Genomic DNA, 121,896 nt, shown 5'->3' on the forward strand with positions numbered 1-121,896 from the left:
CCATTCAACCGATTGTTCCATTATTACCCTCACAGTATTAATGTCATCTATGCAGGAAGATTCTGATCTAAAACCTGCTTGATTTGCTCGAAATTCAACCTTGTTTGTTAATATTTTATGTATGATGGTCGTAAAAATTTTATTTATGACGGTAAGCAAGGTTATTCCTCTCCAATTTTTGCACAGTGTGAGGTTGCCCTTTTTTGGAAGCTTAATAAAGTTACCTTTTTTCCTGGAATGCGGTTTGTTTCCCACACCTCTCGGATTATGGGGAGCAAAAGTTCAGCGGTTAGATGCGGGTCAGTTTTAAGTAGTTCGGCAGCAATGTTATCGACTCCCGGGGACCTGTTATTTCTCAGAGATTTGATAGCTGTTATTATCTCCGTTTTGGAAGGGGACTCGCAAGATATATGCAAGTCTATATTTTGCGGGTGTTCAACAATTTCATCTGCGTTATCCCTGGGCGTGCCTAGCATCTCCTGGAAATGCTCTTTCCATCTCTCTACTTGGTCATCCGTTGTAGTAAGTAATTCACCTGACTTGGATCTTACAAGGTTCGAACAGTTGGGTCCATTTTTTGTTAATCGTCCAGTAATTTGGTACAGCTCTCTAGTCCTGTTGTGTTGTGCAGCTGTTTCTGCTTGTTTTGCCAGTTCTTCAGCCCACCTTTTTTGTCTCTTCTTGCATTCCTTTTAACTGCTTTATTTAGTGTTTCATATCTTGTTGTCAGTTCGTTCTTCCTTCTACAGTTCTTGCTTGCAAGATATCTTTTTTTCGTTGTGCAAGATATCTTTTTTGCTGATTTAGCCATACGGCTCACATTCCCTCTAAGGAGTTAAATTCACAATTCACTAATCCCAGATACTTATGGTATCAAAATGATTGAGCACTAGAGGGACTCTTTTCGTCTTATCCGAGACCTAAGTGACATGATTCTGTGACGCCTCACAACCCGGCCTAGTTATTCTTGAATCTTCTCGGCGTTACGAGTAAAGGCCAGACCTTCCACGGCGATTCGAGACGACCGCTGTCAGAGTATTTAAGAATAGGAATTCGAGCACAGGCCAGTCAGTCAATGAACGAGCCGCGACGCGTGATATAATTGTATTAGAATCGGATTTAGTGAAATGTATTTATTAGTTATCGTAATTATTATGTTTAGTTAATTAAATCATAAATTTGAGTTTGTAAATAAATTAGATGTGTTAGTTGGTGTTATTTGTAATTATTAAAATAAATAAGTGATGTAAATAAAATAATATAAGTAAGTCTTCCTTTATTTAAATTAAACTTAGTGCCTAAAGATATAAATAAATAAAATAGTAGAGTCAATCGCGTAACAAATGGTGCAGAAGTGAGGATACTTTAAAAATAAATAAAATATAAATCGTAATAAATAAAGTGTGTGATCATGTCTACCTTGTGTAAGCTAAAAATTGCAGACCTGAGACTTGAATTGGAAGAACGGGATCTGAGTTCTACTGGGAAAAAGGCTGATCTGGTCGAACGTCTAAAGAACGCTCTTCAGGAAGAGGGTCAAGATCCACAAACCTATTTGTTTGAAGACAAGCATGCTGCTGTGATCTCGTCGATTTCGAAAGTTTCCTCCGATGTTTCCCAAGTTTCGACAGACATTACATTGTTAGAGAACAAAGTTTCTAGTGAAATCTCCCAAGTTTTCTCCGATGTTTCTAAAGTTTCGACAGACATTACATCGCTGGAGAACAAAGTTTCAACAGAGATCACATCGTTAGAGAAAAAGGTTTCTAGTGAAATTTCCCAAGTTTCCTCGGATGTTTTGAAAGTTTCGACAGACATTGCATCGTTAGAGAAGAAAGTTTCGGGTGATATTTCATCCCTTGACAGCAAAATGACTAACGAGATCTCTAGGGTCACTTCGGATTTTGACGACAAGATATCGTCCATAAAATCTACTTTTGAAGAAAAGATCAAGGAAATAGAAAAGAAAATGCAGGAAACGGAAAAAGTAGACAAAGGTATGGAACCCATCTTAACAGACATTAAAAATGATGAAACCAAATACAAATTGGAGCCACAGTCGATAGTTGAAGGGAGTGTGAGTCTTGCTCGTGTTAAGGTGCCAAATTTTGACGGAAAGTCATCATGGAACAACTACATGAAACAGTTCGAATCGGCGGCCAGAGCGAACGGATGGTCCGAAAAAGAAAAAGCTGTAAACCTCACTATTGCTCTTCGAGGCGACGCTTTGGATATCCTCCAGACCATAGCCGTAGAGGAGACAGATGACTTCGAGCAGCTTAAAAAGAAACTGAATATGCGATACGGACACGAACATTTAGAGCATGTCTATCAGTCGCAGTTTAAAAATCGAAGACAAAAGAAAGATGAAGCTCTTCAAGAATACGAGGTCGATATTGTCAGGTTGGTACGATATGCATATCCAACAGCTCCCGAAGACACGATAGAAAAGTTGGCTGTTCAAACATTCATTGATGGCCTTCGTGATCATGAAATGCAAAGAACACTGCGATTAGCTCGTCACAAGACGCTGGTTGATGTCTTGTCTGCCGCCCTCGAATACGAATCAGCTACCCAGGCCTCTGGCGGGTACAGTAAAGTTAGGACTGTGAAAGAGGAAGAGGATGAAGACAAACTGGACCAGATTGTCAATATGATAAAGGGCATTTCATACAAGAAAACAAAGACCATAAGGTGCTGGAATTGTGGGGAAATGGAACACGTACGGAGTTCATGTAAGTACCCTAGGTACAATAACAGTCAAGAGACTCACCAGCAGGAAAACTAGAACGGGTCGGCCTTAGGGGGGCAGCTTCGACCCGCAACTTTTCCAAAGACCCTCTCATACTAATAGCTTCTTTGAAATGTCGTGAAGATAGTGTATATGTGGATGGAGAAATAAATGGTAAAAAGTATACATTGTTGGTGGATACCGGAGCGACCAGGACCATTATACGACCGTCAGTTATAAACAGTCATAAGAAGTTCTTACCAACGAGGCTGCGACTGCGGACTGCCACAGGTGAAAATGCCAACATCCACGGAGAAATCCAGATACAATTGGGGATCGGAGCAGAAAAGTTCGTCCATACTGTCATAGTTGCAGGCATCGAAGAAGATGTTATATTATGAATGGACGTAATGAATTTGCATGGATTTCAATTGGATTTTAAGAATAGGGTAATCAAAGTTGGCAACGAGGAGGTATTTCTTCATCCACATGATGACAGCACTGTGCTAGCAGCCATTAAAGAAGATACAGTTGTGCCTGCGAGGAGTGAAACGATCATAGTAGCGCGGCTACAGGGAACTGTAGAAGAAGGAACGCCTGTTATGATGGAGCCATGGAACCACGACGAGGAGGTTGGCCGAGGAATCATAATTGGAAAGGAATTGGTTACTTCTGCTAAAGAAATTCCCGTGAGATTGATTAATGTCAATGACTACCCAGTGACCATCAAGAAGGAGACAAAAGTAGGAACTTGTGTACCCGTGACGTTCATAATCCGTCAGACGACAACATCAGATAATTCCAACGACAAGTTCGACCAAATGGTTGCAGTTGCAGGCCAGTCTCTAAATCAAATGGAAAAAAGAAAATTAAGGGAATTTCTTAGGCAATATCGTGATATATTCGTACCGAAAGGAGGAAAGACAGGAAGAACGACAGTTGTCAAACATAAAATTGACACTGGTACCGCTAGGCCAATTCGTCAAACAGCTCGACGATTACCACAGGCAAAGAGAGAGGAAGTTGAAAGGATTGTTCAAGAAATGAAGAAAGACGGGGTGATAGAGTCTTCTACGAGCCCATGGGTCTCTCCGGTGGTCCTGGTCAAGAAGAAAGATGGAACTACGAGATTCTGTGTGGACTACCGTTTGTTGAACAATGTTACCAAGAAAGATAGTTATCCTCTGCCTCGGATCGACGACACGTTGGACACACTGGCTGGAAGTAAATTGTTAGATACGTTGGACTTGAAGTCTGGATATTGGCAGGTAGAAATGGATCCAGTGGACAAGGAGAAGACGGCCTTTACGACAGGATCTGCATTATGGGAATTCAACGTTATGCCGTTCGGACTCTGTAATGCTCCTGCGACATTTGAGAGGCTTATGGAAAATGTGTTGAGAGGGTTATCTTGGAAGACGTGCCTGGTGTATTTAGACGACATAATCGTTTTGGGGGAGACGTTTGAAGACCACCTGAAGAATTTAGAAGACGTTTTTAATCGACTTAAAGCTGCCCAGTTAATGTTAAACCCCAAGAAATGCCAGCTATTTCAAAGTAAAGTCAATTATCTAGGCCATATAGTCAGCAAAGAAGGAGTGGCCGTGGACAAAGGAAAAATCGATTCCATTAAGGAATGGGCGGAACCAACTGATAAACATCAAGTGAGAAGTTTTCTGGGACTATGTACTTACTACCGGAGATTCATTAAGAAGTTTGCAGATATCGCTAAGCCATTAACGCGACTTACAGAGGAAGCAAGGGATTATTGCTGGGATGGAGACTGCCAAACGGCCTTTGAAACTTTGAAGAGGCATTTAATTACAGCGCCAATATTAGGGTATCCACTGCCAGAAGGAGAGTTCATCCTAGATACGGATGCAAGCAATGTGGGAATTGGAGGAGTGCTGTCGCAGATCCAAGGAGGACAGGAACGAGTCCTTGGATATTTTAGTAAAGTGCTTTCAAAACCTGAACAAAATTATTGCGTCACGAGAAGAGAACTTCTAGCAGTAGTAAAATCAGTGGAACATTTCTATCAATACCTCTACGGAAGGAAGTTTCTAATCCGAACCGACCATGCCGCCCTTAAATGGTTAATGCAGTTTAAGAATCCAGAGGGTCAGATAGCCAGATGGATTGAACGACTTCAAGAATATGATTTCAAGATCGAGCATCGGGCCGGAGTTAGCCACAGGAACGCTGATTCTCTATCTAGAAGACCGTGTCCAGCAGAATGTTCCCATTGCAACAAAACAGAGTCAAAGGAAGCAGCAGTACTAAGAACAACAGTGGTCAACGACGAGTGGACGCCTACCAAGATCAAGGAAGAACAAGAAAAAGATCCAGTTTTACAGAAGATTCGAAAATGGAAAGAAGAAAATCGTCGACCATCTTGGCAAGAAATATCAAGCCTAGGCTCAGTAGTTAAGACGTATTGGGCCCAGTGGGACTCATTTATCTTGGAAGACAGCTTGCTTAAACGAGTAATAGAAAATGATGATGGTTCAGTGAGGAGAACACAGTTAGTGATTCCAAAGAGCAGAGTAGCCGAAGTACTTCGTCAGTTACACGACAGTCCATCAGGAGGGCATTTTGGTGTAAAGAAGACCCTTCAGATAATTCGGGAACGATTTTATTGGATGAATAGTTCCGACGATGTGAAGGACTGGTGTAAGAAATGTACTACCTGTGCTACAAGTAACGGGCCCTACCGGAAAAGAAAGGCTCCTATGAGACAGTACAATGTTGGAAGTCCGTTTGAAAGAATAGCTTTGGATATTGCCGGGCCATTTCCAGAAAGTGACAATGGATGCAAATACATGTTGGTGGTAATGGATTACTTCACGAAGTGGGTGGAGATCTACGCAATTCCAGACCAGAAGGCCGCCACTATTGCAGATGTGTTAATCAAAGACTGCATCAGCCGATTTGGAGTACCTCTGGAGATCCATAGTGACCAAGGAAGGAATCTGTGATAAACTAGGCATGAAGAAGACAAGGACCACGGCCTATCACCCGCAATCGGATGGAATGGTGGAACGTATGATTAGGACAGTCGGCAAGTATTTGACAAAGATGGTGTCCAATCATCAACGAGACTGGGACCAGTACCTTCCGTTCTTCGCAATGGCCTATAGATCTGCTGTTAATGAATTAACTGGGCAAACACCAACAAAAGTCCTATTTGGACGTGAGATGCGTCTACCCTGTGATCTAGAGTTTGGATGTCGACCTGGAGAAGATGTTTCTGGTGAGGATTACGTGAATGAATTACGAAGAAGAATGGACGATATACATGAGTTGGTCCGTTCTAATCTTCAGATCGCTAGCGACCGAATGAAGAAACGATACGATACCCAAGCCGAGAAGGGATGTTTCAAGGAGCACGACAAAGTCTGGCTTTATAATCCAAAGAAGCGAACAGGTTGTTCTCCCAAGTTGCAGCAGTTCTGGGAAGGTCCGTACCTCATTGTCAAGAAAATCAATGACGTTATCTACCGAATAAGCAAGATTCCTAGGGGAAAGCCGATGATAGTCCACCATAACCGGTTGGCGTCGTACGAGGGAGACCACGACGTAGATGAAGAAGTGGAAATCAACCAAATTCGAGGAATACCTGACCTTACCTTTGAAGAGTTCATGGGTGCCTACGGAGGTACCGGTAAAGCAAGACATGGTGTTACCACTGAAGAAAAGCGAGATCTTCTCGCACTTCCCGATGACTATTCGCTGGCCCATACCATCCCGGCCAGTATCAAAGGCGCACGAGGGTTGGCATCCGCCTTCCGAAGGAAGTTTGGTCGAGTTGCAGAACTTCAATGCCAACTGCCAGCTCCTGGCAAAGCATTGAAACTCCAAGATGCATCACGTTACCTATTCTATCTGGTGACAAAAGACACTGTCCGTGACCAACCTACCTACCAAGATGTATGGGATGCATTAATTCAATTGAGAGAGCACGTGTTGGAGTCCGACGTGCAAAAGTTAGCCATGCCAAAGTTAGAATGCAGCCAATTAGACTGGAGAGTTATCCGAAATATGGTAGAAGAAATTTTCCAAGACACCGAGGTCCAGGTGTTAGTCTGTTGCAATCCGCATAGTTACTGGTGTGGAGAGAAGACCGTCCCCTGTCACTTTTATACAACTGGGAGTTGTAAAAGAGGGTCCAGTTGCAGATACCAGCATCCAGTTCCAGTCCCGACAAGGTTCCAGGAGGAACCATCTTTTAAGGAGGGGGCAATGTGACGCCTAACAACCCGGCCTAGTTATTCTTGAATCTTCTCGGCGTTACGAGTAAAGGCCAGACCTTCCACGGCGATTCGAGACGACCGCTGTCAGAGTATTTAAGAATAGGAATTCGAGCACAGGCCAGTCAGTCAATGAACGAGCCGCGACGCGTGATATAATTGTATTCGAATCGGATTTAGTGAAATGTATTTATTAGTTATCGTAATTATTATGTTTAGTTAATTAAATCACAAATTTGAGTTTGTAAATAAATTAGATGTGTTAGTTGGTGTTATTTGTAATTATTAAAATAAATAAGTGATGTAAATAAAATAATATAAGTAAGTCTTCCTTTATTTAAATTAAACTTAGTGCCTAAAGATATAAATAAATAAAATAGTAGAGTCAATCGCGTAACAATTCTTTAAGTGACGGATTATCTCCCAAAAATTTTCGTACGCATCTGGGCGTCGGTCGAGAGTAGCACAGCTTTCTACATAGTCTTATACAAACTTGTATACTTGCAAATATGTTCAATTATTAGGTATACCCAGCTTTTTGATATTTTATACGAGGTTCTTTGGAATGACTCCAGTAGTAGAAAGAACAGTAGGTATTGTCTGAGTACTTTTCATTCTCTATTTATTAGTATAATCGTTAATTGATAAATAAACTTGTATTTATCTATCAATAATTATTATTCTTAATAAATCTTCCTGATTATTGTTTTGCTCTATATTCCGATAATATGCAAAAGTAACAACTCCATTTCTTCATATTCTTTAAATGACAAAATAATTAAATTTACTGTTTTAGTCTTTCAATGACCTTATTTTAATTTTTAATCTAGTATTTTATCATAGGTATCAAAAGGATCTTATGTTAATAATACCTCTATTCCGGACATGTAGTATATTGTACCTTATTAAGAGGCAACAGTAGCGATCAACAGGTAGCAACAAACGCGGTCCAAGATTGCGGCTGTAATTTTGAATATTTTGTCGAGATATTTGGCATACATATCCGTAATATAATCAAGAATGGCGGTACAGAGCCCAATTTGAGAAATATGTTAGTATGTGGAAATTACTCTATAACTAAATAAAATATTGCAAAAGGAGCATTTACCGCCATTAAGAAGACCAAAAAATAAACTTTCTTCAAATAAACTTTTTTATCTAATGCCTAGATTTTGTGTCATATTGGACCTAGTAAAATTTTTTATGTCTAACAAGAAATCGAACAAATTATAACTAAATAACTGATTAGTCAACATAGAGAAAGTGTCACTGTCATTTTGACAAACCTGCGTCAGATTTTTGTTCTGTTATCTGCATAGGAATTACGAACACTCTACGGCGCTACGGTCAAACATGGCGGATACGATTCGTATCGATTGTTCGTAATTCCTATGCAGATGACAGAACAGAAATCTGGCGCAGGTTTGTAAAAATGACAGTGACACTTTCTCTATGTTGACTAATCAGTTATTTGGTTATAATATGTTCGATTTCTTGTTAGAGATAAAAAATTTTATTAGGTCCAATATGACACAAAATCTAGGCATGGGATAAAAAAGTTTATTTGAAGAAAGTTTATTTTTTTGTTCTTCTTGATGGCGGTACGGGCTCCTTTTTGCAATATTTTATTTAGTTATAGAGTAATTTCCACATACTAACATATTTCTCAAATTGGGCTCTGTACCGCAATTCTTTATTATATTATGAATATGTGTGCCAAATATCTCGACAAAATATTCAAAATTACAGCCGCAATCTTGGACGGCGTTTGTTATTGCTACCTGTTGATCGCTACTGTTGCCTCCTTTTATCTTACCCTTTCAATAACTCTCGATTATTTCTTTTACAAAAATCTTCATTATTATGTTTACATAACAAAAATTATCTCAACTGAACGTCAATTTGGTTGTTCCAACACTTATTTGAATTGAAAGATATACATTAAATCTACAGGAGCTATAAGATTACATGTTAAAAGTCGTTAATATTTTTTTATGCAGCAATATCCCAATTACACTGTAAAAGTATACTGTAAGTAACAAAGAAATCCGAACACCCTTCACAAATTATTATGTTTTAAATATATTTTGTATAATAATTATACAGGGTAGCGAAGTAAACAAACGATAAAATTTTCAATATGATTGAAACAACTTACAGGGATAAACCAATTTATTAATTAACTCCTACTGAAGTTTGAACGGGATGCTCTAAGTTAAGTTGTCTCCGACCTATCACGTCCCACACTTATATATTATGTATATATCGGGTGTTCTACAGCATTCGCCGTTTCCCACATCCGATTCGCCATGCTTTTCGGTCACGAATATCTTCCTCGTTGAGTTGTCTACTGTTCATTGCTTTCTCTACATCTTGTATCCATGTTCTCTTCGGTCTGTCCCTTTTTCTTCTCTCGGGTGGTGCATACTCGATCATTTTCTTGGGCCATCTTGTTGGTTCCATTCTCTGGACGTGCCCGTACCATATTAATCTTTTTTGTTCTATTCTGTCTATAATATCCTTTTCTACTTCCATTCTTTCTTTTATTTTTTCGTTTGGGATATGCTGCAGTTTAGATATTTTGCAGCTTCTTCTAAGCGCGTCCATTTCTAATGCTTGTAGACTTTTATTTTGTCGGTCTTTTACTTCCCATACTTCCGAGTTGTACAGGACAATTCCTTTCACGATAGTTTGGTAGATTTTTTTCTTTGTCTGATTTTGCAGTCCTGTACTCCACCAAATGCCATTCAGCTGGTGATCGCATGTGGAGTTTTTGTCAAAAATAGAACCTAGATATTTAAATTCATCACATCCTTTTATGTATTCCCCTTCTAATTCTAAGTCTTCAGTATCACCTCTGACTACAAGGTATTCAGTTTTCTCCATGCTCATTTCCAAACGCCATTTTCGGTACTCCTCTTTCAATTTTCTAATCATGTAACTGGCGTCATCTTTATCAGCAGCAATCACAACTTGGTCGTCAGCAAATAGCAACGTATACAAATAAGAATCTCCTACTGGTATCCCCATTGTTTGGCATTTCCTAGTCCAATATTTTAACACATGTATAAGGTAAATTTTAAATAAAGTGGGCGACAGACAGCATCCCTGCAAAAGGCCTTTCTAAGTTTCAAAGGTATTTGAAAGTTTTGTTCCAAATTTAATTGCTGTTGTTGCATTAGCATAGAGATCTTTTATTGTTTGGATGTATTTTCTAGTTAAAGTGGTTTGTTGTAATACCTCATTTTAATACCTCATCAATAACATTTTTTCTCTGGGAACGGTATCGTATGCTTTTTTTAAGTCTACAAATACCATGTGAGTTTCTAGATTTCTAGCAGAACGTTTTACTAGTAGTTGCCTTATGCAGAAAATGTTATCTGTGCATGATCTACCTGCCCTAAATCCACTTTGTTCTTCGGAATCTTGCCACTCCTTTTCTATCCGTTTCTTTATTATTCGTTCGTACAGTCTTCCAACTGAGCTGGTCACACTAATGCCTCTGTAATTACATATTAAATTTTTTTCTACCACCCTTTTTGTATATAGGGGTAGTTCCTCTCCGAAACCCGAGCAAGAATTGTTTTAACTCTTATAAAGCATTAACGCAGGCTGCATAATCTATTCTTTTTGATTGTAAAATTTTGCTAACGAAGTTAACTTTTATCAGAACTTAATACCCAGGGGCGTAACAGAGGCCCCCGCAGCGTGAAGCTTGCGGGGGGCCCCAATCGATCAGGGGCCCCATCTTGTCGTCTGATATTATGTAACAATCTGTTATAGGTATGCATATGATTTTACTTTGTGTGTTTAAATTTAAAAAGGTAAATTTCTAAAGAGGCGTATTCGACAAGTGAATCATCTCATATCTAGAAACTTAATCCTTTCCGGTCTGACAAGCTTTTATGGTGACGACAATAAACTATAATGCTTTTTACGTGACTATTGAAAGATTTGAGAATTGCAGTCTGCCGAATTTTAGAACAATATGTCTAAATCTAGAATTGGGTTTTCTCTTTAATCTTTACCTACGTTTGGTATTTCGATACAATTATTCAGAGGCGTAACAGAGGCCCCCACAACATGAAGCTTACGGGCCCCAATATGTCAAGGGTCCCATTTTGTCGTCTAATATAATGTAAAAATGTGTTGTTATATTATTTGCATACATAAGTTTTTAAGCAGTGCAGTATTGAAAATGAAGTTCATCCGAATTAATAAAATTGTAGATATATTCGCTGATAGTAGTGCACGAAGAAAATTGGTAATCTCATAGAATAATGCTATGTACTAATGTAATCATTTAGTAATTTTTGTTCTATTTTATTCTATACCAATAAAGATGAAAAATGCAAGTCTTCATAAACAATGCATGAATACACCAATAGCTCAGTAAATGACAGTTTTGGAGTGAAATTATCAGCGTCACGAGGGACGTACTTGCTTGAAAATTTGGATTTAGGTTCCAGTTACCCTCCACATTAAAGATGGACTTATGCCGTTGGTTGATTTTACTTCTGGGGGTGACACCCCTCGTTGGGGTGAAAAACATACGTTTAAAATAAGTCCGAAAATGCATAAATTGACTAATTATAAGCAACTTTTGTTCTATAGAGTTTCTTTATCTATGGTAATACTTTCCAAGTCATTTGCTAATGAAAATGTTTATTTTTTAACAGAAAAACAACGTTTTCGGACGGGTTTTTCACAAATAACTCAAAAATAAGTAATTCTCGAATTAAATATTAGATGTCGAAAAAATATTTGTAGCAAAAATGTAGCTTATAAGATACAAAAAATGATGTACTTATTCATGAAGTCTATCGACACAGTAAATATATGATCTGTAACTTTTACCGGTTCGAATTTCTTATTTTTGAAAAAATTTGGTTTCATAGTAAAAAACTTTTTTATTCTAGAAAAATGCCTTTTTTTAAATGACTTAAAAAGTAAGTATGTATTAGTGATACGAAAAATCTCAAAGAGTAAAGAAATGAAGGTCTTGTTTTATAAATATTTTGGCATTATTGTGTTTTTGTGTAAGACAAAAATTGGTTAAGATATGGCTGTTTAAAATTTGCATATACTCGTGATTAGTGACTCGTTCAAGCTCTTTCAACTGGAACCCTTTTAATAATAAGCACTTTGAACGGGTGAAACTTACAGGTCATATAAAAAAGTTAAGTAATTTGTAATGCGATAATAATTATTTTCATTTGGGGTGCTAAGTAGGGGGAGATTTTCACAATTTTTTTTACCAAAAATGGGATTAACTGTATTTCGAGGGTAACTGGCTTAGTTTTGATGCTAGAAAGTTGTGTAAAAAATAAAGCTTCTTTTAAACACTTTAAAAAAGTTCTAATGAGTTTCCCCGAAAAGTATTTAATTTTTTGACGAATTCGATTCGATTTGGAATTTGACGAATAAGAAAAACTTTTCATGAGGTGACGAATAAGAAAAACTTTTCTTTTACTGGGTCGATAGACCTCATTTTTGTTTCATTTTTTTATAAGCTAGATACATTTTTGCTAACAATATTCTGTTCGATCAAATACTTACTCTTTGAACTATTTGCGAAAAATCGTCTAAAAACGTGTTTTTTTTGTTGAACAATAAATATTTTTACTCATAAACAACTCGAAAAGTCTTGAGTTGACTACTTCGGTGGTGACACTGGAAATTACACGGTATCGTCATATTTTACGTTCATTTACTGGGATGTAACACATATAGGTATTTGTTACACATGTCGCATTTAGTCATTTTTTAAAAGGGGCCCTATTTCCAATTCTGCGGGGGGTCCCCGACGGAGTTTGTTACGCCACTGTTAATACCATATCATATGTGGATTGAGCATATGAATATAAATGTTGATATTTTATCTCCTAAACATCTAGCTTGATATTTTGAATCAAGATGAAATTTATTCGAATGTGTTATTTGATAAAGCATCATAAATTACTGCCAAATTTTTGGAGAATGGCTTTAAAGCATAAATTCTGCTGGACCGGTGGCTTGGTGGCTGCGTGTCTGTAGGTACAGGATTTTTTTGTTTATGCAGATCGTATAAATCAAGACGTAATGTGCCTACATTTGAAGTTAAGTTAACCAAGGTGGCAAGGTCGGTAAATGGGTAAGTGTTGTTTTGACCGGCGTAAAATTATGTAACAACTCTAGTGGCGCCCCTTAATTGCTGGCGCCTGTGTGCGCCGCACATATTGCACCCGTGGATGGTGCGGCCCTGAACATATGATAATTAAAATAAACTGTTGCCAATCCGATATAAACACAACATTTTTAAAATAAGACAATTGCCACAAGACCATAAGACATGGCACAAGAAAAATTTCCGAACTTTACTAATGTTTAATGTTTAGAAGTTTATGGTTTACTATTTTAAATATTGTAAAACAGGTTTACAAAAGTACTGCTATTTTCAGCTTACCTATAAACATTTAAAATAATTCAGACGTGCCAGTATGTAGGAATTTCATTTTTTATTCAAAACGTTGACATTGTTATACAAATTAAAAAAAAAACAATGTCGTTCGGCTCTTAAAACCCAAGTTGGCCTTTTCTTAAAAAATTCACCAGGGCTTTGTTTACCTATAAACATTATATTAGGAAATGTAAAAAAACACTAAATAGACATTTAGGAATTGCCCTATATTTTTTGAGGAAATTTGGACCGCCTTAATTTTCATGTCATGGACGTTTATCGTAAATTCATTATTCTCAATTTATTTTCAGTTCATGCTTTATAGATTTTGCCGCTATTATAACAAGAATAAAAAACCGCTAAACGCCGTAAAAATGAGTGGCGCATACAATATTCCAGCTACAAAAGATCTGATATGAATATTACGTAGCGCGAAAATATATCTTGATACAGTTTGAATTTTGAAACTCTTTTGTGGCGCGTTTACTTCAAATTTAGCAAATATTATGGAAAAATCTTTTAAAATAAAACTAGAATTTTGTTTTGCATCAAAAGGAAAATACATTTTCGCGCCACGTAATATTCATATCAGATCTTTTGTAGCTGGAATATTGTACGGCGTTTACCGGTTTTTTATTCTTGTATCAGAAGTTTTTCAAAGTTATTTATAAATTAAATGTATGAAGTTAAATGCAATGTTCCTCTATTAAACGTTAAGCTTTATAAATACTCTTATTTTACAGATCGATGGCAATATACACAAATTAGAGGTTTTAAATCAACCCCTTTTCCTCAGTTATCCGGAGTACCTCAAGGTTCAATTGTAGGGCCGCTATTGTTTGTGATATTCGTTAATGATATTGTTGATGACCTAGATGTTCATTCACTAATTTATGCGGACGATTTAAAATTATTTTTTGAAATTAAGTCACCCTCCGATTGCATTAGACTTCAAGAAAATTTAAATAAAATCAGTATATATGGTGTGACACTAATTGTTTGCAGCTAAATGCGTCTAAATGTAATGTTATGTCTTTTTCTAGAAGCCCTTCTCCAACACACTATGATTATCATATACATAATACTTCCATTTGTCGCCCCTGCTCTGTTAAGGACCTGGGGGGCATATTTGACTGCAGACTATCATTTGTTCCACACATCACTAATATCGTTGTGGGTGCGTTTAGTACTCTAGGTTTCATTTTACGAAATGCGAAAGAACTTACCGATATTGACACTTGCAAATTTTTATATTCATCTCTTGTTCTCCCCAAACTCGATTATGCATCGATAGTTTGGTCTCCAATTTATCAAAATCACACAACTGTTTTGGAATCAGTACAGAGGCGGTTTTTAAAAAGTATGCACTTTAAATCCACTGGCATTTATCCTGCTAGGGGATTTTCTGAAGAGCTACTTCTCGATAAATTTAAGATGCAAAGTCTCCAGCGTCGTAGAATAACTCAATCTTTATGTTTTTTATTTAAAATTATTAACAATCAAGTAAATACTCCTGAGTTATTGCAACTTCTTAATCTCCACGTACCACGTGTTGCTTCTCGTACTTCACAAACGTTTTATGTTAACAGAGCCAGATCAAATATTTTGGTGCAGTCACCTCTAGTACAAATGCAAGCTCACTACAATGCGAACTCTGATCTCTTTGACATCTTCAATTCTAATTTACGCATCATTAAGAATACTGCTACTTTTAAACATCTTGCTGTTATATTATATATTTATTCTGTATTTTTGTATTTAATTGTTTTACATACTATGTATTTTCTGTTTTTCTTTAATTACTTTATAAGTTTTTGTTCGTCGTTGTTCGTATGTGAGTGTGTTTTTCTCATTTTGAGTTTTTTCACACACTTACATATAAACGGCGTTTATGTAGTCTATGTATTTTATACTGTTTTGTTGTTATGTTTATGATCTCTAAACGGTAAATTTACTAATACGCTTAATACACTAACCCAGATTGTAATTGGTCCAGTACTGTTATTTGGGTACTAAATAAATAAATAAATAAATAAAAATAAAAAATAAATAAATGGTCACCTTTGTTACATTATCTCCCAAATGATCTAGTGTCCATCGAATGTACACTAGATTTTTTTCTATTCGAAATAGATTGAAAAAAATATTGAGATGACCGTTAAATAAAGTCGAATTGCCCGTTGCCAGATCAAATTTAGCGTTGTAATCACTACAACTACATAAACCATTTCGGGAATAATCGTTAATTGGATTATACTTTTGTAGCTTAATAACTTCTAAACGTCTTAACCGATTTTGATCAGTAAACATGAGTTTGAAACGTATTGACCAGTAGTATCTGATAGATCTAAGGTCAAATATGATAACTGAATCTATTACAGGAATTATTGAGCTTGAGGAACCGTTTTTCCTATAGGAAATAGATTTGATCATATTTATAAAGCCTATATCTTAAAAATTCGAATTTTCCCGGATATGACATATACACCGTTAGATTCGTTCAGAGTCCTTCTATAAACGATCAGTTATTGGCGCAATTCGTAGGTTGAAATTTTGAGTAATTGTCGAAAAACCAAAATTTTCAAAGTTTAGTTTTTCAGTTTTTCGGCTATACTGAGCCGTGTGTATGTCTGATGTTGACGGTTTAAACGACATTTGAAAGCTTAACTCAACACTATTGATTTAATGTATTTGTGGTTCTCCTGTCTCTTCTTCATCCGAAGATATATACCCCCAAAAAATATGCCGTTTTGTACCTACCAAGTCCTATAGACTATAGCTGGCTTATGGGTGGTCAAAAGTCACAAACCACACCGGTTTGGAATCGGCCCTGACCTCTTCTTCAAACACAGAAAAAAAAATTCAAATCGGTTTAACTTTTCCACACACATACATACATATCCACAAACATTTTCCCTTTTTTAAATAAAAATTGAGTCATAATTCTGAACTCGGTAACTTCTGAATGGTATAACCGATTTTCAAAATTAAGCATGCGTTGGAAATCTAATGATCAGTACTATCAGAAGCTGTAAAGGCCGGACTTAAATTATTGAAGTTTTTGGGAGTTTTGGGGACGAGAACGAAAAACAGACCCTAAATAAGAAGGGCCGTAAAATCCACACCCTTGGACCAAAATGGATGGTTGACATATGTGAGTCTTTTCCTGAACTTTAAGAAAGGAGTTCGCTCAATTTTCAATTCAGTCAGATTTAGAAAATCGAAAATTTCGTGTATATAGTGTCGCATGTAGGGGGGTTTGGGTGTGCGCCACTGGCGAGGACTGCCGTTCTCTGGTAATTTGTAGGTCAGTGTAAGGATTGATTAGGTAGAAATTACGTAAGAAACACACTAGTTTGACTGGCGAAAGCGTTTTCTTTGTAACGGACCAAGAAATCACTTCATATGATGATGTACTGGTCCGAACACCATGATAACCCAAGGACTTTGTTGCTCAGAGTCGGGAGCGTAAACAAGGGGTACGAATTTAGATCTTGGATAGGGCAGCTGGGGGATTGAGATTAGACTAAAACAAGACAAACGAAACGGAATACATAACACTAGAAGTTGGGCGCCATTTAAATTTTTACCACTAAATTTATAAAGGAAATACCTGTAAAAAAAGACACAAAAAATATATACATAAAAATAAGGAATTTATACTGGACTTCATAAAAAATAGTAAATCTTAAAAAACTTTATTTATGATACTAAAATGCCTGGTTGCACCAACAGATCTTAAGCTCCAGTTTAGCTAAGCTCTACTTATAGATAGGGTCTCCTTGAATATCATTTACGTTGCACCATAATTTTTGATTCTTACCGTATTATCAATTATATCTATTATTATATTTTCGTATTCTTATTGTAATATATTATAATTATATTGTATTAATTCTTATGATATTCTCGACTTAAGCCTAAGATCTGTTGGTGCAACCGGGCATAAATAACTTTAATATGTATAATATACATATACATGTACCTACTCTTAACGGTATTTACAGAAATAGCATGCATTACGTGTAATATCCTATTAATGGGACCGTGGTCTCTGATTGCACTAATTAAGAATGTCAAACGCAAGGTTTAAAGAAAATTTAATAAAAAAATGAAAGATAACGTCTAAGGGCCGGTTGTTCGAACGCTAATCAACAATGATCATTATTAAATATTTAATTACTGTCACCAAAACTGTCAATGTCAACTTTGTTTGGGTTGCTGAAAACATAATTAATTACAATTATGAGATTTATTATTAATTATGTTAATAATTATTGTTATATTAATTGATTATAGTCTCAGAATTGTAATTAATTATGTTTTAACAATTGACATTGACAATAATTAATTATTTGATAATGATCATTGTTGATTAGCGTTCGAACAACCGGCCCTTTAATAAGTGAAATTTGATGAGTGAAGTTAATTAGACCATTGTCCGCAGTGAAACCAATAAAAAGCTTTTCATGTTTCTTTGGTAACTAAAATAACCTATTATTTATATATTTACAAATAATACATCAAAAAAATCTTTCTGAATTAAAAATTGTCCTTTAATTCTATGATGAACTTTGTATTTGCAAAATAAACCGAAAAGAAAGTTCTTTATTCACTCAAAAACAGATCGTTGACATTTTTTGGCAAGTCAAAAACAGGTCGTGATGGCACGTGCTAAGATGGTTTACTGACCTGATATCGCAATGGGTCGGCTTTTAAGAAAGGAAGAGCTGGTTGTCAAATCAGACAAGTGAGAGTGACTAAAGTTGATATCTCTAAACAGCCTCGCCCCGGTCTGGGAACTCTTTAAGAGAGGAAATATCTCTGTTTTATCTTTGAAATGAATCAAGAAATCTAAATAACTTACCAATGAATGAGTAAGCGGCACTACACTAAAACTGTAATATACTTTACTAAAACAAACGCCACTGGCGAAGCGTCCATGTAACCACTGTTACCATTGGTAACAGTTAAAAATCTTGCAAATAAATATGTATTTTATGACGATGAATAATTCCATTTATTATTTTATTTTATTTTTACCAATAGAAATATATTATTATATTATGTGTTAATAGTACCTAATTCAGTAAATAGCTAGGACACACGAAAATATTGGCGAGTTTATGTGACTCAGTTGCACTTTACTATATTCTGTTACCAGTCTCATTTGTGGTGACAATGAATGGTTATCTCGCTGTCGCTCGGGCGGCTCGGGACCGGCTAGTGTGAAAATTTTGAAGGAGCGATGGGCGTAAGCGCGCTGTGTATATCAGTAGGGCTGTTACCAGATTTAAATTTGCTAACAGTACCTATAATAAAAAGTGTGCGTGCAGTTCACCATGGATGAGTGTCGCTGCGTAATCGATCAACTACTTGAAAAGTAATTCTGATTGAAAAATAAAATGAGATTATTGAAAATGAAAGACCTAATTTAAAAAAGGAATTTAAAAAATTAGCTCGATATTTTAAATTTAGTTGGTACAGTGAAAATCCTTGGTTATGAGGTTGCAAGAAAAATAGACTGTATTGTTGGCCATGTCTTCTGGTTTTTACAGAAAAATGGGTGGACCAGGTTCACGATTTAAATAGTTTTAGAGTTTTAAAAAAGATACATGAAATTTCTCCGTTACCTACATGTAAGATGTATACCCAATTTGATTCAGTTTGGCAAAACAAAAATCAAAAGTTCTCTTAACCAAGCATTTAAAGCAAATATTGCTAAACATAATGAGTTTGTTAAAAAAATAGATGGTACTCGTATATCCTTAGCTCACTTAGAATAGATATGTACCGTATGTTTTTTGGCCGAACAAGAATTAGCGTTTCGTGGTCATTTTGAGGGCGACGGCTCTGACATTCGAGGCAATTACAGGGAATTGTTAACATTAATTGCCAAAAAAGATCAAAAATTTTGCCAACATCTAGAAACATCAACTGTTTTTTCGAGAGTTTCAAGTGATATACAAAATGATATTATTGAAGCTATATGTATTAGTGATGTAACGAATGTCATTTTTTGAACATTCGCGAATACGAATGCGAATGCGAATATCTACTACCGACATTCGCGAATGCGGATGCGAATGCGAATATTCAGTTTTTTTTAATTTGTTTCTATTTTTGTAATGTTTCCTAAATTTATAATGAAAAGTTAATTGATAATTAGTGTAACTAAATCTGAATGTTAAGGTTTATTACATAATACCAAAGAATAAAAAAAGTGAAGGCTGATAATGTGATTATACAAGGTTAAATTCTATCTATCTATTGCCCTTCATTTGTCCAAAGTTGAACGTAGGCCTTCCCCTTTTCCACTCTTCTCGTTTCAGTGCTAATCCTGTCGATCTGGTCCCTGCTTATCTTTTTAGGTCATTTGACCATCTCATCTGTGGTCTGCCCCTTCCTCTTTTGGATTCCCAAGGTCTCCAGTGAGTTATCGCTTCATTCCACCTTCCATCTCTTCGTCTGCTGTTGTATCCTGCATATTTCCATTTGAGAGTAGCTGCATGTTTGAGGTTAAGTTACCTTTTCTTAATAAAAAAAAGATGAGAAGTGAATAGATTTTGATTTTATTAACCTAATATTATCTTAAAATTATTTTTTTTCTGGTTTTCATATTCGCAAAACATTCGCACAAATTTCGCGAATGCGAATGCGAATGCGAATATGCAAAAACATGCGAATATTCGCGAATGCGAATGCGAATACGAATATTCGTTACATCACTAATATGTATATACATTTAGCCATATCTTCATTTTTTTAGATAAGATTTTTTGCATCTGGTTTTGGTAACACTTTAGAAAAAGTCACGCGTCGCCACTGACAAACGCCCTACTTCGGACGCCATGAAACACTTCGCAATTAGACTGAACTGATCGAAAACTAAAGGCACTATGTGAATTCATATCTGAATCTGCCTTTTTATAGAGTCGGGGTAGGTAATTAAATTAGTGGGAAGATTGAGGGTGGATTCGAACGGGATTTGGCGTAGTACTTGACTTATCAGCTTGTGAAAGGTAAAAAAACAACGTACCTTTTTAAGTTTTATGTGTCTGGTTTAGGATAAGGATTTTACTGTAAATTAAAACCGTGAGAATTTAATCCATGGGAACTTATAATAACATTATATCACATACTATCTTACATGCAAAACGTAAACGTTTAGGGAAAAAGATAGGCCATTATTATGGAGGAGCATTTTTTTTTCGTTTAAAGATAATCTCGTTATGTTAAATCATTCTGTATATCAATTATGATTTTTTGTTATCATAATAAATAATAAAAATCTTAACTGATTATTAAATATTATCGATTTAAAATTTAATTTGTTTTGGCAGCGCAGCGTGTGTGGAACGCAACCGTTCAAAAATTAAGTGAAGTTCAGAAAACCACAACTGTAAAGAATGAAGCCAGGCTCAATAGGTAACAATAAGCATTTATAAAATTACTTACAATATTTTACTTTTTACATAGGTATCTGTTAAAATGGATTCAAAAGCATTACCATTACCAACTCTTTGCATTAACTTTTCAAAATCTCATTATTGTATTATTTACCTATATTTATTTACATCTTGACATATATGGTATTGCATTACATATATATTTATTTCTCCCTTATTTGTATTATTTTTGTTGTCTTCTTCTTCTTCTTCTTCTTCTTCTTCTTCTTCTTGTAATATGTTCTCCTATGGGAGGTTGGCTATCATCACAGCTATCCGTACCGTATTGGCTGCTGCTCTGAAAAGATCTACTGAGCTGCAACTGTACCACCCTCTTAGGTTTCTCAGATAGACAATTCTTCGCCTTCTTATGAATATTTTAGCCTTCATTTTCTCTTGAATTATGAGCCTTAATATCTCATATTTCGCGTCTCTAGCAATAAGGTCTAAATATTCCAGCTTTCTTGTTTTGATACTTTTTAGGACCTCACAATCCTTTTGTAGCCTTCGTAACACTTCTGCATTTGTAACTCGTTGGATCCGTATTTTCTAAATCATTCTATAGCATCACATCTCAAATACTTACAACTTCTTTACATTATCCACTTTTAGGGTCCAGCTTTCCATTCCATACAACAAAGTCGAGAAGACCTAGCATTTTAGGGCTCTTATCCACAGCTCCAGAGAAACGTTACGATTAACAAACATTTTTTCCATTTTTTATAAATGCTTGTCTTGCAATCTAAATGCGTGTCTTGATTTCTCTACCTTTGTCATTGTTTTCATTTATCCAGGTTCCCAGATATTTGCAGTTTTTCACTATTTCTACTTGTTTTCCCTCAATATCTAGCCTTCCTACTGTATGTTGCTTAGAAATAATCATGAACTTGGTTTTGTTAACGTTCCTTTGTAGTCCATTTTTTATAGTGACTTGATGTAATATATTTACTAAGCGTTTTAGTGCTTCTACTAGACTCCCTGCAGAAATAGTGGTGTCAACTGCGAATCTTATGTTATTCAAAATTTATACGTTTATTGATATATCATGTTCCTCCTCTAATATTGCTTCCTTAAAATTAGTTTCGCTGTACAGATTGAATAACAATAGGGATAACACGCAAACCTGTCTAGCACCTCCTTTGATTTCTATAGTTTCTGTTTCGACACTTTCGATTCTAACTTTTACTTTTTGATTCGAATACAAATTGACAATAACCCGTATATCTCAACTGTTCACATTCTTTTCTTTTAACAGTTCTACGAGTTTCTGATGTCGTACTCTATCAAAATCCTTTATTAATTTATACTTAAAGCAGACATAGATATCCTGGTTAATATCTAGTTGTCTTTGCACGAGAACGTTAAAAGCGAACATAGCCTCTGCTGTTCCTCGTTCCCTTTTCTTCCTTTATATTATAGCTTTGATCGCGCAGGACATCCTGGGTATACCCAGACGGAGAACGCCTGCCCATTACAAAATTGAGCGTTCGCGGACGTCAAATCTTTCCCTCTGAACACCCTCCGGATTTTCAATTCGGTGTTCGCGCAGTACAGATAAAAGATCCTGAACGTGTCCGGGATACGCTCTCGACGTTCGAGGATTTTGTTTCGGATTTTAAGTTTGCACAGGCGCACAAAATATTTCTTGACATTCTGTCCTTAACCTAAAATATTGTTTTGTTAAATAACTTGTAGATGTAGATTCTGGTTTTTAAAATTATGTTAAGTGTTGTATCATTCAAATATTCTTCAAACAAATTTTAATATTTTTTATATTAAAGCTTTTTTAGTTGTGTTTGTCATTGTTTTCCATTAGTATGTTTATAAATAAGTAGGTACCTTTTCTAGTATTATTTTCATTCGATATTCGATAATTATCTTTTACGGTAGTATGTATTACAATAAATTGTACTCTGTTTTTACTTAATTTCTTCTATCTAGATGAGCTTATAAGTACCTACATATTATTGTGGTTTATTTTTCAGTTTAATTTATGAGTTAAATTAGTCTCTTATTGAATATAATATATATTTCTAAAAAAAAACTAATTAAAATTAAATTAAAACTTATTCTGAAACTATTTCTTGTGTCTTGTTATATTTCATTATTTTTGTGGTGTAATAAACCACAACACAATGCCACAACCTATCAAATTCAATACATATATGTCAAAATTGGAAATGGTCGCTTTACTAAATTATTCCCTCCTTCAGATAATGTTCAACCCCCAGGAAGTTAAAGGTAATTTTTATATCTAATTATCAAGCTGCCATTTCCAAGTAATACATAACAATCTTTTACTCTCTACAAAAATGTAAGCCGGATTTCAGCGTGGAAATACCAAATTATCTAAATAATGTGGAAATAATAAAGAAAGACGCTAATCAAATTTCTAACTTCTAAGAAAGGCATTGATGAATAGAAAGTTAATCCGTTATGGCTTGCAAATTGTAGAAGCCTCGGAGGTGTTACCAGAGAAGGTTCCCATTGTTTTCAGTCTGGTAGGATGTAGAATGACATTTTTTGATGTTGTTTTATGTGCTATTAGATTGAAAACTTAGTTTTTTGATAGCAGTTGCCGCTATGGCATCCCTGCCATTTCTTTCGTTGCAATCCGTGACTGCACGCCGGGGTTTGTCCTAGTTGGGTCAGAGAGAGCAGCATATGTGCCTCCTGATGAGAGACTAATAAGTTTCGAAACCGGTAGAGGTGCTTGCTGCACTCTCTGATTGAACTGGAATAATGATGCGGCTGTAGTTTCGTGTTGCAACGAAATTGAAAATGGTTATTCATTTTTTTTTAGAAAGTTAATCCTTTGCCTGTTGCTTTTATTCTCTTTCTCTTTGTTGACATACATTGATTTCGAAATAAGAAAGGGACAACCAAAGGCTTCTTTCTCTAACCTTAATGTATGCAACCCGTCATTACATTACGAATCCGAAAATTGTTCGCGGAGCGAAAAATTCTGAGCATATCCAGGATAAGTTTACGTTGACGCCTGCGCATTGGAAACTAATCCCTAACTTACTCTGAATACGTTCGATTTGTACAGCGCGAACACTGCTTATACTATAATCATTTTTGCTTGTTGATTGGCTGGTAGTTGCCTCTATGGAAGACTGTAACTCCATTTCTTGAGCGGTCGGATTGTACTTATTCTACCACGTGGTGATTTGTCCCTTGATATTTTAACGACACTTGAGACTTTTTTGTCCAATATTTATCCGCCATTCTTCAGATGAGATTGTTCATTTTTTTCTATTAATGTTCATTTGTTTATACCATGTAAAATATATTTATTTTGTTCTAATGTTGCCACTCCTTATTCGGTCTCAAAATGTGTTCTCTGTAATTCTTCTTTGTATTGTCATTTCTGTTTTTTTCAGCATTCTCTTGTAACACCAGCGTGGATAACAAAGGCAAAGAAATAATAATATGTAACTCGACAAATTAAACCAACTAAAAATATCTATACTTGCTGCTACGTAATTTTACGGGGTACCTCGGTAGCTCCAAGTCTTTAGAGATCTAGGGGTGTGGATTCTTAATAGATTTTAAATATAATACAAACTCAAATGCTCGGGGGGCGCTATAATTAAAAGGAAAATGAAAGACGAAACATACAGAAAACTTAAAAAAAATAACTAAAATAAAAAGTTGATTAAGATATATAGTTAAGATACAAACACATTTACATAAATATAAATATATCATGACCTACCTTACTGTTCTCATGTTGATTTCTCACTTATGAACAAGAGAAAGGGATCAGATAATAATATTATCAATCAAAAAATTATTATAAAATGAATCAGCTTTTTATTAAAATTAAAAAATTTAAAAATGAAATGATGGATCTCTTGTAGACAATATAAGAGACTCTGTTTACAAAAACAATAAAAAGGTTTACAAACAATACCTTGTCATATAGTCCTGTCCTCATTATTTACGTTGTGAATGTCCAAAGCACGCACTTTTCACCGAACTTAGATAAAGAGTAGTACAACAATGTTTATTTCCATGAAAAGCTTCAGCAAAAAAAAATAAATAAATTTCCAAATCTGCTCATATTGACTTTTTATTATATTTAAATAACTTCTAATTAACTTCTTGAAATATTTATTATTAATATTGACACCTAATGCGGCAACGCCATGATTTCTTCATAAAACTTCGAGACCGGCTACATTCTCATTTAAGTTCTCAATCAAACTTCCACTTAAAAAAAACTAAAACTAAAAATTCAACTCAACTCTTCAGAAACCGCTATAAGCGGTCTCTGCCCGAGGCTACAACTAAACCTCTGACTTCAACTTCCAAAACTTAAATTCTCTAATCTCACAACTTGAATGAATCTCCTCAAACCAAAACGCTTCCTTCCCAAATCCCACTCAATTTCTTCATTCTACCCTACTCATCCAATCAGCCAATAAGAAAAAAGTTCAATCCTTCCTTCTCTCATCATTGATAATAAAAAAATAACTAAGCTTCCTACACTTTTTATCGACCAATAGGGAAAAACAAAACGTATTTTAAGCCCAACCTACTTAGTAGGAAACCATCAAAAATCAGTTTGCAAAGTCAGCAAAATTCACTTCGTTCTACAATTCTCAGGAAAAATATTGCTGAGTGCACAATCCTACTCCTGCGCTTCTCTAATACCAAAGTAGCACGTATTGTGTATCTAAACTTTAAAAAACGCGGCGCCAAAGGCCATTATAATATATAATGTAACTCTTTTTTGCTTCACAAACTGAACGTTAAAAGTTCAATTCTCGAACGATAATATAAACACAGAAAACCGAAATTAGACATGACTGCAAAATAATATAACGTATTTCTCTAAAGTTTCTCTAACAAATACATAATCGTATTTCTCGATACATTTACAATTTTTGGTTTTTGGATGAGGTAAATTAATTGAGTTCTTTTGAAATGTTTCACTCTGTTTTTTGGCGGTGTCGAGTCTTGTTTCTGATGCATACGTCATTATTGGTCTTATCCTGGCCCTGGCCTTATAGATCCTTGATTTCATCTCACAGTTAATGTGTCGGTTACACCGATACATTATTATGTTATTAAGGCACCCCGCTAATCTATTTACTCTTTGTACTTGATCTCTTAATTCTTTTTCAACGTCTTCTTAGCTGGATAGTGTAATCCTTAGGAATTTTATTTCCAATAGTTGTTCAATGCAAACCCTATCGACTTTAAGTGTGCATCTCATTGGTTCTTTATGTTTACTATTGTTCTAGTTACTGAGTTGAAATCGTTATGTTAAATGAATTATTTTGCTCTTATATTAAATGTGTGAACCAATCTTTGAAAAACTACTTTCATTTTGGGCTATCAAAATTGAATCGTATGCGTAACTGAAAATTTTAGTTTTATTAGGTACTCCCATTCTGTACCCTCTTTATTTAGTATATATATATCAATCGGTTTTAAAACGTCTTGCGACGTTGTCCGATGCCTAATTTCCATGACACTCTATCATCCCATTGGCCCTCTCTAAGATCTCTTGCGCTCATCGCCTTCGTTACTCCCTCTCTCCAAGATTTCTTGGGTCTTCCTCTCGTTCTGCGGTTTGGTGGTACCCATTGCATAATTATTTTAGGGAGTCTTGAGTTATCTATCCTCTGGACGTGTCCTTACCATATCAGCTGTTTTCTTTCTATGTCTGTTGTTAGAGAGCCGTCAACCCCCATTCGCTGTCTTATCTCATCATTACGTATTCTCTCTCTGCGTGACACTCCTACTGATCTTCTAAAAGCGTCCATTTCTACTGCCTCCAGTTTTCTTCTGTTGTTTTCGGTTATCCGCCAAGTTTCTGCTCCGTAAATAGACTGCTTTTAATAAGAGATTCGTAGATATTGTGTTTTCTTCTTTTTCCTATTTCATGATTCCACAGCACGCTGTTTAGACAACCTATTGTTTTTCTGGATTGTGTTATTCTTCTCTTTATTTCTTCATCATCTTTCCCCGTTGTGTCAAAAACGATTCCTAGATATGTGTAATGGTCGCAGGGCATGATGATTTCATTATTTTCTAATGTGATGTTCGATAGTTCGGTACCTATTGGCAGGTAGTTTGTTTTTTCTGTATTAATTTCTAGTCCCCACTTTCTATATTCTTCTTGTAATTTCCTTGCCATGTACTCTAAATCATCTTTATCGTTTGCTATAACAACCTGGTCATCAGCAAACTACAATGTATATAAGCAAATCTCTCCAAGGTCTACGCCCATGCCTCTGCATTTTCGTTTCCACTCTTTCAATTCTTTTGCAACATATATTTTAAATAAGGTCAGTGATACACAACACCCCTGACGTAGACCTTTATTAACCAGGAAGCTTTGCGATAATCTGTTTCCAGTTTTTATTTGTGATGTTGACCCTTCATACAAATTTCTTAAGGCTTTTATTAAGGTGACACTAATATTCGTCTGTCGTAACACGTTCCAGAGTTTGTTTACAGGAACTGTATCGTACGCCTTCTGCAAGTCAATAAACATGAGGTGGGTTTCTTGATTTGTGCTTAATTTTTTTTTTATTAGTTGTTTGAGGCAGAAGATATTATCAGTACAGCTTCTTCCTGTGCGAAAACCGGATTGTTCTTCTTCCTCTTGGTCTTTGTACTCCTTCTCAATGCGGTCTCTAATTATTCGTCCATACAAACGGCTGAATGTACTAGTCACTGATATCCCTCTATAGTTTTCACATTTAAGCTTATCTCCTTTCTTATGGATCGACGAAATATAAGCAATTTTCCACTCGTCGGGTACGGGAGAACCATTTATAAATTGATTTATGCACCAAGTGACGGTTTCAAACAATTTTTGTGATCCACATTTTATTAGTTCGGCTGGGATATCCCCTGGTCCTGGAGACCTACAGTTTTTCAGTTCTTTTATAGCTTTTCTAATTTCTGTCACTTGTATTGTTATATCTTCTCCTTCAATGTTAACCTCTGTTGGTGATTGAGTTAAGTATTCGTCCCTATTTTCTGTCAGTAGTTCCCATAGTACTTTTCCCATTTTTGTGTGGATATTAATTGAATGTTTGTGCTCTTACTTTCGTTAGTTCTTATGTTATTGAGGAACTTCCATGTTTCTGTACATTTTCTGCCTCCCAGGTAGGTATTAATTTCCTGGCACTTCTTATCCCACATTTCTCTTTTTGCTTTTACTGTTGTTCTTCTTGTTATTCTTTTGAGTTCCAGGTATTCATCTCTATCTTTTTGTTGTTTACTGCTCAGCCATCTGATATACGCTTGTTTTTTCTCTTCTACGAGTGCTTCTATTTCTTGGTTCCACCATAGTTTTTCACTTTGTCTTTGAGTGTTAAAGCCGAGTGCTTCTTCTGCAGCTTTTTTAACGCTAACGACTACGTTTCTATATACCTCCTCTACTGTTGATGTTTCAGTTATATTCATTAGTTTGCCATCCAGTCTTTGTTGATATACTATTCTTGTACTCTCTTGGGTCAAACTATCCAAATTATAACTTCTTTTTTCCAAAGTTTCTTCTTGTTGCGGTTGACAATTTGTTTGATTATGTGTTATTTTATATCTAAATGGACAGGTTACTTTTGATTTTACGACATAATGATCTGAACCACATGTTATTCCTCTGTATGCTCTTGTGTCTTGTACTTGCATATTAGTATTTTGTTTTATGATGACATAGTCTATAATTGATTTTAAATTTCTTGTAGTTTGGGTCCAGGTGTACTTGTGTACATCTCTATGTTTAAAAAATCCATTGGTTATTTTTAATTGATGGTTTTCACATATTTCAATTAGCCTCTCACCATTATCATTCTGGTTTATTTCTCCGTAGGGACCTTATTATCTACTTTACGACCTACTCTACTGTTCAGGTCTCCCATAACTATCAATTTTCTTCTATTTCCAATTTTCGTAATTTCGTCGTTAATTTTAGCAAAGAACTCATCTTTGTTTGTGTAAGGTTCATCATCATTGATTGCATAAATCCCAAGTATCGTAATAGGTGTTTCTTTTATCGTTATGTTTACTCTTATTATATTTTCGTCTGTTGCTTCAAAGTCAGTGATTTTATGTTTATGTTTTTTGTGTATTAGAACGGATACTCCTCTTTTCGCTCTCTCGTGTTTTGAAACTCGGCTGAATATATGTACATAATTGTTTACTTTTTCTATACCTATTCCTTTCTTCTTTGTTTCGGTTAAGACAACTATATCCATATCTAGTTTTTTAATTTCTTCAGTTATTTCTTCCATCTTTCCGCTGATACTCTGCACATTCCAGGTGCCAATGTTCATAATCCTTTTCCGTCGCCGAAGTCGTTTATTATTTAATCCGTCCGAGATTCCGAGGCAATCTTTAGGCTTTTTGGTATTTTTCTAATTTTTACAAGTGACAGGGAACCGGCCTGACGTCTTAACCCCCTACCTGGAGGACCGGGTAATTTGTAATCAAGGTTTTCTTCCTTTAGATTGGTTGTCTTACAGGACTAAAGAGCCCAATCTGCTCCTTTTCTTTCGCCGTCGAATGTTTCTTTGCCAACCAGAATCCACAACCGCCCATTTTAGATCCGATTCTGCAGTGGTATGCCGAAAAAACAGGCCTGCCACTTCCGCCATTGACGCCGAACCGAAGATCCTCTTCTACGCCGTCTCCGCCGTTGTGGTCTTCACCCGTATCCCTGGGCAGGGGTCCGCGTTATACCCCACAGAACTGGGTCCCTACCTGAACTTCGCCACCTGTTCACTCCGGCCTACTGAAGTGAGAGGTGCCCACCCCCGCGACATGGACGCGCCAGGTAGGAATTACCCATGTGAGTGTTAGAGAAGATGGCTCTAACTCTCCATGGGCCGAGTTAATGAACATGTGTGATCCCATGCTCAAAGGCTCTCTCTTTATTTAGTAACGTTCTTTATAAATTCATCCATGATTAGATTGAATTGAATGAATAGCATAGGAATAGTGAATAGTCTTATTCCATTGCTTGTATCTATAGTTTCCGTAAGTTATCCGTGTATTCTGACTTCCATCTTATTGTTTTGATACACGTTTTTAATTGCTTTTATAATCTCCAGCTGGATTTCTTTATTACAAGAGATACATTACATCCTTAACCCTTAACTACTATAAGTCAAAAGTAATTACATAAGTATTATAAGTGGTTCTAGAATCTAGAAGACCCATTTTTTTATACAGAGAAAACAAACAAGTTTTTTTTTGATAATTTTTTATTTATAAACTAAGATTACGAAATGAAGTAACATAAGTGATTTAAACTCAAACTGAAGTTATTCTCTGCCATTTTTTCCATACTTGAACACAATATTGTAAACATACAGGCAATTACACTCTGCGCAAACATAGTTCGATTTTCTGTCTTTCTTGGTCGGACAGAGATAACATCTCTTTCTTGTTCGATTTTCATTGGCTCAAGGAGGCTCAGGAATACTTAAACATTTAGTGCCAAGAATATCTGCCGCAATAGCTCGAATCTGTCGGGGCACATTGGAGTTATACAGCGTGTCTACTTAAGTTGGAAACATATGGGAAACTTTTTTATTATTAATTTTAGGAAAAAAAGTTATTCTTATCATGAAAAGTTGTTTGGAATTAAAAACCCAGATCAAACATGTAATTATATGCTTCTAATTGAAAAAAAAATATTTTACAAATTTTTCTCTTTATGAATACCCAATGTCATTTTTATTTATTAAAAAATTAATATGATAACTCTTTTATTATTCATTTTACGAAAAAAAGTTATTCTTCATAAAAAGCTCTGCATGGTCTAAAATCTAAAATGCAACTATGATATATCGCTTTTTATTAATTTTATACGAGGTGTGTCAAAAAATATGAATTTCGCTCATGAGTATAGTACCTTTATATTTCACAACATTTCAATTAGAAGGATGTAATTTCATATTGAAACATAGTTTTTAATTCAAAAACAATTTTTTTAATAACAATTTTCAATATTGTGAAAAATAAAGGTACTTTACTCCTGAGTGAAATTCATATTTTTTGACATATGTACCTCGTATAAAATTAACAAAATATGATATCTGATGGTTGCATCTTAGGTTTTAGACCATGCAGAACTTTTTATGAAGAATAACTTTTTTCGTAAAATTAATAATAAAAAAGTTTCCCATATGTTTCCAACTTAAGTAGACACGCTGTATATTATTTTCTCTTCATGTGTGTAATGTAAAAGCTTTGTGCTAATTGTGTTAGAAATTTTTCCCGAGGATCTGGCGTTAACACCTGCAATATATAGAATAGCCAAAAAACTGCCATTGGCCATCTTTGTGATCTTCGAGCTACAGAATAATTGGCTACAAGCTTGGAGAACTACAGAATACTAATGAAGAAAATCCATAATATTATATTACTTAAAAAAAAACGACGAAAAACAATTTCAAATAAAATAAATTAGGATATACTAAATTAACTTAATATAAAATAATATTTACATTAAACACAATAATTATGTAAAAATCACGTAATTGCTATAAGTGGGTCTAATACACCCAGCTACGTCTATAAAAGTCGCTAGTTCCAAACAAAAGTTTGCACTCTTCACTATCGTATTTCAGACTAAATAAGCGGAGAATTATATAGACGGAGAGACAGCCAAAAATTACTTAACCGACCGATGACCAACCTTTTTTTGTTACAAGGATGACAAACGGGGGTAAGAAATGACCCCAAGTAAAAATGACACTTGACAAAAAATTAAGTTGTTTTAAGGAATAAAATACTGTATTTGTAATTTTGATGTTACTATTGTATCAATAAATGATAAATAAATATTAGTAAAACGTATTTTTAATTACAACTGAACAAAAACAGGAATTAACATTATTCAAGTCTATGCACCGACAGCGGAGAAAGAGGATGAGGAAATAGAAGAATTCTACAAGCAACTCGAAGACATTCTGGAATCGACCAAAAAAGAAGAGGTCACCATAATCATGGGCGAATTTCAACGCTAAAGTTGGTAAGGTGAAAACTGATGGATGCACTGGTGAATTTGGACTTGGACAACGAAACGACCGAGGTGAACGTCTGGTACAATTTTGCCAAGAAAAAGAATTTGTAGTAATGAACACAATGTTCAGATTACCAAACCGTAGATTGTACACGTGGACATCACCAAGAGATAATGCAGACAACATCGTCAGGAATCAAATCGATTATATACTAATCAGAAGCCGGTTTAAAAACTCCATCACGTCTACAAAAACCTATCCAGGCACTGATATAGAATCGGATCACAATCCGGTGGTGGCTGTAGTAAATATAAGGTTCAAGAAACTACAGAAAAATGCAGCCAAACAAAAGATAGACGTTAAGCAACTGAAAGACGCAACGATACTAGAAAGGACAAGAGAACAGGTAAACAACAATCTTAGAAACCTCGCTGCAAAAAATAGGAACACAGACAATGTAGAGGACAAATGGATGGAAATAGAAAAGGCCCTTATGACAGCTGGTGAAGGCTCCTTAGCTCCAAGCAAAATTAAGAAAAAGAAATGGATGACAAACGAAATTTTGGACCTCATGGAGGAAAGGCGAAGAAATAAAAACAACAAGACAAAATACAAAGAAGTGAACAGTGAGTTTAAAAGAAAAATTAGAGAAGCCAACGAGAAGTGGGTTCTGGAAAACTGCAAAAACTGCAAGGAAATAGAAGAATATGAAAGAAAGTACGATAGCTTTAACATGCATAAAAATATCAAGGAAATAACAGGTAAAAAAGTGAAACAAGCATCCATCGTAAAAGACAAAAAAGGTAAAATAATTACAGATTTAAATGAAAAACTGGCAAGATGGACAGAATACATTGAAGAACTTTTTGCAGACGAAAGACCAGGAATAGCAGTGGCAGAACCTGTAGACGACACAACAGGGCCTGAAATCCTAAAAAGCGAGATAGAATATGCTATAAGGAACACTAAAGGGGGTAAAGCTGCAGGACCAGATGAAATTCCTGTAGAATTGTTGAAACTTATAGACGACGACACACTTGAAATAATGGTGAACCTCTTTAACACAATTTATAGAACAGGCATCATACCAAAGAAATGGCTCTCCTCTACTTTTGTCACAATCCCGAAGACGAATAACGCCAGAGAGTGTTCAGACCACAGAACTATAGCATTGATGAGCCACACACTGAAAGTATTTTTAAAAATAATTCACAAAAGAATATTTAATAAACTAGAAGAGGACATAAGCGCCACACAGTTTGGATTCAGAAGTGGACTGGGAACACGGGAAGCTTTGTTTAGTCTGAGTGTGTTAATGCAAAGATGTTTGGATGTAAACCAAGACCTCTACGTAGGTTTTATAGATTTTGAGAAGGCCTTCGATAAAGTCAGACACCAAAAGCTGTATGAAATCCTAAGAAGCAAAAACATCGACAGTCGCGACATTAATATTATATCCAGGTTGTATTGGGGACAAACAGCAAAAGTCAAGGTTGATAATGAATTAACCGAAGAAACTGAGATTCGTCGAGGTGTGCGTCAGGGTTGTGTGCTTTCTCCACTACTATTCAATATATATAGCGAAACAATATGTCAGGAAGCACTCCTAGAGCAAAATATTGGTATGAACATTAACGGAGAGTTAATTAACAATATACGATACGCTGATGACACGCTAATAGTAGCAGATAACCTAGCAGATTTACAGTATTTGATGGAAAACATAAACACTCATACCAATAAATATGGTCTAAAACTGAACATCAAAAAGACTAAATTCATGATTGTAACGAAGAAACTATACACCAATGTGAATTTAACAATAAATAATCAGCCAGTTGAAAGAGTTACGTCCTACAAATATTTAGGGGTTGGCTTCACTGATACTAATGACCAGACAAGAGAAATCAAGAGGCGAATAGAGATAGCGAGACAATCGTTTGTCAAAATGAAAAAGTTCCTATGCAGCCGGGACATAAATATAAACTTAAGAACAAGAACGTTGAGGTGCTATGTTTTCTCCGTTCTGCTGTACGGCATGGAAGCTTGGACGCTGAAAAAGACAAACATCAAAAACATTGAGTCATTAGAGATGTGGTGTTACAAGAGAATGTGGAAAATACCATGGACAGAGAGAGTAACAAATCAAGATGTTCTGCTGAAGATGAGGAAGGAATGCGAAGTCATAGAAACCATACAAACGAAAAAACTGGAATATCTAGGCCACATAATGAAAGGAGAAAAGTACTCTCTGCTAAGACTCATCATCCAAGGAAAAATCTCGGGAAAGAGAAATGTGGGACGTAGGAGGATTTCCTGGTTGCGAAATTTAGGAGAGTGGTATGGGTGCAGTTCAATACAGTTGTTCAGAGCTGCAGCCAACAAAGTTAAGATTGCTGTGATGGTAGCCAACCTCTGATAGGAGACGGTACTGCAAGAAGAAGAAAAACAGGAATCATCATTCTGAACTTGTAACTAAAGACATTTTAAAATGTACACTAATTTACGTCGCCATAGGTTTAACAAATAATTTTGTTTCAATATTGGACTGTTTCTTAAATGCAATTGCACATAATAGACGGTATTTACTTCATATAAAATTGGAAGATGGAAGGCCAAGTTAGTTCGTCTTTGACCCTAAATTCAGAAAATTGTTTTATTACAAAATATTAGGGTATCTAGAATGATATTAAAGTCAAATAAAAAAGAATGATGAAAATAAAAATGTATACCATTTTTATTCAGTTGCAATGCGAAGGCAAAACAATCTTATTTTTCACTTAGAATAGGGAGCGCAGTCCAGCACTCTGAATCGACGATTTTAGACTCTTATTGGAGTCATCATCGGAGAGGCCTAGGCCTGTTGCTCTCTACTTGAAGTGATCAACCATGAAAGCTTGAGTTTAAAAAATGAGTTTAAAATTGAAAATATGTCTGAATTTATTAAATAAAAACATGCATGTCAAAATTTACCCCCCCTTCATCCGAAGGTTAAGGTGGGGATAATGCGTGTTTGCCGGAAGCTTTCTGGGTCTGACAGACCCAGATTGTAGTAGCTGAGGGTTTAGTTTGTCAAACCACTTCAAACATAGGAGTGCGGATCTATATTGTATTACTTTCTCTGTAATCTGCTTTAATACAAATATTGCGTCTATACTTCCTTCTCGTACACTCGTACCGAAACCTTGTTGCTCATTTGCTAATTTTCTGAGCTGATTTATTCGTTCTTGCAAAATTTTAGTTAGAAGATTCAGTCCTCCATTATTCTGGTATTTTATTTTCTCTTATAATCTTGATAATTAATGTTGTCAGTTGGTCCGTCATTGCATCTCCCCCATATTTCAACAATTCATTTGTTATCCCAACTTTACCATCAGCTTGTCTGTTGTTTAATTTTTCAAATGTCTTTTGTACTTCATGTTTGACTATGTTAACTTCGTTTAAGGTATCTCCTGGTGTTTTTGGTTCCAACGTTATTTGTTATTCTTCTGCATATAACTTCTTTAGATAGTTCTACAAATGCAGAGTGCTTGAGCCACTCTGCATCTGAAAATACTTAAATAAGGGATAACTTTAATGTAATAAAAGCGTTTTGGGAAAATTGTGGACTGTGGGTTAGGCCACCGTTGCTCTGAGCGCCTTAATTACCAGTACATAAAATTCACACTAATTCGATTGGTGGAAGAGGTTCTCTTAGGGAAAAAGATAGGCCGTGATTGTGGAGGAGCATTTTGTTTGGTTTAAAGATAATCTGTTTATAGTAAATCATTATTTATATCAATTATCATTTTATTGGTATCAGACTAAATAAAAATCCTAACTGATTAATTTAATATTATCGATTTAAAATACAAGTGGTTTCGGTAGCGCTGCTTATGTGGAAAGAAACCACTTAAAAATAAAAATTAAGTGAAGTTCAGAAAACAACTATTAAAATGAGGTCAGGCACAATAAGCAACAATAAGTACTTATGCATAGGTATACAATTTTTTGTGATCTTGAAGTTATATCTTAAATCATACAGGGTGAGTCATGACTGTCATGAGAAACTGTACATACTCCTACCTCGTATGCAGGCCTCTGTGGGGAATAACAAATGACCATTAAAAAGGGTCTACCCCCATTGTTTAATAATATACAGGGCGAGTTGTTCATTTTTACAGAAATTTGTAATCGTCATAATTTTTGAACAGTAATATCGATGTGTGTCTTATTTTGGGCACTCGTTACAATATTACCGCCCAATCAACAGATTTGTTCAAACTAGAAAAAAATTAGGTCCAGATTTAAAAAATTAGTTCGTTTTGGTCTTAGAAAAAATTCACCCTGTATATGGTTTTTGCAAACTCTAATAAGAATTTTACAAATTACACAAATAGGCAATTAAAATGGCATATTTAGTTTTCCCCACATAATTACTTAATGTTTTATAAAAAAAATCAAATTTGACTATGAATTAAAAGTTTGGTGAAAAAAACCATATATTTAAAAAAATTAACTTTTTTTTACAAAAATGAATCTTTTTTAACAAATATTTAATTTATAAGTTACTGTCCAATCAACTGATTTATTCAAACTAGAAAAAAATCAGGTCCAGCTTAAAAAAATTAGTTCGTTTTGGTCTTAGAAAAACATTTCACCCCGTACACGGTTTTTGAAAACTCTGTTAAGAATTTTACAAATTAGACAAATAGGTAATTAAAATGGTATATTTATTTTTTCCCCACATGATTAGATACTTAATTTTTTAGAAAAAAAAATCAAATTTGACTATGAATTAAGAGTTTGGTGAAGTGAACCATAGATTTAAAAAAATTAACTTTTATTACAAACATTTATTTTTTTGAACAAATATTTAATTTATAAGTAATAATACTACCACTGCCCGTGCTATACGTTTTAAATAATATAGCCTTTTTAGCCAATTTGCAGAATTTTAAAAGGAACAAGCTGTTTTGAATAATACTAAAACATCATCCTGTATAATATTTATTTGTCAAAAAGGAGATAAACAAATAAACCTAAATTAAACAAAAAGAACTATTTTTCCCGTCGTTTTTTGCATCACTACCTTCTCACCATGTATTAATACTATGTAGGTATGTGTATAAAAATGATTATTTCATTCATAGGAGATTCTGACCAATAGAAAGCTACAAAAATCTAAATTAAATTGATAATTTTTGATAATTGCCCGTCGTCAAGTATATTACGTCAGATGCCCTTCGTTGCTATGAAAAAATACATTCAGTGACATTAATGACAATTAATGTTTTAAAAATTATAAAAGTGATGACTTTCAAGCGTCAAATATTTATAACAACTGTGTGTTTAATTGTACTAATTTGTACTTACATAAATAAATTACAATTACATTTTGGTTTTGAACAGTTTTATTCATGAAAGAATCGCAACAAATTACACTCGATCTCTAAAATTAATATAGAATTTTAGAGCTCTTGTGCAAATACTACTGATAATTTTACATTTTCGTTGTTTGAGTACATAATTGGACTTTTTGTTCGCCATCGTTATTATTTATTTGTGTTTCTTACACTGTTTGTACTTTTTTCCATCATCATATTTTTACAAAATAGTTCTTAAATATGTAGTTCTAAAAATAGGTGAATCTACTTGCCAATGTAGCCGCCCGAGGTATGTAATTTATGCACGATGGGGCATCACCACATTTCTCAGTTGTTGTTCGTCAACATCTTCATGTAACTTATGGAAATAGGTGGATAGAACACGGAGGGCCTCATGCATGACCACCTAGATCCCCTGATTTTAATCCTGTCGACTATTCCCTATGGGGTCGATTAAAAGAAATGGTTTATCGAGAAAATATCAATACGCGATAATGACTAAGTAATTGATAAAATTATTGATTCTTATAACATTATTTGAAATGATCCCTTAACTCCAAGGAGGTCTATTAGACAGTTGATGGTCCGACGAAGATGGATTTCATTTCGAAAATCTGCTATAAATCTCAAAAAATATATTTTATTGTTTTATTTGTTTCTTAAGTTCTTTTATGTATCTATGTACACAATTGTTGTACACACATACATATTATTTTTACTTAAACATTCAAATAAATCCGTTTATGTTCAATGTTCTACATAATATATATTTTATTTTCGTTAATTTAAAAAATAAATTTACTGTATTTTGTCTTTTGAAATAAAACTCTGAGAATTCAATAAAACGACACTACCTATGAATCACTAAACAAATACTATACAGTGTGATGTTTCAGTATTATTCAAAACAACCGCTTCCTTTTGAAATTCCGGAAATTAGCTAAAAGGCTTTTATTATTTACAACGTATAGCATAGGCTGTGGAAGTATTAATGTATAAATTAAATATTAAAAAAAATATATTTTGCAAAAAAAATTATTTTTTAAATCTATGGTTCACATTACCAAACTTTTAACTCATAGTCAAATTTGATTTTTTTTATAAAAAATTAAGTAATCGTGTGAGTAAAAAAATAAATATGCCATTTTAATTGCCTATTTGTGTAATTTGTAAAATTATTATTAGAGTTTTCAAAAACCGTATACAGGGTAAAATTTTTTCTAAGACCAAAACGAACTAATATTTTAAATCCGGGCCTGATTTTTTCTAGTTTGAATAAATCAGTTGATTGGGTGGTAACTTATAAACTAAATATTTGTTCAAAAAACTCATTTTTGTAATAAAACATATTTTTTTTAAATCTATGGTTCACTTTACCAAACTTTTAATTTATAGGCAAATTTGATTTTTTTATAAAAAATTAAGTAATCGTGTGGGGGAAAAATAAATATATTATAATTGCCTATTTATCTTATTTGCAAAATTATTATTAGAGTTTTCAAAAACCTTATACAGGGTGAAATTTTTCTAAGACCAAAACGAACTAATTTTTTAAAGCCGGACCTGATTTTTTTTCTGGTTTCAATAAATCAGTTGATTGGGTGGTAATAGTGTAACAAATAACCAAAGTAAGACACACATCGATCTTACCGTTCAAAAATTATGACGAATACAAATTTCTGTAAAAATTAACAACTCGCCCTGTATATTAGTAAACAATGGGGGCAGACACTTTTTAATGGTCATTTCTTATTCCCCTTAGGGGCCTCCGTACGAGGTAGGAGTATGTACAGTTCCTCATGACTCACCCTGTATTATACATATGTTTCTTTTTACGTTATGTATACAATACATATTATTATGGTATTAAAATGGATTCAAAATCATTACCAATATTTTTTATTAGACTTTTCAAAATCTCATCTCATCTATAGTTCAGTTTATTTCAAGATGCAGTAGAAATAAACAAACCAAAACACGTTGAATGTTACAAGGAGCACTCCCAAATCATGATTTATAATGTATATATTATGTATATTGTATAAATCCCAAGTCATGACGTCCAAAGGTTATACATTGTAAATCATGATACGGGAGTGCTCCTGGTAACATTAAAGTGTTGTGGCTTGTTTATTTCTATGTAGTTCATCTTGATTGTGATTTTAGTATAAACCCCAATTTATACATAGAGCACGTAAAGGTTGTAATAAATTCATTTTCTCGAGAATGGACAATTTGGAAAAAAATCCCGAAACAGGTAAATTTTTATTTTTAAATTACGACTTTTTGGCATACATGTCATACTAATGACGTCATCCATCTGGGCGTGATGACGTCATCGATGATTTTTTGAAATAGGTATAAGGGTCGTGTGATAGCTCATTTGAATTGTAATTTAATTCTCTATTCAGTAATATAACCATTTACTTAATTATTTATACAGGGTGTACAAGAAAACATTTTTTTAATTTAATTTATTGACATAAAAAGAAGAATGCATGTAATTTATTTAATCCAAAATACATTTTACTGCTCTGGGAAAAACAGAAAAAATGTTTATTTGAAAAATGTTCATTGGTTTTCGCTTAAACTAAATTTTCAAACTGTCCAGAGGAAGGTGGGTGGCGGCTTTGACATTGAATTTAAGCAAAAAACAATATTTATTTGTCAAATAAACATTATTTCCTGTTTTCTGATAGCAGTAAAATGTATTGTGAGTTAAATAAATTACACACATTTTTCTTTTTGTCAATAAATTTGATTCAAAAAAATTTTTTTTGGGCACTCTGTATAAATAAATATGTTAATGTTTGTATTACTGAATAGAGAATTAAATTACCTTTCAAATGAGCTATCATACGACCCCTATTCTCATTTAAACATTTTTAAGATGACGTCATCACGCCCAGATGGGTGACGTCACTAGTATGATACATATGCCAAAAAGTCGCAATTTAAAAATAAAAATTGACCTGTTTTGGAATTTTTTTGCAAAACCGTCCATTCTCGAGAAAATGAATTTATTCCAACCTTTACGTGCTCACTGTATATATTTATTTATACTAGGTATGTACCTACATATTTCACTTGTTATTTATTTCCATTTTTAATGCTCTTATTCTACATTTACATTTTGTTTATTTCTTTGTATCAATATATTGTCAGCAGTGGCGGCTGGTCAGAGGAGGCAAGGGAGGCTTAGCCTCGTCATAATGTTTTTACACATGCTACACTTTTTTGTTTACTTTTTTGCTTCGCGTTAAAGATATCGGAAAAAGTTATTTGAACAAGTTGTTCCAAATAATGTTCTAATCACACATACCAAATTTCAACACAAAATTCGCACTTTTAGTTTTTTCATTATTTGTAGTCAGGATCCTAAAACTGGAGCGGATGTTGCTGGCCGGAAAATCTCACTTGCTAATGCTCCGCGCAGCCCAGTAGCGTTTAAGGAGACCCGCAGAGGGATTACGAACACTCGATACGAATAGTATCCGCCATGTTTTACCATAAGGCGCTATGGTAAAACATGGCGGATACGATTCATATCGAGTTTTCGTAATCCCACTGCAGTTCTCCTTAGCGCTGCATTAGTTTAACGCACACGCTGCCCGGAGATTGTGCAAGGGTGGCTGATCGGCCAGCAACCTCCTCTGCAATTTTAGGATCCTGACTACAAATAGTGAAAAAAACTAAAAGTGCGAATTTTGTGATAAAATTTGGTATATGGGGTTGGAATAAATAATATTTGAAACAACTTGTTCAAAAAACTTTTTCCTATATCTGTAATGCAAAGCAAAATATCGGTAATTTACCGTGTTTTTGGACTCGCAGTAGGCCGCTTTTAGAATTAAAAAGATTCAGTTGAGTATCTTAAAAAATGTGAACCTTCAACCTGTATGGACTGCAAAAGTTCAAATCTGTATTTACCTATTTTGATATGCATATCTACTTATAGAGATATAATTGTTAACAAATAAACGACACAAACTTTGGTAATACACTTTTACAATTTGACTAACTATTTTTAAAATGATATGATATTATGAAATTATGAATTATGATGATATTATAAAATGTAAATAAAAAATGGTGAAAAAAACGGGGCCATAAATTAGATTTTTTTGCTAGTGCAAATTTGTCTAGATGTTTTACAGTTAGGTATAGCCTCCCCTATGGTAAAAATCACGAGCCGCCACTGATTTTCAGCACTTTTTGGGACTAGTTTTTTTGTTATTACATAACAAAATGTTGTAATAACAAAAAAACTAGCCCCAAACTAGCCCCACTTTTTGGGGCTAGTTTTTTTGTTATTACATAACAAAATGTTGTAATAACAAAAAAACTAGCCCCAAAAAGTGCTGACAATCAGTGGCGGCTCGTGATTTTTACCATAGGGGAGGCTATACCTAACTGTAAAACATCTATTTGATTAGTTCAAATTAATTGAAATATTATTACATATTTTTTGATCTTCGTTATAGTTTACTCACTTCTATAAGCAATTTTGTGTTTAGTCCATGGTCCAATAAAAAATCTCTCTGGCCTTCTAGTTTACCTTTGAGAAGTAATATCCAAAGCTTTGGTCCAGCTCTTCTTACAAAATGATTAGGGTATAATCTCTTTTTTGTTAGAAATCAACTCGCTGTTTTTACTTAGTCCTTAAATTCTTCAAACTTTGGAAAATCTTCTCAATGCGTATCTGTTTTCAATGTGCCTCCAGTATATTGGCGTTCCATCGTTTTCATGGCCTTTCCATTGATCATTTTCCTATTTGGAAACCGTCTTTCCCATTTTTACTACTCTATTTTTTTTTATTGTCATTTGGTTTATATGATTGTTCTATTCTACTCTTCTATTCCTTACCTAGCCCTTGATGTTCTTCAGCTTGCATCTCCGTCGTATATCTGTAAAAAAAACAGTAAAATCCTTTAAAAAAGGTATATTTGAAATCACTAAAAAGGGCTACATCACAATCACATAATTAGTTTTTGACTGGTTTACCAGTCATCATCAGCGCTTGCCTAAAATGAATATAACCTGGTAAAATAATGCAAAGATATTGAAATTTTGACTACGGTTAAGAAAAGTTGTAGGTTATACTTACGTGAAATGTACATGCTAACCACCAAGATATAATTTAACAAAAATATGTGAGTCCAAGCCCTGTAAAAGTAGTCCGTCAAGGAAACATCGGTTTAAAATGCTACATTAAGCATGGATGTTTAAAGTATTTTACTAATATGCCCCAGGTAACATCTAAGCTGTGGATTTGACTTGTTCACATGGTGAAAGTATGACAGCAAGTGACAATGAAATGGATAAAGACCTCCGAACGATGACAAGACAGAAATGACAGTTTCACAGGAAGTTGAAAAATTAACCTGTTATATTTAAAGACTATGGTGTACAGCTTGTTAAAATTAGAAATGATGTAACAACACATTTCATTGTGAAAATTATCATTTAAAATTTAGTAAACTAGATGTTGTAGTTAAAAATGTATTCACGTATACTGTAAGTGGAGGTGGTTAGGCAAACCACATTACACAAATGTTTGTATTCGAGAACTAAAGTCAGTAATCAAATCTTGTTATCAAGAGATCTAAGATTTAAAAAAGCAATATTGTGTTGATTATGTTTATTAAACATTTTGGTAAATTTTTATTTTATGCATCTTTATTAGCAGTTTTAGAATGCTTATGTTTTATTTATGGTTCTAAATCGCAATATTATTGTTTTCAGTATCAAATTTGGGTATCCGCCATCTTGAAGCTGGACTTCTTTTTTTACTTACAACCATCATCATCGGAATGCGGGCACAGCTTTCCATGGCGATGGTCGCCATGACAGACTTAAACAAAACTACCACTGCGAATCCTGATGTTCCAGTAAGTAAAGACAAATAATATAAAACAAAATTTATAATACATTCTCTTTATAAAAGGTATATTTATTTAAAACCCCTAAAAGGGCTACAAATACAATAGTACGTTTTCGATCTTTATGCTAAAAAGATCATCATCAGTAATTTTACCTAAAATAATAATGATATAATTATTTTAGTATAACCTTAATTAGTGAAGACAAAGTTAAAATTTAAATGTTGACCAAGTTAAAACAACAAGCTTAGGTCATACTTACAGACTTACAGGCTTAACATGATGAGCTACCAAAAATACATCGGTTAAAACCTTTTTAATATCGACTAAATGTCTCACATTGGAATATTAAATATGAAACCCAAGGAAATATAAAATCGTTAAACATCTACCCTAAGGCATTATATGACTTCCACGGAGCAAGTGGGTTGTTAGGTAAAAATTATGTGTCTTCACATTTAGAACGGTGAGGCCGTCCGCACATGGGTCGATCGAAGACACGTCTCGAAGTTCGCGCGTCTTGCTCGTCTTGTACGAACCCTGCGACACAAGCGACTATTCTCCGCACACTAGTCGATTCAGTTTGCTCACATCTTCCAACCAGGAAGAACGCATTTTGTATATATCAACCAAAACGACTATTTCGATCTATGAAAAGTACGGTATTGTTACATTTTTAGTATAATTTGAATGTAATGAGCATTATACTGAGGACATTTTTCTACTTCCCCAACGAATTTTATATTACAAACAATATAATATTTCCACAAAGTTAGTAGGTAATACTACACAATCAACGAACATAACAGGCACCGATCTTTAAATAAAAGTAAAATTTCATTCAGCGCAAAAGCAACAAAAAACGAAGGAAACAAATAAAATAAACTACCATTTTGCACGATTGATCATTTTTGACTGTTTACCGTGACATATTTTACGTCAGTAGGTGACATTTACTAGCAACTCGACGGTAAGTAATCCAACTCGACGGTAAGTACTCCAACTCGACGGTAAGTAATTCACTTACCGTCGAGTTAAAATTCTCTTAATTTTAATTTATTTTTTGAAAGAATAAAGAAAACTAACGAATTATTTATTAATATTGAAACTTATGGTACAATTTGTTAAATTATTTAATGAAATCCCACTTGTTTGGGCTGTGGTTTCACTTCTAACAGAAACTCCTGCAGAATCGCATACATTAGTAGTATTACTAGTATTGCACAATATTTTTTCGGCAAAATCTATTTTATTTTGAAGAGAATCTTCTACATAGCTTTCTGCCACTGTCGATGAACGCCCACCTCCATGACGCTTTAATCCGAGGACATCAACACCTTTATTAGCCAAAAGCGTTGCTGATGTCCTCCTGAACGAATGGCCAGTATAGTTCTCGGGATTAGGCAGATTTAAAAATTTGGCAATTTGAGAAGGCCAGCCCCCGATTGTCCCTTTCCCTATTACTTGAGCACAACATTTTCCTTTGGCGTATCTTAAGAACAAATGATTTGATTTTACTTGTAATGGACGAAGTTTTATATACTTTTGCAGAATTTCTAAATATGGAATTATTTTATCGTCTGATTTATTAACGACTGTAAAAGTACGCTGGATGTTCGTTTTTGTATTGGGTACTTTTACAATCATTAAACCATCGGTTTGTTGGATGTCATTCATAGTAATATTATATAATTCTTCTCTTCTACAGGCACCAGATATTCCCAATATCATTGCGACCTACAAATTATGAAAAAATCTTCATTAGAGTATTTCTTTTACCTAAACTAGCTTATTTACCTTGTGAACTAAAAATTCTTCATCCGGAGCTTCCATCAGAAATTTTTCAAATTGCTCCCGTGTAAAAATGCTCGCTTTCTTAGGCCTATAGCCAACATTTTTTCTCTTCAAATACGCGATCAAAGTTGAAAACTTGGAAATATCAATGCCATCATAAAGAAAAACGGTGGATTTAATCATTGAATATTCTGCCCAGAGGCTTCCAGGAGCTTTCAACTGCATATGTCTTTGAACGAAATATGCCAATAGAGTCTTTTCTTCGATTCTTAAATTCTTGCCTTCGCACCATTTTTTAAAACTTTGGTAGGTATTTTGATAACGGATTTTGGATTTTTCGGGAATAATTGCGGAACACCCTTCTTCCCAAGCCCGTTCAATTTCTTCAAATTCACTTTCGCTCATATTTTAATTTATAATAATCAAAATTGTACTTAAAACTATTGACAACTAAATAAAAACTCAATTCTCCATTGTTGTTATTATGATAGTCCAGGATTACTAGGGCTATCTTCTCCCGGTAAGGGTGGTGAACCCTTATCCGAGGGGTGGAATGATTAATAGTCGTTTCACTGTTGAAGTTGTTTTATTATACTCGCATGAGTACAAGCTGGTAGCAACCTACGTAACGTCGTCTCGCGGAGTGTAGATGACACTATCTTTTAATGTGAATAATCTTACATCTAATAAAATAGAATGACGAATGTGGAATGTGTAATGAGGATTCCCTTATTATGTTTTGGTTGTATAAATATATTTAAAAGTGCAAAGTCAGCGTCGACCCTGAAAAGTGTTTATAGTGACTGTATGTATAATTACACCTCACGATCTAGGTCAACAATGTTTATGTAACGAAAGAAGGTTGGAATTGTTTATGATGACATTTAAATAACCGAAAGAAATTAGCGTAGATAATTAAAGGGTGTTTTTAAAATATATCTAATGAGTACAGATGAATTCTTGTACACCTTTCCCTCCTAAGAATTTTCTGACTACGGGCAGAAAATTTTGCAAGTAGTGCTACCAACCCATACTGTGTTGTAATCAATACAAAAAATTTATTTTATATACAAACTTCCTAAAACTACGTAAATACATAAATAAAAATAAAAATGTTCGTTTAACAATATTGTTTCATCACACTTGTCACTCACTGTGTTTTCGGATTGTAAGCATATAATCTATTCTTATGTATTTCCTTGATTTTATTGTTTTCTATTCTGATTTTACAATTAACGTTATTTACTTCTGTTATTGTGAAAGGACCTACATAAAGACTATCAAACTTACCATTCTCTTCCCTTTTTACCAGGACTAGGTCTCCTATTTTAAAGTTTTGAGGTGTTGCTTTGAGCTTATTCTTTTCTTGCCGCTCTTTTTTGTGTTTTAATAAGAAGGTTCTGGCTCTCTCGTGTGCGCTTTGTAGTTTGTATCGTAACTCATTGTAGTAGGCATCTATATTGTAACATGGTTGAATCTCCTGTGTAAGGTCTTCCGGTAGGTTAACCTTCCTGCCATATAGCAGCTCGAACGGTGTGTATCCATGATACGCGTTAGGGGTTGTATTGTAGCAGTATGTGAACATTCTGCAACACACATCCCAATTTTCTCTGTCTTCGTCTATGAATGCTCTTACGTACTCGTTCAACGTTCTGTGTAGTTTTTCGCAACTTCCAATGGACTGTGGGTGGTATGCCGTTGAAAAGTTGTGCTCTATTTTTAATAGCTTTGTTAATTCCTGCATTACTTCGTTCTTATACTCTGTGCCTTGGTCTGTTCTTATTTGCTTCATGAGTCCGTATGTTGGTATGAAATGATCAAAGATTCCTCTTGCTATTGTCTCTGCTTCTTTATTGCACACTGGTATGCTGACCGCGTATTTTGTCAGTTCACACAACATTGTGATACAGTATTTATTACCTTCATTACTTCTAGTGAATGGACCTATTGTATCTACGTATACTATGTCCCATGGTTTGGAAGATGTGTCCGATATCACGAACTCTTCGACATGTGTTCTTTTCGGTTTGTTAATTTGACATTTGTGGCATTGTTTAACGTATTTTCTTACGTCTTTTTCCAAATTTTTCCATCGGAATCTTGCCTTTAGCTTCTTTATTAGTCTATTATTCCCTACGTGTCCTCCGAACATCGGGTGATTATGGTATTCTTCTATTAATCTGTGTTTTTCTTTGTCATCTTTTATTGTTTCTGGTACTTCACATATGTATATTTCTATATTCTTCAATTTTTTATTTCCTTCTTTAATAAATTCATCAATTGTGCACAATTTAAAAATAATATCATTTACGTATATCTTTACTTTACGTACTGCATTCTCTACCGCCAGCTTATCAAGCTGTGCCAACGCTTGGTTTAAATCGAAATGATCCAATCCTGTGGCTATGCTTTTGCTGCATTTTATTTTGTTTTTGGCCCTAATGCTCAGTCTTGGTGAGATTAGTTCTGCTCCAAAGGACAAAATTGGTAGTCTATGCGCCTTTAAATTATTTAGTACCTTCCTTACTGTCTGTTTGGTGGCTTCTGTCTGTAGTGCGAGTTCACTTTCAGCCTTTGTTTGTCTTGCTTCCTTCTCCTTTTCTCTTGCTTGAGCTCTTGTTATAGCTAGTATATGGGTGTTGTCTATGTATAGGTTCTTTAGTTGATGCAATGTTATTCTTGAAAGGCTGTCTGCGTAGTTACTTTTCCCTGTTATATACTCTATTTCGAAGTCATATTCTTCTAGGTCTAATCTGATCCTCGTGAGTTTTGAGGTTGGTTCTTTCATTGCAAATAGGTGTGTCAAAGGTTTATGGTCTGTTTTTACTTTGAATGTTGGTGCTCCAGATAGATAACATTTAAAATAATTAATTCCCCAATGAATTGCTAGTAATTCCTTAACGGTTATAGGTTTATTACATTCTCCTTTACTAAAACTTCTTGATGCATATGCTATAGGTAGGTCTATTCCGTTGTAATCTTGATTTAGGATTGCTGAACAACTCTCATTGGATGCGTCTGTTGTTAGGATAAACTGTTTGTTGAAATCAGGATATTTTAAAATTGGTGGTTTCGTCAGAGATGCTTTAAGCTTTTTGAATGCTTTTTCACACTCCTCAGACCAAAAAAATTCTACTCCTTTCCTCGATAATCTGTTGAGTGGCAGGCCCGTGCGCAGAATTCGTTTATGGGGGGGGGGGGGGGGGTTTGACATATGTGTATCATGTTAGATTATGAAGTTTATAAAAAATAATAAGAAACTTTTCTTATAAATGAAGACATTTTATTGTGTCTTGGTCTTGACTTGATATTCAGTTATTATATAATAAATTAACTCTGCGAGGTGTAGAAAAAAACTTCTCCAAAACTCTTTGCGGATCGACCTCGACATCGCGATGTATATTGAGCGAAGCTAATCCGTTCAGCCGATCTTCAGACATTGTTGACCTGAGATAAGTCTTGAGGCGACGCAATGTTGAAAAGGAGCGTTCATTCGTTGCTGTCGTTACAGGCAGAACTGCCAAAATGCGAAGCATTTGATGTACATTTGGAAACGCATCTCCATTGCACACATCGAGTGCTTCAAGCGAATTTTTAACGTTCTTTCCGGCGATGCGTTGACGCCAAAGTTTGACTTCGTCTACCCAGATGTCACGGGAATCATCCCGCAAAATTGAAGAGTATGGTTCAAACAGCTGAGCGCAGGATTCTTCATTGAAATTCTTCATTTTGTTGGGGAAGAGGCAAGCAAAGTTTGATAAAATTTTGCGGTGATTCAAAAATCGATCTTGTATATGGGTCAGAAACAAATCAATGTATGGGATGTAAATCGTTATGCGAAAATAATCTTGAACTGAATCAGTTTGTACGTTGGAGCGTTGAGTCTGTTTTGACGCGAGCCTTGGTTTCCGTAGTTCGATGTCGTATTTTGAGCTGATTTCGCTCACGGTTTTGAAAATTCCTCTGAAGTCCTTTTCGGCGTTTTCTCTTCTTTCAATCAGGACTTGTTTCGCAGCATCAGCCAGTTCGATAGCCTCGCCAAGATCCTGGTTTTCGGACTGAAGTACTCGACTGAGAGACAAAGTCAAAGAATGTACTGAGCTCAAAATATGCATGGAGATCTGGAAATTAAATTCAAAGAATGAAGAATATACAAACATCTTATAATAGAGAGCTGGTAACGTGCTAGTTAATAGGATAATAGGAGGTAAAAAAGGCGGGAAAATTCAAAAAAAACGTGCACAAAATCGAGAAAGTTGAGAATGTCGAAACAAAAATTGACAACAAAATATTTATTATCAAGTCGGTTTGACTTTCGTAGAATAAGGACTATTGCTAGTGGAAAATTATGTGGAAAAATTCTCGATGGGGGGGAGGGGGGGTTACAACCCCCAAACCCCCCCCCCTGCGCACGGGCCTGTTGAGTGGTCTGCATATTTCCGCAAAATTTTTAATAAAACGTCTATAATAGTTGCAAAATGCTACAAATCTCTTTGTTTCTTCCGCTGTCTTAGGTGTCGGATATTGTTCAATTGCTGCATACTTCGCTTTGTCGGGTGATACTCCCTCTTGAGAAAGATCATGTCCTGAGCAGGATCGCCATATGATAGTCCAGGATTACTAGGGCTATCTTCTCCCGGTAAGGGTGGTGAACCCTTATCCGAGGGGTGGAATGATTAATAGTCGTTTCACTGTTGAAGTTGTTTTATTATACTCGCATGAGTACAAGCTGGTAGCAACCTACGTAACGTCGTCTCGCGGAGTGTAGATGACATTATCTTTTAATGTGAATAATCTTACATCTAATAAAATAGAATGACGAATGTGGAATGTGTAATGAGGATTCCCTTATTATGTTTTGGTTGTATAAATATATTTAAAAGTGCAAAGTCAGCGTCGACCCTGAAAAGTGTTTATAGTGGCTGTATGTATAATTACACCTCACGATCTAGGTCAACAATGTTTATGTAACGAAAGAAGGTTGGAATTGTTTATGATGACATTTAAATAACCGAAAGAAATTAGCGTAGATAATTAAAGGGTGCTTTTAAAAGATATCTAATGAGTACAGATGAATTCTTGTACATTATGCACCCTAGTTACTACCTAACAACCAAAGTATCTATCTTGATAAAATGAATGAAACTAGTCAATATGACGAAAATGTTTAATTTTATAATTTATAATGGTATCATTCGTGCAAAAAACGTTATTAGCATATAACGAACGTTAAGGGTAACCGACCTCAGACAATAATTGGAGTCGTCGCCCCGCTCCTCCTCGAAACAATTGTCTTCGATCGGTATAAAACCCTTACCGTTCTCCATACTTAATATACTAATATGACTGGAAACGTGCGTCTCACTCGAACTTTCTCGTGCACTACGGATCGCCAGCGACGTTTTGTGACAGCGCAACTTGTAGTTTTGTGAATTGGTTTATAGTTTCGCTAGCCACTAAATTTAAAAGTTATTTGTGGTAAAATCAATAATAACAACAAACATCATTGTGTCGGGATTAAAAGCATTTAATTGTGTTAACTAATTAACAAGTTGCATTGTCATTCTCATTCTGTCATCAGTCGGAAATGCTTTTAAACCTTTACTTCAGTTGACTCTCACCGTTCTCAATGTGAAGACACATCATTTTTACTTAAAAACCCACTTGCTTCGTGGAAGTCATATAATGCCTTAGGGCAGATCCTTAGGGATTTTATCCATCCTTTGGATTTCATATTTAACACGTTGACGGACACGTCTATAGACGACATTTTTAAAATCACGATTTGTGACAAAAACTCGGTGTCAAAAAAATGTTACATTACATCCACAGATGCATATTAAATGTGACACAATGCCCACATAGTCCAGAAAGCCACTGCGCATCCGCTAGGAAAAATATTCTAATTCGGATTTTTTGCACAATCTCACTCAAAAAGGACTCCTTTTAACAAATTTGCATGTTGCCAGGACCAAAAGGTGGTCAAACATTTTTTAAACGTTCTTTTTTTGTTTTTTTCCTAAAATTATTTTTTTTTGCATGGAAAAAAGTTATTTTAGGTTTTTTGGATCATTCCAAACAGAAAAGGTTTTTAGTGACTTTTCTCTAAAAATGATAATTATTGACATATAAGCGATTAAAAATTGAAAAATTGCGAAATCGGCCATTTTTAACACTCAAAAACTATGTGAAAAACTGAAAATTTGAATGTTGCCAAGGTAGGTAGATATTCTTTAAACATCGATTGATGAAATGCCGAAGAGTTTTTTGCAATACAATATTCAAAACTCCTTTGTTTTGTAATTGCTAATCAAGCGTGCGCGACACTATTTTCCACCGACAGTATGGTGCAACTGAAAGGAATAAATTCGTTATTTCGTAAACCAGCAACTTTAAGGAAAAATCCCGAAATAGGTCGATTTTTAGTTTTAAGTTATGATATTGTGGCATATATGGTATACTAGTGACGTCATCCATCTGGACGTGATGACGTAATCGATGATTTTTTTAAATGAGAATAGGGGTCGTGTGCTAGCTCATTTAAAAGGTTCTTCAATTCTCTATTCAGTAATATAAACATTTACATAATTATTTATACAGGGTGCCCAAAAAATTTTTAATAAATTCAATTATTTGACAAAAAAAGAAGTAGAAGGACATCCTGTATAAATAATTATGTAAATGTGTACATTACTGAATAGAGAATTAAAGAACCTTTCAAACGAGCTACCACACGACCCCTATTCGCATTTAAAAAAATCATCGATTACGTCATCACGCCCAGACGGATGACGTCACTAGTATACCATATACGCCACAATATCATAACTTAAAAATAAAAATCGGTTTGTTTCGGGATTTTTCCTTAAAGTCGCTGGTTTACGAAATAACGAATTTATTCCTTTCATTTGCACCATACTGTCGGTGGAAAATAGTGTCGCGCACGCTTGATTAGCAATTAAAATACAAAGGAGTTTAGAATATTTTATTGCAAAAAACTCTTCGGGATTTCATCAATAGATGTTTAAAGAATATCTACCTACCTTGGCAACATTCAAATTTTCAGTTTTTCACATAGTTTTTGAGGGTTAAAAATGGCCGATTTCGCAATTTTTCAATTTTTAATCGCTTATATGTCAAAAACTATCATTTTTAGAGAAAAGTCACCAAAGACCTTTTCTGTTTGTAATGATCCAAAAAACATAAAAAAACTTTTTTCCATGCAAAAAAAATAATTTTAGGAAAAAAACAAAAAAAAAACGTTTAAAAAATTTTTGACCACCTTTTGGTCCTGGCAACATGCCAATTTGTTAAAAGGAGTCCTTTTTGAGTAAGATTGTGCAAAAAATCCGAATTAGAATATTTTTCCTAGCGGATGCGCAGTGGCTTTCTGGACTAACAGTCGTCCACATGTTTACAAAAAATGTTTGTTTCCATAAGATATAAGAAATTCAGCAATTTTCCTATTCTACTTTGCAAACTACATATTATATTATCAATTATATTACCAATTTCAATTTAATCATGGATGAAATCATCAAAAAAGTCAACAAAGGAAGAGGATATAGAATGGGAAACAAAGAAGTAAAAATACTCTGCTACACAGACGACGCAATATTGATAGCCCAAGATGAAGATAGTCTGCAAAGATTAGTCCACCAATTTAACATAAGAGAAAAAGAATTCAATATGACAATTTCATCTCAGAAAACCAAAACCATAGTAATCAGTAAAGAACCAATCAGATGCAAAATAGAAATTGATGGTATCAGTATTTAACAAGTAATGGAAGTAAAATACCTTGGAATTACATTGTCAAGTTACGGAGACCTAGACAAAGAAGTGAGAAATCAAGTACAAAAAGCAAATAGATTGGCAGGATGCCTTAATAACACTATACGGCGAAACCGACATATTAAGACTGAGATTAAGTCAAGAATTTATAAAGCCAGTGTAAGACCAATAATGACATATGCATCAGAAACAAGACCCGATACAGCCACAACACAAAGACTACTGGATACGGCAGAGATGAGAGTACTGAGAAGAATTACAGGAAATACACTGAGAGATCGAAAAAGTAGCGAATATATTAGAAGACAATGTAACGTACAGTGTATAAACGAATGGACACTAAACAGAAAAAAAGAATAGTACAACCACATAACCAGTATGGGGAAGACACGTGTGGTCAAAATAGCACGAGATAAATCACCAATCGGCAGAAGAAGTATCGGCCGACCGCGCAAAAGATGGAGTGACAACCTTCCATAGAGGTATCAATCCGCCAATGAACAAGCAGAATTGCTTATAAAGAGGAAGAACAAGAAGAAGATATTATATTATAGTGTCACAACACGTGCTTATATGTATATATGTTACAGTTCAAGTTGATTATCCAGTTGGAGTTGACTTTTACTAGTTAGAGTCAACTCTAACGGCTGGTTTCAGTAAAAGTTGATTATAAATATAAAATGAAGATTTATATTCAACATTTACTAGTAAAAGTAGACTCCAACTAGGAAAAGTATACTCTTCCCAATGCCATTTAGTAAAAGTTGATTCTGATTCACACAAATAGCCGATTCTAGAAATTAAATGTTACTGAATATGTTCAAATTAGTCTAGGCTGTATCGTCGCCCCCGTTAGGTAAATTACTCGGTAAATACTCGGTTACTCGGTACTTAGGTAAATATTGACGATTTATCTAATTTTATAAAATGGTATTTGTTATTGTTATGTACATATATCTTTTTCGTGACTCTATGTTAAGCTTTGTCCATAAAATTGTATAATTTTCAGTGACAATAAAGCATATTTCTATTCTATTCTATTCTACTCCGATTCGATTTTTTTTGCACAAACTTACTCAAAAAGAGGTCCTTATAACAAATCTACTGGGTGCCAGGCAGTACCTTGATCGATAAATTGTTTAAACAATTTTTTTTAGACAAATTCACAAAAATATTTTTTCACTTCGAATAATTTTTTTTAGATCATTTTGGTTATTCTGAGCAAAAAAAGGTATTTTGTGATTTTTCTCTAAAATTGATTGTTGTCGAGTTATACGCGATTTAAAACTTGAAAAATGCGAAAATAGCCATTTTCAAGGCATAATAACTCGGTTAAAATCCATTATTAAATCCATTATAAAATCCATTATCTGTCAGAACGTGACCAAATCAAAGTTTATAGCCCCCTCTACAAGATCCAGCAGAAATTTTTGTCACTATTTTATTACTAAGCTGTTATCTTTAATTTTTAACAATGAGCGCTAAGTGCCTATTAGGCGGCCATCAATGGTGAGTGCTGAAGAGATGCACCATTCCGGCCGTCCAATGGTGAATCTCACTCGCACTCACATTGACGGCCGCCTCAATACACACTTAGCGCTCATTGTTGATAATTAAAAATAATATCTTATTAATGAAATAATGACAAAAATTTCTTCAGGATCTTATAGAGGTAGCTTTAATCTTTGATTTTTTTTAGTTTCTGACTTTCATAATATATGACATTTCATAATATATCGTATGACATTTCATAATATATCGTATGGCATTTTTGCCTTTCGGACAGTTCCGGCGCCAATTACATCTTTAACCCTGCTTCAAGTAACTAGTGTCGATATACACTAGCCCAGGGGGACCGACGGATTAACGTGCTCTCCGAGGCACGGTGAGACAGCTCGTCATTATTGGAAATGAAAATGGTGTGTCTTTGGCAGGGCTTGAACCCACGTGCACTGGCGTGTGAGGCCAGCGATTATGCCGTTACTCCACGGCCGCTCGCTCGACTTTCACAACATTTATCTTTAACCGAGTTATTAAACCTTGAAAATTGTTATTTTGGTGTTTTTCAAATTTTAAGTCGCTAATAACTCGACAACAGTCAATTTTAGAGAAAAAAAGGCCCAAAGGATCCAAAAAAAATTTGTACGAAGTGAAAAAATTATTTTTGCGAATTTGTTTAAAATCATTGTTTATCGCCAAACGTCACTAAAATCATTCATTATTGTACTTATTTGCCCTCATTTTCGGCAGTAAAGTAACACTTTGTTGTATTGAAAGAAGAATGTTACTTTACCTGCCTCGATTAGTAACCCGTTCTCAGTAGTTCTGAGAGTTTCTCAACTCTCAGTATCCTTATCCAACAGTATCTGCAGACTATGGTTCGAATCAGTCATTAATACTGTGTCGTCTGCATAGCGGATGTTATTTACTCTCTGGCCGTTTATCTTGATTCCTTCTGAAGAGTGCGATAAAGAGTTCGCAAATATTACCTCAGAGTAGACGTTAAAAGTATGGGTGATAGCACACAACCCTGTCTAACACCTCGTTGTATTTTAATTGGCTTTGACGTATTACCATTGGCCTTTATGATTGCTGTCTGATTCCAATAAATAGCCTCTATAATTTTAGAATCTCTTTTGTCGACTCCGATGTCGTTCAATCTTTTTATCAAGGTCTTGTGCTTCACCCTATCGAACGCTTTCTCAAAATCTATGAAACAGATAAAAAGGTCTGCTTGCTGATCTTTGTATCTTTGCGCCAGAGTTTGAAGACAGAATATTGCTTCTCGTGTCCCCATACCTTTCCTGAAGCCAAATTGTTTTTGACCGGTGACCTCATCACATTTTTTATAATATATTCTGTGCTGTATGATACGCAAGAAAAGCTTCAGAATGTTATTTAATAGACTTATAAGGCGGAAGTCCTGGCATAATTTGGCGTTCTTCTTTTTAGGCAGTGGTATGAAGACTGATTCAAGCCATATTTTTGGGATAGTCCCTGTATTGTAAACATTATTAAATAGTTCAAGAAGAAGGTCTAAGTTTTCCTCTTTGATTAACTTCAATAGATCAGCTGGTATTTCATCTTTTCCTACAGATTTGTTATTTTTTAGTTGACGTAGAGCATATTCCAGTTCGGACTTCAGTATTGGAAGACCTTCGTCGTTTTCGGTATTTAATGTAGGAGGTTCTCTGATGTCATAGAAGAGGTCCTTTATATACTCTTCCTACATGTTTATTTGTTCTTCAGGGCTTGAAATCAGTTTTCCTTCTGCGTTGATTAGATTATTTGGTCCTTGTGAGTATGTCGTGACTGTGAATTCCTTGAGTTTCTTATACAGATGGAAGTCATCATGTTTTTTATATAAGTGTTCGATTTCTTCACATTGTTCTGTTATCCATTTTTCTTTTGCAATTTTTATTTTTTGTTTAATTGTTCTATTAATTGCTTTGTACATTGCTTTGTGCTGTTTGCATGTTCTTCTTTCATCCATCAAATCCAATTTTTCCTCTGTCATCCATCTTTCCTTCCGTGGTCGCTGTTTTGTGAGCATTTCAGTTGCCGTTGCAAGGGCGTGTCTGATTTCCTCCCGAAGGCGAAAGTTAAGGATGTTTAATTATATGAAAGTGTGCTAAATAACAGTGCGAAAAAGTAAAACCCATTTAAAATACATTGTCACTTCAGACACACTTTAAACCCTTCATGTACTGCTATCTATATTTACAATTTTCACACAATAAAACTGTTACATTACATAATATGAGGTAGAGTAGATAAAAATTATTTTTGTGAATTTGGTTAACAAAAATTGGTTAAAGAATTTTTCGACCGCGGTACCGCGTGACACCCTGTCTATTTGTTATAAGGATTGTTATACGGATGTATTTCTTTGAGTAAGTTTGTGCAAAAAATCGAATCAGAATAATTCACCTAACGGGGGCGACGTTACAGACTATACTAATAAGTAGTTGAAACGGTCAAAACAAAGAAACGCACACTCATCAAAAATGCACTTGAGATTCTCGTATAATCAACATTTACTGAATCGATCCAGGAATAGTCAACTCCAACTAGTAAAAGTTGATTTAAATTTTTAAAATCAACTTTTACTGCTCGTTTCAGTTGGAGTTGACTCCAACTAGTTGGAGTCAACTCTAACTGAGAATCAACTTGAACTGTAACATATACATTTGACGCACTGTACTTCATTGTGTTAATATTCCAATGTGACACATTTAGTCGATATTTAAAAGGTTTTAACCGATGTATTTTTGGAGGCTCAGCATGTCAAGCTTGTAAATATAACCTAAACTTGTTTTTTATCTTGGTCAACATTTAAATTTGAACTTTGTCTTCACTAATTATGGTTATACTTATTTTAGGTAAGAACACTGAGATGCTCTTTTTTGAGAGCAGAAACGTTCTATTGTATTTGTACCCTTTTTAGGGTTTTAAAATAAATATACCTTTTATAAAGAAAGTTTTTCATCAATTTTTTTTAATTAATGGTATACAGTCAGCTTCAGGAAATTCTTCCTTGTGGATTTTTTACAAATAATAAGCTTAACGTAGAATCATAGTAATAAGTTTCCCAGAAACATTATGCTGATTGCTGATACCAAGCAACAATATGATATCTTGATGATAATAGATTACAAAGATAATTGTCAGTAAGGTAATTAGAAATGCAATCTTTGACAGCATCAACTAGGTTTAAGTGAATGTAAAACGATGATCTAATTGATTTTCTAGGAAGATGAGAAGTCATAAAAAAATGTAAATTACTGTTTGGGAACAAGTGAAATTGCTACAGAGGATTATCAGCACCAGTCATCCCCGGAATTTACTTTTAAAATATTCACAATATCACTTTCTTCTTCTTCTAGTGGCATGATCGTTATCAATCGTTGGACATCATGTTGGCTACCATATTCTCTATCGTGACTTTATCGACATCAGCTCTAAATAATGATATATGTAGTCGATTTTCTGTACCATTTTCTTAGATTTTTCAGCCATAATTTTCTTTGTGTACCAGGACCGCGTTTACCGTTTACCTTGGATATTTCTCTGAATGATCAGGTGCACAAGTTAATATTTTTCAGAGTGTCTCATAACCTGTCTCATGACCTGTCTCATTGGTCTCTTTATTAAATGGAGCAGTTGTCTTGTTGCACGCAGATGTAAAGGACGAGTGACGTAGTCTAAGAAATTAAATCTCAGCGTCTAAGATGGGCTGGTCATGTCCGTAGAATCCTTAATAACCGCCTTGCCAAGCTGATCTGGGAGGAAGCCCCCTACACGAAGAAGGTCCTTAGGATGCCCACGAATGCTATGAAGAGACAATATATGGTCATATTTAAAAACAATGGAGCTACCCACTGGCCCAACTATCATGGACGACCCTTCGAGATAAAAGCGAGTTGTGCAGTCAGACAAGACCCACCCGGGTTGTAATGCTACCAGAAGAAGAAGTTGTCCTGTTTGGTTTAGCCATCTAAAGCAGGCCACTGCTGTCGAACGTTCTTAGACAGTGCGCGGTGGCTTATTTATTTCCATGTATAGCAAAATCTGCCGATTGCTCTTAGCCGAGCCGATCGCTCTATGGCGATTCAGTGCGCGGCCTGCTTAAGAACCTCCTCATTTCTCACTCTGTCGACATCTCGAAGGCTTCAAAGCGTTCAAGCGTACATATAGCCTCACTTAGAGTCCACAGTTCCACTCCATCCAGTATTTTTAAAAAAGTAGATTGGGCTCGTTCTGTTCGACTTTTAACTTCTATGGTTGAATCCCAGCTCTCATTGATATTACTGCCGAGATACACGAGTTTCTTGACTCATCCAATGCGACTTCTGTGTGTTCTATACCACCTCACTTTATTTTGTTTTTTTATAATATATTTTTCTACAAACGTATTAAAAATGCAGTTTTTCGCACCCCATAGGACCTCGATTTTTGACACTTCGCTTCGTTATCGAACGTATTCGCTTCTTATAATACTAAACAGATACGAAGCGAATACGTTCGATAACGAAGCGAAGGGTCAAACATCGAGGTCCTGGGCCTCGATTTTTGACCCTTCGCTCCGTTATCGAACGTATTCGTTTCGTATACTAAAGAGATACGAAGCAAATACGTTCGATAACGAAGCGAAGGGTCAAAAATCGAGGTCTAGGAACCTTAAAAATGTCACTTGAAAGCACTGGGTGCTTTAAAATTTTTAAGGCACTGCAGTTAAAAGTGAAATGTCAAATTTTGAAAGCAAACGTCAAAATATTTATATTTCATTTATTAACATTAATATTAATTAAGTCAAATAGGTATTAATTCAAAAAGTGATTATATTGCACTAGAAACAAAAAAATTAATTATCGAGGCCAATTGTATCGGCAGAAACTATAAACTATGCTGGATTCCAGGTCACTCAGGAATAGAGGGCAATGAACATGTGGATAATTTGGCAAACATTGGCAGGTGTCTTAAGATTCCCCAGGAGATAAAAATAAACTATACCGAACTTGGCCAATTCTAAAAGATTATATAAAAAATGAACACAATCATTATTGGAAGTCAACAGTACAAATTAAGGGAAAATGGTATTCAGAAATACAAGTAACATTTCCAGAAAAACCCTGGTTTCACACATTCCCATACATAGATAGAAGGCATTTGACAAATATAATAAGAATGAGAACAGGACATTGTTGCACAAGCTCACACCTATATAGATTAAAAGTAAAAGAACATCCTTACTGTGAATGTGGAAAAATTGAGGATCTAGATCATGTTCTTCTACAGTGTCCAGTAAGACTATCCAAGCAGTTTAATCTGAGAACCGAACTTACAAAATTAGGAGTACCAAAGAATTCCAATGTTCAAAATATATTGCAACATCTTACTCATGAACAACTAGAGGCAGTGATTATTCATTTAAATATTAAAAAATGAATTTATGAACTTCGACCCTCACTTACGCCCCCAATATTTCCCTGGTTACTTGGTAAATCAAGGCAACATTTTTAGGTTTTCATTTCAGTGTTGCAGCATTGCTTACAGCAAGAAGAAGAAGAAGAAGATTAATATTAATAGTACAGTTTGCGCAATTTGAAAAATGAATTTCTTGCACTGCAGTTTTACCATTTTCGATGGTTAATACTCAATATTCTTGAGTTGGGATTGATTTCATGTAATCGAATGAACTATCTTTTAGTAAAGTCGTCCCAGGAACGCAACTCATAAATATTGACGATATCATTTTAAAGTCTTCTACTTTAAAATGTATAATAATAATATACGTCTGAATTGCCAATATAAATGAGTCAGATTAAATAAATTATTAGAAGAATTTTTTTACTTAGCAACAACATTTTTGTTTATTTTAGTAGTATTTTGTATTTTGACAACGAAACCCGATTTGGGCTTCGAAACGTTAATAAAATCTTTTTTTTTGGTAAAATTGTGGCTTATTTCCCATTATAAATAGTAAATTATGTTTCGTTCTTTATTTGTTACATTGTTACATTTACATACAAAAGTAGTGTTTAATTGTCTTCACAAAATATTGTATTTTGTGTTTGTGTGTTTTTTTGTAAAATTTATTACTAATTTTCTTTGTTTATTTGTTGCATTTACATAAAAAGATAGTTTTTAATTGTTTCAAAAATGTTGCATATAGTGGTTGTGTTTTTGTTTGTAAACTGTATTACTAATAAATTATTTTTATTTCTTTATTTGCTACAGTGTAACATTGATTACCGGATGATAATCGGTAATCTTCAATTGTCAATTCAGTCATGGCTTACTTAAAATTTAGATAAATTTAAACACCTAAAATAATTTGCTCCGAAAAATGAAAATATCTCGAAAACTAATAAATTTGGGCATAGGGAATGTTATATAAAAATTAAAGTACGTTAATCTTACTTTTTAATAATGATATAAAATACAGGGTGTTCCATTTAACATTACTGAAAAAATAATGTACTTGCGTTTTGACTCACCCTGTATTTGATATAAAGAAAATTAGCAAAATCTATAATTCTTAAGAATTTTGACAATAAATAAAAAATATAGCATTAATAAACCATTGCTGTTGTGCTTAGTTTTATTTATACAGGGAGTTGAACTTGTTATGATTTTCATACAAAATTGGTTATAACTTTGTAAATACCCTGTATAACATTACAAACCTTTATATTTTTGTCATGGAGAAGTTAACATGATTTAGAATATAAAATAAAATATAGGGTGTTCCATTTAAAAAAAAAAAACATAAGTTAGGGGTGCCACTGTGTTATCGAACACCCTGTAACATTCTAACTAATTTTGTAATGTGAAGCTCAAAGATGGCTAAAATTTTTGTGATTAAATTTTATTGCTATCTATTATTATAGCGGAGCTATTGAGCTTTACCCTACTAATCAATCACCCTGTATATACACGAAATTTTTGATTTTCTAAATCTGACTGAATTTAAAATTGGGCCAACTCCCATCTTAAAGTTCAGGAAAAGACTCACCCATTCATATGTCAACCATCCATTTTGGTTCAAGGGTGTAGATTTTACGGCCCTTCCTATTTATGGTCTGTTTTTCGTTCTCGTCCCCAAAACTCCCAAAAACTTCGAAATATTTAACTCCGACCTTTGCGGCTTCTAATAGTACTGATCATTACCTTTCCAACGTATGCCTAATTTTGAAAATCGGTTATACCGTTCAAAAGTTACCGGGCTCAGAAATATGACTAAATTTCTATTTAAAAAAGAGAAAATGTTTGTGGATATGTTTGTATGTACATAGTATGCATGTATGTGTGTGGAAAAGTTAAACCGATCTGAATTTTTTTTCTGTGTTTGAAGAGGGGGTGAGGGCGATTCAGAACCGGTGTAGTTTGTGAGTTTTGACTACCCATAAACCAGCTATAGGACTTGGTAGGTACAAAACGGCATATTTTTTGGCGGTATATATCTTCGTTTCAAGAAGAGACAGGAGAACAGCAAATACACCAAATCAATAATGTTGAGTTAAGCTTTCAAATGTTGTCTAAGCCGACACTAGATCATTTGGGAGATAATGCGACAAAGGCGACCATTTATAAAGCTTGTAATCGAGAAACATTGCATTCAACTTTATACATTTAATTTATAAAAAAAACTTTGAAAAACTCCTGATACAAGAATTAAAAACGCTAAACGCCGTAAAAATGAGTGGCGCATACAATATTCCAGCTACAAAAGATCTGATATGAATATTACGTGGCGCGAAAATGTATTTTCATTTTGATGCAAAATAAAATTTTAGTTTTATTTTAAAATATTTTTCCATAATATTTGCTAAATTTGAAGTAAACGCGCCACAAAAGAGTTTCAAAATTCAAACTGTACAAAGTTACTCTTTTGTTTTATTCAAATTGGGCAAATATTATGAAAAAATCTTTTAAAATAAAAGTAGAATTTTGTTTTGCATCAAAATGAAAATATATTTTCGCGCCACGTAATATCCATATCAGATCTTTTGGAATGCTGGAAGCTGGAATGTTGTATGCGCCACTCATTTTTACGGCGTTTAGCGGTTTTTTATTCTTGTCTTGTTTACAACAGATATATTCTAATCAAAGCATAAAGTAGGGACGAAAATATTATCTAAAAATGATTCTATTCAATTTTAAAAGATTGGCTAAAGTTGGTCTATATCAAACCGTTGAAAATTAGTCATACATTATTATACAGGGTGAATTGTATTATACAGAGTGTATTGTACAGAGAACTACAGGAAGGCGTATTAGTCAACGGAGTTCGTCTAGACATTAGATACGCCGACGACGCAGTAGATTTTGCAGATAGTCTAGATGGTTTTCAAAGAATGATGTCGAGCATACTAGATTTAAGTAGAGAACAAGGACTTGATCTTCTTACGAAAAACAAAGTACATGGTAGTCAGTACGTGCGAAATATTAAATACACAACTTTTGGTCAACTAACAACCAACTGACAGGTTGGACAGCTACACATACCTTTGTATCAAAATAAACAGCCAAGACTTCCCAAGTGAAATAAAACAACGCATCGGAAAATCGAGATCAGCGTTCATAATGATGAAGTCTCTTTTCAGAAGTCACTATTTATCACTTGGTACTAAAATCATCAGATGCTATGTATTTTCTGCGTTATTATGCGGAGTAGAGTCCTGGACAATTTCCGAAGCTTCTTTAAGAAAACTCGATGCATTCGAGATGTGGTTTTACAGAGGCATTTTAAGAATTTTGTGGGTGGATCTTGTGACTAATGTTAAAGTCCTACGTAGAATGGGCAAAAAACGCGAGATTATTAACACCATCAAAGAGTGCAAACTAGAGTATCTTGGCCATGTTCTAAGGAATTAACAGAGACATGGCTTGTTTCAACTTATTCTGCAAATTTCTTTCATCAGTAATAATATTATAAATTGCCCAGAAAATATAAAAAGTATCGAAAACCTCCTTTCTCTCTCCGTAACTCTGGAACCGTTCATTTTATAACAATTATGTATAGGACCTTTTACGTTTTAAATTTTATGTAGAACATTTTTGTATAGAACATTGTTTACACTAAAGTATAGTTTTAGAAATATTGACGAAAAACTTAAAAAAACTACTAATTTACCGATTTCTCCCCCATCGCCCCCACAAACCAGACGCTCAAAATGGTGTAACCTCTTACTGAACAATATGTGGACCATATAGAACAATTTGGTGTTGGAGGAAAACTTTTACTTTGGATGTTTGGGTTAGGCCTTTTTTTTGGACCAATTATACTATACTACCTCTGTAACTTTGGAACCGTTCATTTTAGAAGGATTATGCATAGGGCCTTTTTTATTTCAAAAATGTAGAATATTTTTTTATAAAGGGTTCCGCATAGTTTTAGAAATATTGACGAAAAACGTAAAAAACTACAAATTTACCGATTTCTTCCCCCTTTCCTGCCCAAACCCGACGCTCATAATAGTGTGACTTTTTCTGAACAATATGTGGACCACAGAGAACAATTTGGTGTTGGAGGATAACTTTCACTTTGGATGTCTGGGTTTGGGTCTAGTTATACCATACATTGCCCAAAAAATATAAAAAGTATCGAAAAACTCCACTTTTCACCCTCCGTAACTCTGGAACCGTTGATTTTATAACAATTATGTATAGAACATTTTTTGTTTTAAATTTCATGTAAAACATTTTTGTATATAACATTGTTTACGCTAAAGCATACTTTTAGAAATATTGACGAATAACGTAAAAAACTACTAATTTACCGACTTCTCCCTCATCTCCCCCCCCACCCAAACCGGACGCTCAAAAAGTGTAACTTTTTACTGAACAATATGTGGACCATATAGAACAATTTGGTGTTGGTGAAAAACTTTTACCTCTGATGTTTGGCTTAGTCCTTTTTTTGGACCAGTTATACTATACTACCTCCATAACTTTGGGGAACCATTCATTTTAGAAGGATTATGCATAGGGCCTTTTTTATTTCAAATTTAATGTAGAACAATTTTGTATGGAAGGTTGTTCATGCTAAACCGCATAGTTTTAGAAATATTGCCGATTTCTCCCCCCTCTCCCCCCAAACCCGACGCTCAAAATGGTGTGACTTTTTTCTGGACATTGTGTGGATCATATAGAACAATTTGGTGTTAGAGGATAACTTTCACTTTGGATGTCTGGGTTTTTGGTGTAGTTAAACCATACATTGCCCAAAAAATATAAAAAGTATCGAAAACCTCCACTTTTCGCCCTCCGTAACTATGGAACCGTTGATGTTATAACAATTATGTATAGAATATTTTTTGTTTTAAATTTTACGTAGAACATTCCTGTATATAACATTGTTTACGCTAAAGCATAGAGAAATATTGACGAAAAACGTAAAAAAACTACTAATTTACCGACTTCCCCTCAACTCCCCCCCAAACCGGACGCTCAAAATGGTGTAACTTTTTACTGAACAATATGTGGACCATATAGGACAATTTGGTGTTGGAGGAAAACTTTTACTTTGGATGTTTGGGTTAGTCCTTTTTTTGGACCAGTTATAATATACTACCTCCATAACTTTGGAACCATTCATTTTAGAAGGATTATGCGTAGAGCCTTTTTTATTTCAAATTTGATGTAGAACAATTTTGTATAGAAGGTTGTCCATGCTAAACCGCATAGTTTTAGAAATATTGATGAAAAACCTAAAAAACTACGAATTTACCGATTTCTCCCCCCTCTCCCTCCAAACCCGACGCTCATAATGGTGTGACTTTTTTCTGGACATTGTGTGGATCATATAGAACAATTTTGTGTTGAACGATAACTTTCACTTTGGATGTCTGGGTTATGCCATCTTTTGGATCAGCTATACTATATTATACTTGTGGGATATATACTTACCTGAGCGACCGTAGACGTTCGGATCCAATAAGCGTATCTTTGTAAAGACAATGAAGTCGACTTTACTAAGTAATAAGTCAGTTACTCAACACACACTACACATTACTCCCCTGAGCTAGTGATAGTACGTATACGTGGCTACTATGTTGTTATTGGCTGATTGAAACCTAGTCCATACCATTAAAGACTAATAATTTACCCATAGAGTTATATATTAGCATAGAGACAGTGTCATTCAGAGCGAAGTGACGACACAGCAAACCAGTCCATGAGATCTTGTCATCAGGAAGCGCGGAAGGTAGGCTCCCTCTATGTTAATATATACCTCTATGAATTTACCTAATATTTGTATAATATCAAAATATATTTCAGGTATATGACTGGAATAATCAGAGTACGATGTTGTCATCCTTTTTGTGGGGCTATCTTTGGCTTCAGATAATTGCAGGGAATGTAGGAAGAATGTATGGTACTAAATGGTTTCTTCTCATAGCAATGACGGTGAACTCTACATTATGTTGCCTTCTACCTCTTTTTGCTCATTTAATGGGTTCTTATGGAGTTATGTTATGTAGAGCTTTGCAAGGACTTTGTCAGGGATTTTGCTACCCATCGATTCATAATTTGATATCATTATGGTCACCTGTATCAGAAAGAGGAGTATTTAGTTCAATAGCATTTTCTGGTAAGCTAGAAATTTATAATCCGTATCCAATACATACATATAGTTACGGTGAGATTTTAGGCTATTGATTATATTCAAAATAAGATAGCTAAAAGGAACTACAACGTTAACGGGGTTTTATTATTTGATATGGTCAATGGACATCTATATATGAAAAAACCGCAGAGTGCTACCATTTAAAGGGGTGCGTTTTTGAGAAATAGGTGAATTAGTCCCTGGGCACAGGTTACATTAGGGTGAGTTCTATGCACTTTTGGTATAAACATACCTACATAAAAATTGTTCCTGGTTAAATTTCCTATCTAAATATCGCTTTTTAAAGTCAATGATACTTTTTTTTACAAAAATATATTCAAAAGAAAAAGCACAAAGAAACCCAAAAGAAAGAAATTTTGTTTTTTGTCCCATAACTTTTGTCCACGAGGATATAGGTATAGACATTGCTTTACAGAAAAAAAAACCTACATATTTCTTCTTTAAAATGTTGTACAGGAGAGCTAATTAGGATTTATAGTTTTCGAAATATGATTTTTCAAAGTTCGCCACTCACAGCAATTTTGGGCAATTTTCCTTGTAATTTCGCAAATATTGTTCTGTAACTTTTTTCCACGTAACTTTAGGTATATGAAATGGTACACGTAATAGAAATAGAAATCAATTAGCTTTAAAATGGTCTACTGTCTAACGTTGTACGCCTTTTTTTTTAAAGAGAATATGGTTTTTCAAAGTTTTATACTTTTAACGATTTTTTATAATATAATATAAAAATAAAATTATATTATTATATGATATATTGTATATTATATAATATTATATTATATATAGTATATATAATATAATATTATATTATATAATATATAATACCTAATATAAAAAAAATATTATTTTTTACATTTTTTACGATTATTTTTGAAATTTCTCATTATAACTTTTTTTCTTCTACATTTAGGTATATATTATATTATATAATAAAAAAAGCTTATTTTGTTTACTTTAAAATTTTGTATTACAAAAAATTCGAGGATTATTTTTGAATAAGATATTATTTTTCAAAATGTAATAAGTACTTGCAACGCTTTTTGATTTTAGGATTATTTTTTTAATTTCTCATTATAACTTTTTTTTTCTTGTACATGAATATACTATATATTGCTGAATAAAGAGGGCTAACTTTCTGTTCTTTAAAATGGTGTATCATCTATATTTAAATAATGGAAACCGAGTGATTCTTTGATATTTTTTTACCTGTATTATTTAAAATTATTTCTTTTACAAAAATTACATAAACATTAGTCTTAGAAAACATCACTTTAGTTAAAATTATTTAAACGTTGACATTTAAAAAATTTCAAAATCAAAGTCCATCTCTTCGTTAGCATTAGCTTCAATATCTTCCTCTGACACCTCAGTTATCTTAGAGTCCCACAATTAGTACCCATGCACATGCACCCTTTGCAGAATATTGAAAAACTAATTCCTATCTTCCTACAACCGCAGTTTTTTGTACATCCTTTGGTACATTTACATGCTATTTTTTCAAGCAAAGCTTGTGGTGCAGGAGCTTTGACAGTAAATAATGGAATTAATCCATATTTTGAAGTTTGCCCGGCCGAGTCAAGTGGATCCAAAGTATTACCTATAAAAAATAAGATTCAATCATAACACACAATCACATAAAAAAGTTATAAGGAGAAATTTAAAAAATAATCCTAAAATCAAAAATCGTTGCAAGTACTTATTACATTTTGAAAAAGCATATCTTATTCAAAAATAATCCTAGAATTTTTTATAATACACCATTTTAAAGTAAACAGAATAAGCTTTCGTTTTTATTATATAATATATACCTAAATGTAGAAGAAAAAAAGTTATAATGGGAAATTTAAAAAATAATCGTAAAAAATATAAAAACTTGTTAAAAGTATAAAATTATGAAAAAGATAACCTCTTTAAAAGAAGTCGTACAACATTATACAGTAGAACATTTTAAAGGTAATTGATTTCTATTCCTCTTACATGTACCACAGCATATGCCTAAAGTTGCGTAGAAAAAAGTTACAGAAAAATATTTGCGAAATAACAAGGAAAATTGCCCAAAATTGCTGTGAGTGGCGAACTTTGAAAAATCATATTGCGAAAACTGTAAATCCTAACGACCTCTACTAAGCATCATTTTAAAGAGAAAATATGTAAGTTTTTTTTCTGTGAAGCAATGTCTATACCTATATCCCCGTGGACAAAAGTTATGGGACAAAAAACAAAATTTCTTTCTTTTGGGTTTCTTTGGGCTTTTTCTTTTGAATATATTTTTGTAAAAAAAAGTATCTTTGACTTTAAAAAGTTATATTTAGATAGGAAATTTAACCAGGTACAATTTTTATGTAGACGTGTTTGTACCAAAAGTGCATAGAACTCACCCTAATGTAACCTGTGCCCAGGGACTAATTCACCCATTTCTCAAAAACGCACCCCTTTAAATGGTAGCACTCCGCTGTTTTTTCATATATAGAGATTCATTGACCATATGAAGTAATAAAACCCCGTTAACGTTGTAGTTCCTTTCTATAGTACATAATCAATAGCATATTTATTGGAATGGTGCTATTTATAGTTAAAATTTTTTCTCGAGTTTACTCGAGCTTGTCAGAAATTCACATGTGGAGAAACCTTGTACCCTGTAAATGTACCCATACCATATATTGGATTTTAATACAGGGGAGTTCGTTAAGGGGGTCCTAAAACAACTATCCTTAGAAAAACTCAAAATCGTCAGATTAAGATAACTGCAAGAAAAACTGCAAAATACACGTATTCAATATTTTTGAAAATCTATCGAATGACATCAAACAGGACCCCCCACCTAGGTGGGGTGGGGGTTACTTTAAAATCTTAAATAGGAGCCCCCATTTTTTACTGCAGATTTGGATTCCTTACATAAATATAAGTAACTTTTATTCGATATATTTTTTCGAAGTATGGAGAGATGGCGCTATAATCGGAAAAAAGGTTGTTGGAAATGGAAAATAAATTAAAAAATAGAAAGTCACCACTCAAGTGGAAAACTTTACTTAACTCCTTTTGGTTTTAGGACGTAATTTTCACAACCCTAATAGGTCTCCATAATGCTCGACTAATTGCAAATTTAGCATACTTTCCACCCCTCCTATTACAGTAAATCCACTATCATAAAAGACAACAAAACAGTTATTTTAGCAAATTGCAGGTAGCTAAATGAAGTTTTTTGACACCGGCGTCCAAAATGCGAATTAAAGTGCGCATGCCTTCTCGTGGACTAAATGTCCGCGACAGGCTTCTGCGAACGCAACTAATAATTATTGTTTTTGATAGTATTAGGTGAGTTCGCGGGTACAGTTGACAAATTGTCGCCGATAATTTCTAACGTCACTTAATATAAATAATTCTGTTAATAGATAAATATACAAGGTATATTTACTTTTAATTAATATTAATAACTAAATATTAAATTATACTAGGTAAATATACCTTGTATATTTATCTATTAACGATATTATTTTAAAGTGCGCATGCGTGTTCTGGCAATTTATCAAATTTTTTGACAATTAGGGATTCCAATGAACTGTCAATGGTGGTCGGTGGATGGCTAAACTGACATGCCCATAGACATAGTTAAGGGGGGGGTGGTCATGGCGTATCTAATGTTTACATTGAATATTGACAAATTTGCAAGGAATATCCTGTTTGGTTTTGTTTTTTTGTTAATTGTGTAGCGAAATTTGTGAAATTGTGATAGCAAATTAAATATGAAGTGGTTTAAACATTGGATACGCCTATGGATGACAGTTTCGCCATCCAGCAGCCATATTATATCACGTGATTTGGAATGCCTAATTTCAGATACCCGCTAAAGCAACTATAATGTCACTGTGACTGTCGTACTGTCGACGCACTGTTGCCGCACTGTGGAAAGTTCGCAGAACTTTCGAATAACAAAAATATTGATGCCGCGCTAATGTTGCCTCTTAAGAAAAAAATGGTGTCAAGAACATTAACAGTAAATTGTGGTTCTTATATATCTCCTCAAAAACTATCTACAATACTGGATATCGTTTAAAAATTTAAATTTTAGGCCAGTCACTTAAAGGACAAACAAAATATCGTTGGGTATTTATCTGCTATTTGGAAATTTTCTATACAAAACTGTCATCAGCAAAATTTTATTAAATGTTGAGAACGTTTGTTAATAAAATGAAGGGCGAATTAACAGTCGCGTATTCAATGCTTTTTCCCCATCCAAAAAGTACACAACGTCGCTAAAGAAGTTTTCACTTCAAAAACTTCAAAATATCTTTCAAAATTTTAACAATATATTAATAACTTTAACCTAACTTATTTTTCTTTTTCTTCTTCTTCTTCTTCTTCGTCTTCTTTTTATGGTGACACTACAACCCGGGTGGGTCTTGGCTGACTACAAAACTCGCTTCCATTTCGAACGGTCGTCCATGATAGTGGGTCGCCCCATTGTTCTTAAATTTGACCATAATATGTTATGTCTCTATCGCATTCGTGGACGTCCTAAGGCCTTCTTCCTGTTGGGGCTTCCTCCCAGATTAACTTGGCAAGGCGGTTATTAAGGAGTCTATGAACATGAGGTGCCCCTGTTAACGCAGAACATTACGGATCTAGACCGGAAGGTCCATAAATATTCCTGAAAGTGGTAAGCAGCATTTCCAGTACCATGTTGGGGCGTATGGAAATTTATCCAGGACCGGCCTAATATTGGATAGTAGGAGGCAAGACTGCAGCAGTTTGATTGGCTTCTATACTGAGACTCACCATCCCGTTCGGTAAGCGTGGTGTTTTATATTGCCAACATCCCCTCAAATAAATCGAAATGTCAGATTTTAAAACAAAGACGGAAAGACCCCAGGTGAGTAGGATAAATCCAGAGTCTCACACTGATTTAACAGTCTGTCCCAAGGATTCTGGGAGGGACAAAAAACTGACGAAACGAGAAATACGAAAACCCTTTTCATTCTACGTTGCCACCTATAATGCCAGAACTCTATTGTCAGAAGAAAAATTCTTCGAAATGGAAGATGCAATCCAAGAAATTAAATGGGGCGTAATAGGAGTCTGCAAAATACGATACCGTGGTGAAAACTTAAAGACGCTGAAATCAGGACACCTCTTCTATAGCATTAACTCCGAAACCGAATCAGTTGGAGGGGTCGGTTTCTTCATCCATAAAAATCATAAGAAAAACGTAGTTGATATAAAAAGCGTGTCTACAAGAGTTGCCTATGTAACCCTAAAGCTCAACAACAGGTATAAACTGAAAATTATCCAGGTATATGCTCCAACACAACATCCAGACGAAGAAGTTGAAGACTTTTATGATGATATATCTGTAGCTCTAAAACACACCCACCACTTTACAATCCCGTGTGGGGATTTTAATGCATTATTAGGCCTTAAAGAAAACGAAGCAGAGACATCACTAGGAAATTTTGGAACTCTAGGTAGAAATGAGCGGGGAGAAACACTCTTAGGTTTTTTGCTACAGAATAACTTGTTCCATATGAACAGTTTTTTCGTTAAAGGACTACATAGAAGGTGGACGTGGAAAAGTCCTGATAGTAAAACAAGAAATGAAAGAGATTACATTATCAGCGACAAAAAACAGATTATATCAGACGTGAGAGTCCTTAATAAATTTACTACAGGAAGTAACCATCGAATGGTAAGAGCCACAATAAAAATAGACCTCAAAAAAGAACGAAATCGTTTGATAAAAAAGAAAACCTTGCAAGCCTGGACGCCCCCATTAAATATTGATAAATACCAACACCATATAAACGCTGCTTTGGAAAGAAATACAACTTCAGGTGCAAGTATAAATAACTTAAATGAAAACATAATTAGAGCCATTGAAGAAAGTCAACGAAAAAACTGCCCAAAAAAGAAGAGAGATGAAAAAATAAGCCCAGAAACTAGAGAACTAATCAAAACGCGAAGTAAAATGAGAGGAAGCGAAAATACTGAAAAAGTGCGTTAAGAGACATCAACAAGAAAGTGTCAAAGGAAATCAGAAAAGATCTAAGGAAGTTTAAAACTCAAAGCATCCAGAAAACCATAGAAGAAAATAAAAGTTTGATAGTTTTACGAAGGAAATTGACCAACGGAAAATGCGAAATACATAAATTAAAAAATAAAAACAGCGAAATAACATCAAACAGAGAATATTTACTAAATATCGTAGAAGAATTTTATTTGGAACTATATAGGAGCCAAAGGCTGAATCAAAATAATCTGAGGGAAGCGGTTTCAAAGAAAATAATAAACCAAGGCTCCGAAATACTACCAGAGATAACCACTAGCGAAATCCATCAAGCACTGAGAAAAATGAAAAATGGAAAAGCAGCCGGTGAAGATGGAGTCGTAATAGAGGCCATTGAAAACGGAGGCCACATTCTTATAGGTAAAATAAAAAATCTCTTCAACTTATGCCTTCATCAAAAGTCGATACCTGAAAAATGGAAAAACGCAGTAACAATACTTTTGCATAAGAAGGGAGATAAGGCAGACTTAGAACATTACAGACCCATTAGCCTGCTAAACCACTTATACAAACTCTTTACAAAAGTAGTGACATCAAGAGTAGAAAATAAGCTAGATTTTTACCAGCCAAAAGAACAAGCTGGATTTCGATCAAACTTTGGGACAAACGACCATCTACAAGCAGTAAAGTTACTAATTGAGAAGTCAATAGAATATAATAAACCCCTTGTCCTAGCATTCGTGTATTTTCATAAAGCCTTTGACGCGATAGAGCTGGATAGCATTTTAGAAGCTCTAAATGAATGCCGCATTGACTACCGTTACAGTACACTCATCTATAATATTTATCAAGAGGCAACAATGAGTGTTAAGTTACATGATAAAATCAAACAAATAAGCATAGAACGCGGCGTAAGACAAGGCGACACACTCTCGCCAAAACTATTCATAACTCTTCTGGAATATGCCTTTAAGATGCTCAACTGGGAAAATAAAGGGATCACAATAGATGGAGAAAAGTTAAATCATCTTCGTTTTGCAGATGACATAGTCCTTATAACTGATGACAGCAGAAATAAAGAAAATGCTAAATGAGTTAGACGCTATCTGCTAGAAAATAGGCCTGAAAATGAACTTTTCTAAAACTAAATTTATGACTAATCTGATTCCTAGCGGACAGCTGATTATACGTGAACAAGAGGTAGAACTAGTGGAAAAGTACATTTACTTGGGTCATGAAATTAGAATTGGCAGAGATAACCAAACATGCGGAATAAAAAGAAGATTAACTCTTGCTTGGGCAGCCTACGGAGCTCTGAGAGACATATTTAGGAGCAGTATACCGATCGGTTTAAAAAGACCAGTGTTTGACCAATGTGTGGTAATGACATATGGAGCAGAGACACTGACTCTAACCAAGGCAACAGCGTCGAAAATGCGGGTTGCTCAAAGGCGTATGAAAAGATCCATGCTGGGCGTAACCCTACGGGATAAAATAAGAAATGAAGATCTCAGACAAAGAACCGGTATCGCAGATATTGTAGAACGTATCACCAAGCTCAAATGAAACTGGGCAGGACAGGTTGGGATTTAAACTAACTTAACCTAACAACTCGCAATAATCTTGCGTGGCTGATACTTTAGTGTTAAACACTCATGGCTCACTACCAAATTTTATCTTTCAAATTAACTATTCAATTTCATTAATTTTTTGTGGCACAGTGCAAACCCACAGTGTTTATTAATTGTTGTTAATAAAAATTATGTATTATAAAAAAACATGTCTAATTTATGTTAACTTATTTTTTAGGCTCACCATTTGGTACTATTATTACTATGCCAATAGTAGGATATATTTCGTCTAGCTGGTGGGGCTGGCCAGCTTCATTTTACCTTTACGGAGGCTTAGGATATCTCTGGGTGATACTTTATTTTTTTCTTGGAGCGGATAGCCCCGATAAACATCCATTGATATCAGAAAAAGAGAAGAGGTACATAAAGAGTGATTTGGGAGAAGATACAGGAAAGGTTAGTCACTGAATACATTTATGGGTGATTCCATTTTAAACCACTCAATTTTAGATAAAAAAAAATTTTGGATCTCCGATTTGTCTGAAAATTGGTCTAAAGTTTCTACGGAACGTAAAAATATGACACTTAACCCGGCACCTGCCACGTGGCTTTGCAAGGCGCCAACTGCCACGTGGGGGCGCCAACTGCCACGTTGTTTAAAAAACAAAATAATGTGTTGAGTAACACAAGATTATAAAAAAACATGTTTTATTAATTTAATAGCCACTAATATGTTATAAAAGATTTAGTGACTATAGAGTCTATGTTAATAATTTAAATCAGTTATTTCAATAAAAAAATGTAAATTTGACCTGTTTATCAAAAATAAAAAAAAATTAAAACTTAAATTGCCAGATGATGACACCTCAGTTCGACTTTAGAGCTACAAGTTCAGAATGACACTAAATAACCACTTCAAACACTAACACATCTATGCTATATACTATATAATATTATAGAAGGCTACTATGACGCACAGCTCGGTTACCAAACTTGAAATACCAAATATTGGATAAAAACGTGTTATGGGGTGCTGGTAGCACCCCACGTGGCAGGTGCCGGGTTAATGTCGAACCGTCTTCTTCTTCTTCTTCTTCTTTTTCTCAAATATCATTTTAAGTCATTTTACAGTGACTTGGTATTTATTTAAACAAATTTGCATTTTTTATCGCAAAGTATCAATGGAAAAAATAATGTTTTAATAGAAGGGACCCAAAAATGTCATTACAAGGCAGTATAACACGCAATTTTGATTCAAAACAGTTTTTGATCAAATTTTAGTGTAAACAACGTGTAACATTTCGTTTTTTTACATTTACCTCCATCCGTGAGGTTGAATCGGGTTTAGTTCCTATCGTAGTGAAAAAAAAAAAAGAAAAAAAATGATAATTAGCATAGTTGTATTTATTAACATAGTAAGTAGACATTGTTATTTGTAAGCGTTATTTTTTATTATTCTTTATTTTTAAGTGTATACTGGACAACTTTGTATGAACGAATAATAATTTTATATGTAATTACGTGTCTAAAGGTGCTAAACCAAGGCCAGAATCAAAACAAAAAAAAAACAAAAATGTTCCTCCATATTCCAAACTTCAATTTGGCTAAAAATTTGCCTACAGACAACCAAAACACAGAACTTTAAGCAGTTAAAAAATTTATATAGTTTAACAATACAAGAAAAGTCACATGCAATAATATCATAATCCAAAATATAATAAGAAACAAGTAAAATCATTTATAAAAGGCATATTTTTTATTAGAATTCCCTAAAAAGGGGTTACATCACAGAACTAGTTGTTTTCGATCTGATAAGAGATCATGATCAGTGCTGACAAGATGAAGACATGCTAACCGCCAAAATACAAAAATATTCGGCTAAACACCCTTCAAACTTGATCTGTCATGGAAATATTGATTATAATTGTGAAATTGAACATGGATGCACAAAATATTACATGTATTCTGCTCAGGGTGCCATATTTGCGAGCCCAAATTGAGTTGTTCACATGTTGAATAGATGGTGGTGGTCAGTTGTCACCATCTATTCAACATGTGAACAACTGAATTTGGGCTCAAATCGTACCCTGAGTAGAATACATGTGATACATTGTGCATCCATGTTCAATTTCACAATTATAATCAATGTTTCCATGACGAATTAAGTTTAAAGGGTTTTTTACCCGAATATTTTTGTATTGTGGTGGTTAGCATGTCAGCATCTTGTAAGTACTGAAGATAATCTGTTATCAGATCGATACTAGTTCTGTGATGTAGCCCTTTTTAGTGAATTTTAATAAATAAACCTTTTATAAAGGATTTTACTTGTTTTTTGTAACATATGGTATGCAGCCAACTACAGGAAAACTTTTTCCTCGTGATTTTTTAAAAATATAATAGTTCAGTCGTGATAGTATTTGACCTTGTATTCAAGTAGGGAGGCCCTACGTACGGCCCTACGTATTGTAGGGAGGTCAATATAGTAGTGTATTGCCATTAAGGCAAGCGTCCTCAGACCGGCATCGTACGCATCGGACGCATCGTATGCAACGGATTTTACTTTGCCTTCTGCAAAAACTTATGTACCTGCGTCCACTGATCCGCATCGTAGGGATCGCATCATCGGGAATGCCGAAGGGTTGCTTCGAGAGGCAACTTTTGCGATGCGTGGCGATGAGTCATTCAGAATGCCGATCAGTGGACGCACCCCACGCGCTCTGTTCGGAATTTCGCTTGGTTCAGTGGGAGCTAATCTACAGCTATTTTCATTTGACGATCGTCTTGTCTCTTGAAACAAGTAAACTTAGTTTTAACTTTTATTTTGTATATAGGTATATTTTTTGAAAAAAATATTACAGACCATGATAAAGTTGATTATGGGGATTAAAATATCATAAATGTTACTTCTTTATTGGTCTTTTTCAAGATATCTTGCTTGAGTATCTAACTATGAAAATTTATTCTAGTTAAAAAAACAACACATTTTTCTATCTTAAACCAATAAACTTTTTAAGAAATATTAGACTTCTTAATGATGTTACTGAGAGAAGTGTAACATTGATACAAGTCTTTTCATTGTCCCTCACAAAAGATGAAAAAGCAAGAAAAGTGTGTTACAAGTAGTTGAAAACCACAGAAAGTATTTTACCGATTTCAGAAAGGCAGCTTTATTTAATCTTTAAAGAAACTTTTACTGATAATGTAGTTACTATTTTCCATTTAAATCAAATTGTAACAGCTTTGTGTATTCCTTTATATTCAAATGTATTCAAATGTCTACCGAGAGAATAATTGCTGTATAAGCTGTAATATTACTATGCCGATAAAGTAATGTTTACAAATCATTTTTGAATGTATCTGTTAAATACATGTAGAGTTTGACATAATATGAGAGTATTACCAGTAAAGTGTCATTTTTAAATAATTTAATATCTTTGACATAGGTAGCCCGCACGGCGTGCATGAAAGTAAATTTTCCCGCGCGGTGTGCGGGAAAGTAAAATACCTTGTAATATGGCATTATAATATATTAGAATACATGCAATAAACTAATATTTAGATAATATTTACTAATTTATTTCAAATTTATCTTATTGTGTTCATGTTTTAATGAAATTAGCGCGAATATTTCGTTCATAGGAGATTCTGACCAATAGAAAGCTACATAAATCTAAATTAAATCGATAATTTTTGATAATTTCCCGTCGTCAAGTATATTACGTCAGATGCCCTTCGTTGCTACAAAAAAATACATTCAGTGACATTAATGACAATTAATGTTTTAAAAATTATAAAAGTGATGACTTTCAACCGTCAAATTAATATTTATAACAACTGTGTGTTTAGTTGTACTAATTTGTACTTACATAAATAAATTACAATAAAATTTTGGTGTTGAACAGTTTTATTCATGAAATAATCGCAACAAATTGCACTAGATCTCTAAAATTAATATAGAATTTTAGAGCTCTTGTGCAATTACTACTGATAATTCGATGAAATAAAATTATTTTGACATAATATTTAAAAGTCAGATCAGTAGACAATTACAATGGTTTTGAATCGTCGTAATGGAAACCAATATCGTCGTCGTGGTAACCCATTACATTGAAAGTTTGGTTTTGACAAAGAATTAATTTGTGTATTTTCACTTCTAAATAAAAATTGATATAACTTTATTTTTTGTGGCTTTTTTTCCAAACGTACGGCCCTAGAAAAAATATTGTTCCTAACTCATGCGGAAAGTGTCTTCCCCGCACTTGACTGCTTGTCCGAACTCCGCTATCGTGTCGTTCGGGTCAACGGCAGTCTCGTGCGTGAAAGTATCACTATCCGCACTAGTTAGGAAAATAACTATTTCGAGTTAAGAGGGAAAAGAGTGACAATTAGAGCATATCTATTGAATTATCTCTTTGATTATTAGTTTTACGACAAAAATAGAGAAAATTGTAATTTTATATACTTTTCATCTATTTTATTTTTTTGCTAAAATCAATATTTAAGGGGATCGGTACCTGGTTTTGGCTCCAATGCTATTTAAATGGGGGTTATTTTTTTCGAATTCTGAAAAACTAATAAGTATTTTTGAAAAATTTAAACGCTTAATGAAAGATTACGTTCTTACCGAGGGCTGAAAGTCCCTGAAAACTTCTATAATGTTTATTTTAATAAGTTACAGGGGTGAAAAACTAAGAGAACATGTGTGATTTTTAATTTCAAATATCTTATTCAAAAGAAACTTTTTATTTATTCTAAGGGACTTTCGGCCCTCCATAATAACTTAGTCTTTCATTCTGGGTTTAAATTTTTTTTAAATATTTATTACTTTTTTCAGGATTTGAAAAAAATTATGATTAATTATTTATATGGGAAATAAGCCACAATTAAAATGAAAAAAATAATTTTATTAACGTTTCGACGCCCAAATCGGGTGCCGTTGTCAAAATACAAAATATTACTAAAATAAACTAAAGTGTTGTTGCTAAGCAACAAAATTCTTCTAATAATTTATTTAATCTCACTCATTTATATTGGCAATTCAGACATATATTATAAAAAAATTTATAAAAAATTTCGACACCCGATTTGGGCGTCGAAACGTTAATAAAATTATTTTTTTCATTTTAATTGTGGCTTATTTCCCATATAAATAATTAATCATAAAAATGCCACAAGGAAATACCTTCAGAACAACATTGAAAAAAATTGACACCATGTCCGTGGTGATATTTTCCACAACCAACATTCACTATCTTTGTCATACAACGCACTGAGTCGAATAGAATATGGTGACAAGACAGTGACAATTTTAAATATTTGACATGGCATCGGGAATACTTTGAGTTATTGATTAAATAATATTGATAGTGTATTTGATAAATAATTGATTTAAGAACTGAACTTAATAAAAAGTTATTTATTGTTTATTATTTATGGAAGATCCAAGCAGAGAATGCACCAGGATATATTCAATGATCCAAGTATTTTGTTGTTAAAGATGTTCAAAATTGTAAGCGTTTCATATTTTTATAGTTTCATACTTTTATGGTAAACAAAAAAAAAAGAAAAATATCTCTGAAAGGTAATGACATAAACGTGGACATGATGAAAAGTCACATTCTAATATTTTGACAGTACTCTTACGTCAGAAATTTTGACCTACGTAATCTTGCTTTTGCAGTAAAAATTTATACTTTATACCGAACATCCAATAAAATTCCTCTGTGATATAAAATTTTACGAGTTTGACCATCAATGACACTATTCATAAGAGAAAGAGCAATGGAAAGGGCAATATTAGGTATATGACTGTCAGATAGGAAGAAGAACGACTGGGTAAAATCAAAAACAAAAGTTAAGGATATCACAACAAAAATTGTCAAACTCAAACTCAAATGGAGCTTCGCAGGTGACACTTCCAGACAAAAGGACCAATGTTGACCTTACTTTACAACTTACCAGAAGACCTTACAAAGGTAGACAACCAAATGGAAGAGCACATGAGAGATGGTTAGATGACATCAAACGAACTAGATGTTGCCAACGAACTATCAATACTGACAGTTCTTTGTCAATAAACTGTAAATACTGACATAGGTACTTGTCAGTATTGACAGTTCGTTGGATGTTGCTCAGATAGACATCGATGGAAGGAGTTTGAAAGGCCTTCGTCCAAAAATAGACTATAGAAATCTAAGACGAAGAATAAAAAGAAGAAGAAAAACAACAAGAAGAAGAAGATCTGTACCTAATGATTTGGCTAATTATGAATTAGTTTCTTGTACTCCTCTAGAAATGAGTAGTTTTCCACCTATTGTCAGTTTGTCTGGCATTATGATCTGCGAAGATCCATTTTAGCCTGGCTATATGTTGTCCTGTGTCTTTGACTTTTGTAATAGTCAAAGTCATTGTTTTCCGGACAATAGGTGGAATACCACGTTACAACAATGAAGACCATGGAACAAGAGGACGACACCAGATAAGATGGGGAGATGACATTAGAAGGAACGGAGAAACACACTGGAAACAGAAAGCACTAAACAGCAGCGAATGGAGAAAACAGGGGTAAGCCTATGTTCAAAATTTTGACGAACTAAAGGGCAAAAGAAGAACTCTGGCACAATTATCGCTCAAACAATTGTTTTTATGGTAAACTAGGTCTTTTGGTCTTAAAAGTAGCTTATATTAAGGTAAACTTAAAGAACAAAAGATGTTCTATTAATAATTAAAATTAATATTATTAATAATAAACCATAATTTTTAGATGCAGGTACCTTGGAAAGCTATTTTGACTAATCGACCTTTCTGGGTTATTTGGATAAACGCAGTAGCTCAGTTTTGGTGTTGGCAAACACTTTTAGCAGAAATGCCTACATACATGAATAAAATTCTGAAGTATGATATAAAATCCGTAAGTATCTATTTAAAAAAAAAAATAATTACATATTATTTAATGCTTTATAATTTAGTTTTATTAAACTGAACAACGATAAATATTTAAATTATCTTGACATCAGTTTTATGGAGGTCACAGTTATCCAATAGGTACTGGACTAATAAATTCCCGGTCTAAGACGTTTCATCGCCGCCAGTTCATCGCCGGCCGATTCATCGCCGGCCGATTCATCGCCGGCCTATTCATCGCCGGCCGATTCATCGCCAGTTAATTAATCGCTAACTGATTTATTTCAAAATTTCCGACCAATTTTCTACAGTTACATTTATTATTTATTTTTAATATTAATAAGGAATTCTAGGAAATTACCTAACCTAACCTAACCTAACCTGACACTACATAAATTTGAACATATATATTTCTACAAGGCCATTTAACACTAAAAATATAACACTATTTAGTATCAAATTTAGGGGAAATAGAAATAGAACAATAAATTAATATAATAATATTTTTTATCTTTTTAATTGTCATAAGTTTTGAACTGAATTTAACGTCGTGTCGTGTCATCTCCCATAATACAAAATCAACTAACTAACTGGCGATGAAACGGACGGCGATGAAACGGACTGCGATGAAATGTACTGGCGATGAACTAGCGGCGATGAACCGGCGGCGATGAACCGGTGGCGATGAACCGGCGGCGATGAAACGTCCCATTCCGTAAATTCCTGAAGAGAAACCTGCAGTTACCTGTAAACACGGACGTATCTTGCCATTCCTTCGCCCTTGGCGAAATTCAATGCTCCTGCCCCCTTCCCCCTTCCTACAAAAAACGAGACTCCCATTAATTGCAACTACAATTCACATTCGCTATGCAGTGGGACTGTAATGTAACAATTTTTAAATAGTTGTAGGCAAATTACTACAACTACTACTTTAAAATCTATTAGGCCTGGGTTCAAAAAACAATAACAATAAAGGAGGTATTTTTAAAACATTATTTATTTTACTTACTTATAAAATTATTTTACTCACTGCTACTTTACATGTAATATTGTAATTCACAATTTCTGAATATTATGTTACATTCATGACAAAATGTACTTACTTACATAAACTATCATAACTATGCACTTATGTTACATTACTTTAAGCGTAAACATATTGATATACAGTGAGCACGTAAAGGTTGGAATAAATTCATTTTTCCAGGAATGGGCAATTTTGGAAATAAATCCCGAAACAGGTCAATTTTTATTTTTAAATTACGACTTTTGGGCATATATATCATACTGGTGACGTCACCCATCTGAGCGTGATGACATCATCGATGATTTTTTTAAATTTGAATAGGGGTCGAGTGATAGGTCATTTGAAAGGTAATTCAATTCTCTATCCAGTAATATAAACATTGACATATTTATTTATACAGGGTGTCCAAAAAGATTTTTTTTTGATTCAATTTATTGACATAAAAAAAAAGAATGTGTGTAATTTATTTAATTCAAAATATATTTTACTGCTATCAAAAAACAGGAAAAAATGTTTATTTGACAAATAAATATTGTTTTTTACTTCAATTAAATATTAAAGCAGCCACCCACCTGCCTCTTGAGAGTGTGCACATTTAATTTAAGCGAAAAGCAAGGATTATTTTTCAAATAAACATTTTTTTTGTTTTCTGAGAGTAGTAAAATGTATTTTGAATTAAATAAATCACAGACATACTTCTTTTTATGTCAATAAATTTAATTTAAAAAAAATTTTGGACACCCTTTGGAATAGAGAATTGAATTACCTTTCAAATGAGCTACCACAATCCCCCTATTCTCATTTAAAAAAATCATCGATGACGTCATCACGCCCAGATGGGTGACGTCACTAGTACGATATATATGCAAAAAAGTCGTAATTTAAAAATAAAAATCGACCTGTTTCGGGATTTTTTTCCAAAATCGTCCATTCTCGAGAAAATGAATTTATTCCAACCTTTACGTGTTCTCTGTATAATAATAAATAATAGCCTACAACAGTTCATGAAGTTTTGATTTAACATTTAAATTTTAGTCAATTTAATTTTGTTGAATTAACCTGGTATCTTTTATTATTGTTAAAATTTCACTTTGCGTGCTTTAATAGATGCGAATTCATTTATGACATCGTCAAAGTTAAGTTTTGAAGCTATCCACGTCTCTGCTGTATTTGAGGCCAGAATCTTTTGCACAGTTTTCCAAATCAGTGTCTGTTGTTTTTTGCAGTGATGACCCTGATAAGAATCCAAAATCATTTGAAACTTTTGTGTAGGCCTATGATCTTTTACTCATTTCGGTTATTAATTTGTCATAAACCAAAAAACATTGTCGTTGGAATTCTTGTCTTTGAGGTCTGAGGCAGCTCTCATCCATGGCCATTTCTGATGATAAGGCTTTAACTCTCTTAGTTCGTTTATTTGGAAATGAACTCTTTTCATCACATGTTGATACGGCTTTGAAAATTATATCATCCACACCATCATCACATCGTTTCTTAATCTTCTTGGACAGGCCATTCAACAGTTTTGATGCAATGTCAAGAGACGTGTCTTTAGCTTGTAATGACGTGTTTGTACAATCAATTGGTATTAATATTTCAGACCACAAATAGAGCAGGAAGATAAACATAAAATCAATATTTTTTATTATGCTTGAATCCCCAAAAACAGTTTCATTATTCCATTTGCTTTCCATACTTTTGCGAGCATTTTGAAAATTTGAAGTGATTTTTTTAAATCACCACTCTGATTGATCCTAGAAAATGAATTTACCTAATTTAATTGTAAAGTAATTTATTTCTCGTTTTAACATTTTTTTATCAAACTTGGTATGTATGAATTAGGAGTAACAAGTTCTTTTAAAACCTGCAAAAATATACAGATTGTCCCATTTAAATGAAATAAATGGAGGGTATTTCCGGCAAAACCGAAAGTATAGAGTCGTAACAAATATTGTGGCGTCATAGGCGTTATGTCACTGTATGTAATTGTAGTCCATTTTAAACAACCGCTTGGATTGTTACTAACATGTCAAAAAATTGATATTGTGCCGATGTGTGCTTTTTCCCTGCGGATGAGTTTTACCCCTTCTCGTGGGTGAAAAAATATACGTTCAAAATGGGTCCAGAAGTGGATAAACTTACTAATTCTAAGCAACTTGTGTTGTATAGCATTTTTTCACAGTCAATACTTTTGGAATTATTTGCGAGTGAATATGTTCATTTTTCAACAGAAAAAACACGTTTGTAGTTAGTTTTTTGCAAATAACTTAAAATATAGCCTATAAAACAGTAAAGAAAATGTTGTATGTATGAGGATTCTAGACCCAGTAAAAGCAGAGTTGTAGCTACTGAAAAATAAGTTAATATTTGTCAAATTCCAAATGGAAAATTTCAACTTGAAATATCTAAAAAATTAAGCACTTTTTAGGGAAATCTCATTTCAACTTTTTTAAAGCTTTAGTTTTGTTTTTTAAAAAAGTTTCTAATATCAAAAGTAAGCAAGTTACGCTCAAAAAAAAGTTGGTCCCTTTTTTTGGTAAAAATATGAAAATCACCCCCTCATTAGCTTCCCAAATGAAATTGATCGTTTCCGCTTCACAAGCTCCTTTACTCATGTATGTATTGGTTATATTTTATGTAAGTTTTATCGGTTCAAAGTGTTTATTTTTAAAAGAGCTCTAGTTGAAAGGCTTGAACGAGTCACTAACCACGAGTTTATGCAAATTTTAAACAGCCATATCTTAACCAATTTTTTCTTACAGAAAAAAAAAAGAATCTAAAATATTCAGAAAAGTAAAACCTACATATTTTTACTGTTTAAGATAAACTGTTCGTCAAAAGTTAGGGATATAGAAAATTATGCTGATTTTCATAGTTAATTTTTTCGCGAACAGACGGATTCCGCTATTTTTTTACTTTAGCCTTTTCTTTAGTATTTACACAGTTGTGCAAAGGTTTACTCAAACTTATTTTTTGTACTTATACCGGGTGGAAGAAAAAATAAGTTTTTCTTGTGTTAAGTTTGAGACACCCTGTAGGCAGAACGAGGTACAAAATGTGAGTATACATCAAAATAATATTGTAGTCTTATGTTTTGTAAAAATGCTGTTGTTTGAATGTCCCTGATATCTTTAGAAACAAAAAAATAGACGGTTTTGTAATTTAACATGTGTTTTAACCGAAACAAAAGTTTGAGACACCTTGTAGGGAGAAAAAGGCACAAAGGTGAGTATACCCCGATATTATTATGTTGTAGTCTCATATTTTTTGAATATTTTATTTTTTTAATTTCTCTGATATCTTTAATAACAAAGAAACTAGACGGTATTACTCTTTAATATGTTTTTCTATGTTTCACATGTGTATGACAGCCCTGGCATTAAGGCTATCTTCTCCCGGTGAGGGTGGTTATCCCTTATCCGAGGGGTGGAATAATTGATACGCTTTTACTTGTTGAGTTGTTTTATTTACACTCGCATGAGCATAAGCTGGTAGCACCGCACCCAAAGAACGTCTCGTGAAGAAAGAGACACTATCTTTAATGTGGAAATATTACGTCTGATCACAAAATAGAATGACGAATGTCTAATATAATAATAAGAATTCCCTTGTTATAGTTTTGCTGTTTATATATTTAGAAATGCCTATTCAGCATCGACCATGAAAAGTGTTTATAATTGACTCTGCAATTATTAGTGAATCGTGATCTAGGATAACAATATTTATATAATCGAATGAAGGTTGTAATATTGTTATGATGACATAAATAACTGAAAGTAATTATCGTAGATAATTACAGGGTGTTTTTAAGATATATCTACTGAGTACAGATGAATTCTTGTACACCTTCCCTTTTTAGGAATTTTCCGACTACGGGGAGGGAAATTTGCAAGTCGTGCTACCAACCCATACTGTGTTGTAATCAATACAAAAAATTTATTTTATATACAAACTTCCTAAGCCTACGCAAATACATAAATAATATAAAATGTTCGTTTAACAACATTGTTTCGTAACACTTGTCACTCACTGTGTTTTCGGATTGTAAGCATATAATCTATTCTTATGTATTTCCTTGATTTTATTGTTTTCTATTCTGATTTTACAATTAACGTTATTTACTTCTGTTATCGTGAAAGGACCTACATAAAGACTATCAAACTTACCATTCTCTTCCCTTTTTACAAGGACTAGGTCTCCTATTTTAAAGTGTTGTGGTGTTGCTTTGAGCTTATTCTTTTCTTGCCGCTCTTTTTTGTGTTTTAATAAGAAGGTTCTGGCTCTCTCGTGCGCGCTTTGTAGTTTGTATCGTAACTCATTGTAGTAGGCATCTATATTGTAACATGGTTGAATCTCATGTGTAAGGTCTTCCGGTAGGTTAACCTTCCTGCCATATAACAGTTCGAACGGTGTGTATCCATGATACGCGTTAGGGGTTGTATTGTAGCAGTATGTGAACATTCTGCAACACACATCCCAATTTTCTCTGTCTTCGTCTATGAATGCTCTTACGTACTCGTTCAACGTTCTGTGTAGTTTTTCGCAACTTCCAATGGACTGTGGGTGGTATGCCGTTGAAAAGTTGTGTTCTATTTTTAATAGCTTTGTTAATTCCTGCATTACTTCGTTCTTATACTCTGTGCCTTGGTCTGTTCTTATTTGCTTCATGAATCCGTATGTTGGTATGAAATGATCAAAGATTCCTCTTGCTATTGTCTCTGCTTCTTTATTGCACACTGGTATGCTGACCGCGTATTTTGTCAGTTCACACAACATTGTGATACAGTATTTATTACCTTCATTACTTCTCGTGAATGGACCTATTGTATCTATGTATACTATGTCCCATGGTTTGGAAGATGTGTCCGATATCACGAACTCTTCGACATGTGTTCTTTTCGGTTTGTTAATTTGACATTTGTGGCATTGTTTTACGTATTTTCTTACGTCTTTTTCCAAATTTTTCCATCGGAATCTTGCCTTTAGCTTCTTAATTAGTCTGTTATTCCCTACGTGTCCTCCGAACATCGGGTGATTATGGTATTCTCCTATTAATCTGTGTTTTTCTTTGTCATCTTTTATTGTTTCTGGTACTTCACATATGTATATTTCTATATTCTTCAATTTTTTATTTCCTTCTTTAATAAATTCATCAATTGTGCACATTTTAAAAATAATATCATTTACGTATATTTTTACTTTACGTACTGCATTCTCTACCGCCAGCTTATCAAGCTGTACCAACGCTTGGTTTAAATCGAAACGATTCAATCCTGTGGCTATGCTTTTGCTGCATTTTATTTTGTTTTTGGCCCTAATGCTCAGTCTTGGTGAGATTAGTTCTGCTCCAAAGGACAAAATTGGTAGTCTATGCGCCTCTAAATTATTTAGTACCTTCCTTACTGTCTGTTTGGTGGCTTCTGGCTGTAGTGCGAGTTCACTTTCAGCCTTTGTTTGTCTTGCTTCTTTCTCCTTTTCTTTTGCTTGAGCTCTTGTTATAGCTAGTATATGGGCGTTGTCTATGTATAGGTTTTTTAGTTGATGCAATGTTATTCTTGAAAGGCTGTCTGCGTAGTTACTTTTCCCTGTTATATACTCTATTTCGAAGTCATATTCTTCTAGGTCTAATCTGATCCTCGTGAGTTTTGAGGTTGGTTCTTTCATTGCAAATAGGTGTGTCAAAGGTTTATGGTCTGTTTTTACTTTGAATGTTGGTGCTCCATATAGATAACATTTAAAATAATTAATTCCCCAATGAATCGCTAGTAATTCCTTAACGATTATAGGTTTATTACATTCTCCTTTACTAAAACTTCTTGATGCATATGCTATAGGTAGGTCAATTCCGTTATAATCTTGACTTAGGATTGCTGAACAACTCTCATTGGATGCGTCTGTTGTTAAGATAAACTGTTTGTTGAAATCAGGATATTTTAAAATTGGTGGTTTCGTCAGAGATGCTTTAAGCTTTTTGAATGCTTTTTCACACTCCTCGGTCCACGAAAATTCTACTCCTTTCCTCGATAATTTGTTGAGTGGTCTGCATATTTCCGCAAAATTTTTAATAAAACGTCTGTAATAGTTGCAAAATGCTACAAATCTCTTTGTTTCTTCCGCTGTCTTAGGTGTCGGATATTGTTCAATTGCTGCATACTTCGCTTTGTCTGGTGATACTCCCTCTTGAGAAAGATCATGTCCTAAATATGTTACTTCCCTTCTAAAGAATTGACATTTTCCTGGGTTAAGTTTCAAATTGAATTTTCGACATGTCTCGAATGTCTTTTTCAGGTTGTCTAAGTGATGTTCTTCGGATATTCCAATTACTACGATATCGTCCATGTAAAGAAATGCTTTGTCTGGTGTTAATCCTGAAAATGCTATTGACATCATTCTTGAAAAGCTATTTGGGCTTACATTTAATCCAAAAGGTAATCTGGTAAATTGAAATGCTCCATTTTCTGTGCTGAACGATGTGTATTTTCTCGATGATTTTTCTAATGGTATCTGGTGAAAGCCTGACATTAAGTCTATAACTGAAAACCATTTTGCTCTTCCTAGTTGATCTAATATCGAATCTATTCTTGGTAATGGAAATTTGTCTGTAACTATCTTCTTGTTCAATTGTCTAAAATCTATGCATAATCTCCATGCTTTTCCTCCATCTATAGCTTTTTTCGGTACCAGTACTACTGGGCTGTTGTACTCGGATGTAGATGGTTCTATGATTCCTTGGTCTCTTAGGTTTTGTACTTGTCGATTTAATTCCTCTGTTTGCGCATGAGGTGTCCTATAATTCTTGATATATACCGGAGTTTGGTCTTTAACTCTTAGTTTTTGTTCGTAGAAATTGTTACAGGTTAACATATCATGCCTTAGGGCGAATATGTCTGAATATTCCTCGCATAACGATACTAAGTTGTCTCGTATGTATTCTGGTATGTCTAATTTCAGTGATTCTCGTAATTCTTTTTTTCTGTCCTTGCTGTCGTTGACTAGCCTATATATATTGAATAGTTTAATATCCAACGTCCTGATTGTGCTTGCGTCTACATTTACTGTTTCGTACGTTGTGTTCAAAATTTTGATGTATGGATTATTACTTGAAATAATTGCTCTTGCTATGAATATTCCTGGTTGTATTTCTTGCTGTTCCACTATCCTGTCTTTCTTTAACGTTTGAAAAATTTTTACGATTCTGTAAATTTCACATCTAGGCGGTATTATTATGGTGTCATTGTCTATATTATCCAGAATTTTCTTACTAATGTAACAATCGTTGTCCTCTTTAATGTGCATTTTAAGGTTTGCGTAATCTAGTATACATTGAAAGTTAGAAATAAAGTCTCTCCCAATGATTCCGTCTGTTGGAATTGGAAAGTTAGGTTCTACCAATTGAAAGATGTGTTCGAATCGAGTTCCTTTTACTTCGAGTGTTGTCTCAACTTCTCCCATTGTTTGCAACTCTCCTTTAGTGACTCCCTTTATTTTCGCCTTTGTGTTTGGTTTCACCTGTTCCTTCATAAAATCTTGTGAACATTTTAGTATTGAAATGTCAGCTCCTGTGTCTATGATAAAAGTGCTTGTGTTTTCAAGAATTCCTGTTTTCATTCGTACAAAGTTCGTTAGGTTTAGGTCGAAGTTGTAAATGTTATATTTTATTTCTGCCTGTGTGCTTCCAACTTCTTGTTCATTCAAAACCCCAACTGCTGGTTTTCTTGCTCTTCTTGACTGTCCTCTATTTCTAGTAACCTTACGTTCCTGTTACGTCCGCCTCTCTGGTTTCCTCTGTATGTTTGATTGTTAAATTGTCTGTATCCTCTGTTCGAATAATTTCGTTGATTGTCCGTTGCTTCTCCTTCGTTCCGTTGTCCGAAGTTATTTCTTCTTCCTCTGTCATATTTGTTATGGTATCCTCTTCTGTATTGCTGCTGTCCTCTCCTATTCTCGTAGTTTGTCCTATAATTTAAGACTCTTCCTTGTGCATTTTCTTCAGTCGTATCGATCGACAAAAATTTAGATACTACTTCCTGCGGTGATGTAAAGTTACCTGCTTCCAGTATTAGCTTAGCTTTCTCTGCATTAGCGTTTCGTTTCATTGTTGTTACTACTGCTTCCGTCGTATATTTCTTTGCTAAGTCAAGTGGCATTCCTTCCGCTATGTATGCTACTTTTAATTGTTCTGCTAACTCTTCCACTTCAGATGCGTACACTGCTGCATCTCTATGCCCTTGCCTTTTTTTGGCTAATTTGGCTATTAAATTCTTCGGATTATCACCTTTTAATTCTTTCTTTAGTGCTTCAGCTATCCGTGGAATCGTATCTTCTGTGGTTATTAGGTTCCTAGCCTTATTGGTGAGTCGCGTTTTTATTAGCGTTACAGCTGTGTCTTCATGACCTTCTGCCAATTTTCCAAGTAGTTCTAATGCGTCTAAAAATGGTTGTAATTTCCCTGCGCTTCCATCGAACTCGTTGGGCAATATCTTGCTTGCGATATTCAAAAATTCATTGATTGTCAAAGCCATGTTTAATATTGTTATATCTTGTTTTATGTCACCTTTTTCCTCTTTTATTCCGTCGTTAATTATTTCTTCTTCTCCTTCCTCGTCGCTTTTTCCTTCTTCTATTTCCTCATCGCTTTGTTCCTTTTCAACTTCCTTGTCGATTGGTTGATGTATTGAACTTGGAACCACTGTTCTCACATTTACTGCTTGAAATGATCGTATAACTTTGTCTCTGATTTTTCCAAAATATTTGTTGCACGATTCCCTTTGTTTGTCCGAAAGTGCTTCCCAGTTTTTCCTAGTCAATTGCGTGAACTTGTTATAAGCTTTAATTAGCTGTGTCGTCACTTCTTCCTTTATGTCCTTAGATTTCGGAACTTTTTCTTTAAGACTCTTCTGCTTTGCCTGTCTATTTCTTGTGCAATTTCCTCAACTATTTTGACAAAATCTTCCCAAGTAACTTTGTTGCTACTCATTTATACATAATTTTTTTCAGCTCCTGTACTTCTTAGCGAAAATATAAATTCGATAGTCTTACGGTGTATATAGATATGTAGTATATAGATATATAGTAAAAAATATGGAGATAAAATAATAAGCCAATATATATATGGTAAAAATATGTAAAAATTGCAGTGGTAATAAAAATTCAAAAATAAATAACGTTATATTAACCCTTGTAAATAAGTAGTTAGAATAATAATTTAAATGTATTATGCATATAGCGTATATTTGTTATATATCGTATATTTATTTTGATAGGTATATTTACGATAGCAAATATTAAAATCATAAAAAATTGCAAAAATGTACTAAAAATCAGTAGTCAAATAATAAATGAATAAAAGTCAGCAAGGATAAAGTATACGTTGATAAATATGTAAAAAAAAATGATATAAAATTGTATCATTGCGTCCTATAATAACTTAATATGAGGGTAAAAAAAAATCTTTGTATATTGATAAATATTGGTAATAGAATAGAATAATTAAGTAAAAATAGGTAAACTTGAAACATATATTAATGTAATTAAGGTAGCACAAAATGTTTATACTTTATACTTTATATTAATCAGGAAATACCATAAAAATAGCTAATATGGACTTACCACTTTTACACGTCTTTGTTCGTATCACAAGTCCTCGCTGCACGTTCCATAGCATTGTCCATTGTCCATTGTCCCACGATGTTCCATCTCCATACTATTCCATTTTCAGCTCCGCATCGGCCTGATGTCTCCATCCATTTTACATACCACACTGTCTAAGGTGGTCTAGGTGCCTGAACATTGACGTGTTTTCCCATTTCTCGTTCTAGACTGCTAGTTCTGAGTTCTCGCCTGGTCTTGGATCGCTATATGACAGCCCTGGCATTAAGGCTATCTTCTCCCGGTGAGGGTGGTTATCCCTTATCCGAGGGGTGGAATAATTGATACGCTTTTACTTGTTGAGTTGTTTTATTTACACTCGCATGAGCATAAGCTGGTAGCACCGCACCCAAAGAACGTCTCGTGAAGAAAGAGACACTATCTTTAATGTGGAAATATTACGTCTGATCACAAAATAGAATGACGAATGTCTAATATAATAATAAGAATTCCCTTGTTATAGTTTTGCTGTTTATATATTTAGAAATGCCTATTCAGCATCGACCATGAAAAGTGTTTATAATTGACTCTGCAATTATTAGTGAATCGTGATCTAGGATAACAATATTTATATAATCGAATGAAGGTTGTAATATTGTTATGATGACATAAATAACTGAAAGTAATTATCGTAGATAATTACAGGGTGTTTTTAAGATATATCTACTGAGTACAGATGAATTCTTGTACATGTGTGATGTGACGCATGTCGTCAGTTAAAACACATATTAAAGAGTAATATCGTCTAGTTTCCTTGTTATTAAATATATCAGAGAAATTAAAAAAATAAAATATTCACAAAATATGAGAGTACAACAAAATATCGAGGTATACTCACCTTTGTGCCTTTTTCTCCCTACAAGGTGTCTCAAACTTTTGTTTCGGTTAAAACACATGTTAAACTACAAAACCGTATATTTTTTATTACACGCTTTTATTTAGTTCAATAGTTTGCGTCAAATCTTTGGACGTTAATAACAATACACGCATTGTCAATAAATTTTTTTATGTTTATTAATTGTTTAATTAAAAAAAAAGATTTTAATGGAAAATGCTTTAATTCTCTTGTTTTTTACATTTTAAAAACTTGAAACTTTCACGGATTGTAGCTAATGATATGAACTATACATAATTTGACTTTTTACTTTAATTGTTTACGTTATGCTTCATAAATAAACAATAAAATTTCAATTTGTTTGCCGATTCCGACTACTTTTCATGTTAGTACATCATAATATGTTTTATACATATTTTAAGAAACATGACGATATATTTTAATGTTTGAAAAGTGTAAGACTAAAAAGTAAAAAATAAAAAAATATGAACAAAATTTTTTTAAGAAACGCTTTTCTTTAGTTACGAGTGACTAAAATTAAAAATATTATAAAAATCAACTAAAAAGAAAAAAATAAAAAAGAAATTGAAAAAATCTAACACATTCGTTAAAGAAAAGCGTGGGGCGAAAACCGTTTACTCGATGAAGACGCGCCACGCTTTTCTTTGACGAATGTGTTAGATGTTTTCAATTTTTTTTATTTTCTGCTTTTTAGTTAATTTTTTATAATATTTTAATTTTAGTGACACGTAACTAAAGAAAAGCGTTTCTTAAATTTTTTTTTCATATTTTTTTAATTATTTCTAAATATATCAGGGATATTCAAAAAACAAAATGTTCACAAAACATAAGACTACAATATGATTTCGAGATATAGTCCCATTTGTACCTCGTCTTCCCTACAGGGCGTCTCAAACTTAACATAAGAAAAACATTTCTTTTCTTCCATCCGGTATAACTACAAAAAAAAAAGTTTGAGTAAACCTTTGCATAACTGTGTAAATAGTAAAGAAAAGTCTAAAATAATAAAAAAAATATTAGCGGAATCCGTTATTCTGTTCACGAAAAAATCTACTATAAAAATTCAGCAGAAATTTCTATATCCCTAACTTTTGACGAGCAGTTTATTTCGTACCACTAACAATTTGTAAGTTATTTTGAAAAAAACATTTGTTCAAATTTAAAAATTAACTTTTACTTTAACCAATTTGTTTAAGCACTTTGAACCGATGAAACTTACAGATCATGTAAATAATAGATAATAAGTAAAGGAATTTGGCAAGCGGTAACGATTAATTTCATTTGAGATATTAATTAGGAGGTAATTTTTCCGATTTTGCTTTTACCAAGAAAACTTTATTTTGAACGTAACTTGCTTACTTTTGATGTTAGAACCTTTTTTAAAAAACAAAAACAATTCTTTTTTAAACACTTTAAGAAAGTTTTAATGAGTTTTCCCCGAAAAGTGCTTAATTCTTTAATTATTTCACATTGAAACATTCGATGATTTGGAATTTGACCAATAAGAACCTACCTTTTATTATCTACAACTCTGCTTTTACTGGCTCTACAGACTTCATATTAATATATTTATATACCGTTTTTTACTTTTTTTTATAAGATATATTTTTGCTAAGAATATTTTTTGAAGTAATTGCTAAGAATATATTTTGAGGTATTTGCGAAAAACTGTCTAAAAACGTTTTGTTTTATATATATACATAAATAAATATAGATATAAATAGAAATAAATATACCTTTTACACAGAAAATCTTTTTCTTCAGTTTTTTTTGAAAAATGGAGATCTTAACTTCCAAATAACTCGAAAAGTATTGACTTAGTGAAAAAACGTTATGGAAAAAAGTTACATAGCATGACTTATTTTGAATGTATGTTTTTTCACTTCCGAGAATAAGTGAAATTCCCCCCAGGAAAAAAGCACACATCATCATATCATTATTTTTTTTATTGATATGTTAGCAATGTGTATGCCAAATTTCATGTCAATCTAAGCGGTTGTTTAAAATTTGGAGCAAAAACCGTAAGTAAATGGACTATTGTATGCAAAGCTTCATGAATGGTGACTTTTTCGTTTCAAAGATATTAAGTTGGTTCCCTACTTTATCCCAACCCTGTATAATTATGTTTCTTGTAACAAAAATCTTTGATACATTTATTTTTTTCAGAATGGTCTTTTATCGTCTATTCCTTATATTGTTAACTTTGTTACCACAGTTGTGAGTGGCAGCCTAGCAGATGTGTTTATTAAGAAAAATTTAATGTCAACAATATGGACCAGGAAGATGTTTACATTAGTAGGTAAGGTTACTCCTGTCGTCACATCATTACGGAATTAATTAATTAATTATTTTATTTTAGGTTCTATCATACCAGCAATATGTCTACTTGCTCTAGGATTTGTACCAGATGGCCAAAGAGTATTAGCTGTTATATTATTAGTAATAGGAGTGGGTATTCCAGCTGCTTGCAGTATTGGTAGTGGTATAAATCATATCGATATAGCACCTTCTTTTGCTGGGATTGTTCTGGCTATAATAAATAGCTGTGGAAGTTGTGTTTCCATATTTGGACCTTTGTCGGTACAACTTATAGACGAGGTAAGTTAAATAAATCGTTTTAAATGTGGTGCTGCCGACCTATGTTGAGGGTCTCGTATATATGTTATAGTCAAAGCCCGAATTTCAGGCACTCCTAGGTTTGACTAGGCAATGCTCAGGTCTGACTGACGGTCTTAGTCAAAGCCCGAAATAAATTACAGTTTCGGCCTTTGACTAGTCAAACCTAGGAGAGACTACGTTGGTCAGGCAAAGGTCGAAATTTAATTTTATGAAATCGGGTTTGACTAGTCATCAGCTATTAGCCCGATCAGCTATTAAAATGTCGTAATTTGTTAGAGTAGACTTAATAAAACGTAATTTTTTAAATTTAATGTTTATTATTTTTATATTGTCGTAATTAAAATAAAAAAAAATAGTGTTTATTCTCACATATTGAGGCATTATGGCATTTAGAGTTGCACAATAGGTTAGACCTTTTACACTTGCGTAATTTGAAAGAGCATTTCTTATTGCAGTAGAATTTTATAAACCCTTATCCTCCAAAGGACATCGCACACATCTTATGGAAAATATAATGTCACTCAAATTCAATAAAATTTATACCAATAGATTCGTTTTAAATTAACGATCAAATCTTATCATTGCCCCAACTCTCTATTTTCAAAAATAAGAGCAGAAATTGATATAAATAAATCTGAAATCAAATGGGTAGGTACATAAGTTAGAGAGAGAAAAAATATTTTAAAATACCCAGATTTTCGGTATTCCATAAATCAGCGGATTAGTTTCACTAATCCGCTTAGGCCCAGCGGGATTTAAGCTGTTATGAATAGCACTCAGAGTAATAATGATTGTAAACTAACATTTTATGGACTCCAAAAATGTGATTTCGATAAACTTTAATTGCAATTTGCGCCGTAATTAATCATATTTAAGAGTTGGCGCAATGATAAGAATTGATCGTTATACGAATCTAATATACGTTATACGAATCTAATCGTATAAATTTTATTGAATTTGAGTGACATTATATTTTCCATAAGATGTGTGCGATGTCCTTTAGAATCTTTTGTACTAATTTCTCTAAGAGACAGCTTAACATCTGGAACATCCTCGAAATTAGGAAAATTCTCTTTGCATTCTCTTATTTGTTTTCTTGAAAAAAGTGTGTTTATCGTTCCGTATTTCGTACCAACTCTATACAGAGTGTCTCATTAATAATTGTCCATATAGTAACTGGAGAAACCTTAGCACAAAATACGAAGGTTCAACCTAAAACAAAAATAAAATGTGGTTCCTTATTGAGTTACAGGGTGTTTTATCTAAAAATTTAAAAATTATTTTTGCTCAGCATTTTAAAACTATTCGACCCATCCTTTTCATACTTGGCAGGAAGTATAGGTACTGTACAAACTACTAAAGTATGTTAAATAAACGTTTCTGGCTATTACCAGAGGCGTACGACGGGGGAAAGTGAATGGTTGACCCTTTCCAAATTCTACGCCACTGGCGGAATTGCTATTTTAGTTCAATTTTTGGATTCTCCAATACTTTCTATGAAAATAGTATACTCTCTGTTCGTAACGATAAAGTCATTATTTTTCGAGATCTTTGAAGTTAAAAATGAAACGACACGGTTATTTTGATTAATGTATTGTGTCGCGTCATTTTTAATTTCAAATATCTCGAAAACTAATCATTTTATCGTTTTAAATGAAGAGTATATTATTTACATGAAAAGTATTGAAAAATTAAAAAATACACTAAATTAGCAATTTCGTCATTGGCGTAGAATTTGGGAAGAGTCAACCAGTACAGGGTGTTTCATTAATAATTGTCCATATAGTAACTGGAGAAACCTTAGCACAAAATACCAATTAAATTTTTAGATAAAACACCCTGTAACTCAGTAAGCAACCACATTTTATTTAAGTGTTTTAGGTTAAATCTTCGTATTTTGTGCTAAGGTTTCTCCAGTTACTATATGGACAATTATTAATGAAACACCCCGTATAAACCGTCAATTATTGTTTTATCTTGTATGATACCCAAAATATTTCGAGCATCTCCTTGGCACGCGTTCGAGCATGCGTTGTGCACAGACAAAAAAGATTAAAATAAATAAAGGAAATGCGATTGAAGGTCTTTATGCCCAGGCTAACGCTATGAAACAATTAAGTGAAAAAAAAAATTCCTCCAATTTCGATCGGAAAAACTGTAACAATACCTATCCCAGCTTTGATAGAGCCAAAGAGGCTGCTCGAAATATTTTGAGTAGCATACAAGATAAAGCAATTGACGGTTTATATAGAGTTGGTATGAAATACGGAACAATAAACACACTTTTTTCAAGAAATCAAATAAGAGAATGCAAAGAGAAATTTCCTAATTTCGAAGATGTTCCAGACGTTAAGCAGTCTCTGTCTCTAAGAGAAATTAGTACAAAAGATTTTAAATTTGGAGGACAAGGGTTTATAAAATTCTACTGCAATAAGAAATGCTCTTTCAAATTACGCAAGTGTAAAAGGTCTAACCTATTGTGCAACTCTAAATGCCATAATGCCTCAACATGTGAGAATAAACACTAATTTTTTTTTTATTTTAATTACGACAATATAAAAATAATAAACATTAAACTTAAAAAATGACGTTTTATTAAGCTAAATCTAACAAATTACATTTTAATAGCTGATCGGGGTTTGACTAGTCAAACCCCGATTTCATAAAATTAAATTTCCACCTTTGCCTGATCAACTTAGTCGCTCCTAGGTTTGACTAGTCAAAGGCCGAAACTGTAATTTATTTCGGGCTTTGACTAAGACCGTCAGTCAGACCTGAGGATTGCCTAGTCAAACCTAGGAGTGCCTGAAATTCGGGCTTTGACTATAACATATACACCACACAACTAACATAAAAATTCTCCAGAGGCTCAGAAAAGACAAAGAAATTATTAACACCGTAAATAACAGAAAATTGGCTTACTTCGGCCACATTCTGCGTAATAATAAATACCGACTTCTACAGTTGATTCTGCAAGACAAGATTAAGGACAAGATTGACCCTGGACATAGACATATATCCTGGCTGGTCAATTTTAGGAAGTGGACTGGTCTAACTTCAACTGATCTATTAGACGAAGTAACGAAGCACTAAAAAGCCCAAAACCTAGGAATTTTACGCAGTAAGATGAATCGTCATGCAACTTTTTGCATTCAATTCGAGAGAGTGTCAGGCAATTTTGTGAACTAAATTGATCTCCTGCAAAAAATTCTGTGCATGAGAAAATGCATTTTCAAAGTGCATCTCGAAGAGATGGAAAATGAAACATTTAGAACTCGGGAAATATTGACGGAACTGAGTTCAATTTTTGTATTTCGGGGTTTTGGAGGTCAGTGAACACAAATTTCATGACGGCGATGGTCTCCGAGGTACCTGGTGCCCAAGATGGAGCTCGTCGCTTGGGACGATCGAATAATTCGCGGGACGATTGAATAATTCGCAAAACGAAGACTGGATTGAAAAACTGAAAAATACGCGTCAAAAATCTATCGAATGACACTAAAGACGACCCCCCACTCCGTCCCTTGGATGTGGGGTAGGGGTAACTTTAAAATCTTAAACGGAAACGCCCATTTATAATTACATATTTGGATTGCTTACGTAAAAATAAGCAACTTTTATTCGAGAATTTTTTTCGGATTGTGGATAGATGGAGCTATAATTGTGATACCATAGGTAAATTATAAAAACGGTCTAACATCTCGAGAAATACACTTCCACCTAAAAGACCAAAAACTACGTATTTAATAAGCTTCAATAACCTATCGAATAACATCAAACACGACTCTCCATTCCACCCCCTGGAGGTGGGGTGGGGGTTAACTTTAAAATCTTAAATGGGAATCCCCATGTTTTATTGCAGATTTGGATTCCTCGTAAAAAAATAAGTAAGATTTATTCGAAACATTTTTTAGAATTGTTAATAGATGGCGCTAATAAATAGTGTTTTTCCGATTATGGCGCCATCTATCCAGAATTCAAAAAAATATCTCAAATAAATGTTACTTATTTTTACGTAAGAAATCCAAATCTGAAATAAAAAATGGGGGCTCCTATTTAAGATTTTAAAGTTACACCCCTTCCCACCTGCAAGGTGCAGGGTCGTGTCTTATGTTATTCGATAGGTTCACGTGGTATTACGAAGAAACCGTTTTTTCCGATTATAGCGCCATCTATCCATAATTCTAAAAAATGTTTCGAATAAGAATTACTTACTTTTACGTAAGCAATCCAAATCTGCAATAATAAATGGGGTTTCTATTTAAGATTTTAAAGTTACCCCATCCCACCTCCAGGGAGTGGAGTGGGGTGGTCGTGTTTAGTGTCATTCGATAGATTTTTGAAAAATATTCTTCTTCTTCTTCCTCTTTATAAGCAATTCTGCTTGTTCATTGGCGGATTGATACCACTATGTAAGGTTGTCACTCCATCTTTTGCGCAGTCGGCCGATACTTCTTCTACCGATTGGTGATTTATCTCGTGCTATTTTGACCACACGTGTCTCCCCCATTCTGGTTATGTGGTTGTTCCATTCTTTTTTTCTATTTAGTGTCCATTCGTTTATACACTGTACGTTACATCGTCTTCTAATATCTTCGCTCCTCTTTCGATCTCTCAGTGTATTTCCTGTAATTCTTCTCAGTACTCTCATCTCTGCCGTTTCCAGTAGTTTTTGTGTTGTGGCTGTATCGGGTCTTGTTTCTGATTCATATGTTATTATTAGTCTTACACTGGCTTTATAAATTCTTGACTTCATCTCAGTGTTAGTATGTCGGTTTCACCATATAGTGTTATTAAGGCATCCTGCCAATCTATTTGCTTTTTGTACTTGATTTCTCACTTCTTTGTCTAGGTCTCCATAACTTGATAATGTAATTCCAAGGCATTTAACTTCCATTACTTGTTCAATATTGATACCATCAATTTCTATTTTGCATCTGATTGGTTCTTTACTGATTACTATTGTTTTGGTTTTCTGAGATAAAATTGCCATATTGAATACTTATTTTCCAATTTTTCGATCCAATCTTTATTTCTCGAATTATTCGATCGTCCTGCGATTTATTCGGTCGTCCCAGGCGACGAGTTCCACCCTGGGCACCAGGTACCTCGGAGACCATCGCCGTCATGAAATTCGTGTTCAGTGACCTCGAAAACCCCGAAGTATAAAAATTTAACTAATTTCCGTCAATATTTCCTGAGTCCTAAATTTTTTATTTTCCATCTATTCGAGATGCAATTTAAAGATGCTTTTTCCCATGCACAAAAATTTTTGCCGAAGATCAATTTAGTTCACAAAATTGCCTGACACTCTCACGAATCGAATGCAAAAAGTTGCATGACGATTCATATTACTGCACAAAATTCCTAGGTTTAATGCTTCGTTGCCTCGTCTATATTTCGAGCCGCCGATGTGAATAGAATAAGATGGGTCAATGTGGTCGCCAACATCAATCTCTAGAATTCTAGAAGATAGGCACCTTTAGAAGAAGCTACACTGGAGATGTACATATTTGACACGTATTGTGTTATTAATGCAGTTTAGGTGTTTTTTAGAATCATGGATCATGAAATAATGTTTTGCGAAGTCTGTAGTGTTTATGTTGTAGTGATTTAGTGCTTCTGTGAAACCCCTAATTGACATAATAAATAAAAATAAAAAAATATGAAAAAATATTTTTAAGAAACGCTTTTCTTTAGTTACGAGTGACTAAAATTAAACATATTATAAAAAAATCAACTAAACAGCAAAAAATAAAAAAAATGAAAAAATCTAACACATTCGTCAAAGAAAAGAGTGGCCCGTCTTCATTGAATAAACGGCTTTCGCACCACGCTTTTCTTTAACGAATGTGAATTTTTTTAATTTTTTGCTTTTTAGTTGATTTTTGTATAATATGTTTACTTTTAGTCACTCGTAACTAAAGAAAAGCGTTTCTTAAAAATATTTTTTTCATATTTTTTATTTTTTAGTCTTACACTTTTCAAACATTAAAATATATAGTCATGTTTATTAAAATATGTATAAAACATAATATGATGTACAAACATGAAAAGTAGTCGGAATCGGCAAAAAATTTGAAACTTTATTGTTTATTTATGAAGCATAACGTAAACAATTAACGTAAAAAGTGAAATTATGTATAATTAGCTTAATCATATAATTAGCTACAATCTGTAAAAGTTTCAAGTTTCTTCATTGTAAAAAACAAGAGAATTTAAGCATTTTCCGTTAAAATCGTTTTTTTATTTAAACAATTAATAAACAAAAAAAAAAAATTATTGACTATTCGTGTATTGTTCCCGCGAATGCATATGTCTGCAAATTTTTAGTCATTTGCATTGAAGAAAAGGCAGTCACATTAACGTCCAAAGATTTGACCCAAACAATTGAACCAAAGAAAAGCGTTTAATTAATTAATACGACAAAACGAAATCTAATGTTAATTGTAGCACAAAACGTCTCTACCGGTGGTTTTTCTAAGACTACGATAAAAACACGAATTTTTTGAATTCGAGTTTTGGTTGAAGTTTTGTTTTGTATCGTATTGAAATTTGACACGAATAAACGCCGATTTTTATATAAACAAATATATGAGCGTTCAAAATTTGAAATTTTATTGTTTATTTATGAAGCATAACGTAAAAAGCGAAATTATGTATAGTTCATATCATTAGCTACAATCCGTAAAAGTTTCAAGTTTCTACATTGTAAAAATCAAGAGAATTTAAGCATTTTCCATTAAAATCTTTTTTTTATTTAAGCAATTAATAAACATAAAATTTTTTTATTGACTATTCGTGTATTGTTCCCGCGAATTCATATGTCTGCAAATTTTTATTCATTTGCATTGAAGAAAAGTCAGTCAAATTAACGTCTAAAGACTTTATGCAAACTATTGAAGTAAAGAAAAGCGTTTAAAAAGCGAGCTCTACACTCTCGCGAAGTTCCTCGACGAAGTACTAGGTAAGTTGTCCGAAGTGCATCTCTACACAATCGTTCAACTTCGAGGAACACATTCTCTCGGGGAGATACTAACTTCGAATCCTTTGACTCGGTCGCAAAAACCGACACATAATGGAAGTAGCCCGAGGCGAAGGGAAGTCGCATGAAGTATTAAGTACCTCTCTACACTCTCGTACTCGCTGAACTTCGATCAACTTCGCGAGCAATATAGTGGGCAAAAGATACGAGAATATTCATTATTTCAACTTGTCACGTTTTCATAATACGAGCAGTAGCAGCGTTTTTTTTATTATGTTTTTAGTTATATTAATATTATAGCTAAGCTCTCTTTTTTTCTTTTAGAACAAAAAAGGACAATGGGCAATCATATTTACGATAGCTGCAGTATTGTATGGGGTGTCATCAATTTTGTTTTTATTGTTTGCCACAGCTGAAATTCAAGACTTTGATCCAGCCAAGAAGGAAAAGATGACAAAAAGAAAAATGAAGGAAAAGAAACATTCTGTAATATCCGTAATCTCAATGTAAACAATTTAATATTCTGGAAATTTTATATTTATAATAAAATAAATAATATATCTGAAACGAATATAACGACTGAAGGAGCAGAAAATGAGTATAATGTGTTACTAATGCAGTTGCTATAAATAGGATTGAAACGTTTTTATATTAAAATACGAAATAAAAAAAAATTAAAAACATTTTTTATTACTGTAGTTGTTTAAGAGAAAACTGTCTAAACATATATTATAGGACCATTTAAAGCCCGAAAGCTGTAAATATTCTAATCTAATTTAAGACAAAAATAATAAAGTGGTTGTCAAGGGTGTGTTTTATCATTTACTTGTAATAATTTTATTCTTTACATATGGGTTAACCCTTAAGTACTAATACAAAGTCTCACAGAGAGTATTACACCGGAATATCTCTTCACCCCATCAATTATTTTCAGCGTGTGCAGTTCATGTAATTTCAGTACATGTTACAGACCCCATAAATAAGACAGTGACATAATAAGACATATTCTATCCTACTATATCGTCGGCCTAATTTAAAAATACATAAGTCCAAAATACCTGATTTTACAGGAGAGACAACAAACTGTGCACAACTCCACTGGTATACAACTATACTAAATTTACAATCAAGATGCAGTATAAATAAACAAACCAAGACAGTTAAATGCTACTAGGAGCACTGCCGAATCATAATTTACAATGTGTATACGTCTTGGTTTGTTTATTTCTACTGCATCTTAAATGTATTTATTTGTTAATTACATTTGTTTATATAATTTGTTTAATTATCAAACAATATGTTGTATCATTTTAACCTATACCCTCTTCCCTCTTGGTACTCAACCGTTTACAATGAAAAGACTTTTTATTGTATAAATATCAGGAAAGTTACGGAGAGTTTGGCAATTAACAAAAACGGACTTCTAGGACTGCAGATTTCATATGGTTTTCAACATTATTAGACTTATGCAGATTTTAGTTTCACTATTTTAGCAAAATCTAGTAAACTATATTAGAAGAAAACAGAGTCGTACATGGCTTTTGGATAGTGCTAACAGATGCTATTAAAAGTCTTAAATTTAATATTCTGGACTTGCTTTTTTTGCATTTTTCATATTAGGCCGACGATATGCTGATGATACCGCTCTCCTTACTGCAGGCACTGTTCTACAGAGACTTACACTCAACACAACAAAAACTTAAATGATTAGCTTCAGACATCCTCATAGCACCCGAGTAGAGGATGCTAGGATACCCTTCAAGGAGAAAGACTCGAATTCATCATCGGTGGACTATTTGGGAGGTTTGGAAACTCATTCTGAAAAACTCTCCTACACACCTATAAGACTTTAATTACGCCATTTATCGAATTCAGGGTGTATCTCTACGCATCACTAAACACATACCACAAGAATACCATCGTAGCAACGGAAACAAAAATCCTAAAAAAAAGGGATTTAGAACGGAGTGGTGTTCTTTCCCGTCGACATTGGTACATACACTCGCTAAACTAACTACCATACAGGAGAGAATTCATTCTCTCAGCAAAACATAGGTATTCCGTACGATAGACAGCGCTGACACCAAAGCTAAAGAGACCTTCAAAACACCATGCCACCGACGAGGTTACACACTCATTGAGCCTCCTAAAAAACTTCCATTCCCTCCAGCCAATATTCTTCATTTGGCCAGGAACAAACTTCCTAATGAGTATTACGACATCCTAGAAAAAATCTTCCTTAGATATCTCAGATAATATAAGCTGCATCCCACAAACGCTATAGAGCCGTTTTCAAAGTATGTTGGTAACATCCAAGGTATCCTTGGCCCGCTGGTGGATTTGATAGCAGAGATTATTCACCTTACACTCCTCTCTTAGCTTCTGAGCTAAATCTAACTATCTTCTTAGTTCCTCCCAGCACTAGCAGGATTTGCAAACTCTGTCAAGTCCCCCTCCTACGCTCACGCAAAAAGGGAGATACTTCACCTTAAAGAGGCTTACGCCTAAACAACGGCGTAACCAGGGTGATCCTAAGGGGTGGGTTACAACTTCAAAATTGCTTGATTTGTCAACAATCCATAATGGTGTTAAGCATATAGAGCTCAAAGTAGATCCCAATGGGGGGGGGGTATAACCCCCAAGACCCCCTGGTTACGCCTATACGCCTAAACCCCGTTTAGATGACATGTCTTGATTGATGGCAATAAAATTTAACCATTGTTAAGAAATATGAATAGGGTTCAAATTCCGTATTGATAGGCAGATCCAGTATTAGTTTTGTTTTGGATCTAACGAGTATGACGGGAGAAAGTAAACGCCTCTTTCTCAAATAAAAAATGGATATAATTAATAAGTGAAAAAAGTGGCATAGGTAGGTACCGAAAAGCCGAAAAATTCAAAGTAGGCAAGAATCAAATGACCATTTTGCTGTAAAATAAGGTAGAGGTCACAAATTCGTTTCAAGAAGGCGATAACACTGACCAAAAATAACTTATAAAACCGAGAGACTTCAATATTCACCATAATTCAAGTCAAAGCGCTAGAAGGTGCGCAAGGCCCAGCAGGTCAGTAAATGAACGTGGAATATGGCGATATTGTGATTTTCCGTGTCACCACCGAATTGCATGAACATTTGGATTAGGTTTCCTTTTACCCTTTACTTCACTTTTTACGTGTGCCGTTGGTTGGGTTTACTCTGGTGGTGAAAACCACCCTTTCTCAAGGGTGAAAAACATAACATACGTTTAAAATAAGCCCCGAAACGGATGAACAAACTAATTCTTAGCAACTTCTGTTTTAATTCTTAGAGTTTTTTCACTGAGGCAATAATTTTGAATTATTTTCTGGTGAAAATTATCAATTTCAATCAATTTTCAATAAAACGTTTTTAAACGGTTGGTTTCAAATACCTCAAAAAGTAAATATGTAACAAAATAATTAATGACCGACCGTCGTATAACAGATCCCATCTCCATATACACATTCCACGTGGATATTTCTAGATAAGACGCGATGTAGCGGGACGGAAGACGAGAAATTCTCCGAATGTCTGAACAATAACTAGAGATGAGCGTAGATGGTTCCAGAATAACGGCTGGGCTATAAATTGGGACGGATTTTGAAAATAGAGTTAGTTGATAATATAGATTCGATCTATAACTTGTATAAATAAATTCGTATAAACAAACCGAGAGTATTATTTTAAACCGTAATCACGCTACAGTTTGGTGTCCGGTGTTCGGTAGTGCGATATAAATAAGTGAATTAGAGAAAGACTTTAAAAGACTTTTGGACTTTATTCGCCGGGAATAATTAAAGTACGTTAATTGTTCGGTATTCGGAAAGGCTTTTAAAAGACATTTTGAAAATTACCTGTGTGCCGACCAAAGATGTTGCTAGAAGAACTTTCCCTAAAACAGCTCCGTGAACAATTAGAAGAGTACGAGTTAGATGCCAGTGGGTCCAAGAAAGTCCTGACAGCACGACTCGAGGAGGTCCTCAAGAAGAATGGAGATGACCCAAAGACGTTCTACTTCCAGTCAGCGGAAGAAACAATCTTATCGAAATTAAAAACTGTTTCTGAAACGATCGATGAAACTTCTAGAAAAAGCAACGATAAATTCGAAAATATTGCTAAAAAATTTGACGAGACTTCTCAAATAATTAAAGACGTTTCTCAAAAGATCGATGAAACGTCTAAGATAAATAATGAGAAATTCGACACCATTTCTCAAAAGATCGATAAAACTAGTAGAAAGAACAACGAGAAATTTGAAGAAGTTTCTAGAACATTCGAAAGGTACAGAAAAGTGTAGACGACAATAAAGAAATGTTAGAAGAGAAGGTCAAACAACTAGAGACTATGATAACCAATACGAAAGTTCTACCCTCAGTTAATACAGTAGTTTAAGCCGTAGAAGAGAAGATCAAAGAATTAGAGAGCATTATAGCCGATACAAAAGTGCAACCGTCAGTTAATGCAGTAGCTTTAGATCCTGTAGTGAAAGATGAACTACCGAGAGACGAAACGTCGCATAATATGAGATTCAAATTACCACCATTTGATGGAATGTCCTCTTGGTCCATATACCTTAGACAGTTTGAAGCTATTGCGACCGCCAATCATTGGACCGAACAAGAAAAGGCTGTTTTCTTGACTGCTGCTTTACGAGGTGATACCGCAGATATATTAACACAATTCCTAAGGGTCAAGGAAAATGTTACCAGAGCTTGTTCACTCGTCTAGAAAAACGCTATGGAGATGCCCATCTACAACAAGTATATAAAGCACAACTGCGAAGTAGAAGTCAACGAGCAAGTGAGAATCTGCAAGAATTTGAAGCAGATGTGGCTCGTGTGGTGCGGTTGGCTTATCCAGAGGTGCCAGACAGCGTTTTAGAAGAAATTGCGGTAGATACCTTCGTCAATGGGCTGAAAGATAGTGAACTACAGAAAGCTTTACGACTAGCAAGACTAAAAGTTTTAGATGAAGCACTTGCTGTTGCATTGGAACACGAAACGGCTAGTCAAACTTCACCATAGAGTAAGCCAGATAGAGTAAGAGCCACAGAGTAAGAACCATTGAAGAAAGTGACGAACACAACAATGAACGTCTGGAAAAAATGATACGGAGAGTATTTCGTAACGAGATGCCAAAGAGACGCGAGCATAGATGTTGGAATTGCGGCGACGTAGGCCACATTCGTGGAAATTGTAAGAAGATCGTCCAGCAGTCGGAAAACTAGAGCGGGTCGACACCAAGGGGCAACTGCCGACCTCGAGAACTAGAGCCCCCATAGTAACTGTCAACCTTACGTCCTCTGGTGGAATCCACAACTTATACATCGAAGGTCGTATCAATAATAGATGTAGATCGTTTTTGGTGGATACAGGTGCAACGAGAACTATCGCACGTCCAGACGTAGTACGAGGCCATCATAAGTTATCACCTGCAACAGTAAAGCTTTGAACAGCAACTGGTGAGCTAATTAATACATATGGCGAGATTAATATGTCAGTATCCTTTGGCCAGACTACAGTTGAACACCAAGTATTAATTGCCGAGATCTCCGAGGAGTTCATATTGGGGATGGACGTACTAAGAAAAGTTGGGGCAATATTGGAAGTTCAAAATGGAGTTCTCAGGATCAATGGTGAAGAGTTGTCCTTTCACGACGACAAAGAAGATATGTCATCCGCCTACTAACTACATGCGAAGTAACCATACCCGCTAATAGTGAGAAAATTCTGATGACCATGCTTGATGGACACTGCCGAGAGGGAAGTTTAAGGATGGTCGAAGATGTGGATAATGTCGAGTTCCTAACGGCGAAAACTTTGGTGAGAGTTCGAGATGTCATCCCTGTAAGAGTTATGAACTTAAGGGAAACTGCTATCAAGTTGAGTAGAGGAGCTTTGATCGGACAGTGTGTTCCCGTGGCTTCAATTTACTCTGTGAATACCAATGAGAAATCATCGAAGGCGAAGTATCCAAAGGAGCTTGTTGAGATGATCATTGAAAGATGCCAAGATCTTGATCAGGAACTAACGGAAAAAGTGACGTCTATGCTGATAGAGTATCAAGATGTTTTTGCTATTGATAAGGAGGATAAGGGCAAAACAAGCATAGTAACGCATAAAATAAATACCGGAGATATGGACAAACAAGGGGTAATTTAACCATCGAACAGTCCATGGACATCACTAGTACCTAGTTCTGGTAAAGAAGAAAGATGGTTCAACCCGTTTTTGTATCGACTACCGCCAGATCAATGCGGTAACAAAAAAAGATAGTTATCCTTTGCCCAGAATAGGCGATACCTTGGATACTCTCTCCGGTTCTCGTTGGTTCTTCACACTCGATTTAAAAAGTGGATATTGGCAAGTAGACATGGGGCCAGCCGATCGGGAGAAAACAGCATTTTCGATAGGATCACAGCTTTGGCAGTTTAGGGCTATGCCGTTTGGTTTATGTAACGCTCCTGTCACATTTGAAAGACTAATGGAGGCAGTTTTAAGAGGTCTAACATGGAAAACATGTCTGGTTTACTTGGATGATGTAATTGTGGTTGGAAGGTCCTTTGATAAACATGCCAAGAATCTAATAGAAGTCGAGTAGAAAACGAGAAGTTAAGTACTTGGGACATATTGTATCGAGTAATGGTGTAACAGCTGATCCTGGAAAGATTGAAGCAATTAAATATTGGCCAGTACCAAAAGATAAACATGAAATTAGAAGTTTCCTTGGCCTATGTACATATTACTGACGATTTTTCAAATGATTTGCCAATATCTCCAAGCCCTAACAAAGTTGACGGAGGAGAGCAAAGAATATACATGGAGTGAAGAGTAACAAAAATCTTTCGAACAACTACAAATGGCTCTGATCAGTGCACCAATATTAAGCTACCCGGGACAGGCAGGAAAATTTGTTTTGGATACCGATGCTAGCAACAGTGCCATAGGAGCTGTTCCCTCACAAATCCAGAATGGACAGGAAAAAGTCATCGCTTATTTCAGCAAAGTCCTGTCGAAACCAGAAAGAAACTTTTGCGTTACCAGAAGAGAACTGCTGGGTATAGTGAAGGCTTGCGAACATTTCCATAAATACTTGTACGGCAGAAAGTTCCATCATCGAACAGATCACGCTGCTCTAAAATGGCTCATACAATTCCGAAATCCAGAGGGCCAGATGGCAAGATAGAACGATTACGATTATGAGATAGAACACATGGCCGGAAGACTTCATTCAAATGCTGATGCCCATTCGAGACGACCATGCAGTGCCAATTGTAATCACTGTGCCAAATTAGAGGAACGATTTTGCCCCGTGAGACGAACCAACGTAGTTAATGAGAAATGGCAGCCCCAACCGTTACAAGACGCCCAAGAAGGGGATCCGTGTATAAAAAGAGTATTGGATTGGATGCGGCAAGGTGAAAGACCTAGTTGGCAAAACATTAGTGCCTGTAGTCCGGAAGTCAAGGCCTACTGGAGCCAATGGAATTGCCTGGTACTAAAAGATGATCTTCTGTACAGAACCTTTGAGAGTGATGATGGTACAGAATCCAAGCTTCAGTTGATTGTACCTAAAAGTAAAGTGTCAGAAGTATTGCGTCAGTTGCATGACGGTGCATCAGGTGGACACTTTGGTATTACGAAGACTCTACAAAAGGTTCGAGAACGGTTCTATTGGGTGAACTGTAAAGATGATGTACAAAGATGGTGCCGGAAATGTGAACTGTGTGCATCCAGTAATGGTCCAGTTAGTAAAAAGAAAGCACCCATGAGACAGTACAACGTTGGCAGTCGTATGGAAAGAGTAGCAATCGACATTGCAGGTCCATTTCCAGAAACTGAGGCTGGAAATAAATACATCCTGGTAGCCATGGATTATTTTACAAAATGGACTGAGGCCTATGCATTACCAAATCAAGAAGCTGCTACCGTTGCAGAGGTACTTGTTAAAGAATTCTTCAGTAGATTTGGTGTTCCCTTGAAGATCCACTCCGACCAAGGGCGAAACTTTGAGTCAGGCCTTTTCCAAAACGTTTGTAAATTGACTGGTGTCAATAAGCCCAGAACGACACCTCTGCATCCTCAATCAAATGGAATGGTCGAGAGGATGAACCGAACGATAGGTAAACACTTGTCCAAAGTTGTATCTGAACATCAGCGAGATTGGGACCAACACATTCATTTATTCCTGATGGCCTACCGCTCGGCCGTGAATGAAACTACAGGTCAAACACCAACCTGCCTGATGTTGGGTCGTGAAGTTCGTTTGCCCTGCGACCTAGAGTTTGGCTGCAGACCTTCCGAGGAACATGTTGCAGGCGAAGAATACGTCGACTGTCTGAAGTTACGAATGAACAACATTCATGAACTTGCCCGACAACACATCCAGATAGACAGTGACAGAATGAAAGATCAATATAATTCTCGATGCTGTATCTTGTCTGGCTGTATAATCCACAACGTCGTCGAGGCTTGTGTCCTAAACTGCAAAGACAATGAGAAGGTCCGTATGAAGTTAAGAAGAAAATAAATGACGTCATATACAGAATTAAGAAGTTGCCAAACGGTAAACCAAAAGTTATTTACATAAATCCTCTTGCACCATATGCTGGCTCCAATGAAACAGAAGAAGCCCGAGTCCTCCAACAGGAAATGAAAGATGCCGCGCAGCCAAGTTTTAAGGAATTTGTGTCAAATTACGTAGAAACAAAGAGTGCTAGATTCGGAGTGACCACAGAAGTTCAGCAAGATCTGTTTAGCGTTCCAGAAAACGTCTCTCTAGCCCACTGTGTTGCCCAAGACCTCGAGATGACTACAGGAATCTCGTCCGTATTCAATAGAAAGTTCGGCCGCCTGGACCAGTTAAGAAATCAGCAGCCTAAAACTGGAATAGTACTGCGATTGGAAGATGGTCCTCGATCTTTGCTGTATATGGTGACCAGGAAGTCTTATACGGACACGCCAAGCTACGAGAACATATGGCGTGCTCTAACTAATTTGAAGAAAATCGTGCGTAATTATGACATCAAAGATTTGGCTTTACCAAAAATAGCCCAAGCAGTAGAAAATCTGGATTGGAAGATTGTGAGAAGCATGCTTGAAGTGATCTTCAGAGAAACTTCAGTTAAACATGAATCCGAAGATGTCATACCCTTCAAAGACAGTAGACTGTTACTTCTTTTTTAGGGGTGTATGCAGAGCTGGAGAATCCTGTAGATTCCGCCATCCTGTGCCATCTAGAGTTGCTGATCGGGACGCTCAGATCTTAAGAGGGGAGCAGTGTAACAAAATAATTAATGACCAACCCTCGTATAACAGATCCCATCTCCACATACACATTCCACGTGGATCTTTCTAGATAAGACGCGATGTAGCGGGACGGAAAATGAGAAATTCTCCGAATGTCTGGACAATAACTAGAGATGAGCGTAGATGGTTCCAGAATAACGGCTGGGCTATAAATTAGGACGGATTTTGTAAATAGAGTTAGTTGAAAATATAAATTCGATCTGTAACTTGTATAACTAAATTCGTATAAACGAACTGAGAGTATTATTTTAAACCATAATCACGCTACAATAATTTATCGAAAAAAGAAAGAATGTTTGTGCACTTTGTACGCACGTAAGATACTTATTAAAATTAAATTAAAAATTTGTGTAAAAAATCTGACGTTTTTTAACTTTTCTACAATTCCTCAAGTGAAAAGCAATTGCGGGGAGGCTCCAGTTCATAAAAAATATCGTATTAACGTTATCTTTAATTTTTGGTATTATTTTAAGTAATAAAATTAGTTTAATATTTAAATAAAAATATAGTTAAAATGTTTAAAATATATTTGTTTCATTGAAATCATAATAATAGAAGTATAACTTCTTACGTGCGTACAAAGTACACACACTCTTTTTTTTTTCTATAGTAATAAGTCCAAAAATATATATAAAAACTATTTAAAAAGTCGGTAAAACTATAAACTCACTTTTGCCTCTGTTCTCACAACTTTTAAAACATAACTTAACAACTATAACACATTCTTTAACCACAGCCGCCATATTGACATGCATAATTTTTGACATATCATCAAAATGCCCAATCAGAGCGAACGTATAACGTATCTGCGCCTTCTGCGCGTAGCGCCAACAATTTTTGATGAATTCGCGCCCAATCATTTATATATAACAATAAAATAACATTTACTCTAAATCGCGCCTGAAAAAGTATAACTTCAAAAAAATTCTTAGCAAAAATGTAGCTTCTAAAAACTAACGAAAAAAATGGTATATGTATCTAGGGATGGGAAAAACCTACCGGTTTTAACCTAAAACCGGTTTTTTTACTTCGCAATTACCGGTTTTACCGGTTGCTTTTTTGTCCCGGTTATAACCGGTTTTTTCTCTTTAAAGTAAAAACCGGTTATTAGGTTTTTACAGTGATTAGGATTAGGTTAGGTATTATTTTGGATCCCGATCATAATTATTATTCTCAAATAATTATTCCAAACAAAACCATAATTCAAATTTTATTTTATAAATGCAGAAGCAAACTGAAAGTGCAAACTCACATCAGCCAGAAACAAGTTTTATTATAATATTTCGTTGAAAAGGTATTTGTAATCATAATATTTACATAAGAAGTCATCTGGTCGAAGTAGACGCAAATCATCTATTTTTCACACTTGCCTCTTGACATTGACAGTGGGTGAATGACTTTTCCTGATTACCAAAAATATTGTTCTGACTATGAATATCGAATTGACTACGAATACGAATCTCCAAGGATTTTACTACGTTTTCACAACGATACACCCATACAGGAAGTATTAAATCAGTTAAAATGTACCTATTATACAAATATACAAACGTGCTAAAAGAAATATATGATAAATTTTTTTTGATGGTAGTAAAAATAAAAGATATATTGCATTATCCAATTTATTTTTAAGTCAAATATTTATGATGATATTATTTTTTTTAAATCCCATTTGAAAGAGTCTGGGAAATTTTTTATAAGTTGAAATGGTTGGGTTAAATTGTATATTATTGCAATATGTTTATATTAATCTTACGCTATATTATATTTAATAATAGTCAATAAATATATAATAATAATAAAATAATAAATAAATATAATAATTAATAGAATAAATTGGTTTTATTAAAAATTGTGTTATTTATATTGATATTGATGTTCTTTCGATGGTACTAATTTTGATCATATTGATATCGAGTATCGAGTCGAGTGGAGTATCGCAAACTAAAGTGCATTGTAAATTTAACCTATTGGATTAAAAAACCGAAAACCGGTTTTTTGGAAAAACCGGTTTTTTTTTGGTCGGTTATAACCGCCAGGTTAAACCGTAAGCAAAAAAACCGGTATAACCGAAAACCGGTATTTTGTCAAAAACCGCCATCCCTATTCCAAACCTAACAACGTGCTGTACGCTGTACCTTCACGTACGTAAGCGAAAATCCGTGCACATATTAGCGCGCATTTCAAAACCTCGCCTGCTTCGTAGCGCATAAATGAGCGACAAGCAATAGAAGTATTACAATAAATTACAAACACATTTTGTATTTTACTTTGTGAATAACCAGTAAAAGTGATTACAATTTTTTTAAATGAGAATTATCAAGATAACTAATATTATTACTAGTCATCCAAATAATTGTTTTGATTGGTATCTCGTTTACGTATTTTAAATACTTTTATTAAATTTATGGAATCTATTATTTTTAATTTAAACATAAATTAACTATGCTGGTATTTTATTATTTCGTAAGAAGTTTGTGTTAACAGATCTACCTATTTATTGAATCACAAAAATCTTTGTTGGAAACAAGAATCATAATAATATTTCGAATAACTTTGGATATACTAGAAAATATATTAAACTAGAAAAATTTAGTAATAAAAAATCTTGCATCGCTCTTTGATGTTGGGCAAAGTCATTTAGAGAGTTGAGAAACACAACAAAGAAATGCACGAAAAGCAAAAAAAAAGAAAAGGGACAGAACAATTATTGTTCACAAAAAATGGGAGCCACTGTTTTAAAATTTTTTAATCCCTAAAAAGTTAAATAGGATTCTCATGATACAAAAAGAAAGACTAAATGGAAGGACCAATATAAATTTCATATTTATACTTCTAGTAAACAGAAGCATTGAAGTCTCCCTAATACAATGATTCAGTCAATGGATGCGTTTGGACGACCATAGCGGCTGACTGTCAGCAGAAATCGGCTAAGTGGTTGTATCCAGCTGTGATACGGAAAGCTTAGTAAATCTCTCAGGCAGCGACTGACTTCCAGCGGTGACGTCTGACAGCTACTGCTGGCTCAGCTGTCCAGCCGCTGTGGTCGTCCGAACACACCCAATGCTAAAAACCAGAATTATCACAGCTAGTATTGGCAGAGGACCTGTGACTGTGACAGCATTAAAGGGGTGCTCTCAAGGGGTATTTATATCGCCCCTGCTGTGGTGTCTGATCGTGGACGGCCTCTTTTCTAAGTTGTATGATTCTGGTCTTACAACTCAAGGTTACGCAGATAACCTAGTTGTTAGAGTTAGGGGCAAGCGTGACCAGACTATATCTAGTCTCATGCTCATCAAACTGTTCTTAACGAAATTAAAAGTTGGTAATCAAAAAGGGCTTAAATGTCAACCTCAGCAAAACGACTTAGATACCACTCACAAGGAGACGTAAATACAATTTACACATCTGGGGTTCCTAAATCAAAAGCTCACCTGGAATAGTTATATTGCAAAAGTCTTATCCAGAGCCTTGGTGGCTAGTTGGACCTGCCACAAGTCATTTGGAGAGACTTGGGGCGTAAAATAGAAAATTTCCTACTGGTAATATTTATTTATTTATTTAGCGTATGGCTACATCACAGTTTTTGCATATAAATACAGAGGAAAATATATTACAAGTAATTAGTCAAGGAGTTTTCTTCTTAATATCAATTAGACTTCGTTTTCTGTAGGTTTCTTGTCAATATCGTTTTCTCTCTGTTCAGAATCTGGCATTTTGGCACTGATCCCGAGTTCTTTCGTTAATTGGCACTTAGAAGGTCCATTTCCTAGTATTGTGGTCTTTAATAACGTTAAAAACTGTGATTTCTTTCTACCAGGAGATTTTGGGAAATATTGTCTGGCGCCTCTTTTGCTAGTTCATTTAGATTATCCAGGGTGCACATGCAGTATTCTCCCGCAGACTCGAACTAGCTTTACACCCCCGCTGGTCATATAAAAAAAAGTAAAAAAATGAAAAAAATATTTTTTATGACGAGCTGCTCATATAAAACGATTATTAGGCCCATGGTCACATATGCATAACTCTTGTGGTGGCCACAACAACAACAAACAACAGCTAACACCAAGCTGCAACAAGTGCAGCAGCTAGAGTCTCTCTAGAATTCCACTGGATTCTAAAGACAGGCAGACAGAAGCCATGCTAGTTAAATTCGTCTTTTTCACTCTTTGAATCGATCATAATAATCATCAAATGGGTGAAGAAGTTGAACCGAAACTGGAAGAAGGTTCACTAAACTATGGTGTGGTATTAGGATGGATCTAGTATAGATTAAAGGGCAGAAATGAGAGTTGCTGTGCCCAATTTTAGGCTATCCAAACCTCTTAGAAATGCCCCAACTATTTTTCAGGCAGAAATACATGCCATAGACATTAGTGCTCAAGAATGTATCAACTGAGACACTCATAGGGCAAAAAGTCTTTATTTTATCAGGCAGTCAAGCTACCTTACAGGCTCTAGAGTCATTTAGTTGTAAGTCAAAGTTGGTTTGGGACTGTAAACAATCCCCCAAGAAGCAGGCAGAACGCAACGAAGTAACTTTGATGTTGGTGCCAGGTCACAAGGAAATTGCAGGAAATAAGGAAGCTGATGGCTTTGTAAAAGAAGAGGCTAATATCCCCTTCTTAAAATCAGAGAGGAACTCCGGACCTGGGAACTCAACCAACTACAAATTATATCGACACCAGGACAAAGGCAAGCAAAAAGGCTCATAAAAGTGTTGCCTACTACATCAAACCACCTTCTCGAAATGAATAAAAAATATATCAAAATGATTATCACTTTCTTACTGGTGATTGTCATCAGAGATACCATCTCAAAAAGATGGGCAAATCAGATAGTGAGCAAACGACTAAAATGCCTAGAAGAGGTCCGTCTAATGCCCTCTGACATAGGAAACAAGTCACCTAGGAGGCTAATCAACTTCGTCAGAAGTATTGGCATCTTAAAGTTATATCTATAGCATTAGAATTTAACTAGATTAAAGTATGCACAAAAGATCTCTATACAGTGATGAGCGCGCTAATAACCGGCAAAATAGCTCAAAAGATGGAAAATATAATACATTGCGAAACAAAAAGGGATGAAACTAGTGGAGGTGGAAAATATCGTTATAAACGTCTAAAATAACATCACATTACATAGTTTCCCACCTTTAGACGTATGAGAGGAGTATGACAACTGTCACTGTGACAGTAGAATTTTATAAAATACTCCTGTCACAGACGTCTAAAGGTGGGAAACTATGTAAAGTAGTGTTAATTAATACGTTTATAACGATAATTTCCACCTCCACTAGTTTCATCTCTTTTTGTTACGCAATGTATTATGTTTTCCATCTTTTGAGCTATTTTGCCGGTTATTAGTGTGCTATCAGTGCTATGTCAGTGGTTTCTTCATTTTGGGTGGACATTTGGAGAAGTAGTTGGCAAAGACTATCGAGATGAGTGCCAAGTTTCCTTCTTGCCTTCCTTATTTATTTTTCATAAATTCGGAAGATAGTTTTGTTAAGACATTGTTTATGAAACGATATTTTAATTTTTATAATTGATGCTGATTCTTTGGTAGAATCTATTAAAAATTTAAATTTAGCTTTAAAAGTAAGAAGAATAAAATTGTTAATTGACACTGGAAGTACTAAATCAATTTTAAAACCGAGTATTGCTGAACAATTTTATTCCGGTTGTACATTTCTTTCCAACGTTTCAATTTCTACTTCTCTCGGTACGAAAAATATCAAATACGAAGCCGCGATACCAGCTTTCCGAGAATTTAACAGAGATAACATATTGTACTTTAGGTTGTATGACTTTCATGACTATTTCGACGGCATTGTAAGTATCAACGACCTATTATCCATAAAGTTTAACATTGACCTTAATAATAAATAATGTCTTGTTACCAGTAACGCAATAATCCCTATTAAACTTAGAAAACCATCTGATAAAAAGTTTGAAATATCTGTTGGCCCTTATGAAAAGATTTTAAAGGAAGTCTCTGCGACGGTACCAAACGGTGAAATAATAATTTATAAATGTAGCAATGCTAACTGTAGCAAATAGTGCTTTAGCTTTAGTAGAATTTGTTAATGAAACAAATCAAAATTTATCTATAACTTTACTAAAACCCTTAAACGCTATGCCATACAAATCTGATGTTTATCAATGTTATAAATTTGAATTTTTTAATAGACAAAATAAAAAATAATAGATAATAAACTACGCGACTTAGGCGATTTACCGCAACTTTCAGAAGGAGACCTTGACGTCTTACTAAATGATAGACCAAAAATAAAATAAATATTATTTTGGACATACAAGTTCGACCCCCTTTCGAAAATCCAGAAAGAGAAGACTCAGATATAGAAACCTGTCATACTTCTTTAGAAAATCGCATTCTAGGTATACCCATAATTGATAGAGCCTTAAATATTTATAAAAATCAAATTATATTAACAGGTAAAGAAATAAATAAAATAAAATGCAAAAATGAAAATATATTTGATAATAATAGATTTTATGTTACTTTACCCCAAAGAAAAAATATTGAAGAAACTATTTTTAAATTTGTAAAAGAATATATAGATCCCAAAAAGACTTATGCTTTGTATTTTAGAGAAAATATTTTACCAGAAACTTTTGTAGTAATAGTTCAGAATTATTTTAAAAATTCTGCATTTAAACTTATACATTCCACAAAATTTTTAACCGACATAATAAATGCGCAGGAACAAAAAAAATTAGAATATTATCATGTACACAAAAAAGGACATCGTGGTATAAATGAAGTGAAAATGTCCCTAGGATCACGTTACTATTGGCCAAAAATGGCAGAAGATATCGAACAATTTATAAATAATTGCGAAACCTGTCTGAAAATAAATATTATAGAAATCCTCCAATTATAAAATTTTTAAAGGTTTCATTCTACATTAATAGAATGCTTTCGATGTATTAGAGAGGAAAATAAAGAATTAACCTCTAATCAATTAATAAAACATGCTATTCTAAATTATAATAATTCAATTCATTCTATCACTAAATTCACCCCATTTGAAATAATAAAAGGACATATTAATAGTCCAAATCCTTTTGACTTGGATGATAACCTTATACTATCGTACTATGTACAAAATCATAAAAAAGCAAGTAAACAGTTATATGAAATAATTAAAAGTAGAAACGAAGAATCAAAAGAAAAAATAATTTCTAAATTAAGTGAAAATCGAAATGACCCTACAGGTTTTTCTAACCAAAAAGCATACGTCAAAACAAAATTGCGCGACAAAAAGGCACCAAAATTTAAAAAGTTTAATAAAGGGAAATACCATAAAAATATAATCAGAAAACCCAAAATAAAACCAAAAATATCTTTTTAGGAAAACGAAAATCCGGACAACGTGTTTGCTGATATTCCTGGCACTTCAACACAGATGTGAAGGAGAAGATGTAAAAATTACTCCTATAACGAATCCTTTGTTAGCCATATTATTAGGACTCTGTAAAATTATCTACACTAAGCATACCTTTATACACTATCTAGATTTAAGAGAAGTAACTAAACAGATAACTAGTTTAACTAATCATTTTTATAGCCTTAAGAATAGTCTAATAGTAAGTAATGCTTCTAACCTTATATCTTTTCATAACTTAGCTGAACAAATGACAAAAAAACCGAATTCATAATAAAAATTCTCAAAAGAAAATTTGAAAATTTAAATCCACATATTCGCTCTAAAAGAGGTTTAATAGATGGAATAGGCAAAATTAATAAATGGGCTTTTGGAACTTTAGTTGCCGACGATGGAGAACGATACGATAAATCAATTAATATTTTACAATTAAATCAGAAAAATGTAATTCATGAACTTAACCTTCAGTCAAATTTGTACAAAAAGCTTGTTAATAATTATAATCAGTCTTTATCTGTGGCAAAATCAACAAAAATTGCAAGACAATATTGAAAAATTAAAATTTTCTTTAGAAACCAAAATAATCACTTTAGATAATTATATACCTTATCAAAGTATCTTTTACCAAATTAATCTTAATTGCCAAAATTTAATAACATTTATTGACAATATTGAAAATTCCATCGTTTTCTCTAAATTAAATACTCTTCACAATTCAATAATATCTACCCAAGAAATCTCAGAAATTATGTCATATTTATTGCATGTGAAGAGTACAGGGGAAAAACAAGGAATGTCACTTTTTCACTAATTTTGTCTTTTCTCGCCATGTGGTAGCAAAAGCTGAGTACTATCGACTAGACTATCGATTCAGAACAATAACCAGAAAGATCAGTCAATATAAATTTTCTAAAAATTTGTATCCAGGCGAAGGACCAGGATTGTCCGCACGCCACTGAACAAAAATATGGATGTCAGCAGTTTTTTGGTGCATTATTAAATTTATAAATTGATGTAGATTAATTTTATATGAAGATTATAGCATAAGAACTGCTAGAATTCTGCTAAGAATCTCCTAAGTGGTTTTTAGATACCTTTATTGGTGATTATCTCAATATGTATAAATGTGGCATTCCTTGTTTTCCCCCTGTACTCTTCATATATACAAAGAAGAATAAAATCGCAAAATTTAACAATGTACTAACATACTATCTGTTTCTCAGTACCCAAGTAACCTTTTATGAATCCAAGCTTATATTCGCTATCCATGTTCCTATATTCAAATAAAAAAATTACGACTTCTTCCATGTTTACCCCGTAATACAAAATCATTAAACATATATTCCTCAATATCCCTACTTGACAAAAGGAGAAAAATCACTATCGATAAAAGAAGAATGTCCCATTCTCGAAACCAGATACTACTGCCAACAGGACTACAACCAAAGAGATACCTGTACCTATAAATTAATTGATGGACGTAATGCAGAGAAATGTTCATCATCATTCTCTTTGCCTTATCCATATGCGGGATCGGCTTCCCTAATTGCATTTCTCTACACAATTCTATCTTATGCCATATAGTCATATCAATGTTAATCCCCTTTACCAACATGTTCTGCCTTATCGTCTACCCCCAGGTCTTCTTTGGTCTTCATCTCCTACTCTTTCCAGGAATCTGCACTTCAGCTATTGTTCGTATTGGGTGATTAACGTCTCGACGTTGAACATGACCAAACCATCTTAACCTATGCTCTCTCATTTTGGCATCATTTGGTGCCACACCTAGACTTCACCTAATATACTCATTCCTAATTTTATCCTTCTTTGTCACTCCACTCATCCGTCTAAGCATTCTCATTTCCGCCACATGCATTCTTTCTTTTTCACTGCCCAACATTCAGTTCCATACATCATAGCCGGTCTTATGGCTGTTTTAAAGAATTTTCCCTTCAGCTTCATTGGATTTTTTCTATCACACCACACACCACTCGCTTCTTTCCACTTCATCCATCCAGCCCTAATTCTACTGCATGCATCTCCATCTATTTCTCCATTACTCTGTAATACCGATCCTAGGTACTTAAAACTATTGCTTTTCACAATCATTTCACCATCCAAAGGTACCATTTTATTTGTAGTAACTTCATCTTTAGATGAACATTCCAAATACTCTGTTTTTGTCCTACTAAGTTTTAAACCTTTTTCCTCCAGTTTGTCTCCACTCTTCCAGTTTTTGTTCTAAGTCTCTTTCACTATTTCCTACTAACACTACATTATCAGCATGCATTAGGCACCATGGAATGCTACCCTGTAATTTCGCTGTTATCTGGTCCAAAACTAATGAGAATAAATAAGGACTAAGCACAGAGCCTTGGTGCAGTCCTACTTTAACCTGAAATTTATCAGTCTCTCCTACACCTGTCCTAACACTAGTCGTTACTCCCTCATAAATATCTCTCACAATCTTCACATATTCGCCAGGGACTCCTTTCTTATTGAGTGCCCACCACAGAATCTCTCGAACTCTATCATATGCTTTCTTAAGATAAATGAATACCATATGAACGTTGGTCTCTTTATTCCTGTATTTTTCCATCAGTTGCCTTACAAAGAAAATTGCATCTGTTTGTTATTATTATTACACTTCCTCGTTTGTTATTCTGGTAACCATTGCTGTTACTGTCTCCGTTAACTCCACAGGCTTTCTATCAAATTCTTCATTTAATAGACAGCCAAAATGCTTTCTCCATCTCTTTTTGACATCCTTTTCATGAATCAGTATTTTATTATTTTCATCTCGGATACATCTATTCTGATTAAAATCTCTTGCTTTCTTTGCTTTCTGTTTGGCTACTTTATATATCTTTGCTTCGTCTTCCCTGGTTTCAAGTTGATCGTATATGTTTGAATACGCTTCTGCTTTAGCTTTTGCTACTGCTACTTTCGCTTCCTTTTTGGCGACCATATAGTTTGAAGATCTGTGTCCGATCTGGTTTCTTGCCACTTTTTATATAATTTTTCCTTCTCTTTTATTTTTCCTTGTACTTCATTTGACCACCACCAAGTCTCTTTATCCTCAAACTTCTTTCCTGACGTTTTCCCAAGTAATTCAATAGCCGTCTCTTTAATAATGTTGGCCACTTTTCTCCAAATTGTGTTAGGGCTTCCTTTCATATTCCAACATATTTTTTCTACTATTCTTTCCCTGAATAGACCTTCTTTCTCATCTTTTAGCATCCACCACTTGATTTTTTGTGGTCCTCTCCGATATTTTTGTTTAGTTTCGCTTTTTTACTTCGATGTCCAGAACAAGCAGCTTATGTTGTTGGCTTACTGTCTCACTAACTATTACCTTGCAGTCCTTGCATTCACGTATGTTTTCTTTCCTTATCATGAAGTAGTCTATTTGAGATTGATGTTGTCCACTTTTGTAGGTAATAAGTTGAGTTTCTCTATTTTTAAAGAATATGTTAACAATTGCCATATCCAATGCTGTTGCTAATTCAAGCATGTCATCTCCAGCTTCATTTCTAGTTCCAGAGAAATGTTACGCCACTGAAATAAATCTACAAGAACCCATTATTAACACGTTATGGATAACCAAATCTTGATAATTCCGTCCAGTACTGTCAAATTCATCTCAAAATGTGTGTCCAATTCGTTTTTGGAAATAAAAGAACCTTCGTTAATAGAAATCCCACCA

General features: G+C 34.2%; 1 protein-coding gene across 1 annotated transcript; it reads left to right on the forward strand.

Moving 5' to 3' along the window:
• Positions 1 to 20,688: 20,688 nt before the first annotated feature.
• Positions 20,689 to 102,261, forward strand: LOC114332090 (sialin). The gene is made up of 8 exons (XM_028281799.2): positions 20,689 to 20,848; positions 42,980 to 43,125; positions 65,491 to 65,803; positions 73,653 to 73,870; positions 80,178 to 80,324; positions 94,015 to 94,147; positions 94,208 to 94,446; positions 101,777 to 102,261. The coding sequence occupies exons 1-8, from the start codon at positions 20,830 to 20,832 to the stop codon at positions 101,960 to 101,962; spliced, it is 1,401 nt and encodes a 466-aa protein (XP_028137600.1). The 5' UTR covers positions 20,689 to 20,829; the 3' UTR covers positions 101,963 to 102,261.
• The last annotated feature ends 19,635 nt before the right edge of the window (positions 102,262 to 121,896 follow it).

This window comes from Diabrotica virgifera, chromosome 6 (assembly GCF_917563875.1).
Source record: "Diabrotica virgifera virgifera chromosome 6, PGI_DIABVI_V3a".
Classification (NCBI taxonomy): Eukaryota; Metazoa; Arthropoda; class Insecta; order Coleoptera; family Chrysomelidae; genus Diabrotica; species Diabrotica virgifera.

Coding starts and splice junctions, on each gene's coding strand:
- LOC114332090 (XM_028281799.2), top strand. Junction 80,325..94,014: donor TGAAGTATGATATAAAATCC/GTAAGTATCTAT, acceptor TATTTTTTTCAG/AATGGTCTTTTATCGTCTAT. Junction 94,447..101,776: donor CGGTACAACTTATAGACGAG/GTAAGTTAAATA, acceptor TTTTTCTTTTAG/AACAAAAAAGGACAATGGGC.